This window comes from Nycticebus coucang, chromosome 11 (assembly GCF_027406575.1).
Source record: "Nycticebus coucang isolate mNycCou1 chromosome 11, mNycCou1.pri, whole genome shotgun sequence".
Taxonomy (NCBI): domain Eukaryota; kingdom Metazoa; phylum Chordata; class Mammalia; order Primates; family Lorisidae; genus Nycticebus; species Nycticebus coucang.
Window position 1 is genome coordinate 113,913,348 of NC_069790.1, and position 139,601 is coordinate 114,052,948.

The window sequence follows — 139,601 nt, forward strand, 5'->3', positions numbered from 1 at the left end:
CTCTAGCTGGGAAAGGGTTAGGTGGCATCTTCTTTCAGGAAGAGGCCTTTTTGTCTACATTGAAAATCCATTGTGTAGTGTAGACCCCTTCATCAGCGACCTTCACTAAATCTTCTGGATGACTTTACCCAGCTTCAGCCTCAGTCCTTGCTGCTTCACCATGCTTTTTTATGTTATGGACCCTGCTTTTTCCCTCAAATCTCATGAACCAACCTCTGCCAGCTTCAAACTTTTCTTCTACAGCTTCTCTGCTTCTCTGAGTCTTCATGGACTTGAGGAAAGTTAAAACTTTTGCTCTGGATTTGCCTTCAGCTTAAGGAAATGTTGTGGCTGATTTGATCTACTATCCAGAGGTGTAAGACTTTCTTCACATCAGCAACAGGGCTGTTTTGCTTTCTTATCATAATTGTATTCTTATCATAATTGTAGCATTTTCAATTTCCTTCCAGAAATTTTCCTTTGTATTCACAACCCAGCAACAGGCTTAGCTTAACCTATCAAGATTTCAACATGTCTTCTTCATTAAGTTTAGTCATTGCTAGCTTTTGATTTAAAGTGAGAGATGTGAGATTCTTCCTTTCATTTGAACACTTAGAGGCCATTGTAGGGTTATTAATTGGCTTAGTTTCAAGACTGTGTCTCAGGAAATAGAGAGGCCCAAGGAGAGGGAGAGAGATGGGAGACCAGCCAGTCAGTGGAGCAGTCAGAGCACACATAACAACTGGGCATGGTGGCTCACAACTGTAAGCCTACCATTCTGGGAGGCTGAGGCAGGAGGAGTGCTTAAGCCCAGGAATTAGAGCTCACTGTGTTACATGGATGCAATCTGTGGTGCCCCAAGACAATTACAAAAGTAACATCAAAGATCATTGATCACGGAGCACCATAACAGGCATAATAATAATGCAAAATTTTGAAATATTGTGAGAATTACCCAAAATATGACACGGAGCCATGAAGTGAGCACCTACTGTAGGAAAAATGATATCAACTGACCAGACTCATGTAGAGTTTCCACAAGCCTTCAGTTAGTAAAAAACATGGAATCTGGCTCAGCGCCTGTAGCTCAGCAGCAAGGGCGCCAACCACATATACCAGAGCTGGTGGGTTAGAACCCAGCCTGGCCTGCCAAACAATAATGACAACTACAACCAAAAAAAAAAAAAAAAAAGCTGGGGCATTGTGGCAGGTGCCTGTAGTCCCAGCTACTTGGGAGGCTGAGGCAAGAGAATCAATTAAGCCCAAGAGTTCGAGGTTGCTGTGAGCTGTGATGCTACAGCACTCTACTGAGGGCGACATATTGAGACTCTGTCTCAAAAAAAAAAAAAAAATGGAATCTGCCAAGTGCAATAAAGCGAATGCAATAAAAGGAAGCATGCTGACACATGGAACAAAGAAAAGGGAAATTGGTGAGGAGAGGGAAAAGAGATGGGGGAAGAAAAGTAGAGACGATAACAAGATCAAAGGGAAGGTGGATAAAGTCACAAAGTAGGAAAGTCAAATGAAGATTGCAGGACATGCTGCTGGAGAGGCAGGGATGTTGACAGTAAAAACAGGAGTTCACGTGGAAGACAGGAGTTTGGGACCCACTGTTCGTTCATCATTCTCCTTCTCAGAGGAGTCATAGCCCTTTATACAATTGCTACTCCCAGTGACATGCAAAAGTGGAAGCAGCAAAAAGTAACCACTCAGACCCCTGGGTAAGAGAGGAGTAGAGGCTGGGAGACAGACACTATACATAGGGACAATGATAGATCCTGCTCCATACTCATCTTTTAATCCCCACTTAGGAAGTTCCTTCAAAGTCTTTGGGGGAAACTAACACTCTTGGCTTGGATCAGACAAACTCCCTCTTTCAACAAGCCCACAACCAAGCCTGTGGCAGGCTCCAGTTGGTACCAGACTGGAAAAGGGTATAGGGGGGTGGGAGTAGGAAATTGAGGGAGGATCAAAAGATCATGAATTATTAAAGTGCCACTGGTCATTTACTAATGACCAATAAATAATACAACAAATATTTATGGTCTACTCCATGCCTAATACTGAGATGGACAATAATGTAAATGTGAACCACCCTGTCCTCATAATGCATTCCTGAACCCCACCCTTCTCAGCAGTAAATCTCCTCTCTGAACTCCAGTAGCACTTTGTACCTCCTGCCCAACATTTGTCACTTTGTACCTTGTCTCACAGTTAGTTGTACATACATCTTTCCTCTTCTGTGCCATAAGCTCCTTGAGCGTGTGATTCCCATCTGATCTATGATTGTCTACATCTTAGGGTGCCTGCACAGTAAATGAACAATAAAAATTTATTACATTCAAGTTTGATAACTCACTGCTGCTCAGGGTGTGAGGAAGCCAGCATTCCTGCGATGTCAATGGGAATATGAATTGTGACAGCTTCCTCAAAGGGCAATTTGGCAATAGTCCTCAAAAATTTTACTTTTAGAAATTTTCTTACTTCTGCATAAATAAACACACATATATGGAAAGATATTTATTGGTAAATCCTCTAAAAATCTAAATGTCTGTCAGTTGGAGAGTCATTACACACTAATAGTCGTTGTTCTGTAAAATAAAATACAATTAACTATATTACATATTGAATAAATATATTTTGAAAGAATATAATATATGGGGTCAGGTATAGTGCCTCATGCCTGTAATCTTTGGGAGGCCAAGACTGGAGGATTGCTGGAGGCAGTTCAAAACCAACCTGGAGACATAGCAAGACCCTGTCTCTGTTATAAAAAAATTAGCTGTGAGTGGTGGCACACACCTGTAGTCCCAGCTATTGGGGAGGCCAAGGCAGGAGGATTTCCTGAGCACAGACAAGACATTAGAGGTTACCTATGAATCCTGCCATTGCACTACAGCTTGGGTTACAAAATCAGACCCTGTCTCTAAAGAAAATAATGAATATAATGGGTGGAAAGAAATAATTATTGACTTGACTGTGAAGATATGTGGGGAAACTTTCTAGGTGAGACTAATGTTTGGCATCTTGATTGGAGTTTGGATTACACAAGTGTGGTGTTTATCAAAACTCATGCAATGGTCCCCCTAAAATCTGTGTGTTTCCTTTACCTCAAAGGAAAAAAATTAATGATAAACAAATTTGAACTGTAATTACTTTTCTACATGCTGCAGTATGGGCAGAATCATGTTACCTGGGCACCGTACCTCAGTGGTTAGCACGCCGGCCCCACACACCCAGGCAGGTCGATCGCTTGAGCTCTGGAGTTGGAGACCAGTCCCAGCAAGAGCAAGACCCTGTCTCTAAAAAATAGCTGGGTGTTATGGTAGGCTCCTGTAGTCCCAGCTACTTGGGAGGCTAAGGCAAGAGAATCACTTGAGCCTAAGAGTTTGAGGTTGCTGTGAGCTATGGTGCCACAGCACTCTACCGAGGGCAACAAAATGAAATTCTATCTCTAAATAAATAAATAAATAAATAAATAAATAAATGACTAAATAAATAAATAAATAAGCAGTGGAGACAGTGGGCATCCTTGCCTATTGAAATGTTTTTAATATACCCAGACGATCAAAAATCATTTTATAACAAACATATTTGCACCAGAATGTTTATTACAGCCCAATTCATAATTGCCAAGTCATAGAAGCAGCCCAAGTGCCCATCAACCCATGAATGGATTAACAAATTGTGGCATATGTACACCATGGAATACTAAGCAGCCATTAAAAAAGATGGAGACTTCATATTGTTTATGTTTGCCTGGATGGAGCTGGAGCATATTCTTCTTAATAAAGTACCTCAGGAATGCAAAAAGAAGTATCCAATGTACTCAATACTACTATGAAATCAATGTGTAATCACCTACACATTCATATGAATGGTAAAACATAACTATAGTCCAGAAAAAAGGAGGGAAGAGGAGGGAGACGGGAAGACAAGGGTGGGGAGAGGCCGGGAGGAGGGAGGGTACTTGGTGGGACCTCACCTAATGTGCATAATGCAATGATACATTTCAAAACTATTATAGAGTATAAATGTCTTACCACAACAATTAAGTAAGCAAGGAAGTGGTTATGTTAATCAGTTTGCATTCCCCATTGTATATCAAATCAGCACATTATACCTGATAAATAAAAAAAAGAGTTTATCAATGCCCGCAATTTACTTTAACATGTACTGATAGATGGATACTTGGATACATATGTAATAAAGCAAGTATAGTATAATGTTAATTATAAAATCTAGGTGGTGAATGCATGGGTGTTTGCTGTAAAATTCTTTTATGTTTTTAATAAATCAGAACAAAATGGTCTATACATGTTGATCCTTATATAAGTTATAAGGAACAGTCTTCAGCACATATTGTTGGGTGGAAAAGAAAACTATACAGCAGAATCTATAACTTGCTCCCATGTGTATAAAGAAAGGGAGCCTGTATGTATTAAATATTACTGTTGTTTTTGCATATTTATGGTCTCTCTCTGGAGAAGTGGGTACCCAGAAAAAACTGGGAAACAGATTACCTCTAGGGAAAAGGACTGCAAGTCTGAGGTGTGGTGGATAAAGAAAACTTACTTTTTTACTATAACTTTTTTTGGCCATTAAATATGATACCAGAAGTGTACATTATTTTTAATTAAAACAATTTTATTTTTAGTAATCATATATTCAATTTCTATTTTTTAAATAGGAAAATATTCAAACACTGATATTTTCTTAGATGCTGTCTTTAATCATTATTTAATTATTTCATACGAGTGTCTTTACCCCTCTATCCACATCAGAAAATCCTGCACACCATGATCAAATGTGTCATCTTTCCTGGGTAGACACCGTTTGAGGTTAGCACTGGACAATGCAGTTACCAGCAAATGCTCCAGAGTGAAATCAGGTCCCAGTGACAAGATGATGCCCCCTGCTGGTCTCACACAGATGCACCCGCTACATTCAAACCACAACCCTGGCTTGGGCTGTAGCTCACTACGTTGGAGAAACAGGGGTAATAAACTTGAAAAATGGCACTCACAGGGGTTATTTAAAGTGATTTACTCAAGGTCGCACGGTTAGTAAGTGGTAGAACTGAGATTTGAAACCAGATTTGGCCATCTCCAAAACACATGGCTGAACCATAGAGCCTTGTGTTTGCCAGTATCTGAGGGCATTTCTAACAAAAGCAATGCCTTTTTTGTTGTTGTTACTCAGCAACAGCCACATCAATTTCTCAAATTCCAGAATAGTTTTTTGTGGCTTTGTGCTGAATACCTGAGCTAGAGTGACTGCCTCAACCCCACTGTTCACTCAGTTTTTTCCTAGGGAGCTTTATAGGACAATGAACATTTATCCTTGCATGCTTGAGGATTTATGATTCATTGGAAACATTTCCATCTCAGAAATATCAGTGTTGCTGACCCACTCATGTTAAACCATTTATCCACCTTCCCTACCAATTTGCAGGAGCTGTGACTCAGGCAATTAATGAAGAGAAAAACATAGCCAGCCAAATTAAAAGGTGAGGATTCCAAGTTTGGCTTTAACTCAACAAATCATGTACTTTCTCCAAGCTGGTTTTCTCCTCTGTAAAATTAAAGTGATAATCAGACTTATCCCACAGGATTTTTATTAAGAATGAAATGAGACCATGTATGTGGGCCAAATCATTTATTTACACATAAAGATATATATATATATATATATATATGCAACCACCAATATCCTTTTTAGATGATTTCATCTTCTGCATTGGGTTCTGTGGCTATTTAGTTGATAGTTCTATTTTTTATAAATTATTCTTAGCTAATAAAAGGTGAGCATCATGATATAAGGCCTGCAATCTTAATTTCCCTATTCTGCCTTACATGTTGGTAATCTTATTTTATATTCTGATAGTCTCCTTGGCTGCCTTTGCTGCCTGAATATCAGCCTTTTCTTAAGATACCAAAAGGTGTGCGTGGGGGGGGGTGAGAATAGAATCTAACTGTTCTTCCATAAAAGACCAGAATGATGATCTCAGAATGCCATAGGTGTTTCTTTAAATTATCACTAGAAGGGCAGCCCAAAAGAAAGTTTAGACTGGAATAAGGCAGGGTTAACAGCCAGGGTTCTGGGGTCAGATTATAGGTTCAAATCCTGATCCCACCCTTGATTAGCTACTCATTGTTTCTTGAGTTTCTGACTTCACCTAGAAAATTATAATAACATAATTATAGTAGCTACTTCCTGTCATATTTTGATCTTAGCCAAAAGGCAAAAAGCGATACTATACATATATTAAATACTTACTTTGTGGAAAGTATTTAGTATAGTAAGCAAGACACACACAAAGACTCTACACATGTTGGCTACAACTATAAAGCAGACCCAGATTCAGAAGCACAAAATCACAGCAATACAGAGCCACAGAGAACAGCACACTGCAAGAGGCATTGCCTGGCCATTAGCTCTGCTTTTCCCTTGTTCCCCTTGCTCTCTCACTTCCTTCACCTCAATCCCCCAAATGAGGAGCCATAGGCAGAAAAAGAATGATTCCATCTCTATCAGGGCTTGTCAGCTACAGGCAAATAGAAAGGAGAATGCCCTTTGGATTAAGTGGTGCATTCATTCATGTTTTGCCAAGGATACTAAGTTGATAAAGAAAGTAAAAGAAGATTTTGGGAAACAATTTGGCCATATATATTCAGGGCAATAAAGACCACATCTTGTAACTAATCAAGGTGTGAAGCTAATGAAGAGAAAAACGTAGGTACAGTCAGGATTTGAACTCACAATTGCTTGTCTCTGATTTTCTTAACATTCATCCTGAGGAAATAATGTACGAAAGAGAAAAACTACACATAAGATGCTCATGACCTGGTTTTTTGTTTTTTGCAGTTTTTGGTCAGGGCCAGCACCCTACTCCTTGACAGGCACTGCCCGTCATTACATTATTTTTTAAATGGCTTAACTAAGATGTAATTCACGCTCACCTATTGGGTACAACGTGGGAGTATCCAGCACACCTTCTGGGTGAAGGGCTCAACTGCAACTTGGACTTTATCTAAAAACACAAACACAAATAGTATAACCTATTTGTGCGTACCTTTATATTCATCTGAAATTTAAAAAAAAAAAAAGATGCAATTCACTCTTTTAAGGCATATGCTTCAGAGGGATTCTTTTAGTACTATTCAGAGTTGTGCAAACATCATCACTATCTAATTTTAGAACATTTTCATCACCACAAAAAGGAACCCATTTAGCAGTTACTCCTTGTTTCTCCCTCCCCTCTAACCACCCCCAGCAATCTCTAGTCTACTTTCTGATTCTTGCAGTATTCTTTTCAATGAGCAAAAAACAATTAACAAAATAAGCCCAAGGTTATTAAGTAAAATATTATAAGGGTATATTAACCAAATTATAGCATATCTAGTCAATAAATATTATATGGATGTTAGAAATTACTATAATAAAGTCTGTATCCACAGGCAAAATAAATACTATATAAAGTTTAAGATTTGTTTATGATACAAAGTGATGAATATATTCTGATTTCAATTAGACCATACTCTGGTTTGTATGTTTACAGCCTGAAAGAAATGTGCTGAGATTTTAAATGACCATCTAAGGATAAACAGATTAGGGATCTTTTTTTCTTTAGCTTTTATTTTTTTCTTTTCGTTTTTTTTTTTTATTTTTGAAACAGAGTCTCACTTTGTCACCCTTGGTAGAGTGCTATTGCGTCACAGCTCACAGCAACCTCCACCTCTTGGGCTTAGGCAATTCTCTTGCCTCAGCCTCCTGGGCAGCCGCCACAATGCCCGGCTATTTTTTTTGTTGTTGTTGTTTCACTTTGGCCAGAGCCAGGTTTGAACCCGCCACCCTTGGTATATGGGGCTGGCGCCCTACTCACTGAGCCACAGGCGCCGCCCTTTCTTTAGCTTTTAGATATTTTTTAACTTTTTTAACAAATGTAATTTTTAGAAAATCAATTTTAAATTATTAGAATAGAGAATGTGTGAAAGGGCACAGACAACTAGTAATCTAGACTTTCTGATTTCAATCAAGTTCTTGTTTTAGTTAAAAAAATCTCTCGATTGCACCCTCCTTCTGGAAACCAATAGTCCTAAGCTATAAAGGTTTTACCTCTCCCAAACTGTATACAAATAATCCCTCACACCCAGACATTCAGGCCACAACCTTTGGCCCCTCGCTCTCTTAGCCTTCCCTACCCACCCCCAAGAACTCGCTCCTTAACAGAGCCTCCTTACTGATCATACATACCAATGACCCTTGGCCAATTTCCTTGTATTCCTATATGAATTGATTGGTTGAAATCCTGATTCCAAACACTGTCCCTTTATGAGCTCAATAGGAAGGAAATTGGTGGAAACAAAACAACCACCAGCCCTCCTCTCCCTACTTCAAATAGAGCAGTGATTTTCAAATGGTTTGCCACAGCAGACAATGATCTTAGGAGTGCCTCAAAATTTTTAAAGATCACTTAATTAAATTATTTTCAAAAGAAGTTCACAGCAGTGTTTTTTTTTTACTTTTTTTTTTTTTTTGGATCAACATAATTTAAGTGTGCTGAGGAAGTTTGACTATGGGTTCAAGTGTGCCATGAGATTTAAAAAAAAAAGAAAAAAAGGCTGAAAACCACTGAAATGGAGACACCTCTTATTTAGAGACCAAGGCCTTCCTGCTAGGCCTCCTTCCCCTCCCCCACTATCAATCTGAGACAGAGAACCATTTCCAACATTTGACCACTACGTACACATACATTTCACTGTGGAAAGATTCATTCATATTCTCTCTCTCTCTCATACATACACACACACACACACACACACACACACACACTTGCTCGACACACCCTCTGCTGCCCTAGCCCTGGCCCAATCCCACAGCTGACTCTGGGGAGCCTGGCTGGGCTGTGTGTCTACTTTGTCTGCAATTTGTCGGGCTGATAACACTCCAGAGGAAGGGAGCCCAGTCCTGTCTAACCTTCTCTGGCTCAAGGACAAAGAGTGCCTCCACCTCACACTTACAAAGCCTGACTCACAACTAAAGAGTGTGACTCCTGGATCTCCACCAGGTGTGGTGAGGCCAGGTGAGAGGGCAGCCATCTAATAAAAGCATACACACTACTCGGTGAGTGCCTACAATGTGTCAGGAACCCTGTCTGTTTCCAAGACTCATAGGTGGCCGAAACCCATCATTCACCTTGAGAAGCATCGGAAGGAGACTAGATAAACAGAAAACTACTGTGTAAGCAGGTAAATGGTGGGGCAGATTTAGTGAGGAACGCTGTGGATGCACAGTGGAGACCCGCACCGCAGCCAGCATCGCCTCCGAGGTGGATATTGAAGAACCAGCAGTTAAAAGGCCAAGGATGTGGCCGCAGAAAACAGGGAGCCTGCGGACACAGTTCTGGGGCGCGCCATTCCATCCCCTCTCACCCCCGACCACAATCGCTGACGGTGTGCAACGCACCGTGAGAGCTACAGATTCGACAAGCTGTGTCTTTTCTCCCAGGCATCGGAGAGAAAACACAAAATAAATTATCCAAATGGAAGGCAAAAGTGCCTAGGGCTGTAATTGACATACGACACTCATTGAGAAGAAAGGAGAGGAACAAGTTAATTCTGAATTACTCTGATCCTAAGTACAAAGTTCTTTGGGAGTGAGAGGAGAACTGTCCTTAGAGAACTGAACCCCGCCGGCAGAGTGAACGAAAATCAGAAAAAAATCAAGGTGTGGCGGCGCGAGAGGTGGGCCTTTTGAAACAGGGCGGAGCAGACTGGAGAGGAACGGAGGGATTGGGTCGAGCAGAGGGAGGGGCCCGTGGGCTCCACCTCGCCCTCCTGCCTTTTCCACCCCACTTTTGGCAGTCTGTGCAGACAGGTGAGTGAGGAACTCCTGAGGCAGGTGAGGGGGCTGAAGAGTCCTGGGATCTGGGAAGAGGTGTGAGGAGAGGGTCTGCGGCTCCTTCTGATACGGAGTTCTGGGCACTCCTCACAGGCAGGTTTGGGGGTACAGGCTGCCAGGAGTTGTTGCTGCTTCTGAGGACAAGGACCCTCCCAGCACCTGAGCTAACATCTTGTAGGAAACTTGAAATTGAGTTTAGTGCCGTGGGGGCCAGGGGAGTCCGGGTGCTGGCAGAAATGGGATCTCAAAAAGAACCTGAGTTATGAGGGACCCTGGCTGGCCCTGGGCCTCTGTCTGTAAGATTCTTTCCCACACAGCTGTGGGAAAACACAACTCTTCCTGTGGCTCTGTTGTGCCTGTGTGCACTTTCTCTCTCCAGCTGGAGCATGGGGTGATGGTGGACAAAAGGGAAAGACCAGATCAGAAAGGGTAAGTGGGTCTCCCTCTCCCCTCTTTCCTTGGTGGATTGGACTAAGGGCCCTAGCTGGACTGGTGGGGGTGGAGGGCCCACAGGAGCTATAACAGGCAAAGGGCAGGGCCTGCCCCATCACCTGAATTCCAGAGACGCACAAGTGCACTGACTGAGGCCTCAGGCAGGACGCACCCAGGACTGGATCCTGCATGGTGTAGCAAGCGTCCTCAAACTACAGCCCGCAGGCCACATGAGGCGGTGTGATTGTATTTGTTCCCGTTTTGTTTTTTTACTTCAAAATAAGATATGTGCAGTGTGCATAGGAATTTGTTCATAGTTTTTTTTTTTTTTTTAACTATAGTCTGGCCCTCCAACGGTCTGAGGGACAGTGAAGTAGCCCCCTGTTTAAAAAGTTTGAGGACCCCTGGAAGGGACAGAGATGGAAGGGAGACTGCAGGGAAGAAAGAGAAAGGAAGGAAGTCAGAGCCCTAACACGGTAAACTCACATGAGCACTGCCAGTCAGCATTCCCAGAACTGGTTTCCTGGCTATTCCACACACATACTGATATGGAGAGAGAATAGAAGAGCTGGAAGGGACCTTGCAGATCATTTATCTGACTGAAGATTTAAGAACGTGGAACCCAAAAGAGGTGTATAAAATGGTTACTTTAGTATTTGACACAACAGTGATGCCCAATGCTACTTTAGACACAACAGCTGTGCGTCTTTTTGCAGGAGCCTGGGGAGGGGCCATGGTGCCAAGCCACTTGTGGGGGAGACTGGAGAAGCCGTTTATCTTCCTGTGCTGTGCCTCCTTCCTCCTGGGATTGGCTTTGCTGGGAATACGGCCGGACTTCGCCCCAGTTTCTTATTTCTTTCTCGCCTTGGGTGGCTTCTTCCTGTTAGCCTGCCTCCTAGCCTGTTTTCTGGAATGGGTGGTTGGGCTCTCATTCCAGCTCCAATCAAGGCAGTCCGAAAGCCCAAGGGCCTCAAGCCATGCACGGTGAGTTAAGGGGTGGGCAGGATGAGAGGAATATACCTTGGGCCCATTCTCCCTCTGTGCCTCTAGTCTCTGAGGTATAGAGTCCCTGCTTTCTTCTGTCATTTGCAACAGTGAGAGGAGGGCTCAGATGCCAGGAGGGAATCTTTTGCTGGTAGCAGACAGAAAAGAGAAAAAGGCTTTTAGGAAGCCACTCATTTCTCCTCCTTCAGGGTCAATGAAGCCTTTGAGGTGCCAGCCTATGAAGAGGCCACAGCCGGGGTGTTCGGATTACAGTACCACCCCCAAGAAGTGGATCAACCACCCCCCTACAGCAGTGTTGCACTCCCCCCCAGACTTGAGGAAGGACAGCATAGCCACCAAGGAGGGCCTGAGAGAGCCAGACTGGAAAGGCGAGTGGGCTCAGAGGGATCTATGGCCCAAGAAGGAAGCCCTGGAAGAATTCCAGTCAGCCATCAGTTTCGGGGACCACGGGCCGTGTCCACTGCTCCTGATCTGCGAAACTTGGAGGCAGGTCCCAAATTGGAGCCTCTTACTCCACCTCCTGCCTATGATGTCTGCTTTGGTCAGCCTGATGATGATAATAGTGTTTCCTCTGAAGGCAACCGGACAACACTCCCCTAAACAGCTCTGAAGGGTTTCATTTTCTTTCCACACCAGAACCACTCATGCATTTGACCATTTCCCAGGGCCTATTATGCCCTGTTTCTGCCTGGACATCATAAATGGGTACTTGGACCCAAAGAGGAATAAGGCTATAGAATGCATTTCCCCCCTGAGATGTAGGTGGTGTAACTTGAATCTCCGGTCAATATTCAGTGCCCATAGCCAGTATTTCCAGAGTTAGATTGAGGGTGAGGTGGGAGGTGATCCAGAAAAGCTGGGGCAGGAAAAAAGAGATAGCATCTGAGTGACCTTCTGATCCAGGTGTATATAAACAGAATGATGGGCCGGACGGTGTCTACAGATGGGTGGGGTAGGCTGAACAGGGATGCCCCCAGCCTCCTAGACAGGTAAAGCTAATCAAAGCTCTGATGGTTGCTGATGCTACCTGCACCTCTCTCCTACCCAGGGGCTGGACAGTAATCCCCAGTACAAGGACCCCCATCTTCTTCTTCTTTTTTTTTTTTTTGAGACAGAGTCTCACCATGTCACCCTCAGTAGTGTGCCATGGCCTCACAGCTCACAGCAACCTCAAACTCTTGGGCTTAAGGGATTCTGTTGCCTTAGCCTCCCAAGTAGACTACAGGCACCCACCACAACACCTGGCTATTTTGTTGTTGTTGCAGTTGTCATTGTTGTTCAGCAGGTCCAGGCCGGGTTCAAACCGCCAGCTTCCATGTATGTGGCCTGCGCCCTAACCACTGAGCTAGGGGCACCGAGCCAAGGGCCCCCCCATCTTATCTGAAATTAGTAGAATAAATGCCCACGCATGGACGGTCTTCCAGTTTTAACAAGTGGATATGAAGGCCAGAAAGAATACAACATGTGGCTTTCTTAGGGAGGGGTTAAGGGGCCATATCTACAGAGGTTCTTTTTTATTCATCTATTATGAAGTGCCAGGGTCACTTGCAAAGTGTGTCTAATCGTTTCAGCCTCACCCTGGCGCTTTGATGGCTAGGGTTTTACCCCCAGCCTCCTGCCCTGCTTTCTCAGATCTCAGTACGGAACACCAGATTTTCTGGAATTATGTGCTGCGGCTGTAAGACAGGACACCGCACTCCCCCACGCAAGCCTTCATTCACTGAGAAGACATTTATCTAGCGCCTCCTAGTGCTCCCCATCTTCTCCGCACCCCAGTCCCAACAGTTCAATAAAGCAAAAAGGCCGACCACACCTGTTTTGGTGACTTGACTACAAAAGACTGAGCAGGAGGGGTGGGTGGTGCCAGGGTGATTTCCGCGGGAATCTACAACCAATCGGATTCCCAAGTAGGTAGAGCCCTCCCCTCGCTCTTTCTCCGCCCCTTCCCTTTCCGCCGAGTGCTTTCCGGCATCCTATTGGATGGCGTGACCACCATGAGAATTCTACGCCTGCGCACGCACCGTGAAGGGGCGGGGCGAAGGCAAGACGCAGGCGCAGTGTGCGTCGTAGGCTAGGGGAGGGATGTGGGGGAAGCGCCGGCCCACTGTTTGTTTGGGTTGTGGGCGGTGCACGCGTAGCCCGGGAAAAGCGGGAAATGGCCGCGCCGAGCGCTGGTTCCTTGCCTGCGCTCCAACAGAAGGGGTTAATGGCCGCTGACAGGGGGCGCAGGTGAGTGGGGAAGGGTTCTGGGGGTTCTTAGTGGAGCCCAAGGAAGGGGAACACCGGCCCTGCTGCCCCCTCCCCTTGGGTTTCCTAAAAGCAGCCGAGTCCACCCTTCCTGCCAAGGGTGGGAGGCCCTGCCGAGCGGATCGGAGCCTAAGTCCGGGTCGGGGAGCGCGGGCGTGCCTATTGGCCCAGTCCCTCGTGGGCAGTGACTACCCCAACCTTCCTTCGTCCAGCCCAGGGGGTTGTGAATATGAGATCCTCTTGGCAGTCCTGCCAGATTTCGGCTTCGGCTTTTCTTGAAGATGCTCTGTCTTTTCCTTAAAAGGGACTATTCTCTGTTACCTTAAAAAAACATTGTACGGTCTGTAGATCTCGGTGCTCTGCCTGATGGGCATTTGATTTGTATCGACAGTATCAGGACCTACGTTGCTTTTCGTATAATCAGACTTTCAAAGAAGTCAGCACAGGCTGACCGTGGAGGAAGAGGTTCCTGTGGCTTCGTCTCTGCCTATACCCTTGTCATTCTATTTCAAGGCAGACATCAATGCCTCCTGGCCTACACCCAGTTTAGTCTAGGTCTTCAGAATGGAAAACTGCAGAAGGACACATAATCAAGACCTAAGGACTTTTTCTCTACTCCCTCCTTCCTTTCCAGGTGTGTCCCCAAATTCTAAATGGAAACTTTTGGAACATTCACATTTAAGATTCTCCTCATAATATCTAGAGTTAGTTGTACGGAGAGTGAATAATACTTGAGATAAAATTAAAGAGTATTTGTTAATTGAAAATTTGTTTGGAACCTGAGAGAGTTAAGAACTGGAAGTTAGTAAGTTGTGAGTATAATGATATTGCCTAGGGAGAGGCTCTTTGAGGGGTAGTACTAATAGAATATCAACATTAACTGCAGGCCAAAGACCCTTTAAAGGAAAAATGAACAGAGAGGGTAGTCATAGAAAATGGTGTCATGGAAACCAAGAGAAGATAAAGTTTTAAGAAGAAAATGCCACTGGTAAACTAAAGGAAATTGCTCCACCATTGGTTATGTATTCTGGGGAAATACTCAGCAGCCAGCTGCAATGTTATTTTATTTCTACCAGAGTTCCTTTTATGTCATCACTGTTACTACTTTATTGTGTTTCAGGTGATGGGGTTTTTGATTTACTACTTTATTGTGTTTCAGGTGATGGGGTTTTTGATTTATGTAGATGACGATGTAGCAGGTTTTTACTGAAGGTTTGGGGTAGCAGAAATGTTACAGTAAAACTAAAGTTAAAATGGAGTTTCACACTCACTGTCCCAAACTCAAAATTTGTTGGCTGCTTCCAACGCACTTTCTCTGCCTTGAAATCCCACCTGCTCCAATCTTGGGTCTCTCAGTTCTGCAAGGCCCTGCTTTCCCTCCAAATCTCTAACCCAGGTACATCTCTAATTCGAATACATCCATCCTATAGATGCATGATATTTCACTGATTCTAAGATGCAAAAATTTACCCCTGCATTTCAAAATCTTTGCAAAGAAGATAGATTTTTAAATAGGCATTTAATTTATAAACTAAAGTTATTATATTTTTCATTGCTATCAGGCTCTTAAGTGGTGTTATGCATTTGGAAACTGACTAAACAGATTGGAGAGCTCTGGATTTATATAAACTAGATGTGTAGATAATGTACATTGAAAATCGGGGTTTTTTAGTGCCTAAGTAGAAGATAATCTCTTTGCAAGCCAGTAGCAAAGCTAAGGAATCTTTGAAATAAATATAACCTTAGTAAACTAAGTTACCAAAATAATTTCATCTTTATTTTTTTAACTCTTTAAGTTATTTCAGATTATATTGATTGTGTTGTTTTATTCCTTAGACAAAATTATTTTAAACTTATATCATTTTCAGCAGCCTAATAAATATGAATATATATGTGCTTGAATGTATTATTTTGTTTTTTCGTTTGTTTGTTTGTTTTTGCAGTTTTTGGCCGGGGCTGGGTTTGAACCTGCCACCTCTGGTATATGGGGCCAGCGCCCTACTCCTTTGAGCCACAGGCGCCGCCCTGAGTGTATTATTTTGATTAAAATAGGTATTTACCTCTGCTAGTTAAACTATTCATCTCTACTGGTCTCATGTTACTGCTTAATACATGATTGGTTTAACCAGATTCAGTAAAATATGCCTCATCTTGGTTATTATAAATCCTGTTCTTTCTACCCATGCCTCTTCCACTCCACTCTTCTGTGCCAGATTGTGTTATTTGACAGCCTTTCCCTCTACCTTTTATCTATAGGACATTGGGAGTGTACGGCATGCACCCTGACCATCAGGAAACTCTAAAAAAGAACCGAGTGGTGCTAGCCAAACAGCTATTGCTGAGTGAGCTATTAGAACATCTTCTGGAGAAGGACATTATCACCTTGGAAATGAGGGAGCTCATCCAGGTATCTAGACACAAAAGAGAGAAGTTAAGAATATAAATTGATTGTGGAGCCTGACAAATTATGGAAAGGATATTGTACCTTATTAAGAAATTGGAAATGCCTTTCTATTTCAGAGTATTTAACTGAAAAACTATGTAATTCAATGATAATGGGAAGAACTTTTCTTATAAAAGGAATTCTTTTTTGTAGAGACAGAGTCTCACTTTACTGCCCTTGGTAGAGTGCCGTGGCGTCACACGGCTCACAGCAACCTCCAGCTCTTGGGCTTATGTGATTCTCTTGCCTCAGCCTCCCGAGCAGCTGGGACTACAGGCGCCCACCACAACGCCCGGCTATTTTTTTTTGTTGTTGTTGTTGTTGCAGTTCGGCCGGGGCTGGGTTTGAACCCGCCACCCTCGGCATATGGGGCCGGCGCCCTACTCACTGAACCACAGGCGCCGCCCAAAAGGAATTCTTGAGATGGATGAGGATACTAATAAGCTCATGGAAAGAAATAAAATTGTAGTCAGATAAAGTAAATAAGATTTATGTTTTATTCTTCGGTTTTAGGCCAAAGTGGGCAGTTTCAGCCAGAATGTGGAACTCCTCAACTTGCTGCCCAAGAGAGGTCCTGAAGCTTTTGATGCTTTCTGTGCAGCACTGAGGGAGACCAAGCAGGGCCACCTAGAGTGTATGTTGCTCACAACCCTCTCTGGTCTTCAGCGTGCATCCCCACCGGTATGGAGATCTAGAAATGTGTGTTGGGAAGGGTTAATTTAGCTTGAGAGGAATTTTTGAGGCAGGGTGGGGGCAACAAGATTTTAATTGGACTGGATTATTACCTTAAGGTCTGTCATCGTGAGTCCTGATTTCTTACAGTTGAGCTGTGACTATGACTTGAGTCTCCCTTACCCAGTGTGTGAGTCCTGTCCTCCTCACAAGCAGCTCCGCCTGTCAACAGGTAAGAATTAATGAGATAAAAGATGTCCCACAGATTGACTTCCGTTTTCTTGACTGATAATCTGGCTGTGCCCTAACTTGAGGCATATTTTATATTGGGAACAGTTCTCCCAGAATTTGTTAGGGGCTAGCAGGACAGTATATATGGGGTATTAGTTTGGCTCATTTCCCTTACATCACACACATTATTTTATATGGTAATTGGCCCTTTGAGCAACTGGTATGGGTAGGATATTTCTACACATTATTGGCCTGTGTCCTCTATAAAGCACAGTGAGAAAAGACTATGTTTGGGGCTTGCTGATTGCATAGCCTAGTAAAAACCTACCAGGCTTTTATCAGATAACCCCCTTCAACCATTCAATGAATTGGGTACCTACTACATGCAAGCTAAGTGCAGTTGTGAGCACTGTGTGAGCTAGAGCTAACATAGTCTCTGCCTTTATGGAATTTACAGAATATGGAAATAGTATTTATCAAAACCCTAGTTCAGGGGGAAGCCTGAAGTTATAGTGATATACTAGGATTGATGCTTAGATTAGTATACTAGCTTTTTGGCTTTCTGTTTATACCACAGATACTGTGGAACACTACTTAGATAATGGAGATGGTCCTCCTTGCCTTCAGGTGAAGCCTTGCACTCCTGAATTTTATCAGACACACTACCAGCTGGTGAGTTTTACATGACAAGAGGAAAAAAGTTAGGGAAGGAGATGTCCTTCCTGGGGATCTGAACCTAGTTTGCATGTGCATTTCCTTACTGTGTTATTAGTGAAAAAGTTATTGTTGATGGAGTGCCTTCCCTGGGCACTTACCTATTTCCCCTGGGTAAGTTAAGGAGAATATGATATCCTTTTTTTTTTAATATCTATTCAGGAGGCTCATGATTTTACTGGGTTTCCTCCCCAGGCCTATAGGTTGCAGTCTCGGCCTCGTGGGCTGGCACTGGTGCTGAGCAATGTGCGCTTCACTGGAGAGAAAGACTTGGAATTTCGTTCTGGAGGGGATGTGGACCACAGTACTCTAGTCACCCTCTTCAAGCTTTTGGGCTACGATGTCCATGTCCTACATGACCAGACTACACAGGTATTTAAGGCAGGAAAAACTAACATGTAAATTAGGACTGGGGAACATTTTGGGGCCAAAGACAGCTAGCTGTTTCTCCTGTGCCTACTGGAATATATCATAAAATCATTTACTCTCCTTACCTTTTTACTCAACTCTGTTATGCTTCTCATCTTGCAAAAGAAGAATCAGGGCCTGCTAGCTGTTTCAGGGTTGACATCTCTGGGTAGCTCTGCTTTCAGAGGATAATAATCCAGGGTTAGGTCTCACTTGTTCAGAAACTTAATTCCCAATAACTAAGAAAGTGATGAGACACTGAGATTCATCCTAACCAACTCAGAAAAGATATTTTTAAGATTTACAAACCAAGACATTGACTTCTTGGTTGTTATTGCTACTTGGGAGTCCAATTATTATTTAAAAGATTATTTTAGCATATCAAAATCTTACAAATGAAGGTTTGCTAGAAGTATCCCTATAAATACTAATGATTGAACATATGAGGAAATTATTGTTACCATTTGTGTGGCCGTAAGTCATATCTTACCTCTGGACTAGATTCCCACAAATCATAAGCATTTTCATGAGGGATTATTACTGGGTAACATCTTTTTTTTTTTTTTTTTTTTTTGAGACAGAGTCTCAAGCCCTGGGTAGAGTGCCATGGCATTAACAGTTCACAGCAACCTCAAAATCTTGGGCTAAAGCGATTCTCTTGCCTCAGCCTCCCAAGTAGGTGGGACTACAGACACCCGCCACAACTCCTGGCTATTTTTTGGTTGGAGTTGTCATTGTTTGGCAGGTGTGTGTGGCTGATGCCCTAGCCACTTGAGCTACAGGTGCCGAGCCAATATCATTTTTTGAGATAGTCTTACTCTGTTGCCGAGGCTAGAGAGATAAAAGTAGAAAATATTATAATGAGACTTAGAAAAATCTTCTTCCCTTCACAGTGCTGGAGAGAATGCTGGTATTCCCACTGCCCAAATATGTTTTTGTTTTTCTTTGTCATCAGATTTTTATTGCATCTACCTGATGAGGTTGCTAGTTCTAGAATTACAATTTATTATGTATTAGGGGAAATGAAGTACATTTTAATGTGGCAGATTTTCTTTTAATTATTTTTAAGTTGCATTTGGGTGACAGTACTTGGAAAATGTAGGGACAAGCCTTGGGTCATGGCTGGAAAATGCAGCTACCGTAGAGTTTTACTTGTAATTGCAGAGGATTTACTGATTGTTCTCTTCACATGTATGCCCAAACCCAGAGCCAAAATATGTGCAAGAGGTCAGAGCCCTTCCATTATAGAAGTGCCGTAATTGTATAAGAAATAAACCTAAAGATACTATTTTAATCCATGTTCCTTGTGGAAAAGTTCCTCCAAATGATTAATCCCCATTTGTTGATTGATTTAGTCTTACTAAGTTCAGTTACAAAATGTTTGTGCTCTATTTTGGGTTTTGTTCTCTATTTACTGACTTATAATGTCATTAAGTTCAAAAAGCTCATGATTAGGCATTGCCTGTAGCTCAGTGGATAGGATGCCGACCACATACACCCAGGCTGGCGGGTTCAAACCTGGCTGGGCCAACTGAACAACAATGACAGCTGCAACAAAAAAATAGCCAGGCATTGTGGCGAGCACCTGTAGTCCCAGCTACTTGAGAGGCTGATGCCAGAGAATTGCTTAAGCCCAAGAGTTCGAGGTTGCTGTGAGCTGTGACACCACGGCACACTACCAAGGGCAACATAGTGAGACTCTGTCTCAAAAACAAAAAAATGCTCATGATTAGGTGCCAAAGTATATAATTTGTGTTCACTTCTTTGAGCAAAATTAACTTCTTGAACAGTATGTTAAATTTTATTATGGTCAACCCCCCAGGGGAACATTCACAGTAAAATATTCCCAAAACAAATGCATTTTTGATATCTTTTATTGCCTTAAGAATTCCATTATTAGGCAGGTGCAGATATTCTCAAAACAAATGCATTTTTGATATTTTTTATTATCTTTAGAATACCATTATTAGGCTGGGCGTGGTGAAGTTCACATCTGTAATCTTAGCACTCCGAGCAGCTCAGGCAGGTGGATTGCTTGAGCTTACGAATTCGAGACCAGCCTGAGCAACAGCAAGACCCCGTCTCTTAAAAAAAAAAAAAATAACCAGGTGTTGTGGTAGGTGCCTATAGTCCCAGCTACTTAGGAGACTGAGGGAAGAGGATAGCTTGAACCCATGAATTTGAGGTTGCTATAAGCTATGACTCTGTGGCACTCTACCCCGGGCAAAAGAGTGAGACTCTGTCTCAAAAAAAGAAAAAGAATTCCATTATTATGGTTTCTGTTTACTCAGAAAATATGCTTTTTCAACAAAACCATTTTCTTCATTTTCAACTACGTTGTAGACTTTTGCATATTTTATATAATTATGTCTCAGTGATCTGTAAGCAGAAGTATTTAGATTAATGGGTCTGACACATTAACATCTCAGAATCACCTGGACAGCTTTAAACGCAGTTTGCTGAGGCCCTGGATTTCACATTTCTTATCAGTTCCTAGGTAATGCTGTTTTTGCTGCTTTAGGGACCAAATATTTATATTTATATAATATAACATTTATATTATATAAGTATATTATATAAACATTTATATTATATAAATATGCTTTTTATTTTGGGAGTGTGCATGGTAAATGCTAAATATTTGTGTGCTGTATCTGTTTTGCCTAGGCAGCATATTCATCTTCATTGTATTTCATTCAAATTTATAGTAAAATGAACTTATTTCCTCGCTGTTCTGAGTAGTACAAAGAGCCGTGGTTTTAAAAATTTGTGCCAAATCATTATACTATTTTTTGTGTACAGTATAACTTTCTGTGCAGTGAACCAAATGCTCATGGTAGTAGTATTCATGTATGGCAACTTAGTGCAAGATTCTTAAGTTGGACTATAAGGTTGACCAGTAATAGGTTTCTTTGTCATGCATATTATAATGATAACTGCAATTTGTGCTAGACATAGTGATAAGTCCTTTCTAAACACAGTTATCTTAATCTTCACCAACTTAGAGAAAATTTACCTATAATTATTTTTTTTTGCACAGTGGAAATAGGAGCCTTGAGGGGCTAAATAACTTGTTCCAATTTATGAATACAGGTTTTAAACCTAGATGGTTCTGACTCCAGAGTTTTTATGTGTATTCAGTGCCCTGGACAGAATCCCCCTGTGTATTATGCCCTTGCCTGAACAAAGTATTTTATGCTGGCATAAAATCACTCTCTCTTAGATGCTTACAATCAGAAACCAGCGTGCAAGTACTGCCCTCCACTACTATCACGATGTTCTTAATCCTGTGTCTCAGAGCAGTTTATTTTCTTATTGCTGAAGAGATATGTTATTCGTTCACAGCTCTCCTGGTGGTTCCCTTTTGCTATTGATTTATATAAGGGCAATTGCTGTGATGTAGTTATGACCAGGAAATGAATTAAAGCTGATGAGTTCTTGATTAGTTTCATTAGTCACTTACTGTAATACAGGAGTTCTTCACCCATCTCAGTGAGTTGTACCTGAAGTCTTGTGCTTTTTTCTGGTGACTTCATAGCTTTTTTTAGTCTCTCTAAGGATCTCTGACTTAATCATTGACCGTAGAATATACATAAAGTATTTTATCTTCTAATAGCTTGGGGTTTCAAACAGAAGCCAAGATTGGTGCTTATATTGGTGCTAATTGCAGTGAACAACATTAAAAGTTGCCTTTCTTCTAGGAAATGCAAGAGAAACTCCAGAAGTTTGCCCAGTTACCTGCACACCGTGTTACGGACTCCTGCATCGTGGCACTCCTCTCGCATGGTGTGGAGGGTGCCATCTATGGTGTGGACGGCAAACTGCTCCAGGTGCGGATAACTATTGAAATTGGCCCATCTTTGCAGGAATGGCTGCTATTGTATGTGTAGGACTTCAGGAGGCTCTATTCACTACTTAAATTCCATTCTTCCTTGTTTCTTTCTGGCAGCTACAAGAGGTTTTTCGGCTCTTTGATAATGCCAACTGCCCCAGCCTACAGAACAAGCCAAAAATGTTCTTCATCCAGGCCTGCCGTGGAGGTGAGTGCCCTGGCAGACCAGCACCTGGGTGGTGGCTCCTGGGCAGCCTCCCACCAGCTCTCACTTTCCTATTTGCTCCTCTCAGGTGCTATTGGATCCCTTGGGCACCTCCTTCTGTTCACTGCTGCCACCGCCTCTTTTGCTCTGTAAGTGTCTCCCAATGCATGGGGTGTGCTGGGACTTGGGCAGCCCATGGCTCTCAGGCTGGTCAGCTCTCTGTGCACCACCATATCCTGTTCTCAGGATTCTCTTGTCAGTGTCCTTGCCTTCTTTTCCGAGAGTTCTTATTTGTGTCTATGCTTATTAACTCTGATGCACTTTGTTACTCATTCAGGTTATGGATTTCAATCTGTCTCTTTTTCCTGGCCCTTTCTTTTTGTCTCCTTCTTCTTTTCTTACTCCGTTTCTCTTCCCTTTTTCCACTTGCTCCTTTTACTTCTCTGTTCACCTACATGTCCGCTCTCACCTCCTTCTTGTCTTTATCATTCATGGACTTTGCAGGATAGCAGTATGGAATCCACATCAGCCAAAAGACTCTTCCTCTTTCCTGAGCTGCCTCTGTCCCTTTTCTTTTTTGCATGCAGTCTGCTTTACCCCTTTCAGCCAGTACTGCAGGACAAGGCTCAAAAGACACACAGGCATACTCCTCACCCTGGAGGAAAATAATAATAATTAAGAGCTCTAACTTTAGAGTCAAATTCTGGCTCTACCACTTACTAGTTCTGTTAGAAAAGTTACATGACATGCCTCCACATCCATAACAGAAAGTATAGTCATTGTACCTACTTCATGAGGTCGCTGTGACCACTAAATAGAATTATGCATTTAAGGGTTGCCTTAGTACTATACCTGCCTCATACTAAATCCACAGAAAGTGGTAGCTATAACTTTATCACATGATCAGTGCCCTCAGAGGGCTTATAGTGTGTTTTAAACATCATTTTGTCCAAACATTCAAATAATTACTTTTTAAAATCTATTGTGTGGCCAAATGTAAATGTCTACTAATATCCTCCTAATCTAACATTTCTGTAAAATATGTTTTGTGGAGGTTCTATAACATAACTAGAACTGCACTAGATGCTACCACAAAAGCAAAAGAAAATGTAGCCTCCGTGAGGAGCCTACCAGAAAAACAGCAAATACACAGAAGTAGCTTGAGACTAATTCAGAGGCGTCATGTAAGCAAGGGTGAAGTTAGTTTGAAGAGATTCTATGCATAGTTTAAAGTTTAATTTGGACCCAGAATAACATGATTTATGTATTTGTGGAATAGCAAATAGTCTTTCACAGGAAAAGTGACACTGCAACATGAAAAGCACAACAAGCTTACAGGGGCATTCACCCCTCTCAAAAAAACATCCACATGTAATTAAAAACTGAGTATCTGTGTAGGTATGTAGTAAGCTGTGCCTGGTCACATTGAGTAGTTCTAGACTTCAGATAATAGTATGGAGCTTTTGGAAGCTTTAAGTAAGAAATAATGTGATAGACTTTTTTTCCAGAAGGGTTGCTTGCCATGGTGGGAGCTGCCCTAAGGAAAGAGCATGTGGTACAGGAACTTAACTGTTCATTCATTCCCTAGTGTGTCCCCACTTCCAGAGCACTGTTTGATATACCATAGCACTTACACATGTGGAGTAAACGGATGGAAATTAACCTGCCTGATTAAGTCTAGCAGCAGATATAGAAAACAGATATGGGGATATTAATGATGAAAGAACCAGTATCATTCATTGATTAAGAGATCTGCCACATGAAGGAAAGCAGGAGAGTTTTCCTTTCTCTTGAGGGACACATTCAGCTTGGCATATTTCCTTTAGGAATCATTGCTAGCAAAATAAAGATGTGTGTGCATTTGCTCCCATGTTTGGAGATATATACAGTATTGGATCAGGATAAGGAGAAATTTTTACAAGTTATCTGAATCAAAAATACAAACAACTACCTTAGAAACAGCTGATGATTCTTAGTTTTATAATTTTTTAATTGATACATAGTTTGAGGTTGTGAATTTTACATATATGTAGTAACCATATTTGTCATTTGTTAACTGGTTTTTCTCTTATTTATGTAATAAAGGTAAATATCTGTATTTCATTGTGTACTACAATAAAAACTACTGTGACTTCCAGGTGTATTGCTAATTAAACAAGTAAGCCATGGACTTAGAAGATTTTTAATTCCATTTATAAGGAGTATTTGATATGGCATTTTTCCTGTCTTACACAGAAAGGAAAGTGCTCCGACTTCCTGTGTGCTTGTGCTTAAGCATGGTGCCTGACCTGTAGGCGGCACTCTCTGGGTGATGGATGCATGCTGGAGAGTAATGGTCTTTTTTTTTTTTTTTTTTTACCAGCCGTAGGTTGAAGGCATAGCTGGAAATGGCTCTTCCTGTTCAAGGTTGTGAGGAACTTACACTTGCCTTTTGACAGGTCCAGGAGAGATGAGAGGAAGTAACATCTTTGCCCATTTTGTCTGCCTTTGTACAGATGAGACTGACCATGGAGTTGACCAGCAAGATGGAAAGAACCACACAGGATCCCCTGGGTGTGAGGAGAGTGATGCTGGTAAAGAAGAGTTGCTGAAGATGAGACTGCCCACTCGCTCAGACATGATATGTGGCTACGCCTGCCTCAAAGGTATTTTTAATTCCAAAAGAGTACAGTCATATCTTGTGTTACTATAGTTTAGAGATTCAGGTTGAATAACTCTTATCTGAAGTGCTTGGGATCGAAGTGTTTCAGATTTTTTTTCTTTTTTTAATTTTGGAATTTTTTTTTTTTTTTTTTTAGACAGAGTCTCACTTTGCTGCCCTTGGTAAAGTGCCGTCCTCATAGCTCACAGCAACCTTAAACTCTTGGGCTCAAGCGATTCTCTTGCCTCAGCCTCCCAAGTAGCTGGGACAACAGATGCTGCCACAACGCCCAGCTATTTTTAGAGACAGGGTCTCATTCTGCCTCAGGCTGGTCTCAAAGCTATGAACTCAGGCAATCCTCCTGCCTTGGGCTCCCAAGTGCTAGGATTACAGGCATAAGCCACCACGCCTGGCCTGAATATTTTTATGTACTTAACTGATAGAGCATTGCAAATCCAAAAATTCTAAGTTCAGAATTCTCCATTGAGTATATCCTTAGAACATCATATTCATGCTCAAAAAGGTTCACATGTTTGAAGCATTTGGATTTTCAGATGTGGGATGTTCAACCTGTGTTGTGTTTTTTACAAATCGAAAGTTTGTGGCAACCCTATATTAAGCAGGTCTATTGATGATCTTTTGGGGGGTTTTTGTTTTTTTGGGACAGACTCTTACTATGTCGCCCTTGGTAGAGTGCTGTGGTGTCACAACTCACAGCAATCTCAAGCTCTTGGGCTTAAGTGATTCTGTTGCCTCAGCCTCCCAAGTAGCTGGGACTACAGGTGCCTGCCACAATGCCCAGCTATTTTTTGGTTGTTGTTTGACATACAGGCTGGGTTCAAACCTGACAGCTCTGGTGTATGTGGTTGACTCCCTAGCCGCTGAATTACAGACTCCGAACCTTGATGACCTTTTTGTAACTACATGTGCTTACTTTGTGTCTTTTTTTTTTTTTTTTTAATTAAATCATAGCTATGTACATTAATGCAATCATCAGGCACCATGCACTGGTTTTATATACAATTTGAAATATTTTCCTCAAACTGGTGACACAAACTTACTTTGTGTCTTTGTTAGCATTTGTTAGCCATAAAATATTTTTTGTTAAGGTATATTGTCTTTTTAGACAAAATATGATTGCATACTTAGTAGACTACAGTACCATGTAAATGTAACTTTTATATACATTAAGAAACCAAAAAGTTTGTGTGACTTCCTTTATTACAATATTCGCTTTATTGCCATGGTCTGGAACTGAACCCACAATATCTCCCAGGTTTGCTTATAATCTGAAAGAGTATGCTGTCTCCTAGACTTGAATTTCTCATGCTGGGCTCTTGGAATGGGGAGGGTACAGGTTCTGTAGAAGTCTTGTTTGTGAAGTCCATCTGTGAGAGTGCTCCATCACCTTCACACTATACTTCATGGTCTTCTGGTTGCAGGGACTGCCGCCATGCGGAACACCAAAAGGGGTTCCTGGTACATTGAGGCCCTCACCCAAGTATTCTCTGAGAGAGCTTGTGACATGCACGTGGCCGACATGCTGGTCAAGGTAAATTGGCTGAGATGGGCTCCTTGAGCCTGTACAAGTCTAGTGTTCTGCCTCCTTCCTTTTTTGCATTCTTTTTCATTGTTTCCTTACCCTTCTTGTGCTGCTATAATGAAAACATGAGATTCTCAGACTTGGGTTCATTTATTTTGCCCTTCAGGTGAATGCGCTTATCAAGGAGCGTGAAGGCTATGCCCCTGGCACGGAGTTCCACCGATGTAAAGAGATGTCTGAGTACTGTAGCACTTTGTGCCGTCACCTGTACCTGTTTCCAGGACATGCTCCCACGTGATGCCACCTCCCTATTATACATGCCAGATGGAAGCCACTGGATCACAGGAGGTGTGATAGAGCCTTTTCTCTTCAGGATACAGGATTTCTGTTCTTTCCCCTCAGGGATGTGGGAGTCTCCCAGGCTTGGTTCCTCTGCCCATCATCTCCGCCTTTGAGTATAGAACTCCAAGCCAGCTCCTCCTCTGTGAAGCTCTTTCTCTGTGGATCTGGCTCTTGTTGGTCTTGTTGCTAGGAATATTTTGGCTGCAGTTGAAGAGCCTGACAAGTGACATTGTAAATACAGTGTGTCATGGGGAGAGGACATGTGGGTTTTTCTCCATGTTTGTGTTCACTTCCTGCCCCCAAGGCTTTGTAGGTAGCACTTTGGAAATTGCTTTTATTACATTAGTTAAGATGTCTCAAAGACCATGTACTATCTTTCCTTTATTTCCTATCCCCAGCCCCATTTGTTCCAGAGTGAAAGTTTGGAAGGTGTCCAAATTTAATGTGGATGTTTTCATTTGGCTTTAAAGAGGCAGCACTGACTAGAGACACACTCTGCCATTGTGTGTGCGAGAAAGAGGCCTGTGCGTTCCCATCAGTACTGCAGGGCCACCCAGTGGAAGGACCTTGGCTCCTCTGGATTCAAAGCACCCTGCCTTTCCTGAGAATTAGGTATGAGTGCCTCCTATCTGTACCTTGCCGGTTTTTGCTCATAGACATCTCAAAAATCAATCCTCGGCCATTCTTTTTCTAAGCTTTGTTACTGAAACCAGCCTTGCAGGGAATGTCACGGAAGGCCAGGAAGAGTAGTGTCCGTCCTCAGACTGTAGCCTCCTGCCGTACTCTCTTGTTCCTTCCTTTGAAATGTCCCTCTCTCTTTCATTCAGCCAGCCTGTACTGCGTATTCGGGTTTCTGGAAGAGCTTTTCCAGTTCTAGCTCCCTGCTTTATGCCTCCCTGCTCTTTACCTTCATTTCATCCTGTTTGCTGCCACCAATCTGTCCAAAATATTATTTCACTGGATTGTCTGGCCACTCAAAGATGTAATATGCCTCCTTCCTGCTTTCTGCTTTGCTATTAAACTCCCCTTTGATTTTAGCCTTTATTTCATCAAGGCCTTTGCTGTACATGTTGCTCCATTAACCTAGAAACCTTTATCCCTACTTATCTGAAACTTTACTGTTCTTTCAGTACTTTCACTCTCACCCCCTCCAATCTGTTCTCCACATAACAGTAGTTTGGGTTTTTTTTTTTTTAATTTTTAATTTTATTTTATTTTTTGTGACAGAGTCTCACTTTGTCACCCTCCGTAGAGTATGTGGCGTCTTAGCTCACAGCAACCTCAAACTCTTGGGTTCAAGTGATCCTCTTGCCTCAGCCCAAGCAGCTGGGACTACAGGTGCCCACTTCAACGCCTGGCTATTTTTCAGAGACAGGGTCTCACTCTTGTTTAGGCTGGTCTTGAACTCCACCTGCCTCGGCCTCCCAAATGCTGGGATTACAGGCATGAGCCACCACGCCCAGTCTTGGTTTTGCTTTTTTTAATACAATAGACCCTCTCAGTAAGTTGTAACCATCGAAGGGGCTGTAACAAACTGGTCAATATACAGAGGTGGCCACATAAGGAACGAGGCTGACTGTGTACATGTGGTGCATGTCTAGTCTATGAAAATCAGGTCAATTTAGGAGGTGGTCAGCCATGGAGGTTCTCCTATATAAATCTGATCATGTCTGGCTGGAACTCCTTTAGCACTTCCTATTATGTGTTGTTAAAAATTGAACTCTTTACCTTGGTTTGTGAGATCTCGCGCTTGCCTTCCCCTACAATATCATTAAATGGTGATATCTCACTGCACTTAAGCCCCAAGGGCCTCCTCTCAGTGTCCCAACGTTTTGAATTCTTTCCTGCCCTCCTCTTGCCCTTTTGAGCTCTCCAGCCCCACCACTTTTGCCTTAGGTGGCATCTTTATTCTTTAAGTCTGGATTTAAATGCCACTTTCTTATGCAGGATGGCCCTGGGCCATTGTGTTTCTAAGCACATCTTTTCCTGTGTCTCTATTACTACATCTTGTTACCTTCATTGCAATTTATAATTATATATTTGCTTGTTTTACTTGTTCATTTCTCTTTCCTCTTTACTGACTATAAATGAGGGCAAAAATCTTTTTTTTTTTTTTGATTTACCAATATGTACCCAGTGCCTGGCAGATAGTAAGTCTTCAGTAAATGTTTGTTGAATGAATGAAGGAAGGAAGCAAGCTAATCCCAGCTAAAATCCCTCGTTTGATAGAATTTCCCTTTTGCCAGTATACATGTTTAGTATTTGTACCCTTATGTTTTACTACGTGTTTTTTTTTTTTTTTTTTAATCCACTGGTATTTTTAGCTACTTGAGGACACATCATGTGTGAGACAGCTTACTTCTTATCTCCCATGGTGCTGAGCAAAGTGCTAGGCCTGTAGTAGCCAAGGTGCTCAATAAATATTTGTGCTGTGAGCCAGGTGGTTTGAAGACTTGCTGCCAAGTCCTGCCTTGGGGTCAGCATAGTATGGAAGTATTTGAATGATAATAACCTTTCCATTCCCACTGCCAGGATTTTGTATTGCCATCAGGTGCCAAATAAATACTCATATTTATTACTGATGTGTGCCTGAAATCTGTTTCTCTAAGTGCTTTGTCTTGTTCTCATTTCCTTAGCCCCTCACACTGCAGCATTCTCCCCAGCTCACAAGGCACTCCTAGAACTGCAGACTCCTCCTTATTTTGCTGCCATGATCTTCTTTTACAGGCAGAAGTGGGCCCATCTCAGTTGTCAAGTCTGGAATTTCTCAGTCACGGAAATGGAAGCAGTGTTGGTTCTGGGTTAGATTATGGGACCGAGGCTGAAGTAACAGATTGGAGTAGGAGGATGAGAGGGAGGGAATAGTAGAATTCCATTTTTCACCTGGTCCTAGTTGGATTTTATGGTTTCTAGGGCAGATGTAGATTGTAAGAGTTACCAGGCAGCACAAGAGAGATTAAAACAAGGGGCTGCTTGTAAGTTGGTATTACGGGAGTGCATTGTTTCTAAAGCAGATTCTTGAGAGGTAAGTGGAGGTGCAGATAGGCTGTGGAGGTTTACCAAAAGATAGGAGATTCTATAGCCATGTTTGTGATGAAACAGCTGTGGAACCTGTTTAAGGAGAACAGGAGTGGTGGCTGTCAAGGAAGAGCAAAGGGGATTAAGTTGAGCTGGAGCACAGCACCAGATGCAGGCAGATTTAGTGAAGAACACTGGACAAAAGGCCATGAAAAATGGATAGAAGCCGGTTGCTTATACTGCAAGAAAAAAACAACAGTGGGATAGTGTCAAAGGAGGAATACAAAGGGTAGGACAGGTTAGGAAATTCCCAGAATAGTAGAAGTAAGGTAAGAACTGATTTTCAGGAAAGGAAAGCTTTTCAGAGGTGTGATACGTTGGGCTATTATAGAGCAGCATCTGTCTGAGCTAGATTCCAGTCCTCACCCCCGCCCTTGAAGAAGGGTATGAGGTTGAATTTCACAGCTCTGTTCCCTTGCCCCACATACCTTTGCCAGGGGATTCTTTTCTAAAATTATCTCCCTTCCTGAGCTGGGGGCTGCCCTTGCTGCCCTTTCCCATCCTGTTTCCTCTAATGGGGAAAGGAATACAGGAAGGAATAGAAGAAGTGGGAAAACGGATTTGAACTGTGACATTAGGAGGGAAAGAAAGGTGTCCAATTTGAGGAGGAGGAAAACATTAATAACAGCTACAACTGACGAGTGGCATGGTGTAGGCACTGAGCGTGGAGCTTTTCATTCCGTCTTCCCCACAGTCCCGTGAGGGAGTCATTTTTCCATTCTTTACAGAAGAGGGAAATGAGGCTCAGAGGCTTTAGTTATCAAAAGAGAAAGAAATGTAGCTTCAAGGGCATGGACTCCGGAATGAAGGAGATCTGATTTTGAATGCTAGATCTTCCTTTGAAGATATCAAAGACCTTGAACAAGGTAGCCAACACTGAGCCTCGGTTTCCCTTATCTAAAAATGAAAATTGTTTCTACCTTAAAAGTTCTCTACAAGGATTAGTTGTGGTCCCTGTAAATCTCATGGTGGTCCTGTATTTAAAGTGCTTGCTATGTGCTAACTGTAGCAGAAGTCAATAGTGAGTGCTTTACTCTGGGTCAAACACTGGCAAGTTTTGTGCATGCATTATTTTACCCTCCTAACTCTCCAGTTACAACCTTTCTGAGGAGACTGAGACCAGGATGTGAAACTAAATCTGTCAGCTTGAATGCATGCCCTTACCTAACAATCTTGTTTCAGTGGCATTTTTCCTGGCATGAGAGTTTATTTTTTCATCCTCACTTTTTTGGGCTATAGATTCTTCCCATTAGACTGGGAGAATGAAACTGAGACCCCAAACTTTCATTTCATCGTGACCCTATTTAAGTGGGAATTTTGGGGAAAGTGTATCATGTTTGGAAAGCCAGAACGGAGAGAAAGAGACCCATCAAGTGCTACAGGGAAGCCCTGAAACACAGGACATGGGAAAGGGCCAAGGATTCTTCAAGGATAGGGGAGGCAAGACCCAATAAAGATAGAAAATAAGTGACCACAGTGAAGTAAGTGTGCTGCAAAGTATCTCCTGAAGCTGTTGTAGCTTAGCTGAGATTTCAGGAAGTTGGCCTGGGTTCCATGCTGCCTAGGTGGACAGAGAAGTGATGACTGAAATCACCCTTAAAGGGTACAGTGGTTACATTGCTCAGTAGGCTGGGAAGCCCAGACATAAGGAGGTGAGAGTGAAAGCAAGGGTATAACTCAGCAAGAAAATGAATGCTAAATTGACTTGGGGTTGCCAGAGGGCTGTCTCATACACAGCCACCTCTATCCTCAAGAAAACTTTCTCTTCCATGCTGTCTTCTCTGTGACCAAGGTACAACCTTCAAACAGAAAATCCATAAGCCTATGGGTTTTAACCTCTCAGCATCATGGACCCTAGGAGACTCCGTTTAAAACTGGAAGAATTACATATTATTCATGCATGCTTATGAATTTGCTTCTTCATTTGGGAGCTTCATAAAAATCCCCAGAAGCCCATCTTTCTTCTTCCCATTAAGAACCTAAGCATTAGGCCCAATAGGATGTTGGGCTGAGGAGTAGGCATAGTTTACATTTTGTTTTCTTGTTCTTTTGCAGGACAGTAACCCGTGGTTAAATGGTTTAAATCACCATTTCTATCTCCAGCATTAGCAGCCTTGGGTGCCCTTGATAGAATCTGTTGTTCCCTATCAGGCCTCATACTTTCACTCAGCTTGGCCCATGTGCGAGAACTTTTCCAGCCCCACTGGTCTCTGCCTTCATGTCTCAAGAGTCCAGGACCAGGCTGCTCTGTGTTAGGGACCTGACTTTCTCACAAATAGTAAGGAAGTAATACTTGCATCTCATGTTTCTTGTGATTATCAAGTTTCTACAGAAACCAGTACAACTTTCAGAAGAGCCATACTCCACAAACAGGTGAAAATCTTTTCTGTTGCTGAAGCCCTCCAAAGACTATAATTTCACTTTGGTACTATACATTTTTTTTTTTAATTAAGAAAATATTCCTTTCATTTCATACCAGTCCTTTAGATGTCTGTTTTTATTTTCTGCCTCCAGGAGAGGTGAGTATTATCACAGAACATTTAGTCCCTCAAATGATCACACATTTGTAATCTTTATGGATTGAGGTTTATAGGACCTCAATGTTAGAAAAGGTGCTTTTTTTAAAACAGCTTTATTGGTATGTAATTGACAAATAGAAATCATACAGATTGAAGGTGTACAACCTGATGTGTTGATATACATTGTGAAATGATTGCCGCAATTAAGCTGGTTAACGTGCATCACCTCACATAGTTACCTTTGTGTGTGTGTGTGTGTGTGTGTGTGTGTGTGTGTGTGTGAACACTTCAGATCTACCCTGTTAGCAAACTTCAAGGATATAATACAGTATTATTAACTGAAGTCACCATGTACATTAGATCTCTAGGACTTATGCATCTTGCATAACTGCAACTTTGTACCCTTTGACCAATAATTTCCCCAATCCCCCATCCTTGCCCCAGCCTAGCCCCTGACAATCCCCTTTCTACTCTCTGCTTCCATCAATTACACTGTTGTAGTTTCTGCGGTGAGGTCATGTGGTATTGGTCTTCACTTTATTTCACTTAGCACATGTCTTCTAGGTTTATCCATGTTGTTCCAAATGGTAGAATTTTCTTCTTTTTTAAGGCCGAATAATAGTATTCCATTGTGTGTGTGTATGTGTACGCACCCCTGTACACCCCACCTTTTTTTTATTCATCTGTTGGCAGCCTTTCAGGTTGTTTCTGTATCTTGGCTGCTGTGAATACTGCAGTGAACAGGGATCTGCAGGTATCTCTTTGAGATACCCAATTTCTTTTCCTTTAGATGTATTTGCAGAAGTGATATTGCTGGGTCATATCTTAGTTCTTTTTTAAAAATTTTTAGCAACTTCTGTACTGTTTTCCATAATGACTATACCAATTTACATTCACACCAACAGTGCACAGGACTTCTCTTTGCATCCTCACCAACTCTTATCTTTGGCCTTCTGATAATAGCTATCCTAATAGATGTGAGGTGATTCCTGATTGTGGTTTTGATTTGCATTTTCCTAATAAAAATGTTTGGTCCCTGAACGTGGATTGCCCTGGGACAGACCCCAGTTGGTGATGGATCCTAAACTTCACTTTGGCTCAGTTTATAACTTTTCTTGGAAGATACAGATAGTGAGGGGTTCCTAGGGAAGTAATATCTTAGAAAAAATTGTAGAAAAAAATATGATGCCAAATTTGTCCTTGGCCAAAAATTATTTATTGGCCTGAAAAGGGAAGAATAGCAGAGAGTACTTCCCCATCATCTTTCACGTTTGCTGGGCTTGGCATGAGAAGCCCTCACTCTCTTGCCACCCCCACCGTGCCTGCGTCTTGGGCCTACTTCCCCTTCACCCTTGTTATCTGACCTGTGCTGATGGAGCTGTGGTGGGTGTTCCACAGTCTAAACGGAAGCTCAGGCCCTCCCCATAAATCCAGGATGGTGGTGTGGCTACACTTATCAGTCTGGGAGGTGGGAGAAATTCCAGAACCCAGGGCTGCTACCCCCTGCTTCCCACAAGCCTGCCACACCCAATGGGCACTAAGGGTAGGATCAAAGGGTGGCACCAGGTGTTATTAGCAGCCTCTGGCTGCAGGAGGACAGAGAGCTGGAGAAGAAAACTGGGAACAGGTTGGGTTGGGAGAGCTGGCCAGTTTATGATGCAGATGAGGACTAAATCCTGGGAGGACACAGAACTGGGAACAAGCCAACAGGGAGCATTGGCAGAGAGGCACCAGTTACTCTACCAGGTGAGTTGATATCCAGTGCTTCCAGACCATAGTCACCCCACTCAGCACCCACCGTCACCTCTACATGCTGAAGAAGAGAGGTGGGCAACCTGGAGAGTTTTCGGAGCAGGCCCACTCTACACACAGTTTTGACAGCATACTCAGCAGTTTACCATCCTGGTCTGGGTGATTTTTATAGAGGGACCAGTGACATGGGGCTGGAAGCCTACTGGTGACTAAATGGGGACAATACTGCTGGCTTGGTGGAGGGAATTCCCTGTAGGGCTGTCCCTCAGCTCCTCTCCCAGCCCCACCCCGTACTGCTCTTACACCTGCTTCGACCCCAAGCAGATCAGATGTGGCAATGGGGGGTCATGTGACGGAGAGGGGGCTATAAATAGCTGGAGGTGGGCATGCTGCCCCAGACGCCTTGGGGACAGCAAGAGCAGAGGCTTAAGGAGCTACACTGGGGGGTGAACCAGGGCAAGCAGGCCAAAGCCTGGCCAGGGCTAGGGAGGAGGGGGCATGGAGCAATCCAAGTCACAGCAGCATGGAAGGGAACAAAGCTGGTGGGGTAGTGACCCCCAGTACCAATACTTACCCTTCGAGCACTGCACCAGCTACGGACTGCCATCTGAGAACGGGGGCCTTCAGCACAGGCTCCAAAAGGACTTGGGGCCCCGCCACAATATCCACCCCACGCAGGTAATGTCCATAAGGTGCGAGGGGTGGGCAATGGATTAGGGTAGATGGTAGTGCCAAAGAGACTGGTGAAAATTAGGAATTGGATGAAAAGAGGGAGCAGTGTTACTTTTTTTTTTAACTTAGAAAAAGCACATGGTAATGTGTTCGAAAATAACAAAATCTTTCAAGAGTCTGGGCTCACCTAAGTATACCGGCTTAGAGAGATGTCTGTGCACTTTTATACAACTTTACTAACAAAATACCCGAGTCCTGAGGAAATGGCAGCCCTACACATTCAGGGATTGTTCCTGCTTACATAACCTATGTGGCATGGCTTGTGTGAGCTGCAAACTATATCCCACACCCTCACCCTCACCCTCACCCAAACGCCATCAGAGTGTTGTCACCATGACCCTCGGCAGAGTGAATCCTTCTGCAGCAGGCAAATGAAAGGAGTTGGGACAAGTGGAGAAAACAGACTGAATTGCTATCAGTGATCAAAGATCTGCCAGTGTAGAAATGAGCAGAGAAATGTAATCCAACTTTTAGGTGGCAAGATGATAAAGTAAGAACCTACAAAGTGTTAGGCACCTGCAGAGATGTGATCCCAGTGACAGGAGCCTGCAGATTAATTAGAGGTGTCTAGGGATAAGTATTCTCCAGCAGTGGGAATTAGTGGGTTACAGACACCTAGGAAAGGGGATTGGGGATGGACACAACTAAAGGAAAGGTGGTGAAATTGTCATGTGAAAAGGTATAGGACAGAATAAGTAAGTGCACCTCTCACACCAAAGAATAATGCAGAATGAAAAAGGATGAAATGTGGTCTCAGGGCAGGAGGTTAGGGTTTAAAGGGGGTTTTGCTAATGAGTAGCTTACAGTCCCTTTAGGTTTAGGGCTGAGAACCTGAGGATGGGCCATGCAGGGGACCTCAGCATCCAGGGTAAGAAGATCTTCTCTCCATCCCTGCCTGGCCCCCAGGGGCAGTTGCAAAGGCAGCATTAGCAACTTAGTTGGGAAGCAGGGACAGAAAGGTCAGTGTGGGTCTCAACAGTGACTTAAGAAGGCTTGCTGAAGACGGTGGGGTCTGACCTATGCCTTTGAACACTGTGGATTGTACAGGGACACCCATCCTCTGACTCACTCATATCTGTGCACATGGGCAAACCCCGGTGGATGACAACTTCAGTAAAAGTGCAGTCACAGCCCTTTTTTGGTGACAGGGAACTGGCCAACCAGCATGGAGATCCATGTTGGAAAGCAATAGTGAGTTGGAATGGAGGAATAAGGTTGGGCTGGTTCCCGCAGGGCTTTGAAAACAAACAAAAGGAGTTGTTCTTTGCTTTTTACTATGGAAAATTCCAAACTTACACGAAAATAGAATGGTATAATGAACCCCCAAGTATCCAATAATTATAAAAATGTCATCAATATTGCTTCATTTAGCCTGCCCATGCCCACTCTCTCCCCTCCACACAAACAGGAGTCCTTAGCAGACACCAGACACCACATCCCTTGCTGACTTGAGGTTTTATTTCTCCATACCCCTTCCCCTCTCCTCACCCTGCTGTGGTGCTTAGGACCAGCCAGGACAGATTGGGCTGTAACTGTTTTCCCAGTCCAGGTATATAATACAAAGCACCCCCTTTCTAATTTCCGTTGCCCTGGGACCTCGGAGAGCTGAGATAGCCTCCACAGTCTGACCTCCCCTGGGAGCGTCCTCTTCTCTCTGGGCTCTAGGTAGGGTTTGGAGGGAAATACTGCCTCCCCGTGTCACTAACCCAGACGACATGCCATAAACAGGGCAATCAGTTCTTGTCTGGGACTGAGGCATAAAACGCTGCTGCTTGTATTATGAAATCAGATCTGTACTACTCGGGTTCTCCCAGAATCAGCAACATGGCCTGACCTGACCCTGGCCCCAGAGGACAGTTAGTGTTGTAGGGGAGGGGCAAGCCCAAAGTGGGCAGAAGTCTAGCGCCCCTCCACACAAAAACACAGACCTGAAGGGTGCTACCCAGCCCTCTTCTCCTGTTGTTGGGGGTGGATTAATTTGCTTTGGAAAGAAGCAGATCACCAGCCTTGTCAGGGCTGGTTCCTGTTTGTTCATATAAGCACTGGGAGATGACACGGTGGACTTTTACTAAGTGCAACGGAGGACCCAAGGTGCCTCCAAGAAGGCTAGACACACCAAGGCAGAGTGCAACCAAGAGTCACCTGCCAGCAAAGTCCTTAGCAAAAAAGGCAATGCAGAGTGGCCTGGGGACATCAGGAGACATCCTGAAAGAACAGTGCTGCATGAAACACCTTGTTCACGCGGATCAGCACGTATGAGGCTCGGCACGGCTCTCAGTCTCTCCTTCGAAGTTGAAACTGGCCTCCTTGATGAAGGCTTCCGGAGGCCAAGGTGAGGACACGTTTCAGAATAGGTGGAAAGGAGGTGGGATAGACAGACAAAGGTAAAGCGTGAGAATTAAAGGGATGCATAGTGGACAACTGGGTGCAGGGGCAACCACGAAGTAAGCCTACGTGTAGTCCTCAACAGCCAGAGATCAGAGAAGTGATTTTCTTCAGGTTGTGAGTATCCATGCTGCCCTCTTCTTTTTCACTCTTTAATAAGACAGACGGTGATCTTTCTCCCTCTTTCCAGATCTATGGCCATCACAAAGAACAGTTCTCAGACAGGGAGAAGGACACAGGGATGTCCAAGAAGACTGGCTCCAGTTCTACCCTGGAGAGCAAAGATGAGGATCACTATTCCAAATGTCAAGGTGATGGGGACTGAGAAATAAAGGAATCTGGAGGTATAAGGGCTAGGGTGTCCTTGAATACCCAAGAATAACTAGGGTATCCCATTCCACATATCCCCTCCCCACTCACAAAAGCCTCCTCTGAGTATCAAGGAAAAGGCATCTCTCCCCACCCCCACACTTGGCCTTATTCCCTGCTCTCTTTCTCCCCCATCCTCAAAAACAAGAGTTTTAGAAAGGAATTCAAGTACTCAAGGGGAGTTGGACTTCAGTGCCTGCTGCACTTGGCAGAGAGGTACAGAGCAAAGCAGTTAATGAGATGTGCACAGGCCCTAAGGACCCAACCCTGCCCCATCGCTCTCACGGTGACTAGTTAGCTACTTTTCTCTTTTCTTTTTTAACCTTTTCTCTTCCTAGATTGTGTCCACCACCTAGAACGCATGGTGAGAAGAAAGTTAGGGGAAGACTGGATCTTTCTGGTGCTTCTGGGACTGCTGATGGCTCTGGTCAGCTGGTGCATGGACTATGTCAGTGCCAAAAGCCTTCAGGGTAGGTTTGGCCTGGGCCTTTGCTCTCAGCTGTTTTTAGAGTTTCTTTCTACTTTGGGTAAGCAGGGTGTGTTTGGGGAGAAGGATGTGAACAGAAAAGGGATGGTAGAGGGGACTTTAGCTCTAGATGAGACCAGACTTTTCCACTAATCATGCCCGGTCTTCCCATGGCCACCCAAGCTGTGGCACACCACTAGTAGAACAACCAACTTGTCCCAGTCTCCCCTGGACTTTCCTAGTTTCAGCACTAAATGTCCTGAGTCCCAGAAAGCCCTCAGTTCTGGACACAGTGGAGGCCATGCTATGGCCTCTAACCAAGCACCCATATCCCTGAGAGTCAAGTGTGATTTGCAGGGCCATGTCACCTCCCATGACTCCCTCAAGTTTTCTACATGCAAAATGGAAGTGGTACCACTCAGGAGGGGCAGATGGACTGGTGGTGGCATGAGAACACACCGGGTACACTGTATGTTGCTCTGCACGCAGCCCGTCACCCGCCCTGACCCCAGGCATGTCTCCACAGCCTACAAGTGGACCTATGCCAAGATGCAGCCCAGCCTTCCTCTGCAGTTCCTGGCTTGGGTCACCTTCCCACTCATCCTCATCCTCTTCAGTGCCCTCTTTTGCCACCTCATCTCTCCCCAGGCTGTTGGTGAGAACTCTTTACCAGCCCAACATGATCTGAGTGGCCTGAGAAGGTCCACTCTGTTTCCCTCAATCCCACTGACAGCCCTGGAGCTGCTTCCTGTTCATCCCCCTCCTACAGCCTCTTCCATCCTCTCCAATCCACAGTTCCACTTTCTGGATGTTTGGCTTCCTTTTAACCCCTACCTTCAACCTCATGAAATTGTTTAATCCTTTTAGGCTCTGGAATCCCTGAAATGAAGACCATACTTCGTGGGGTTGTCCTGAAGGAATATCTCACGCTCAAGGCCTTTGTGGCCAAGGTTGTCGCCCTGACCGCAGGGCTGGGCAGTGGCATTCCTGTGGGAAAAGAGGTATGAGCTCTAGATTGGGCAGTGAATCTAGAGGGTGCTCCAGGAGCAGAGCTGGGCTGTGGGGTCTGGGGTCATGAGGCATAGGAAATGTTTTTAGCAGGTCCTTGGGTTGGGATCTAATGACAAAAACCATGCTGTGGAGGGCTATCCTGTGCACAGGGGGATATTTAGCAGCACCTCTGGCCTCTTACTCCCAAATGCCAGTAGGAACCCTCAGTTGTGACAACCAGCTTGCCTCCATATACAGGGCCCCCGGGAGGCACCCTCTTCCCTAGTTGAGGAACATTGCCTTACCAATAATCCAGACCGATTCCTTTGCACAGATCTGAGAAGACCGAGCGGGAGAAAAGGGGCTGTGCTGTTCTTAGGGTTGCACATTCAGGCCTCCTCAGGTCTATGCTCATTAATGCCCTGGCCCCAACTCTACCCAGCAGCCAGTCATCTTATAAAACTGGAATCAGCCACATCTGACCTCTAGTCAAGCACTTCCTTTTTTTTTTTTTTGAGACAGAGTCTCACTTTTTGCCCTCAGTAAAATGCCCTGGCGTCACAGCTCACAGCAACCTCCAGGTCTTGGGCCTAGGCGATTCCCTTGCCTCAGCCTCCCTAGTAGCTGGGACTACAGGAGACCTCCACAACACCAGGCTATTTTTTTTTTTTTGCAGTTTGGCCGGGGCCAGGTTCAAACCCATCACCCTTGGTAAATGGGGCTGGTGTCCTACTCACTGACCCACAGGCACCGCCTAATGACTTTTCATCCCACTTAATTTAAATACAAACTTCTTACTGGCCTATGAGACCTAGGGCTCTGACTCCTCTTTTCTTTCCAGGTTGCTGGCCTCTGCCCTGTGTTTCTTCCTGTCCCTCAATCCCCCTGTGCTGGGCCCCTCTCAGGGTGCAGGCGGTGCAGGTGCTGTTCTCTCAGCCTGAAACATGCGCAGCTCACTCCCCACTCTGTTTAGGACACTACCAAATTGTCCCTGCCTTGGGAGGCCCCCCAGTTTCCCCAGCCTCCACCTTGTCTCTCTGCTCCCTTTCCTTGCCCTGATTGGCTGTGTAGTCCTGACATCATCTGCATTCTCCTCCTCCCCTCCAGGATGAAACGATGTAGTTCTGTCTGTCTTCCTTCTGTATTTCCAGTGTGGAGCTCAGTGCCTGAGGCACTAGTTCAGTGACTGTGACAAGTCCTGCTGCCCAGGGCCTGGCTCCTGACCTCTTACTCCCCCCCTCTCTCATAGGGCCCCTTCGTCCACATTGCCAGCATCTGTGCTGCCATCCTCAGCCAGTTCATGTCTATGTTTTGTGGGGTCTACGAGGTAAGCTTGAAACAGTGAAATGAGGCAGGGGCCAGTTGGTGGAAGGAATCAGGCTGTGTGTGTGCAGGGTGTCGGGAGGGCAGGAGGGCTGCCTCTGCTCTGGGCTGGCCAGGATGCTGATATGGGCATCGCGCTAATCCGCACTCCCCTCTCCATCCCCCCACCCGCCTACCCCAGCCCCAGTAACCACATAATGCCTCTGTAGCTTGTCTCTGTCCTAATGCCCAGCCCTTCTTCGCCTGTGACCTATGTGGCAGCCTGGCCCACCGTCTGCTTCTACTCTGGCCCTGCAAGTCCACAGCACCCCCTCTATGTCCGTCCCCTCCACATTTCCCTCCTGTGCTGCCCCATCCTGTCGCTCCCTACTCTACACCCCACACTGCCCGCCCGCCCCGCCCTGCCCCACCCTCCTCGTCTGCATGCTTCTCTGTTGCAGACCGTGCCTGGGCAGCTTGACCTCCTGGTGTCGGCCTGCGCGGTGGGCGTGGGATGCTGCTTTGCAGCTCCTATTGGAGGCAAGTTTCACTTCCTCCCTACTCCTGTTGCCTAAGCGAGACTTGGAAGGGGGTTTGGGTGGCTGCCACAAGCTTTGGGGTGGGCATTCAGGAAGTGACCGTGGCTCACAGGCCCCAGGCTTCAGACACCTGTGCTTCCCACCACAGGGCTATGTTCTTTCCAGGCCTGGTACTGTTTGGTGCAGGTCTCACTGGTACTGCTCCATCTGGAGCCCCTGGTGTCTCATGCTGTTGCCACTTCTCCATCTCCAGCCCCACTCTGGTCATTATTTATTGACTTGTTCTCCTGACTCTCATTTCATTTTCTCCTTTTGGCCTTGTCCTGAGGTCACTTCCTGTTTGCCAAACTCATTGAGTTTCTCTTAGCCTGAGAATCACAGGGACAGTGGGACCACGGTGGTTCCTTGTGACTTAGGCCTCATATTCTGCCTTGCTCCCCACCCCTGCTTGTTCTCCTGTCCTATCTCTGCACCCTTCCTTCTCCTCTACCTGTCTCTGTCCGTCTCTCCCCTAGTAGCAGCCATACTATTATGCTGATATCCTGACTGTGGGCTGTGCCGTTGGAGTTGGCTGTTGTTTCGGGACACCTCTTGGAGGCAAGTGATTGACCCTTCTCATATCAGTTCACTTGCCAGGCCTGGCTTCTAAAACGGTTCTAGTCAGCATCCACATTTGCTAATATTACCAGTTACTCGGTATAAAAAGTATTCAGCGAGCATTTACTATGTGCCAGGCAGTGTCTATCCCTGCTAAAAGCAACGTGAGACAGATACTATACAGCAGGAAGGTGAGTGACTGGAGCAAGGCTGCTCTGTTAGTAAGTTGCAGACCCAAGGCTTAAAACCGACGCAGTGTCCGTGGTTTCCCTACTTATACTGAAACCTATTTGTATTGTAGGATATTTTTGCCCTGCACTTATTATACCTCACCACAGAGGACTCCATGAATGTCCTTCTTCAAAGGCAAATTTATGTCATTGTACTTTGTGAAGGACATGAGAGTTTAGGTGGTTCTTATTTAGATTAATGGTGGGTTTTAAATAAGGAATACGGGGTGGACAGTAATTTTTCCTTGATAGCAATTTAAAGTTGAATGTAGCCCTTTCTACATGAATAAGGCAAATGTGCATCTATCAGATCATTTTCCTTATCATGGATGACTCGCAAGTGGATGTGGTCAGAGAAAGCACATCCATCTGTATCTGTTTCTTTACTCATCAAAATCAGGGGTAGGCAGATTAATGGTAAGAATTACATGGACCCCAAGTCGACAGTGGAAAAAAACAAAACTGCAGGAAGGGCATGTCCTTCTTAAATGACCAGACTTCTTCTCATTTATGAAAACTAGAACATAAACAGTCTTTTCATACAAGTACCCTTCAGGTAGCTAAATGACTTGGCTCAGGAATGACGTATGGATTAGAGTTTGAAATTGATGAAAAGGCACCATACAAACTTGGGCTAATCCCGTGGCAAAGCTCGCAGCCCAAGGAGATGAAGCTAGCAAATGCACCAGCAGCATCCTGTTTGTGCTTCTGTCGTTAGTCCCTGTCAGTGGAGGATAGCATGAATTTCTGCATGATAAACATTCACAAATACATTTAAACCCACTGTTGCCTTTCTTTGCTCTTTAGCCTCCCAAATCCAGACCATCAAAAGAATGTTTTTAGACAGGAAGAATTTTATTGTTTATTGTTTTTAATCAACCAGATTCTTTAAAGTGAAGAGAATTTGCATTTTCCTCAAAACTGGAATTTCTGAGATGAACCAGGAGGGTCCTTCCTAGTCCTGTGTGCAGTAGGGAAAAAATAAAACCACAGGAGAGTTACAGATAAAACGTCACTTTGGACACAAGAAATGGTTTCCACTTTGGACACTTAAAAGTTTAGGCTGTCTGTGTTAAGTGCTAAATGATGAATGTATTTGTAGGTGGTATTATTTGACTTGTTTTTTTATGACTATTTAATATTTGTCTGAAAAAAAATATTAGCATTAAAAAAATTTATTCACTATCTAGTCAACTTAATTCCTTACATTGATAAGAGTAATATAACCCAACATCCTACTAAAACAGCAAACATCTTGCTCCCATTATATGCCAGGCATTGTGTTGGACCCAGCCCTCTCAGGGTCCTCCTCACTACAAAGGCAGCTGGGCAGGCAAAGCAGGTCACAAGGCCTTGCGCAAATATGTGTCTGGGTGGCAGCCTGGGCCATGTGCTGTGGGAACCTCCTACTGAGCTACCTGGGGGAGTCAGTGAAGCTTCACAAAAGAAAATGTGTTTGACAGAGGCTTAAATAATAAGTAGGAACATGCAAGGAAGATGATAAAGGTAGAGTATTCTGGACAGAGGAAATAGCATTGCAAAGTCAAGGTCTGAGAACTCTCATCGTACTAGGGAATGCAGGGGAAGGAATAGCAGGAAATGAACCTGAGCAGATGAATGGAATTACAAAGTCTCTCATAGGCCATACACAAGAATTTATATTTTATTCCCTAGGTGGGCTGGGATTTACACCGGGGTGTTTTGTGGAACATAGTGCTTCATGGTGTTAATAGTGTAATGTGTAAAAATGGTCGTAAGGTCAAATCAGTTGGAAAATGCTTGGCTGAGCAGAAAAGTTTTTTCAAAACATTATCAGAATGTTTGATATTCTGACATGCATTGTAAATTTGCCTGCAAGCAGGCATGTCCAAGACAACCCCTTCTGCAGAGTCCCTCTCATGGGATTTGTAGCATCTCGCAGGCCTGATTTTGGGAAATGCTGTCATGGGTGAAATGAAGCCATGAAAGAATTTTAAACAAGGAAGCGGGATGGCCAGCTTTGAATTTCCATCCCATTCTTTTGGCACATGTGCTCAGGATAGAATTGGCCTGGGGATTATCAGGATTAAGCCAAGATTAACAAGAAGACAATTGTCATAGTCCTGATGATGATAAGAGCCTGAACTGGGCAGAGGCAGAAGAGACAGAGAAGAGGATGATAGATGTGTGAGTCAGAAAATAAAATCGCTGCAACTCAGTGACGGATTTTACCTGAGGTTTCCAGCAAGGGTGATGGGATGGGTAGTGTTAGTAACCGAGATTGGAACATGGACCATGCAGCAGGTCTGCAGGTTACTGATAAATTTCCCTTGGAGTACAATGAGTTTGAAGTTCCTGTGGCTTATCCAGGTGGCTGTGGATGTCAGGTGGGCAGCTGGGGTGGTGATTCAGGTGGGAAGCTGGGGTGGTGAGTCAGTCTGGCTTTGGCTGTCACGTGGGCAGCTGGGGTGGTGAGTCCGAAGCTCAGGAACCGGGCAGAAAACAGCTTCGCTCCTCGGCAGTTTACAGGTGTATCAGCAACAGATACAGCTGATGCCAGGGGCATAAATGAAACTGAGAGAGAAGTATGTCCATGAGTAGAGACAGTAGGAGACCAAAGACGAAGCCCTGGGTTGCGCAGGGGCACAGGAGTGCAGAGAAGGCAGAGGAGGAATCCGGAGTGGGAGAAGAGGGCAATGTTCCAGAGCCTAAGACGAGAGTTTCCAAAAGCTGTTTGTGTTTTTAATGCTTTGTTTCCTTTTAGCAGCACATTTTATGTTTGGCTCAGACTAATATTAAAATTAGCTCTCATTCTGGAGCATACGGTGACAGACTGTTAGGGAAAGTATCCCAGAAGCACGTTGTGAGAAAGAAAACCTAGACCAGGATTTCAAAAAATTGTTGTAAAATATTCATAAGTTGGATATTTCACACCCAGGCTGATCAAAGCTGACTTTGCTTTTGTTACTGGTAAAGAAAAGGAGGGAGACTCATGCCACCTGATTCATTTTGTGTCAAATCCTTCTTAGAGACAGGCACTGTGGCTGTGTCTGTAATCCCAGCACTTTGGGTAGGAGAAGTGGGAGGGAGGATCACTTGAGCCCAGGAGTTAGACATCAGACTGGGCAACACAGTGAGACCTCCACCCCATCTCTACAAAAAATACAAAAATTAGCCAGGTGTGGTGGTGCACTCCTGTATCTCAGCACTTGGGGAGGTTGAGGCAGGACGATTGCTTGAGCCCAGGGGTTTGAGTCTGCAGTGAGCTGTGATCACACCATTGCACTTCAACCTGGGAGACAGAGTGTGATCCTGTCTCTATTAAAAAAGAAATCCTCCTTCTAGGACCCAGAGGCAGCCGCCTTACCTGACAGGATGTGAGAAGCAGGTGGTTAGCAAAGCTCTGTCTGTCCCAGATCACTCCGTGGCTCGCTCCGTTTTCTGAAATTCCACCCGTCTACTCTCTTCTGTTTCTTCTGTTGCTTCTGTTGCTTCTGTTTCTTCCCTTCCTCTCCTCTTCTCTCCTCTCTTGCTCATTCCTAGAATAGACATTGAGCCCCGACTGTATGAGGTGCTGATTTATTTTTTATTTATTTTTGCACTGAGGTGCAGCACTGTATGAGGTGCTGATTTATAAGAAATTTTTAATGCTAAGGGTATCTCAGAAGTGTAAACCAATAACTAGATCTGAAAATGCTAATAAATTCTCAAATAGCCTAGAATTCTGAGAGTAGAGGATGTGAGAGGGACGATATGCACCTGTAGAGAGAGATTGGGGGCAGCTTCCCAGAGAAGGTGACTTGGGGCCAGAGAACTTCAGCCCCAAAACAGGAGCTGCTCTATGAAGGAGTGACCATTAGGCCACCAACTTTTTGGCATGGATGACTCAATGGAACTAGTTCACCTATAGAAGAGAAGGTGGAGGTCCTGAGGGATCCGAGGGATGTGACTTTTAAATCACTAGGATGCAGGATGCTGCCTGAAGAGGAAGCAGGTGGAGGGTCCTGTCTAGACAGCAACTTCATGTGAGAGGAGGAGGAGACCCGCCTGTTGTGTTTTCTTGAGGCAGAGCCTCCTGTCTACTCCTCTGATCACGTGCTGCATTCCCCTGCTCCCCTTGCTCGTGTTTGGTAAAGATGAGGCTGAGCCAGGTTTTAGGGAATCTCCTCAATTTTTACTATGCATCTAATCGACATCCAAGCCCCTCGTTCCTAATGTGCTCAAAGACTTTTTCTTTGTATCTCTTGAATGTTGCCTCCTATAACCTGGTTCTTGTTCCTTGCTTTGTCCCTACTTACCCTCATTCCCTTTCTGTAGATCCACCCCCTCATTTTCAGCTGTAGCACCTACTCTCAAATTGGTACTACTTAGGACTCCTAACTAGCTTTCCTTTTTCCTCACCTGCCTTCCTAAACATGGCTGTTTTACCTTCTTCTAGTCCGGCGGTTCTCAACCTTCCTAATGCTGCAACCCTTTAATATAGTTGCTCATGTTGTGGCGACCCCAAACATAAAATCATTTTCGTTGCTACTTCGTAACTGTAATTTTGCTACTGTTATGAATCATAATATAAATATCTGATATTCAGGATGGTCTTAGGCGACCCCTATGAAAGGGTCATTCAACCCCCAAAGGGGTCGTGACCCACAGGTTGAGAACCGCTGTTCAAGCCTCTTGGTTTTTCCTCCCTTGATTTGGTCCTTTTACATCAGGGTTTTTATATTAGTTTTTTTTTTAGTTTGTGTGACTCTTCTGCTTTATTCAATATTCTGGAAATATTGAGCAGTGCCAATATTCTTCAAAACCTTTTCTCATTTTTTCTTATATCATATGAAGTTTCCCCAGAGTCCGTGGCCTATGAGGAGGAGAAGAAAAGATGGTGGGAGATGTTAGGAGAGTCCCTGTGAGCCTGAGGGCTGCTTGCCAACTCACCAACTACCTGGTCCAGAAGCTTTTCTCTCTTAAATTTTCTGCAGATTTTTTTCAATTTCCTTTAAGTCTCTGTGAATATCCAACAGTTGTGAATCCCACTCAACCCTGCATTCTAGGGTAGGAGAGGACATGGCCTCTTGATCCTCACATTTTGGGGGTTGAGGGCCCAGTCAGTTCTCATCTTTGCTGTGTCTTATTGAACCACATCCCCCAGCTCTGCAAAAAAAAAAAAAAAAGAAAGAAAGAAAAAAATTCTGGCATGCAGGTTTCCAGCATGAGGCTCTACGAGATTATTACTTTCCTCCACTTCTTCTGCCCAGATTCCAGTTTCAGCAAATGCTTCTTAGGGCCAGGAGAGGGGAGCATATGACAGACCTTTCACTTTTGTTCGTACCTGACCCTGCTTCCATGCCTCTGCAGGAGTGCTGTTTAGCATCGAGGTCACCTCTACCTACTTTGCTGTTCGGAACTACTGGCGAGGATTCTTTGCTGCCACCTTCAGTGCCTTTGTGTTCCGAGTGCTGGCAGTGTGGAACAAGGATGCTGGTAACAGGGATGAGGAGGGAAGCTCTGTAGAGAAGTTTGGAAAAGGAGGTTGACATTATTTGGGGGGTAGGACCGAGCCCCAAGTGTGGAGGACAAGCAGATGTGTCATGGAGTAAAGTATTGCAAATGAGGATTGCTTATACGTGGAGAAAAGGAAATTAAATAGAAGAGGAGAAATTGGGATCAGAAGAAAGGGGACATTCATCCTTAAAACTGATGACCTCTGTTTCCCTAACTGTGGATTTTAGTGACGCTTCCACCGTAATCCTTACCTTTTCATCCTATAGTCACAATCACTGCTCTGTTCAGAACCAATTTCCGAATGGATTTCCCCTTTGACCTTCAGGAACTCCCAGCCTTTGCTGTCATCGGGTCAGTGGGGTCACCAGCTCTGGGGGTGAAGAGCAGGCAGTGGGGTGAGCCTGTGGATTAGAAGGGACCCAAGCTAGAAAGAAGGTGGAGTGGGCATGGGTAGGGCAAATTTGGTGGGTTGGGGGGGGAACGTGTAGAAAGGGAAGGTGGGAGCCGACTCCTGCTTCCGCGCAGTGGGATGCGAGGGATGAGGCTCTCATGTCTGTAACTTGCACCCTCAGGATTTGCTGTGGGTTCCTGGGAGCTGCATTTGTGTATCTGCACCGCCAAGTCATGCTTGGTGTCCGAAAGCACAAGGCCCTCAGCCAGTTTCTTTCTAAGCAGTAAGTCACTGCCCTTTTTGCCCTACCCATTTGCTTTCTGGTTCCTACAAGAGTTTTGACCTTTTTTTCAATCTTTGTCTAAGGCATTAAGTGCCTTTAGGTGGTTTGTGTTAAAGTATGAGGAAGCCCTGATACTGCAGGTAGGGGTTGATGAATAGCGTGTTCCCCCTTTAAACATTTGTTTGTTTGATGTTTTTGATGAAGAGAATGCTCTTTGTTCAAAGAACGGAGATTATAGGACTACAGGAAACTTCAGTGTAGTATCATTCGATGTGGGGTGACTAAATTATGGGGAGGTTTAACTCCGTTTTCTTTTTCAGCCTCCTGCTGTATCCTGGAATTGTAACCTTTGTCATTGCCTCATTCACCTTTCCACCAGGAATGGGTCAATTCATGGCTGGAGAGGTCAGCTCTCAAGGAGGCTGAGGGTGTGGGTCAAGTCACTAAGCCAAGACTGGGGACATGTGGAAAGGGGGAAACAGCAAAGATGCCCCTTTGGGCTTCAGAGCATACGTAGTTTTGCCCAAAAGTAGAGTGTCCAGATTCTCCCTAAGAAAAGTACCAAAGGGACCCTTGAGTAAAGAGGCTAGGTAGTCGGCTCTCTAAAAAGATGAAGCACAGCATACAAGGACACACACCCTTTTGCTGCTTCCCCTCCCAGCTCATGCCCCGGGAAGCCATCAGCACTCTGTTTGACAACAACACGTGGGTGAAACACGTAGGAGACCCTGAGAGCCTGGGTCGGTCAGCTGTGTGGATTCACCCCCAGGTCAATGTCGTCATGGTCATCACTCTCTTCTTCTTTATGAAGGTACACTACTACTGATCGCCGCCAAAACTCTATTGGCCTTCCATCTGGGACAAAGGTTTGCCTAGGGCAGGAAGGAGTAGAACTTCATTTGGTCTTTGTGAAACCTAAAGAGAAATCATTTGGAAACCATACCCTACGTTGCTCATCTATAGCAGTGAACCAATACCTGGGTTAATTGCTCTATTCATTCAACTTGGTAGTGTTAGGCAGTTATTTGGCTCTTATAAGGGTCAAATATTACATTAATAAGCTCCATAATAGCTAAGTAAACAAGGAAAAGATACAGGTTAGCCTTATAGAAATGTGTAAAAACATCAGATTAATTAACCAAACCTCCCCCTACACATTGTATAATTAGGTGCTTCATTCTCCATGTAGTCGATGATTCATATTTAGGTGATTTGCACATCCCTTTTCCCCCACTCTTTTTTTTTTTTTTTTTTGTAGAGACAGAGTCTCACTGTACCGCCCTCGGGTAGAGTGCTGTGGCATCACACGGCTCACAGCAACCTCTAACTCTTGGGCTTACGCGATTCTCTTGCCTCAGCCTCCCGAGCAGCTGGGACTACAGGCGCCGGCCACAACGCCCAGCTATTTTTCTGTTGCAGTTTGGCCGGGGCTGGGTTTGAACCCGCCACCCTCGGTATATGGGGCCGGCGCCCTACTCACTGAGCCACAGGCGCCGCCCTTCCCCCACTCTTATGGGTAATCTCTTTTCTAAAATTTCAAAAGAAATAAAATATTTTTTTTTGTGGTTTTTGGCCAGAGCTGGGCTTGAACCCGCCACCTCTGGCATGTGGGACAGGCGCCCTACCCCATTGAACCACAGGCACCGCCCAGAAATAAAATATTTTAATCAATTTTATCAGTGCCTATAAATAATTTTTGTAAATGTTATTCTCTATTAGGTAGTGAGGCTGTGGGGGTCTTGCTGTTCTCAAACTATTTCCTCCTAGCTTCAATTAAGAAACAAAAACTGATTTCTTTTACATCAGTTTTTTTTTTATCTCCCCATCAAGGATCATGAATTTATAGACTTCTCAATTAATGCTTTGCACAAAAATATTTTTATTTCTAACCTCTGGTTTTGACATCTATTACAATGCTGATTGCCTTTTTTACTAATGGTCTATCTTGCCTAAATAATCCAATATTTTTTCTGTATTTTATGTATATATCTTTCACGTATATGACATTGAACTGTCAAGCTTTTGAATACCTTGCTGTTAACTTACATATGACATCTTTTATGAATCAACGTTTTCACAAGATATGAGTCACTAGTCATATTATATAGTAATGGCTACAGTGGATTCATTTATTCAATAAATGTTCTTAAGCATTTATTATGTAACAAGTACATAATACTTGATTGTTAATCTTATGCTTGCAATTTAAAAAATTATTTTAAAATTTCTTCTTGTTTTTTTGCTGCTCCTTTAGGGCACTTGTTAATGATCTTATGACTAGAGATAATAGATGCTTGACACACCAGATTTCAAGTCTAACTTATATTTTTAAGATTTTCTGTGGGTTTCTGGGTGCTGTATTTGCATATGGTCTTCCCCACTTCACTCTAGGTGGGTTAATTGGGTCTCTAGTATAGTGTCCATATTTTGCACACCAAGATTAGTAATTTAATCTTTTAAAAAATAATTTTTGTTGTTGTTGTTTGAGACTGAGTTTCACTTTGTTGCCCTGGGTAGAGTGCTGTGACGTCACAGCTCACAGCAACCTCAAACTCTTGGGCTTAAGCGATTCTCTTGCCTCAGCCTCCCAAGTAGTTGGGACTATAGCCACCAGCCACAATGCCCGGCTATTTTTAGGGGCGGGGTCTTGCTCTTGCTGAGGCAATCTCACTGCCTAGGCCTCCCAGAATGCTAGGATTACAGGTGTGAGCCACTGCCCCGCCCTTTAACAATTTCTTTCTCCAAAGGATTTGGCATTTTTAGCATAAAGAAGTTGTCAGTATCGGACAGTGCCTGTGGCTCAGTGGGTAGGGTGCCAGCCCCATATACCAAGGGTGGCAGGTTCAAACCCGGCCCCTGCCAAACTGCAACAAAAAAATAGCCGGGCATTGTGGCGAGTGCCTGTGGTCCCAGCTACTTGAGAGGCTGAGGCCAGAGAATCTCCTAAGCCCAAGAGCTGGAGGTTGCTGTGAGCTGTGATGCGATGGCACTCTACAGAGGGCGACAAAAAATGAGACACTGTCTCTAAAAAAAAAAAGAAGAAGAAGTTCTCACTATCTTGTTAGAGATTTGATTTTTGGACTTTCATCACAGAGTTCATTTTCTAATTTATAAATCCCATCATTAATTGTGGAGTAGGCAAAACCCATCTGCAGTAACCAAGCCCAAGTTTTTATGGATCTCAAAGTTCATTGTCCAGTGAATTGTGTTTTTCTCATATTATTCTGGGCTGAGCTGTATGGTAACTTTGGGATCACCCTACTTCTTTGAGCCACAGGCACCGCCCTGGGATCACATACTTTTAAAATGCCAAGATTTTGGAAAGTTTTGTAGGAAGAAAAATACAATATATTTTGAACATTTCCCCCACTCCTCATCCCACCATCCCAGATTCTCAATTATATGCTGAGATTCCACTTCACATTTCAAGCTCAACTATATGTCACTATTATTTATTTTTCACTGGATTATATCCTTGATAATGTTTACATAGTAAGCGTATTAAGAAAAGAAACACATACTTCAAGCCCAACAGTTTGCAGTACAAGTATAATATCCTATGATATTTATAAACATAAAACTACACATTGCTAAAAATTCATGATATTCTCTAATTATCACTGTTTCACAGCATTTCATTGTCTAACCAGTGGACACAGCAGACTGCCCTTATTTTTTACTGAAGTGTGGGAAATAGAATACATAGCCAAATTAAAATTTAGGAACAACTAAAACTGTTTTTCCACAGTCTGACTTAAATTTAATCTCTGTGGTCTTCTGCTAGTATCAGTATAGGCAGTTAAGATTCTCAATTCAATCCTCCCTCCCTCCCTCCCTCCCTTCCTTCCTCCCTCCCTTCCTTCCTTCCTTCCTCCCTCCCTCCCTCTCTCCCTTCCTCCCTCCCTTCCATCCTATTAGACAGATTCTCACTTTGTTGCCCTCGGTAGAGCATTGTGGCATCATAGCTGACTGCAACCTCAAACTCTTGGGCTCAAGAGATCCTCTTGCTTCAGCCTCCAGAATAGCTGGGACTACAGGCACCCACCACAATACCCAGCTAGTTTTAGAAATGAGGTCTCTGCTTGGCGCCTGTGGCTCAAGCGGCTAAGGCGCCAGCCGCCACATAAAACTGAGCTGGCGGGTTCGAATCCAGCCCAGGCCTGCCAAACAACAATGACGGCTGCAACCAAAAAATAGCCGGGTGTTGTGGCAGGTGCCTGTAATCCCAGCTACTTGGGAGGCGTTGGCAGGAGAATCGCTTGAGCCCAGGAATTAGAGGTCACTGTGAGCTGTGATGCCATAGCATTCTACGCAGGGTGATAGCTTGAAGCTCTGTCTCAAAAAAAAACAACAACAAAAAAAGAAATGAGGTCTCACTCTTGCTCAGGCTGATCTCAAACTCCTGAGCTCAAGGAATCTACTTGCCTCAGCCTCCCAGAGTGCTAGGATTTCAGGCATGAGCCACTGCGCCCAGCCTCAACTCTTACAATTTTGATGAAGGGAGCCTCTCTCTGTCTTCCTCAATCTCAAGACATGGAAAGTATCATCATATTACAAGTCAAGAGCTTTTACAATGAGTATGAATGTAATTCCAAATCTCGGTTCCCTTTTAATAAGTCTAACATTGCTACCTAGTATCATTAAGTTCTTGGCACAGCCTGAGGCTCTGTAGAATTCTTTTTGCCTGATCTTCATATCACTTTATGAAGAGTCTAAATATAGTGGAATCTGTGATAATGTATCCCTAGCTTCCCATTTCTCTAGACTTGGATGTTTAAAATCTTGTGCAAAGTTTTGTCTCATATCACTTCTAGAACTTTTCTTTCATGAGACAATGGCTTAAAAGCTTTGTTAATTTCCCATGTCGTTCTTTATGCTACAGGAGCTAATAACTTCAGTGTTCTCTGATCCTAATACTTTTCTTAAACATGTCTTGAAGGATAATCTAAAGTTTATACTCTGAAATCAGACCCATCACTGGTCACCAATTGTCTGAACTATTGGAGCTTTCAACTTAACCTGATCCTGCAAAATCCCTTATGAGTCTTAGGTGCTTACACGGAAGAGATGGTACAAGATAGTTCAAATTGTTTCAACATTTCTTAAATGTCAGAATCCCTTAAGAAGCTCAAACTATAAGTGCCTAGAACTCCAGACAATCTGATGTTGTAGTTTCCAGCAGGTTCTGGTCATCAGTATTTTAAGTAAGTTCCCCTGGGTGAGCATTATTTTAAGTGTTTTAGAACATAATAGTTCTGAGGAGCTTTTTCTGCTTTGCATGCATATTATTCGAACAACCTATCTTGGTTCCTTCCTCCCCCCACCTACCTACTTACCTACCTACATTTACTGAGCCCTCTTTCAGTGTAGAGGGAAGGCAGAAATAACAAGATATACTCTGTCCTCAAGGAATTCTATATTCTCTTCATTTTGCACAACTATCTTTGAAATTCTCAACTGTTTTAAATAGTCATATTCTGGCATGAGAAGTATATGTTTTAGGCCAGGTGCGGTGGCTCACACTTATAATCCTGGCACTCTGGATTGCCTGAGCTCACAGGTTCGAGACCAGCCTGAGCCAGAGGGAGATGGTCTCTATGAAAAATAGCTGGGCAGAGTGGCACCTGTGGCTCAAAGGAGTAGGGCGCTGGCCCCATATGCCAGAGGTGGCAGGTTCAAACCCAGCCCTAGCCAAAAACTGCAAAAAAAAAAAGCTGGGCATCGTGGCAGGTGCCTCTAGTCCCAGCTACTTGGGAGGCTGAGGCAAGAGAATCACTTAAGCCCAAGAGTTGAAGATTGCTGTGAGCCGTGATGTCATGGCACTCTACTGAAGATGACAAAGTGAGACTGTGTTTCTAGAAAACAAAAAAAGGAGAAGTATATGTTTTATATCATCTCAGACCTTCAGGATAAAACTTTGTCAGAGGCTTTGTCACTGCCTCTTGAGGCTGAGGAAAATTATTTCTAAGGTTTAGAAAATTAATCAAATTATTTCTTACTAATTTACAATACAGTTGATACAACTTTAAAATCATGAATACTTTAATCCTAGCAGTTTGTCCTGATGCTTAGTTGCTACCATCTTGAACTGAATTAGTTTGAGATCAGTAAATTTGGCTTACTTATTATTTTGGAAGTGATATATAAACCTGTTTACTTTATATATTATTTCTAATATTTTTTTATGGATACTTCAAACCACTGTTCCTTTTCTCATTCTATTTCTCAGTTATTTTGCACTCTTGGCTTCATAATGTACATAATGCTTTTGCTGAAATTGTCCCAATTTCTAATGGAATACTACCTTACAAAGTTGTCCTTGAAGATCTTTTCTTTTATATCGCTGACTTATCAGGCTTTTTCAATTTGCCCTTCCAGTATGGCTAGGAAAGATAAAATTTTTGATCCTTGATTAGGGTAATTTGATGTCAAAGCAAATGGCTTATGCAGGATAGTATTCCCTCCGGGTTCCCTTGTGAGATTCTCCATATAGGTAGTTATGTAAATGACCACATTGAAGCTAAATTAATCAGATGGGAAGTCACTGAGACTGATGCTCCTTGTCACAGACATAGGCTGACCAAGAAAATGTTCATGCCAGGATATGTTCCTGGGGGTAAACTTTCTGGACTTAATGGCTACAGCGGGCTAGGGTCCTTTTGGGAGCATGAAAGAGTTCTCTGGGGCTCAACTCCTTGTTCTAGATTGCTGAATGGCAAACGTAGTCTCTCAAAGTTGATGGGATTTAGATTAGCCATCTGGAGGAACTTATGGTGTTGTCTTTTGTGATCTCTTAACCTGAAAATACTATGGTTTTGGGATTGGAGGAAGGGTAACAGGCAAGGTGACTTTTAGGAGGATTCGCTATGCAAGGATTTATGCAGGAAGGAGGAGGACAGAGGGAAGGGAATTGGATGTGAGCATATGTGTTGGGCAGAGTTGAGAGGGTATTCTGATGCTTCTTTTTACCCCAGTTCTGGATGTCCATCGTGGCCACCACTATGCCTATACCCTGTGGAGGCTTCATGCCTGTGTTTGTGCTAGGTAAGTTCTGATGGGGCCCCAGAGATATTACTGAGACAGCTGCAGTCTAAGTGTCAGAAAAATAAGAACCAGGATGCTGGGGGTCTGTATTTGGTCCAATACCAGCACCCAAAGAGAGATTGGCTCTGAAAACATAGAGGATAAGAAACTCACACCTCATAATACCGTCCCTCCTTTTATCTTCCCTCTAGGGGCTGCATTTGGAAGGCTGGTAGGAGAGATCATGGCCATGCTATTCCCTGATGGGATCTTATTTGATGGTATCATCTACAAGATCCTGCCGGGGGGCTATGCAGTAATTGGTGAGGCACTTTCCCACGGCCCTGTAACCAAACAATGAATACTCCAAATCCCCACACGCAAACTCTCCCCTTACATCTTCTTTCCAGGCACACAATATGGTTTAAGTTTAATGCTATTTAATTCAACTTTTATTCAGATAATCAACCCATGTTGCTGACTCTCCTTAGCGCTTATTGAACTTCTGTGAACCTTAGTTTCCTCCTAAGGAAAGGGATTATGGGGATTAAATAGGATTACAAATATGAGAACACCTAGGATTGTGTCTGGTTGTTAGGTCCGCTTTTTCTTTCCTTCCTAAGAATCCTGGGACTAATAACTCAGGTGACTGGCTCAGATACTCAGTCTGAGATGTGTTAATATTAATGGGGACTAAAGGCATGGGACTAAGGGCTAAGAAACAAGACTCTAGATTTACTCCTGTCCCTTTGACCTAGATGATCACAGCAAGTTAGCTACCTTGCTGAGCCTTAATTTCCTTATTCTAAAATTGCCTCTGAGATAGAGCCATGCCTAACACCAGTATAATCCCCAGGGTTATTATGCTTCCTCCCTCCCCTACTTGATCACCAAAATCTCCTAATATTTAATGTCATGCCCCGTCTAGGTAGAGAAGTGTTGACCAGCTTTAGCTCCTATGGTACCCTACTCCCCTGTCATAGTCCCTCTAGAGAAACCTCTTCCATCACTAAGAGTCACCTACCCATATCCCCATATTTATGCCTCTCTGGTATCCTTCCACATCCTTCCTGGTGTATGTTCCCTTGTATTCAAATCCTTGAGAGCTTACGTTCTGAAGTGTATCATATGGAACATCCTCTAGTGTCTTTCCTCCCCAAATTTCCCTTTCGTGACTTCTTCTGGTCACATTTTTGTGTATGCCTTCTCCAACATTTTTCCCATAGTATATCTCCTCCATATTTAAATAAGAAATATATTTAATGCACAAGGGACTATTTTGGCAGATGGGAAAACAACCAAAAATAAGCAAAACAGATTCTATCTTCAGGAAGCTTATAAAATCGTAAGTTTTAGATCTGCAAGGCCGTTAGAAATCATTTAGTGACACCTTTCACTTTACAGATAGGGACATGGAATTTTAGAGGAATTAAGCTCTACTTACACAGTTGAGAAATAGTGGGCTCAGGATCTGACACAGGTCTCATTGTTCCAAGTCCACAGCATGATTTTTGGGTTTTTACTCTATTTGCTCATTAATTATTGGCATCAGCACCTGAATCCCAAAGCAAACTGTCAAAACTGAGTTTGATTCAGTTAAGCATAATCCAAACTTTTATTTTATTTATTTATTTATTTACTTATTTATTTATTTTGAGACAGAGACTCAAGCTGTCACCCTGGGTAGAGTGCCGTGGCATAGTTCACAGCAACCTCAAACTCTTGTGCTCAAGCAATTCTCTTGCCTCAATTTTTCTATTTTTAGTAGAGATGGGGTCTTGCTTTTGCTCAGGCTGGTCTCAAACTCTTGAGCTCAAACAATCCACCTGCCTCAGCCTCCTAGAGTGCTAGGATTACAGGTGTGAGCCACCTCGCCTGGCCATAATCCAAACTTTTATTTTTTTGAGACAGAGTCTCACTTTTGTTGCCCTTGGGAGAGTGCCCTGGCATCATAGCTCACAGCAGCCTCAAACTCTTGGGCTCAAGTGATTCTATTGCCTGAGTTTTCCTGATAGTGGGACTACAGATACCCGACACAACAACCAGATATCTTTAGAGACAGGGTCTCCCTCTTGCTCAAGCTGGTCTCTAACCATGAGCTGGGTCTCTAACCCAATCCACTGCCTCGGCCTCCCACAGTGCTAGGATTACAAGTATGAGCCAGTTTGCCCAGCCCATAATCCAGACTTTTAAAAGCAAGAAATGGATAGGACATCACTGTCATTGAGTTATAAGTGAAAAATTGGGCACACACTGGGGCGGCGCCTGTGGCTCAGTGAGTAGGGCACCGGCCCCATATGCCGAGGGTGGCAGGTTCAAACCCAGCCCCGGCCAAACTGCAACAAAAAATAGCCGGGCGTTGTGGCGGGCGCCTGTAGTCCCAGCTGCTTGGGAGACTGAGGCAAGAGAATCGCGTAAGCCCAAGAGTTAGAGGTTGCTGTGAGCTGTGTGACGCCACGGCACTCTACCGGAGGGTGGTACAGTGAGACTCTGTCTCTACAAAAAAAAGGAGTGATTTTCTGAAGATCATGGAATGAGATCAAAATGAAGATTTTCTAAGAGTTCAGCATTCTAGCCCCTCCTCTGGACAGATCATTATCTCAGGAGTGTTGGCACTGACCAGGGTCACGTCTCCCATTCTGTGTCATTCCTGCCACATCCTCTTGTGCTCTCCACGCCAGAAATGGCAGCTCTAACCCCCAGGTATATTTCCGTGTTCTCCTAGGAGCAGCAGCACTGACTGGTGCCGTGTCCCACACAGTCTCCACAGCTGTGATTTGCTTCGAGTTAACGGGTCAGATTGCTCACATCCTACCCATGATGGTGGCTGTTATTTTGGCCAACATGGTGGCCCAGAGCCTGCAGCCCTCCCTCTATGACAGCATCATCCAGGTCAAGAAGTTACCCTACTTGCCTGACCTTGGTTGGAACCAGCTCAGGTTAGGGGCACTAGCTGAAATTAGTTCAGATTTGATGGTGGGGAAAGGTTCTAAGGTTGAGATTAAGCTTAAGGTCAAGGTTTGGAAGCAGTTTTTAAAATTATTTGTATGTGACTGTGTATGCAATACATACTGTGAGTGACTGCATGACAAATCTCATGAGAGGGATAGAAGGGAAGGCAAAGAGACAGGTATGTGGTGGGCCTGACCTGCCATGCTTTCTCCCTTCATAGCAAATATACGATCTTTGTTGAGGACATCATGGTACGGGATGTGAAGTTTGTTTCAGCTTCTTGCACATATGGGGATTTGCGAACTCTGCTCCAGACTACCACAGTCAAGACTTTACCACTGGTTGATTCAAAAGGTCAGTGGGAAAGAAGGGAGGTGAGTCCTGAGATGGTGACCTGAACAAAGGTCACATAGAGGTAGAAGAGGCACTGTGCTTTGAGCTTATCTTTAGGGCCATCCATTCTACTGCAGCGGCCCAGCCTATGCTCCTAGGGAACATGACCATCCTTGAGGAAGGAAAAATAAAGCCATAACACATACAGAAAAAGTTAAAAGTCCAGTTTAAAAATATAGTAAATTCTCATTATTCCTAGTAGTTATGTTCCATAAAGTCACCATGAACACTTGTTTAGTGAGTACCATATTGAACAATTTGCTCCTAGAAGAAATACGGGGCTACGTTAGGTTCCCATGATCCTCTAATCACATAATTTTTGATTGACCAATCAATATATAACCTTGTTTTATGTGTGTTTTTAAAAATATAACTTATTTAATCAATAGTGTTGATTCATTAACATTGCATCACAGCCAGCAGCACTATAATTCATTCCTGAATTCCTCTTACCTAATACACATATTTTCTCATAAGGCACATCACTGCCATCTCACACTTAGGGACACTAAATAGTGGTTAAGCATGAGGCTTAGGGGCCATGTTCAGTAGCAAAATCTCAACACAAAGCACAAAAATGTGAAAAAAGGTGGCATTAAATAGACTGCTAAAAGAACATTTGTTCACAGTGTGAATGCTGAAACAAGATGACAGAGCTCTGCTTTGTTCAACCTCAGCTGGGAACATGAGCATCAGGCAACTCACATTTTTTTGTCTATGAGTGTCTGTGAATTCCAGTGAAAGCACCTCTTCTATTGATTTTGGTTTACAAGTGAATTCAGTGAGTAGGTGAATTCACAAAAGGGAACACACGAATAATGAGGATCAACTGTGAATCTCACAGCTCCTTATATGGTCCTCTCTCTACTTAACTAAGTCATACCTGTTCTAATGCCTGACTTAAGGAAGGAGGAGTGAATTGTTTTAGCCTTCACCATCCTTTGGCACTTCCTGCTTTGTATTATTTCTCATTGTGGCTTGTGTATCTACATCTTGTCTTCCTCCCTAGATTGGGTATTCCTTCAGGGTAGAGACTATACATCTATATCCCTGGAGTTCCTTCTTATAGATATTTACTAGATATTAAATAAATACTTGCCTAGTGTTTGTGTACATAATGCAGGCCATTTGGAGACATTAAAATCATTAGTTCTGATTTTAGATAATCAGAATATACAAATTTCTTTAATTGAATTAGTTCAAGTGTTTCCCCAAATCTCAGATACCTTCTAAATACCTTCTACAGGAAGGGCTTTTACTGGAGTTGAGGCACAGCCAACAAGGTGCAAGGTTTTCATAGTAACGACTGGGAAGTAACAGTAAAATTGATCTCAGTAATAATGCCACAATTTCAATGCCTTAAAACTTAATGAAAAACGTCAGCTATAGTAGTGCAACAGTTTTTTTTTTTCTTTTTGTAGAGACAGAGTTCCACACTTTACCACCCTCAGTAGAATGCCATGGTGTCACACACCACGGCTCACAGCAAACTCCAGCTCTTGGGCTTACCGATTCTCTTGCCTCAGCCTCCGGAGCAGCTGGGACTACAGGCTCCCGCCACAACGCCCGGCTATTTTGTTGTTGTTGTTGTTGCAGTTTGGCCTTGACCGGGGCTAGGTTTGAACCTGCCACCCTCGGTATGTGGGGCCGGCACCCTACTCACTGAGCCACAGGCGCCGCCCAGTAGTGCAACAATTTTTATAAGCATATAAGAGACCTTCTCAGGAAAAGTAGGCATTTTGTTTATATCCCTGGAGGACCCAGATTCTTTAATAAGTAATGGTCAGAGAACTCCTTTTGTTTCCTTTCTTCCAGAGTGGATGTAGTGTTTGTATTGCTTGGAGACTTCCTTCAAAATGTATTCACATCTTAGCTTATTCGAATGGCTTTTCGTGTTTCTTTTTATTTGGGCAGCGTTAATTAGCTTATTTTAATACAGACTCACTACTTGCTAACCGTCCATATAAGCGCTGCATCAAAATAAGCACAATTAGCACCAATTAGTAATCTATCAGTTGGGTTACCTACTGAATGGGTAAAATAAAAGGGACTGAGTGAAGATGATCCTGGAAGAGGGGGCAAAAGCTGAGAAAGCCAAGGGGGGCTAGGCTGCGGGTGTGAGAGCCTCAGGCTGGGCGTGGGCTTCCTCCAGATTCCATGATCCTGCTGGGCTCCGTGGAGCGCTCAGAACTGCAGTCCCTCCTGCAGCGCCACCTGTGTCCGGAGCGGAGGCTGCGGGCGGCTCAGGACCTGGCGCAGAGGTTGTCAGAGCTGCCGTACGACGGGAGGGCGCGGCCGGCTGCCCGGGGGCCCCCAGGCAGCGCGCATGGCGTCCGACCTGAGTCTTTTGCCTTCGTGGATGAGGATGACGACGAGGATCTCTCTGGAAAGACCGAGGTGACCGCGCTGGGAAGGACCCGGGAACGAGATGAATGGGGTCTATGGGAAAGGCGTCAGCAGGGGTCGCCAGCTCGCCACTTGCAGTGGCGGATGGTTCTGGGCTGGGCCGGGACACGTGCAGGGAAAGTAGTAGAAAGAGGGAGGAGGGATCCTGACCCGTGAGAAAGCTAGACTCTGGACCAGAGCCCAAGAGAAGGGCCCTGGACTGAAGATGAGGCTGCAGATGACAGCATGGATAAGAACTCAAAGGGATGTATCACAAGAATTCTGAACCAGGGAGGGAGGAAGAATAGAGGTGTTCCTCTGGACACTTGCCCACCAGTGAGGGCAGGGAAGCCCAGGCAGTCTTCGCCTCTGAGACTGAAAATTCTTGCTCTTTCTTACAGCTGCCGCCTTCTCCTCCCCCTCAGCATTTTCCTCCTGCTCCCCTCTCCCCAGAAGAGCCAAATGGGCCTTTGCCAGACCACAAACAGCAGCTAGAGGCACCAGAACCTGCAGGTGAAGCTCTGGGGCCATGCACCCATGTCATGCCCCCCTCCCCCCCTCCCCGGTTATGTCTGGGCATCTGTGAGGTGGTCAGAGGCCAGGGAATGGCTGGGCATTGGGAGGGGGTCCTTACTCATCCAGTGATTCTCCATGTTGCACTCCCAAGATATGGGGGCAGAGGGTGATTTACAAGGGCAGGGAAAGGGTATTTCTGGAAGTGAGGCCTCTGGAAAGTGCAGTTCTTTCTTTACAGGCAAAGTGTCAGGGACCACTTGGGACCCATTTCCTCCAGGGTGTGGAAATTGCTTTGTTTCCATTTCCATCTGCTCCCCATTCCTCTCAGGTCAAAGACCCTCCATCTTCCAGTCCCTGCTACACTGTGTGCTGGGCAGAGCTCACCCCACAAAGAAGAGGGCAACCCAGGTGAGAGGACATGTGGTGGGGGAAGTACAGAGGAAAGGGTGTCTTTGAGGAGGGAGAACCAAAAATCAGAGGGGCAGAGATCCCACAGTGGAGAAGCTCCACCGTAGGGAAGTGATGATAACTTGTCTGGGAAATGTCGTGACCCTGGCCAGGAACAGATGGCTGTTGTTTCAGTGGGAACCACAGCTACCAGGGGAAGAAAAGAGAAAGAACTTGGATCTATGTCTGTCTTCTCTAGGAGTCAGTGGATTTAGTGGATACCATGTCACCTGAAGAGGTAAGTAGAGAAACAGCAACCTGGGGTGGATTGTCTGTCAAATGAAGATATTGCTAATTTTTTTCTGCCTTCTTTATTGTGTTATCATAAGAATAAAATGTGATGGGTGGCACCTGTGGCTCAGTGGGTAGGGCACCAGTCCCATATACCAAGGGTGGCGGGTTCGGACCTGGCCCCAGCCAAACTGCAACCAAAAACAATAGCCGAGCGTTGTGGCGGGCGCCTGTAGTCCCAGCTACTCAGGAGGCTGAGGCAAGAGAGTCGCCTAAGCCCAGGAGTTGGAGGTTGCTGTGAGCTGTGACACCATAGCACTCTACTGAGGATGATAAAGTGAGACTCTGTTTCTAAAATAAATAAATAAATAAAAATTGAAAAAAAAAGAATAAAATGTGACTCTAGACTGGAAAGTATTTTGAGAGATTAGAAATAAGGTCACTAATGGAGAGAGTAATGAGCATGTGGCAGGGCATGGCAGTGTTCTCAGAGGGACGTAGTTGTTTCAGAAGAGGAAGTTTTGAGACTTCATGTGTAAGTGGGGCCATAGTACTAAAATGAGCCTTGGATCTTTTAGAATAGGGATATCCTGGAACATGCAGGGTTCTATGGAAGTAAGATGAGATGGCACCAAGGGGCCAGCAGTAAAACATAACAGTGTGGAAGAATAACATCAAAACCTAGATGGAGCTTGGCACCCATAGCTCAGTGGTTACAGCATCAGCCACATGCACTGAGGCTGGCAGGCTCGAACCCAGCCTGGGCCAGCTAAACAACAGTGACAATTGCAACAAAAAAATACCTGGGCATTGTGGCAGGCACCTGTAGTCCCAGTTACTACAAGGAGGCTGAGGCAGGAGAATTGCTTAAGCCCAAGAGTTTGAGATTGCTGTGAGCTGTGATGCCATAACACTCTACCGAGGGAGACACAGTGAGACTCTGTCTCAAAAAATTAATTAATTAATTAATTTTAAAAAACCTAGATGGAGAAATACATGCCTAGTGGGGCTTACAGTGCTGGGTTGATCAGGGCCATGATCAACCCTGAGACCAAGGACATCTGGAATATGTCTGGCAGTGAGATTGGGAAGAACTACAAACACAAAACAAATAATGACAATGATGCCTTGTTGGAACAAATGCCTTTTTCTTGAAAGAGGTACTTATCAAATCTAGGAGACGGGAAAACCAAGCATTGGTTGTGAGGAGGAAACAGAATGTGGAGCAGTGATTGGGAACAGCTAGCTAAACAGTCCTGATCAGAAAACACCTTTGGGGTTGTAGAGGAACAATGACAACAAAAATTCAACTAGCAACTGACCTCTATGGTAAAAGAAAAGGCCTTTTGCTACAAAGGCTGAAAACATGGAGCTTTTGAAGGATGAACCTGGCCAAAAAACGCAGCGCATATTATACTAAAATAAACATCGTATGTGACATCCAGAATAAATATATGCAGATTAAAAGTGCTACAGAGTTGGAGAAGGGAGTTATGAATTACAAGAGAGACAGGAAACTTTCCTGTCTCTCATTACCAGATCTCAGATCACATATATTTCTGACAAATGACTTACCCAACAGTCAAACAGATAATCACAGAGGAAAAAGTAAAACTATTACTTCTGTCCACTAGTAGGAATTAGAAGGGTCATAATTACAATTAGGAAGTGTTAGGGTTCTCTGGGGACCCCAGCCTGAGTTGGGGTTTGACAGGGGAGATGATGCTGGGGAAATAACGAGACTTTATACCAACTTAATGTATGAAGTACATTATACATGGGTAGCCTGGAGAGGCATACCTTGACTCATACACCAAATGGCAGGTTGAGGCAATGTAGCAACCTTCTGACTCCTCAGAAACCTTTTACTTATCTCTAACACAAAGTGCACATGCAAAATGTAAAGGTGCCAAAATAAGATTAAAAGAATCCCAAGCCCTCAGGAAGATTGGGTAAAAAGGAAATGGCTGGGTAATCGGGAGCATAGGGTCAACAACAGCCAATAATATATTTAGATAGGGGTAGGGGGAAATAAGTTTCAACTCCCAATGGCAGGCAAACTAGGTTCCCTAATCTAATTGCAGATCAGGAGTTCAAAGGGCTCAGCCCTGCCCACCTGTTGATTCTCTGCACAGGGATGGTCTTGGTGACTTCACCCTGTCTGGGAGCCTCTGTGCTCCTTTCATCTTTGGTGGTCTTGACAGGAGCCTCCAGGGATGGCCCACTTCATGCTTTACCCTGGATTAAAGTGCACTGCAGAGAGATCAGCCTGTCTGCCTCCCACCAAGGAGTTCTTTGTTAGGTTTCTATAAACAATAATAATGAGGGCTTTTTTAATGTATTAAAGAGAGAAAGCCAGTTATTTGATCAGTGTGACTATTTAATGACCACTAGAAATAAAGTGTAGCCACAGTTAAGAAGAAGATAGATCACATGTTTCTAGTTTATATCTTTCCAAAAGAGGACTTTAAGAAGCCACCAACTTTCACATGATTCCTTGAGATATTTTAGAGGGGTAAAATCCAATAGGAGTCAACATTCAAGATATTTGTGGTTTTGTTTGTTTGTTTCTGAGGCAGAGTCTCATTCTGTTGCCCTGGGTAGAGTGCCATGGCATCATCATAGCTCACAGCAACTTCAAACTCTTGGGCTCAAGTGATCCTCATGCCTCAGTCTCCTGAATGGCTGGGTCTACAGGCATGTGCCACTACACTTGGCTAATTTTTCTATTTTTAGTAGAGATGGGGTCTCACTCTTGCTCAGGCTGGTCTCAAACTCCTGAGCTCAAACAATCCACTCATCTCAGCCTCTCAGAGTACCAAGATTACAGGCGTGAGCCACTGCAACCAGCCTCAGAATATTTTGAACACAATTGTCAGAACAAATAAAATGACAGACACCCTTGACGATTTCAAGATGTTGATATTGACAAAAGACAACATGGAGGCAGCATAGGAATGTTGAAAGAATTTGATTATATGCTGTCAGAAGTCCTTGCTTTGATTTGTATAATTCTGCATACTCTGGGATACACACAGAGCTCTGGTTTGTAACCGATGCTGAGCTTTTTAAGCAGTGGAACATATCAGACTCCTCTGCAACAACCTCCTCCCCTTGGACAAAAGCATGGGGTGTACTTGGAACACAATCAGCAATCAAGGTTATAAGCCCAGCTCTGCCAGTGACTGACAGTGTAATCTTGGGCAAACTACTTGAACAATCTGTGCCTCTGTTTCCTCATCTGTGAGATGAAGAAGATAGGATTGTTGGAGAGGATTAAATGAGCTAAGATATGTAAATCAATTACAATAATGCTGGGCCCAGAGGAAGCCCCTGATAAATGTTCCCTGAAAATGTTGCTGCTGGTGTTGTTATGGAAAGGTAAAAATGGAACCTGAGAAGTCCACAAATGATCATAAAAAGGACCAAGAGGACAAAGATCAACCCCACCAGGGCTGGCAAGGCTTGCCCCTATCCCACACATAAAGGTTCTCTGCAATGAACCTTCTAAGTGGCCGTCCACCCTGTGCTAGGAGAGCTAGTGAAACCCTGTGTGATACACTAGTCAGGAAGAGGAGAATGTAGCAGAGGCATGACTGGAATCCAAAAATATCAGGACAGGCCAGAAGGACTATCCCTCTGGACTATCCACAGACCCTAGGATAATGGCCTTTGGTGGTATTCTCTGAAGCTTTTGAGATGTAGATTTGGACAAATAGGAAGACAGTACTAGATTATTGAGAGGCTACTGACCAAAAAGCAATTTTAATAATTTTAGATAAATTTATGAAAGCCAGAGATATAACAAATTATTTGAAATCTTGGTGATTTCAATGTCCATATCTAAAGTCAAGAGGATAGTTGGTTCTTGTACCTTAATCCTCTTATTTAGACAAACAAACAACAACAACAACAACAAAAGGCTTTGCTTGAGTCAGCTAAGTGCCATGAAGTCCAGTACAGCTCTTCAAACTTAACAAATACTAGCTGTGATCTCTGATGTGAGAGGTGAATGTACTAGTTTCTTCACAATGCACACAAATCAATACCGCCTCAAGGAGTTCCCGTGTAGTAGGCAGAGATAAGACAAATGCCCAGGTAGGACTGTGCATGACCAATGTCATTTCTGAAAAGGAGAGACCAGCAAAGTATTACAGAACCAAAAGGGGGAGGGGCACGTGACCAGGAGAGTCAGGAAACACACCTTGTGGGTGGGGTGAGCGGACAGAAAAACGTTGGGTGGCAAGAACAGCCAGACCAAGCAGAAGGCAGAGAGCAGAAAGCAGTCTGGTTTGACTGGAGCCCTGGGTCTTTCAGGAGTAATGGAAAGTAAGGAAGAAAAGATAGGTTGGGAATTACAAAACTTTGAGGCACCAGGGTGTGGCAGGGTTGGGGGATTAGAGGAGTGAGTCTTGTTCTAGGTCCCTGGGCAAGTAAAGAATGTCCTGAGGGGTGCAGACAGGGATGGGAGCCTGATGAGAGAGGTCAGGGAAGGTACCGTCACCTGGGAGGGAGAGGGCCACTGATCTGGAGGGTCTAGGATGGGTCACTGCATGTTTCAGGATTGAGGGCAGGACCAGAAGGGCTTTTGGTGGGGGGTTCACCCTCAGGTATCTGGGGTTAAAGGAGGCTCTGTGGTTTGGGTGACTTTCTCCCTCTGCCTGGCAGATTGAGGCCTGGGAGCAGGAGCAGCTGAGCCAGCCTGTCTGCTTTGATTGCTGCTGTATTGACCAGTCTCCCTTCCAGTTGGTGGAGCAGACAACCCTACACAAGGCAAGTCCTTGCTGACAGCTCAGGGCTGCAGAGAGGGCAGGGGAGGTGTGAGGTAGGTAACATGCCCCGATCTACATTCTCCCTCTAGACTCACACGCTGTTCTCACTGCTTGGCCTCCACCTTGCCTACGTGACCAGCATGGGAAAGCTCAGGGGCGTCTTGGCCCTGGAGGAGGTAATCTGACATGTCCCCCTGGAGCAGCAGGAGGGAGGGTGGGCATAGGGTGTGGGGGCTGTGGGTGGGAAAGGGGTGCTGTTAGCATCTTGAAAGTCCCCCCAGATTTCCCCCTCCATTTCTCACACAGAGATGGGGGGATGAGAGTAGAGGGGGCTGCAGAGCTGGTTGCAGCCACAGTCCTAAAGGAGACAGATTTCTCCAGTCCACCTGGGACCCACATGACCTGTGTGGGTGGTGTGGGTTTGGATGGGGGTTCAGGTGAGCTTTGGGGAAGGCAGGACCCCACCTAGGTCTGAGGTGGGGACTTGGGATGGCTGCTACGCAGATGCATCTCTTCGTCTCGCCCCTTCTCTTGTCCTTTTCTGTCTTCTTCCTTCAGCTGTTACATGTCATCTCTGTCTTGCCCCTCTGGAGCTTTACCTTTCCTTTGTGCTTTCTCAGTATCTGTTCTTTCCTGTCTGCTTCTCTGCCTCTGCCCCCATCTTCTTTCTCTTTCCAATTTTGTATCCTTTCATGCTGCTCCCCAGCTACAGAAGGCCATCAAGGGGCACACCAAGTCTGGGGTGCAGCTCCGCCCTCCCCTTGCCAGTTTCCGGAACACAACTTCCTCTAGAAAGAGTGCTGGGGGACCACTCCCTCCCACAGAGGGCTGGAGCCTGCCAGAGAATGGATCTGAGGCCATGGGAGCAGGGAGTGTGGCCCCTGCCTCCCCAGAGAGCCCCGTGCCCTCCCCTTCCCTGGAGCTCCCTCTCTCCCTGGCCCCAGCCAAGGTGGTGGGTGAGCTGGAGGAACTTGAGCTGGTGGAAAGTCCAGGGCCGGAAGAGGAGCTGGCTGACATCCTGCAGGGGCCCAGCCTGCGGTCCACAGATGAAGAGGAGGATGAGGATGAACTGATCCTTTGACCACCTCCTGGGACCTCATTATAAAGACTTTCTGTGACTGAGGGTGGGCTTGTGAGGGACAGGGTATGTCCTGATGTTGGAGAGCTCATGCAAAGTCTTGGCCTTTCCCAGGGATTTTAAAATGTGATACTGATAATCTTAAAGGAGTCAGAACTGTAGCAGGGAGGAGCCATGGGCATTTCCCCCATTGCCAGACTGCCCGGTGATTCTAACCCTAGTGGCAGGCCCTGCTATTCTACAGGGGAAGCTTCCTGAGACTTCTAGGGTGCAGGTAAGGAATGCCGTGCTTCTCTGCCTCCTCTGTCATCCTCAAACTCCCCAAGGCTCTTGTCTCAGGGCTCTTGTCCCAGTGCCTGGCTGGCCTTCCCCAGTGTTAGTTGGCTGAAGATGGGTAAGAAAGGCCTAGAAAGACTGTGGCTCCATAAGTGCCACACTAAGGAGGAGATGGGATCAGCTCATGGACTCGGGGACTGATTGCCCGGGAATGTGCCTGGGAAAGGGCCACAGCTGCTTCTCCCAGAGGAGCTTACAAGCACACAACAGTATGCCCGCCCCACCCCTCCCACCAGCTATCCCAGGCCCAGCCACGCTTCTCTGTTTCCTGCTCCAAGCAGTGAAATGCACATGAGAAGACTAGAGAGGGCAGCAGCCTAGGAGAAAAGGTTGCCAAAGGCTCCTTGGGGAAGGAACAGCTGCCCTGTTGCCCAACAAGCAGACCCCATGGTGTCACCTGGCGCCTGGCAGAAAGTCCTACCTCACAGCGCAGCCTCCTGGCCCCCTGGATCCCAGCAGGAAACACATCCTCCTTTTCCCCATTGCAGTCACTTGTGTCCTGCCAAGGATCAGCTCTGCCCTGGAGCTGCTCTAGCTGACACTTCTTTCCTGCCAAAAACTAAGGCTCAGAGCAGCTAGGTCACTGGGTCACTCAGACACCAGCCTCCTCAGACCAGCCCCTCCTCAGTGCCTGTCTCTGTAGTGGTGGAGAGTTGAGAGCGCAGTATCCAGATGGCAAGCCTCTTCAGTGTTGCCCACACTCAGGACAATCACCTCCTCACACTTCTCAGCTCGGCACTGAAGCTGCTAGTGAAGCAGTGAGCAGCGTGGAACCCTTGCTCCATGCCCCGCACGCAGGCCCTGTTTAGTTCTGTAGCTGCTTGGACCTCCTCTTTGACATTCCCCTCCTTTTCCTCCCATGTGCCCCTCCACCTCCATCCCCCAAATAAGACACACATAGTCAAAGGATGCCACCACATTCTGTTTAGTGCCACTGAACACAGCCTCTACCCCTCTCCACATCACATCCCTCCTCCGCCCCAGGCTAAGAGAGATGCTGAAGCCTGGGTGGGGGCTGGCAGTGGGCATTGGAGCCCCTGCCCCTGTGTACATAATCTATAATATTTATATATATTGATATAGAAGTCTCTCTGTAATATATGTCATAGAATCTCTCTTGGGCCTGGGGTGGGAATGTCACATTAAGAAAACATGCTAAGACTGACCGTAAAAATGGTTATTTCCCAGACCTGGAAGACGAAGTGTGGGGTATACAGGTGGGGACAGGAAGACGATAATAAACTCATTCCCCAGGTCCCCTCCTTAACACAAGGATTAGCAGGAAGGTGTGTGTGGAGGGGGGAGGGGGCAACGGAAGGGGAAGAGGGAAGATTTGGATTTTCATTTAATAAAGTCAATTGAAAGTGAAAGTGCGCCCCTCCCCCCAAAAGAAAATCATTTAGCAAGAGCAGTTTCATTCACAAGAATATAAAAACAGCCCTGCTCCAGGACCGCTGTAAAACGTGCTGCACGGCCTTTAATCCCAAAGGAAAAGCAACCCTTTCCCACCCCCCATAGCCTCTTCCTGCACATGCCCCCCCTCCCCCAAATAGGCTATAAGCAAACCCCCATGCACCCTGCGTCCAGCACCAGAAAGGCAGTCCCTCCCTCTAGAAGAGTTCCAAGGTAGTCCCAGGCCAGTTCCTTGAGTCTTCTCCCTCCTCAGAGTGGAAAAGGAGGTCTTCGCACAAGGCAGACCCCCACCTGCCCTATTCTCTGAAGCTACGTGCCAGCACCCTGGGGACTCTGAGCCTCTGCTTATGTGTCAACCCTGCCAGATTCCTTCAGAACTTTAGTTGTCTTTTGTCAGGGACCATTTGGCTCCCTTAGGAAAGGGAAGGAGGGAAGAAAGCTGCTATAGTCTACTCTTCCCAGCTCCCAGGGCCCTGGGCAAAAAGGACCAATGACAAACGAACCATTCACTGGGTCAGACATCCGGTGTGGTCCAGGGGAGAATATGGGCAGTGAGGGGATAAGAGGAGAGGAAGAGGTGACTTGGTGAGAGGGCAGGCTGGAGGTGAGAACCCAGGGACCCCATGGGAGGAAGGTCACAAGGGCATGCAAAACCCCAGGACCTACAGCAGGAGATGGGCAAGGGACAGCTGTCCAGGTGAGCATGCTAGACCACTTCCTAGAGAGCTCCTAAAAATGTGGTCCTGGGACTCCGAGTCAGGAGATGTTACCAAGCATAAGGGGCCACTTCTGTGCAGGCAGCATGAGATCAAGAGATGGCACGTACCTTGGCTCACCAAGCCTACTCCCGTGTTTCCTACAAGAACCAACCTCAGTATAACCATTCTCCGTCTTCCCTGGAAGACACGGGACACCCTGTTCTAGCTCCATTTCAGGAGCATGTGTATATGAGTATGAACTTGGTGGTAGGGTGGGGTCACAGATGAAGAGAAACACCCCAATTCTTAACCTCCTCATTCTAAAGCAATAGTAGTCTGTGGTCCAGGGGTCGGGGGAAGTTTGTGCCAGGGACCGGGAGAAGATACAAGGATGCAATAGGAGGACCACTGACCAAGAGTGAGTAGGACACCAGGGCTGGGAGCTGGAGCCTGAGATGGGCATGAGGAAAAAGGGAACTAGGGCAATGAACCTCTTAGGCCTCTCTCTCCTACCCAAACTCTGCCTATGCCACAGGCCAGCAAGTCCCACTGGCCATCTCCCAGCCACATGCCCTCTTATGCTAGTGCTGGGGCTTGCGTGCTGCTCAGAGTCCTCATCAGGGAGAGCAAGCTCTGCCTCTCTTTCTGGGCAGGAGGACTGGGCAGTGAGCGAGGACAGCAAGGACAGAGTGTGAAGCTGACACAAAGAGGCAGAGCCCACCTTGGCCCTCAGCCTGCAACCCTGCCCGGCCTGGGGAGAGACAGCACCGACTCCTCCCTCCACCCCACTCAACCCTGAGTCCCCAAGAAGTTATAAAAATGTAGAAAAGGCAAAGAGAAAAGTGTAAACAGCTCCAGAGAATTAGGGGTGGGTAGGGGCAGACACAGCCCTCATGCTCCCCCCACTAGCAGGGACACCTGCGTCCTGTGTCCAAATATCTGCAACTGGTGTCCCCTTACCCTCTTTAGGGCCAGGGGTTCCGAGAGCAGGGATGGAAGAAGGCAGGAGGGGAGCAAGGGCTGGAGCAGCCAGCCTCCCCCCACAGGGTCTTTTCCCAGATCCTTAGGATCCGCCTTTCAGCCATATATTCAAGATCTCAGAATAAGTGGTGTGTTAGTTCTCGGCCTCATCAGTGAGTCTCTCATCTCTGGGCAGGGCTTGCTATAAAGAACCATGCCTGTGCCCCCTCATAAATCACAGCTGCTCCGTCCACCTCCTCCTAGACTTCCAATCTCGGAAGCCAAATGACCCACTGAGGGCAGGCTCAGCTCCATGCACACGTGCCCTTTTAGCTGCCTCCCCTGTGCCCATCAGCCTCGTCCAACAGTCCCTGAGGTCTATTCCTCACAGTAACGATGAACTAGGGCCACAGCCAGAGAAAACAGTTGGGAAAAGCAAGAATGAAATGGAGAGAGGAGGCAATCAGACAGCACAGTCAGGGCTCCTGGAAGACGAAGTCAGGGAGTGAAGAATGGAGGTCCAGTTTGGGCGTGGTCACACTGTGCACCTGTCCTCAGGCTGCACACCCTGGAGGCTTCCCGGACACAGACCCAGAAGCCCACTGTCCCGGCCTTTCTCCCACAGCCACGCCAATTTCACAGCCATCTAGTTGTCTGGGTTCCAGTCCTGGACCTGTGGTTTCTAGAGTGTAAGCCTGGCTAAAATCCTATCTTGGTCCTCCATTGCTGGGAGAGGTCTGGAAACTTCCTGGGTCCCCCGCTGTCGTCTGCCCAAGTTTCAGCTATACCGCTGGGGGAAGGGAGGGTGTGGGCCGCAGCCATGGGCCTCAGGTAGGGGTGGAAGGGGCTTAGGGGGAAGGAGCTAGTTGTTGGCCTCGCCCTCTTCCTCATCAAAGGACTGAACGCCTGAGGATGTGACATCAGACACCTTCCGGCTAAGAGCAGTGGACACCTCCGGGTCTTCTCGTGGGGAAAGTGACTCCAGGTCTCGGCATCCTGCATCCTCTTCCTCCTCAGGGGCCAATGGCCTCTTCTCCTCCTCAGCAGGGCCCTGTGCCAGGTCCACCCCGCCCATTCCTGGAGCCCAGTCAGTGTCTCCCCCCAACAAAGGTGGTGGTTCCTGAGCAGAATATCCGGAAGCAGGTTGGGAAGGCCCCATGTCATGTAAGCTGGGCTGTGAGTCATCAAATGCAGGGCCAAGATAGGATCCTGTGGCCGGAGAGGCAATGAGGGACTGGTCACTTGCTTCCCAGGCATCTGATGACCCCAGACAGTACATGCCCTGGGACACATAGGAGTGAGGCCATCCATCCATGGGGGCTTGAGCCAGGGCATCTGTAAAGAGAATCACAGAGGTCAGGGGGGTGCACAGAATATCAAAGACAGTAAAGACAGCACAGAGAATTGAGGGCCAGCCAGAGAGGACACAGAGAGTAGAGAGGACAGAGGGAAAGCCAAGATGAACAGAGATGAGTGGAGGCACTCTAGACAATTCCGGAGGCCGTGTAGGCCCCAGGGGATGGATTCTCACCCTGACTCTCCATCAGCTCCTGGTAATTGTCACTGTAGTTGCAGCCCAATGGCTCCTGGGTAGAGTTGACACTCATGTCCTCACCATCCATAGAAGACCAGGCCATGAGTGTGGCCTCAGAAATAGCAAACTGCTCCATGACACCTGTCAGAAGAAATGCAGAGAACAAAACACCTCAGGGGACCTTTAGGCACTTACATGAGGCAGGGAGACACCTTTATGCAGTGCTATTCAAGACAAATACAATGCAAATCACTTACAAAATTTAAAATTTTCTGGTAGCTACATTTAATAAAAAGAAACCAAGTAAAATTAATTTGAATAATATATCTTAATCTAATATATAAAAAGATTATCACCTTAAAATATAATCAATATAACAATTACTAATGAGATATTTTACATTCTTTTATTTGTACAGTCTTTGAAATCTCATCAGCATTTTACACCTACAACACATCTCCACTGGGACAAGCCACCCTGCCAGTTCTCAACAGCCACATGTGGCTGGTGGCTACTGAATTGGACAGCACAGCCTTTGTATATGCTCAGAAACAAGGCAGAAGTGTAGGGGACTGCCCAAAAGGTCAGATTTAAGATTTCTAGGGGGAAAGAGTTGGAGGTCTACTGGTAAGATATCCTAGGGGACTAAAAGTAGGGATGTTCAGAAATTTATTTTTGGAGTTTGGGGGGAATTATAATGTAGAGGGTAGGTTCCAACATAAACAGAAAACTCCCAAGAGAACATCATGGGATTGTTGGGTCCAAACTGACATAAAGTTGAAAGTTCAAGGCATTAGAAGCACATGGTGAGGATAGGTAGACTTGGGGGTCCCAGCTCTGGTCAAAGTTGTGAGTCAGTCGAAGCCTATACTGCTACTGCCCTGCCTTGTATCACCCTACTCACTGATACTTCCTCTGTCACCCATGTCACCAACACAAAGACACTTCCCTTCTTTTCCAGACCGGTCCCTCTTCCTAGACTTCTTATTGAGACTCTAGGGCTCAGCCACCAAATCAGGCACATTACATGCCTATCATCATACTGCTTTCCTGGAACTATACCTCTTCTGCAGACCCCTGTCCCCTCACCCAATTCCTTGGATCATCTAGTAATTGTCCCAGTAATGCATCCAGAAAGTGAATTCGTGACACCAAAAACTTATAGGCAAAGAGATCCCCAAGGCCTTACCTTGTTTTACTTCTAGAAACATGGAGTAGAAATAAAACCTTTTGAAGACCAAGACCTGCATTTTTTCCTTGTATTAAGGAAGCCAAGAGGTTGGACAGTTCCACAATAAAAAGAGAAGGCATCTGGAACAGGTGGACCACAAATCCCATCTGATTCCCCTAATCTTATCAGCTGATTATAAAAATAGGTTTGAGGACACTTGGCAGAATTAACAAGCAACAATTTTGAAATTCAAGCTGTTTGGGATAGGTAAGCCTATGGTCATGATATGAGTAGAGACAATCCTGCCATAAGGAACCAAGTTGGAATGTCAGCCCCTGGCCAATCAGAAAATGTGTCTCTTGAGAATCTGAGGTACAAGTACCTGCTAAGAAACGTGCCTCCTTCTCACCATCACTGAGGTCGGAGTAGGCGTCTGTATCCCTGCGTACCGCCTCGTGGCTGTGTTGTGGCTGAATGGCCGGTGTCTTCCCCCAGCCCTGCCACTCAATCATGTGGGCCACCCGGCCTTGCCCCATGGCTGTGGGCTTTGTCACATGGTCCTTCATGCTTCGAGAGATCCCTAAAGGACCAAACATTTCCCACACACTCCAGAATATCACATCATACCCATACCAGACCCTCTCCACTCCTCCACCCCAGTCCCATAGACTCCAGCATTGGGGCAGGTGGTCTGTAGGACTTCACGGATAGGAGTAGCCTGGAGTTTGGGAGAGGCTTGATAGAAAGGGCAGACAGGTCAGGGTTGTGGTCTTCAGGCCCCATGAAGAGCAGGGAGACTGAGATGGGGAGCTTGTCAGTGTTCTCCCATCAGGGTGCATCCCAGGCCGGAGTCTCACCTGAGAGCGATGACTTGGCCAGGGCCCCAATACCATAGGCGTTGGAGTTTCGCTTAAGCTTCGGAAGAATGGAAGTGGTATCCTCCATGGAAAGCTGGAATAGGGAATGTGGGAGGAAGGGCAGAAGAACAAAAATGTATGGACATGCTTTATATATGGAGGAAAGTTGATAATTTCCAGGAAGAAGGATCAGAGCTAGGGCAGGAGGTAAGGAACACTTCTACACCCAAGAGTCCCAAGGAGGTGTATACCCCAACTGCCTTGAAATTGGGGGACTAGTGGGGAATGTGAGGGCTCATAGTGCCTGTAGGAGTCAGGGAGCACCATGCTGTTTGTAAGGTCTAAGGGGGATTAGGAGGAAGAGGAGCTGGGAGGACTGGGGAGGTCTGGGGGCAGCTACACTCACATTGATGCCGTCCCAGGAGAAATCAGTTCGAGTTTGCTGTGAGGAGAGAGGAAAGGCAATGGGCATCCCAGGCACTTCCAGGAATGCAAATAATCCCACATTCCTCAGAGGGGCTTCCAGGGATGTGCAGAGTGGGGAAGGCCTTCCTGTGGTTAATATAGGTTATTAGGATCTCAGAGTGAAATGTTTGGCATGTGTTTCAAGGAAAGTCAGGAGAAATTTTCTGAAAAAGTGTCCATTAAAAGGAGTGTCTGGAGTGTTGCCTTGGAATTTAGAAAGAGGACTCAAGGATCAGGCAGCTAGAGGCTAGGCAGCCTTATTCATGATGGTTCTTGGGTCTCTCAGAGCTCCTCAGGCCAGGGGATAGCTGAGCACAGAGGGCCTCACCTCAGTAGATGGCCGATGGAGGCTGCTCCCGTGCAGTGAGCTGGTGCTGTCCATGTTAATCTGATCGACATCCTTCAGGCCCTTCCAGTCCACTGCTATCACCTCGTTCCCTGAAGGGGCCAGAAGTTATTTGCTCTGCCCTCACCTCCAGGGCCCCTCCTGGGTCTTTTCTCAGAGGAAGCTGAGGCTACACACTAGGGCCAGCCCTTCACACCTTCCCTCCCACCGCCACACTTTCTGATGGCCCCTTTTCTCTTACATCTCCGCTGTCCCTAAATTTTTGGTAAAAGAAATAATAATGCTGAGCCAAAACATTCAGTTTTAGCTCAACCAAGAATAGCACACTCAGAAACTAAGTGTTCTACCGCCTATCCATTGTTATTTACATGGAGGGTCTGGGTGTTAGCAGGAAAGCAACTCTTATTCTGTCCCCAGGAATCTTTAAGGGTCTCTGTATGAGAGCTGAGCTTTTCCTCTACTGCATTCTAAGGACAGAACTTCTCACTGTGTGGGGTGGGAGGAAAGTAGCTTCCCTCAGGAGCTCTCCAAGAGTCTGTCTAACAGGATGAAGACTTGGAGGGGACAGCAAGGAATTGGGCATGTTCTCCCGGAAGCAATGAAAGCAGAGAATTCAAAGGTGAGATGAATCATTTCACCTGACTGTGGGGAGACAAGTGATGGATTAAAGTGGCGGGAAGGGAGAAGAGGAGAAAAATAGGAGGGGACAGAACTTTTTTAAATAAGAGTTAAAAGAAAGGGAATTCAAGTCAGAGAGAAACAGTGGGAGAGGATGGACAGGGGCTGAGATCTTCCTGGAAACTGGAAGGCCAAGACAGATGGATGGTCATCGCTAAGGTCAGATCCCAGATCCGCAGAAGGGAGACTCCTCAGAGAAGAAGTACCAGGGGCCAGTTGTAAAGCATCAGATAGCTGCTGCACCATCTGATGAGCCATCTGCCCTTGCAGGTCCCTGATGACTCTGAGTTTAGGGTTAAAGGGCCCATTCTTGGGAAAGGTGCACAGAAGAGTGCGCTGGGGCAAGAGAAAGCATTTGGCACAGCAACAGCACAGCTGGTGCAAAGGAAGGGGCTGAAGGAGACGGGACCCCTCCAAAGTTGGCCTACTCTTCCTTAGGGATACAGGAGAGTGGTGAGATGGGTCAGGCCAGAGGCCATGGCTGGGGCAGAAGAGGAAAGATGGGCATCTGGACCTGGGCAGCAGAAATGGGGCGGCAAAGCATAATCTGGGAAGAAGAGCCATGGGGGAGGGCAGAGCAGGAGGGAGGGGAGGTGGCCTTTGTGGAAGAGGGAGAGCTGAGTCAGAGCCGCTGGGGGCAGGGAGGGGGAGGGAAGAGAACGGGAGAGGTGACAGCAGAGGAGGAGGGGGTATCCATGGAAATAAATCGGGTCTCAGAAATCGGGCTTGCCGAGAGTGAGTTTGTTTGTAATAATAATACGAATTATTCTCTCAGCCTGAGGTTACTGGGAGGTGTAGGCGGGAGAAATTGGGAGTTGGAAAGAGAAAAATTGGGGGGTTCTGGAGATGGTTGGATCAATTTGTTGAGCTAAGAGAGTGCAGAGGGTGCACGGGGTGGGGGAGAGGTGGTCGGGCGCTAGCAAGGCAGAGGCTGTGGGGAAAGGCGGGTTAGGAGGCGCCTCCCTTCCCTCCCCCCCTCCCGCCAAAGGTAAATAAAGAGCCAGCCCCGCCCCGCCGGCCCCCGGCGAACAGGTGCAGCCCCACCCGCTAGGGCGGCGAGCGCCGGACCCCTAGCGTCCCTCACCCCGGCCTCCTCCCGCCGCCCAGCCCTGCTTCATTCCCTCCGGGCACGGAAGCCAGTCCCTCCCCAAGGCTTGGCGCATCCCGCCCCCGCCCCAGAGGGAAAATGCACGTGAACAAAGCAAATCGGAGGAGGCAGGAACCACAGAAAAAGGCAACGGAGAGGGAAAGGGACCGGGCAAAACACCCGAGCCAGATGGAGGCAGTGGCAGGGGGTGGGGAGGGGGTGTGGGAAACACACTCGGGGCTGGGACGGACGCCGAGGGTCCTCAGCAGGGGTCCTCAGCAGAGGGGCTGCTCCGGAACAGAGAGGGCTGGAGACAGCGGAGTCTGGGCGGATGACCTGGAGGTGGATGGATGAGGGGACCAGGAGTGGGGCCGAGCGACGGAGGAGAGCAAAGGAGGCTGATGATGATGGAGCGAGGGACCGCGCCTGGGGGAGGGCGACCGAGAGAAGGAAAAGCGCCCAGAGGGACATGAGCCCTAGAGGCGCGAGAGGACAGCGGAGAGGAAGGACTGGTGGGAGCGCGAGCGGGTGGAGGGAAAGTGCGCGAGCGAGGCGGGTGCGGAGAGGGGTCCCGAGGGCGCGCGAGGGTGGGGGAGGGGGCGAGTCCTGTCCCGGCCGCCGCCGGGCCGCGGTACCCACCCACAGTCCTGGAGCCGATGCAGCCCATGGCTCCGGGGCCTCCGGGCCGGGCCCTCACCGACTCGGGGCGCGCGACGGGGGGAGCACCCTCTGCCGCGCCGCCGCCCCAGCCGCTCTGCAGCGCCGCGGCTGTCTCCGCTCGGCTCCGCTCCCCCCTCCCCTCTCCATCCCTCCCCACGGCAGCCTCCGTCGCCGCCGCCGCCGCCGCCGCCTGGCTCCCCCGCCCCGGCTCCGCTCGCAGCGGCCGGGGAGGGGGCGGTCCGGGGATTGGCTGCGCCCGGCGCCTCCCAGCCTCTGTCCCCGACTGTGCCTCGGTGTTGCCCTGGGGTCCCCCGCGGCCCCCAGCCTGGCAACCGCCGGGGCTTCTCGCTGAGTCCCGGCTCGGCTCTTGCTCCAGGTTCTGGTGGAGACCCAGAGAATTCCGTATCTCAGGGCCAGGTACAAACCCAGAGCCCACCCTTAGGTTCTGGTTGATGAATTTGGGGGGCGGAGGGTTGAGGATGCCCTGGGAGAAAGTGGGGGTGGAGGGAGAATAAAGCCAGGGCTTTAGTAATCAAATCCCGCAAACACTTGTTTTCTTCCTGGGGCCCCATCTGGGACACGCAGGAGCGTGACTGGAGACAGCTTTGGTTGCTCCGCGTTTCAAGGGCGCTATTTTATCCACCCAAACAGATCGCGAAGTCTGTGCAAGTGGGTGGTGCATTATACTTTCCTGGGCTCTGTGGTCCCTGGACATTCCGGGATGGGTGTGGGCATCATGCGGGTAATCTAACTCCAAACCTGATTGGGGCTGGAGAGTATTTAACAATAATTCAATTGTAGCTACACCGAAATAAAAATTTCAGGACCAAAGGCTGGCTAGAAGACATCGCTGAACTTTTCTGAGCCTTGGTCTTCTTGGATAAGTGAAAGCAAGGATGTCCCAAAGCAGTACAGAGAGAGGAAGATTGTCCTCTGGCTGGTGAAAACTGATCAGGTAGACACCACAGGCCCCAAGGACAGATTGAGATCCTACAGCTGCAGGAGTTAAGTAGATGCTGCAGTTTCAGCAGGCAAGAAGCGGAATCCAGAAAAGATGCATAAGAGAAGGCAAGGAGACCCTTTTGTCTAAGCAGTACCCAATAGGTGTGAGAGAACAGCTAGGTTAGTGCTCAGAGAAGCCAAGGTCTGTTTGTGGCCACCTACTTTTAGATCCCTCCTCGTGTTAGAGAGGGCTTCGGTTTCTAACAGAGAGGGAGACCAAGTCTTATGGATGCAATTTAATAACCTTTAAATCATAAATGGGGTGCTGCATCCTATGGAATCTCAGATGAAGATGGAAGAAGATACTAATAATCTAATTGTAGATTTGGGAGATGGGATTATGGAGAGATAACTGAATCTTTGGTCTATGTACATGAAGAAATAAACCAAATCTATATAACACCATGATGGAGAAGAGAGAATAAGCAATTATCTGCTTAGGTTTTAATGATCCAGTATAGTTAGTGGCAAGACCTGATACCGTCTTTTTTTTTTTTTTAAGACAGAATCTCACTGTGTAGAGTGCTGTAGCATCATAGCTCACAGCAACCTCAAACTCGAGCTTAAGTGATTCTCTTGCCTCAGCTTCCCCAGTAGCTGGGGCTACAAGCACCGGCCACAACGCCTGGCTATTTTTTGGTTACAGTTGTCATTGTTGTTTAACGGCCTGGGCTGGGCTCGAACCTACCACCTTCCGTGTGTGTGGTACTTCCGCGCCCTACTCACTGAGCTATGAGTGTGTCAAGCCTTATACTGTCTTTTGACAGTGGAGAAAATTAGAAAGTATTTTCGTTTTTTATATCTACCATTGTTGGTTATACAATAGAACTACCAAATGTTTTCTGTCCTCATGGAATATATTTTTTAGCTACAAAGGAAAGAAAATGGAAAAGTGGTTAAAAAGAAAAAGAATAAAAAGCCTTCCTTACTCCAGCAATGACCCCCCCCATTGTTTCAGCAAACACTGACAGAGGATGACAAGTGAAGAGGTAATGGATCAAGTGGCCATAGTGCTCACTTTCCACTTGAAACTGCCCTCTTCTGGGGGCAGTTTCTGAGTAATATATATTTATATATTACTACATATCCCTTACTGTGGTCCAAACTTAGATATAAGCCCCTATATATATCCCTTAGTGTGGTCCAAACTTCGATAGAAGCTAGATCTCTGCAAATGATTTAAAGCAAGTTACCATGAGGGATCATATGTCTTGCAGACCCAGTCCCATCCCACATTCTGCCTTGAAGGTATTTCCAGTACAAAAAAATAAAAAAAAAGCGGTTCAATATCCTAGGCATGATCTTGGTCAGCTTCCCTCTCCCTTCCCCCACAGGGCTTCTTAGGATGTTAGATAATTAAGTTTTCAAACTCATCCTAGAAAAAGTGCTACATATCTCATTGCTGAATATTGGTACAGTCAACTTAGAGGTACTCCCCTTGGCCATCTGGTGACCTTAGTGATATTCAGCAATGACATATATAGCACTTTTTTCTAGGATGGGTTCACAGATTTAATTGTCTGGCCTTTGTGTACAGAGATTTTATTATTCGGCACCAGTTGGCAGCATTCTCTCAGTCTCTTTGTCATTTTCTGAGCCAAGGCTAAGGATCCCAGTTCTAGTATGAACTGTAACAACCTTTCTATAGGACAATTTAACAATACTGATCAAAAAAATCTTTAAAATATGCCTTACTGCTGTGATTATTACTAAATTATGATACATTCCATGTATAGAAATATTCTAAGGAAATAAAAATAAAATGTGGACAAATATTTAATCTGCAACACTCATCAGTGCACTGTTTACATTATAATGGGGATTGTATACAAACCGTCCGTTTCAAACCTGGGGATTTCTTAAATAAATTATGGTATATGTCTATAGTAGAATACTACGCAGCCTCTAATTATATTCAGTAACTATACTTATTGACACCTAAAAATATTCATGCTCTATTGTGACACTGTAAAACATCACGATATATGAATTAGAGTATATCACTTTTTGTTTAAAAATTATACACACATACATACACACACATACTCTTCCAGCCTTTAATCAGTCTTTTCCATCCCAGGAAATTTAAGGGATTCCCCGAGGGAAACCTACATTTTCTAAATCTCCAGATCTCACTTATAGATTATAGTTTGACCCTCAATGAACTCACAGTATTAACTACTTGATTTCCAAAGTCTAAAAATATGATACTTTGACAGAATGCCCCGGTGTGTCACTGGCACTTTCTAACTGGTCCTCCTTGGGGCACAGCCTCAGGTGAAATTTTACTTTCTGTTCTTTCTATTTTTGCTGGTTCATGTTGCTAGTATCCTGTGGCTAGCTCTTAGACAGAAGGAACCAGCCAAGGTCAGTGACGGTATTATCTAAAATAGGGATTCTTCTCTCAGAATCCAAAGACAGAATCTAGAGCTTATGACTTTACATGCTTACAGTCACTAACTTGTAACTGAAGGTTCCCCCCCTCCATTTACGTCAATTATAACAAATCACAGTAGTCGTCAAGGTATTATATTTGTGTCTATCGCCAGTAAAAATCACAGATGTTTATATTACATGAAAGTTGTTACAAAGTTTTGATAATATCTTTATGTTCATCACTACTTTGAAATTATAATAATATTGAACCTGCCTCTACATTTTCTTATTTGAACTAAAATAAAATCTTAAGCCCCCCCCTCTCCAAGCGGCTAACTGACTAGAATATCTCTTTGGTACAGGGTTCCCTCATTCAGGGATAGACAGGGATCCCATTTTCTAGGTCTTGGAGAGCTCAGAAGTCAGTCTCATCACCAAATGCAGTGGCTCACGCCTCTAATCTTAGCACCCTGGGAGGCTGTGGTGGATGGATTGCCTGAGGTCACAGGTAGGAGACCAGCTTGAGCAAGAGTGAGACTCTGCCTCTAAAAATAGCCGGGCATTGGGGCAGGCACCTGTAGTCCCAGCTACTCTGGAAGCTGAGGCAAGAGATTCGCTTGAGCCCAAGAATTTGAGGTTGTTGTGAGTTGTGATACTACAGCACTCTACAGAGGGCAACATAGTAACATAGTGAAACTCTGTCTCAAAAAAAAAAAAAAAAGGGGTGGCATCTGTGACTCAGTGGGTAGGGCTCCAGCCCCATATACCAAGGATGGCAGGGTCAAATCCGGCCCTGGCCAAACTGCAACGAAAAATAGCCGATGTTGTGGTAGACACCTGTAGTCCCAGCTACTCAGGAGGCTGAGGCAATCAAATCGCCTAAGCCCAGGAGTTGGAGGTTGCTGTGAGCTGTGTGAGGCCACGGCACTCTACCGAGGGCGATAAAGTGAGAGACTGTCTCTACAAAAAGAAACAAACTGTGCGTGGATTTCAACAATATTTTACACCAGAATAAACTCATACTAGCATGTCTGACCAGGATCTACTTTGAGGCACTTAGAAAAATAAGACATCACTTTGAATTTTTTTTTTTTTAGAGACAAAGTCTCACTTTGTCACCCTTGGCAGAGTGCTGTGGCATCGCAACAACCTCCAGTTCCTGGGCTTAGGCAATTCTCTTGCCTCAGCCTCCCGAGTAGCTGGGACTACAGGTGCCCACCACAACACCCAGCTATTTTTTGTTGCAGTTTGCCTGGGGCAGGGTTTGAACCCACCACCCTCGGTATATGGGGCTGGCGCCCTACTCACTGAGCCACAGGCACCACCCAAGACATCACTTTGAAAAGAGCCAACACAAATTCTGCTAAACTTGAAGCAAGAACAAACATCAAATTTATGGTGAAGCTTGGGTGAAATCATTGATGCTTTAGAAAGAGTTTATAGGCACAATGCTATAATATTAGCAGTTTACAAATGGATAACTCATCATAAGAAGGAATAAGATGATATTGAAGATGAGGCCTATATCAGCAAACCATCCACATCAATATGTGAAGGAAAAATTCATCTTATTTGTGCCTTAATTGAAGAGGACCAACGACTAACAGCAGAAACAATGGCCAACACCATAGACAGCACAATTGGTTCAGCTTATACAACTCTCAGTAAAAAAATTAAAGTTGAGCAAACTTTCCAAGTGATGGGTGCCAAAACTGTTGAACTCAAATCAGCTGCAGACAAGAGCAGAGCATTCAATGGAAATTTTAAACAATTGGAATCAACATCCTGAAGCATTTTTTTTTAAGAACTGTAGCAGGAGATGGAACATGGCTTTAACAGTGTGACCCCGAAGATAAAGCACAGTCAAAGCAATGGCTACCAAGAGATGGAAGTGGTTCACTCAAAGCAAAAGCAAAGTAAGTGGTCAAAAGCAAAGGCCATGGTGACAGTTTTTTGGATGCTGAAGGCATTTCGCGTGTTGGCTTACTGAAGCGCTAAAGATAAAAACATTGGCTTATTCTGAGAATTTTCAGAGGAAGTCACTCAAAGTGTTAGCAGAAAACATCCAGGAGAGCTCACATGTCAATGTTCCTGATCATTCTTCTCATCAAACAAGGGCAATTACTTGAGAATTAGGCATCCACCTTGTAGTCCTGGTTTGGCTCCTTCTGACTTCTTTTTATTTTCTAATCTTAAAAAAAATCTCTAAGAAGTACCCATTTTTTCTTCAGTTAATAATATAAAAAAATTGCCAAATTCCCAGAACCCTCAGTTCCTAGGAATGGCTGGTGTCATCACTTACAAAAGTACCTTGACCTTGATGGAGTTTATATTGTGGAATAAAGTTTATGTTTTTTATTTTGATCTTTTAATCCCATTTTCCATGAACTGGTTGAAGTCCCTTCAATTTTATAAATACATTTTAATATAAATGGCTTCCTTTGTAATCATATGTATTTTACTTTATACATTAAATGTTATTCTGAGTGGGAAACCATGGGCTTTCCACATTGTCAAAGGAGTCCAGGGCACAAAAAGTTTAAGCACCCCTGGATTTATAATACATACTCATTTAGGGGTTCTCCAACTCTGCAAAGGCTTCATCCTGTTAAGAGTGAAATGAAATGATTAAGCAAGACACTTAACACGTTCCCTTTTATCTGCAATACTGGGAGGAGGCACAACAGCTCCATGGGGTGGGGACCAAAATGGAGAGACATCTCCAAAACACAACAGCTTAATAAAGTGTTTATTTTGTTTTAATGAGAGACACTGGATCACAGTTAAAGGCCTATACAAAGATCCAATGGAGGGGGGAAGTTCAAAGTACAAGACAGAGGAAGATTAATCAATATGCCTAAGGCAGCCTCAAGGGATGGCAGCAAAGCTCAGGGGGAGGGATTAGGCTGCAGGCAGATGCCAGTAGGCTGTGTGTTTGGTGTAGGGAAGATGAGGGATTCCCGTCTGATGGCATCTATTTTCTCTGAGAAGTAGGAGGCAAGATTATCTATTGAGAGTGAAGACAGAGAAGAGATAGAGAAAGAAAAATAAAGCTCAATCATAAGCAAATATCACTTTACACTTGATAGAGAGTTTTCAGTCCATTCTTACAGCTCTATAAGGAAGTCATGATCATTGCATCAGCATTAAGAATGCTTGAATTTAGAGGCAAACTGACTTTCTTTTCCCTAAGACTTGCCAGCAAGCAGGAAAAGGAGAGCCGGAGCTTAAACTAAGCTTCTCAGATGGAAAATCCATTTTGGATGCTGTAGAAAAGCGCTTTATTTATGTATTTGTTCATTTGTTTTTCACATAATTAGAGCTGCTTGCTTCAGGAAATGTTAATTGATACACATTCTTTGTTTCACTCTTGTCTCTTTAATTAAGGTAGGGCCATAAGCTAAAGAGGGGGATATGTCTACCTACGTTTCTGAATTTTGAAATGAAAATTATTTTTCCTCAGAGTGACTGGTCAGGACAGGCCTTTGTTGCTCATAGCATGTATAATGAAGTAGTGATGATTAAAGCGTCTCACAACCACACTTGACTAGAAAAAAAAGAAAAATGTGTCCCAGTTACTTCTAAAGTCTGTCTATGTCTGGTGTCAGAGTCTCTGCACCCTAGGGTGCCGAGGAGGTTGTTCAGGCAGCCCACAGGTTCAGCCACCTTTCGGGTACCTCTTAGTGGTTCCCAGGAGGCCCTGTATTTGCTCAGAGCACCAGGAGACAGAGTCCTGCTACTGAAGAGCCTTGGTAAAAGCAATCATAAGGGTCTGAGAATGAACAGTGATTGAGGTCTTCTTTAAAATGCAAGTAATTTCTTCAATACCTAGTAACTAGGAGTACCAACCAAAATTGAGGTTTTGGGGCCTTTCAGGTGCCAGCAAGGGATCCCATACATACACAGGGGCAGACTCAGAGCTAAGTCATGGAGGTGTCGGGTGTTATAGTGTGTTGGCTGTTTCTGCAGAGTAGGAAGTGGCCGTGGACTCCATCCTGGTGGTCTACACAGTTTTCTTCCCTACCTTTTCCTGGCCATTGTGCTGGGGTAGAGCATTTCCTCCTGCAGAGCAAGTTTGCAGAGGAAGGACAGATGGCTCAGGAAAGCTAGTGATAGGGGACTACTTTGTAGCAGGAATTATCTGTTTTCAGCATTGGTGGTGAGACTAGAAAGCTGTTCCTTGATTATTCTCTGATCCGTCCAACAGTGAGGAAGACAAAATCCTTTAGACAAGTATAGATCATTGCGCCTTTAATTTTTAGATGAGATTTGAAACCTTTGCAAAGTATTGGGGACCTAAGGTTAGCTCGCTCCGACTGGTAGTTAGAGAAGGAAGCTCACCATTGTGGGCAGTGGTGGCAATTTCTCTCCTTGGTGCTGTACCCAGGGACACACTTCCATGAGCCAAAGCCTCCTTGTATGGACAGTTCTATACCACGGGATCACCTTTCACAGAGAAATGTCCACACAAGGGTTTTCCTGGTGATTCTTAAAGAGTCTATGCTTCAGATTATCAAGGCAAATGCAACGGAGTTGAGTGCACAGGCTGGGGAGCAACTCCAGTGACTGTTCAGGGATTGTGAACCAATATGGAGAGTATGATGAGGGTTGGTGGGAGTAATTGTAGGTTCCATTTGGTCCAAGGATTGTTTAAGTAAAAAAAGAAAGAGAATGAGCTGGAAAAATAGGAGCTGGTTGGAGAAAAGTGTGGCTTAAAATTAGGGTTGGAAAGGGATGGCTCAAGATCTCCTTAGAACTGTGCTGTGTGATGCCAGAGTCACTAGCAACATGTGACTTTTGAGCACCCATGGTGGGACTAGTGCACATTGAGACGTGCCATCAGTGCTATAACTTAATGCCAAAAAGGTAAAATATTTCATTAGTATTTTCAAAAATATTGGTCACATGTCAAAATGATAATATTTTGGATATACCGGTTTAAAGCCTATTATTAAAATTAATGTCAAAATAAAATAAAATAAAATTAATGTAATTCATTTATTTTTTATTTCATGCATGTGGCTGATATCATAATTCTATTGCTTGGATGAGGTAGGGTAAAGTATTGAGAGGAGGGACATTCAAGGCACAGAGAGGCAGGTGGAAGGAAGAATTATTTATGTGGATATTAAAATCACTAAGAATTAATAGCAGAGTCATTTTGGAGTGAGTGACAGTGAGCTAGAACATAATGATGTTTGAAAAATGATGTGTGACCCAGGGCGACAGATGACTGCACAAGGACAGGCAGTAAGTAGATACAGAGTCTGGTCACATGCTATTCAAAGCCAGGAGATTTTAGGGAGGAGGGAAGGACAATTTTCAGGATGTAGCAGTGAGACTCCAAAGACATATCTGTCCCATATTTAGGGATGTAGGGAAAACATTTACTGCCACTTGGGAGGGCTGCAGAGGAGGTTTGTGCTCAGAGGTGACCCAGGTTTGAGGAAGAAGGGGAGAGGATGCTCAGAGGAGGAGAGCACTCATTAGGAATGGTCCGTCTGCTCCAGAGGGCACCTTGGACAAGTCTCAGGAGTTAGCTGGGGATGGAGATGTGGGGGGAGCTGGGAATCAGGCTCCTTTCTGTGCTTGACATAGTAGGGTTAAGGGACTTAATGAAATTGGCTTTGGTGGTCTTGAGGCAGAGCAATTGGCTGCAAGGCCATGAGTGTGCAGGAGTGAGAGGAGTGGGCATTCCTTTTCCACTCCTTCTGGAGGAGACCTGCAGGTCTGGGCCACTGGGGAAGGGAGGCTTTTACTCCGGACACATGCCTCCTCCTTCCACCTGTTCATCAGATGCTGAAATCCATGAAAGCCCATCATCCCAGGCCTTCTCAGCTTCTCATTTACATTCCTATTCAGCAGCAGGGGACTCATAAATGTAGACGTTCTGTACAATCATCTCTTCTATGCTCTGGACCCAGATACCCCACTGCCTTCTGTGTGCTAACTCGTTCTCAGCAGGTCCAGAGCAAACCCCACATTCCTTTTTACAGACCTGTGCCTGTCAGTGAAGAGTACCATGTGGCTCTGCAGATGAGTTCATGCCTAAAAGATCTCTTATTTATCCACTTTGTCCATCTTCACAGACCACTTCGCCCATCCTTTGCATGTGGAGCTCTATAACTGCCTCTTCAGTGGCCTAAACACATCTGTGCAGGCCGCTGCTGTTTCTCTCCACAATGCCCCTAGGGTGAGATTTCCAAAATTCCCAAGGCTTTTTTTGTTTTAATCTTGCTCTTCTATTTATTTATTTATTTTTTATTAAATCATAACTGTGTACATTAATGCATTTATGGGGTACAATGTGCTGATTTGATATACAGTATGGAATGCTTACATCTAACTGATTAACATAACCGTCTCCTTGCTTGCTTATTTGTTGTGGCAAAAACATTCATACTCTATTTTTTTCCCCCTTTTTTGAGACAGAGTCTTACTTCATTGCCCTCAGTAGAGTGCCATGGAGTCACAGCTCACAGCAACTTCTAATTCCTGGGCTTAGGAGATTCTCTTGCCTCAGTCTCCAGAGTACCTGAGACTACAGGCACCTGCCACAACACTCGGCTATTTTTTTCTTTTGCATTTTGGCTGGGGCCAGGATGGAACCCACCACTATTGGTATATGGGGCTGGTGCCCTGCCAACTGAGCCATAGGCACGGCCCCCATCTAGTCTTAATAGTATAGAAATATATCATTACTTTATGCACATAAGGTTAGATCCCCCAAATCCCCAAGGCTTTTCATGTCATTCCTTCCAACCTACAAGTCTGCAGTGGCTTCCCATTGATCTCAGAACCCGGTGGAAACTCTGCGGTCTGTCTGTGCTCACTTGCCCAGCCTCTCCTCACCTGTGCTTGCACTCCCCCCGCCCCCATACCCATTGCTCCCTCCTACTGTGCTGAGCTGACTCCGAATCTTTCAGCTCTCCACTTGGACATCCTTTCCTTCAGCTCCGAAGCCAGGTCACACTTGGTGCTTACATGTTGTATCACAAGTGTCCTTTCTCTTGAGGTCCCTGTAACAGGTGCATTTTTCATTTGTTTGTCATTATTTCGTTAGTATTTATCTCCCCTCTCTGGAAGACCCCTGCAAATACATGGACTCTCTGTGGGCTGAGATCATGTCTGTCTTTGTTCAATGTTATGTGCCCAGCACCTGACAAAGGGTCCTGACTAGTAGGTGCTAATAAATATTTGCTGAATAAACCAACGAATAATTTGTGATGCCCTAAAAAATCCTTAAGCTTTACCACATGCAAGGCCTGTTTTAATCTAGTACAAAGAGATTTAGCAGTCCTGGGACTCAATTTCGGTCAGCAAGTGTGTGCAAGGCTCTGGCTGTGTGCCAGCCACCATGCTTTGCCTCCTCCTCTCTTCTGTCACTGGGCCTCCTGTTCCAACTAGGGAGCTTGCAGTGGGGCACAAGTGACATCCGGGAGCATCTTGCACAGGAGTTCAAATGCCTGTCTACCAGTTTGCTTGGGCACCTTGAGAAATGTAAGCACGAGTTGTTCTTGGTAGACCTGGGCAGAGCTACCTGTTCCCTCTTTCTCTGGCAGTGCCCCTTGGCCATTTGGGTCACATCACTGGATGGCAAGGTAAATAACAACCAATTGTGTGGCAGGTATGCTTGTGGGTTTCTTCATATTAAGCCTACCCTATTAAAGGAAGAGGAGGCAGCGGAGCAACCAGAGAGACACAAGTGCTTTTCTTCCCAAGCAAGATGAGTTATTTATCAACATTCAGCCCTCCTCCCTGAAATGTTTACTCCCTCTAGTGACCTAGACAGCTATTTTCAGTGATAAACATGGCAGCTTCAAGGCCAGGCCCCTTCTGTTTTTGGCTTCCTCTGGGTGCAGGGAGAAGAAAGGCAGCTGAAGCTTTGCTAGCGGCTGCCTCGGTGCCAGCAACCTGCCTGAGCTGCTGTTGGTGCCCTGGGCCTCCTTTCCTGCCTGCCCTTCTCAGCTCCCTCAGTTGCTGACTCTCCGCCATCTGACCATCTGCCTTGTTCTGCACCCGCCTCCCATATCTGGCTTGCTGACACTTACAGAGCCTTTGGGTGCCCATGTAGCCCAGCCCAGGGAGGAATGGACTCCTTCTACTGCCTGCTATTGCTTTTCCCACCTCTGCTCTGTGGATGCCCTTTGGAGATCCTGCTCCCTGGTCCTCAAATCCCCACTGCTGCTCTCATTTGGAGGGATAAAAAAAGGTTTACATGGTGAGGAGGCCCCCCAGCTATCCTAATTAGTGCAGCCCCACCAAGCAAGCACTATTAGGTGGGTGATTAGAAAGAAAAATTTTCCCTAATCACTTAATACTTATTATACTAAAACTCTCTACATTAACATTTTTTTCCTACATGGAGAGTTTCTGGCAAGCCAGAACTGGCATTATTTCTCTTTATATCCAGAGTGCCTAGGACATGGAAGTTGTTTAGTAAGTATTGGTTGAATTGAGTTTGGAGAATGGGAGCTAAAGTACATTGAGAGTGATGCTCTGATGTCAGCCTCCTGGGCTAACCCTGAAGAAAGGAAGAAAAGGGGGAATTTGTGGGTGTTGGTCCTACCCTTCGCTTGTGGGAGTGGTTCCAGGGCAGAGCAGGAAACTACTCATCCTTGGCCTTGACCACAAAGATCTCTGGGTCTTGCTGAGTGTTTCACCCTTACCACATCCTCATTTCCACCCAGCCTATCCCTTGAGTCTGCAGTTCCACCAGGGACAGAGTCTTCTGTAATGACATGCAGACTCCTTAGGAAGGGGAGGGCGGTACATCCAGGTGCAGGGGGGATATCTGCAAGCCAAGTGCACATAGTGCTCCAAGCTTAGTGCTCACCCAGCAAATAAAGCCTTTGCTGTCATGAAAAAGACACCGTGGGCCTCCCACTTCTCTTTTCTTTTTTAAAAGAAGATTATAAAAGTAATGTATGTTCACAGGGGAAAAAAATAAAACACAATAAAGCCTTTTGCCTTCCCCATTCTACTCCCTAACACTAACTGCTGTTAATCATTCTTGAGAAGTCTTCTGGAAATGTGCTATTATACAAAAAGATGTACAAAAAGTCTTCAAAAAGTTCACGAAAAATGCCTATTATGAAAAAACTATGCATGAATTTCAAATTGATTTTTACACAAGAATAAACTAGTACCAAGTTGTTATAATGTGTCTGGACAGTTTGAGGCACTAAGGAGAAGACTTTAGTTTGAAAAGAGTTGCTGGCAGGGCAAGATGAATGCTGCTAAAATGGAAGTGAGAAGAAACACCAAATTTATGGTGAAGCTTGCATGGAAGAATGGTGAAGTCGCTGATCCTTTACAAAAAGTTTATGGGGATAGGTACCGTGACCCACATCTGTAATCTTAGTATTTTGGGAGGCAAAGGTGGGAAGATCTCTTGAGGCCAAGAGTTCAAGACCAGTCTGGGGAACACAGAGAAATTAGATTCTGTCTCTAAAATAAATAAATAAATAAATAAATAAATAAATAAATAAATAAATAAATAAATGTTTATGGGGACAATGCCCTAAAGAAATTAGCAGTTTACAAATAGATAACACAGTTCAAGAAGGAATGAGATAATGTCGTAGATGAAGTCTGTGGCAGCAGACCATCCATATCAATTTGTGAGGAAAAAACTTGTCTTGTTTGTGCCCTAAATGAAGAGGACTGATGGTTGATGTCACAAACAACAACCAACGTTATAGGCAACTCAGTTGGTTCAGTTTACACAATTCTGACTGAAAAATTAAAGTTGAGCAAATTTTCTACGAGATGGGTGCCAAAACCATTGTGCACAGATTGACAAAAGCAGAGCTTTTGAAGGAATTTTTTTAAAAAGTGCAATCAAGGTCCTGAGGCATTTCTCTGAAGAACTGTAGCAGGAGATGAAACAGGGCTTTACCATATGATCCTGAGGAGGACACAGTCAAAGCAATGACTACCAAGAGGTGGGTCACTCACACCAAAAGTGAACTGGTCCAGAACACAGGTCATGGCCACGTTTTTTTTTTTTTTTCCTTTCTTTTTTTTTTTTGGTTGCTCAAGGCAGTTTGCTTGTTAACTTTCTGGTCTGCCAAAGAATGAAAACATCTGCTTATTAGGAGATTGTTTTGAGGAAGTTAGCCAAAGCTTTAGCAGAAAAACACCTGGGAAAGCTTAACCAGAGGCCATCCCACCATGACAAGGCACCTGCTTATTCCTCTCATCATGAAAGGGCAGTTTTGTGAGAATTTTGAGGGGAAATAATTAGGCATCCACTTTACAGTCCTGATTTAGCTCCTTCTGACTTTTTTGTTTCCTAATCTTAATTTTTGAGGCAGATTTTCACTCTGTGTCCTGAGTAGAGAACTGTGGCATCATGGTTCACAGCAATCTCAAACTCTTGGCCTCAAGTCTCCTGAGTAGCTGGGACTACAGTAGGGGGTCCTGACACAAAGACTGGCTAGTTTTTCTATTTTTAGTAGAGCCCGGTCTCTCTCTTGCTCAGGCTGGCCTCAAACTCCTAAGCTCAGGCGATCCATCGGACTCAGCCTTCCTGAGTACTAGGATTATAGGCATGAGCCACTGTGCCTGGCCTTGCTTCCTAATCTTAATAAAATATATGAGGTGCCCATTTTTCTTCATTTAATAATGTAGAAAAGGCTGTGTTGACATGGTTAAATTTTCAGAACCCTCCGTTCAGCAAGGGGGTAATCAATTTATAGTATTCAGCATTGTGTCTAAAAAGTCATCCTAAGCCTTATTTCAGTGTGTGTGTTATTACAGTTGTGATTGTCATGCTGATGCTGCTGTTTTATGGTACTTACCATGGTGTCCGGCACGTGGACAACCCTCTGTCCATCAGCAGCTGGCATATGGAAAGAAACTCCTGACAGCATTCTTCTTTTCATTTTGAAGTTTATTTATTTCTGTTATAATTGCTTTTTCTTCTGTTACTGCTTCTAACTTGGTACTTCATGTTGTGTAGCTTTGAGGAAACATTTCTGGTACCTAGTAGATATAAATCCTTGGAGGTGTGTAGCAAAGGTTAGTGCTCAATTTTATATTTTGTTTCCTTTACCTGGTCCCAAACTTTTGGACATGCTTTAGGCAAAGGCATCTACTTATTTGCTACACTTTACACATACTACCTCAGGATACCAAATAGGATTGCTTACTTAGGAAAAATACCAGAGGATCATCAGGGCTGCTCCTTTTCGTTGTCTGCATTTTAATAGCAGTGACTCTCAGCTTTGCTTGAGACAGTGTGGCACAGTCATTCTGTGCTTCTGAAATACTCTGTGTGTTTCTGCTTGCATTTAGGATGGCTGCCTTGAAATTCATAGCTTGAATGTTTTGCATCCTGAACACTTAGTTGTCAGTAAACTAAGCCTATGTGTTCTTCTATTCCTGATTTATAAATAGGTTCAGCTGCCTAACAATTACATGTACTGTATTTTGCACACGCACATTCCTTTTTTTTTTTTTTTTTTTCTTTTAGACAGAGTCTCCCTCTGTTGCCCGTGCCATGGTGCCAGCCTAGCTCATGGAAACCTCAAGCTCCTGGGTTCAAGTGATCCTCCTGCCTCTCAGCCTCCCAAATAGCTGGGACTACAGATGCCCACCACAACACTCATCTAATTTCTCTATTTTTAGTAGAGATAGGGTCTGGCTTTTGCTCAGGCTGGTCTTGAACTCTTATGCTCAAGGGATCCTCCCTCATTAGCCTTCTAGAGTGCTAGGATTACAGGAGTGAGCCACTGCACCTGGCCCCACATGCACATTCCTTAAGGAGACAGAGGGCTTTTTTTTTTTTTTTTTTTGCAGTTTTTGTCCAGGGCCGGGTTCGAACCCACCATCTCCGGTATATGGGTCTGGTGCCCTACTTCTTCAGGCACAGTCACCGCCTGGGAGAGGGCTTTTATTCCTATGAAGTTATCTGGAAACCATCTTCTTGACTTTTTTTCCCCCCAGTGAGTGTATTTTGAAGTGTTGGTGAAGAGACATTTGGTCTGTAAAGACTAAGATACAGCAGCCTCCAACATGCACAGGCAATCCAGTATCAAATTTCTAATAGATCTTCACAGGGACCTCCCCAGGATGGGCTTGCAACTTCTATGACATACATGGCCACACATGCTGCAGCTGTGAGAAATATTGGTGACAAAGACAAGACACCAGACAAAAAGAAGATGGGCGAGATCTGAGAAGATGATGGAGACTTGCCTTTTGTATACTTAAGGACTAGAAAGGTTGGAGGAAGGAGAGGGAAATGCGAACACCAAGGCCTGTGAGACACTTGCCTAGCAGGTCTTATAAGGGAAAATGCCTTATTGCACTTTAATAGGGTCAGAATTTCCATTCTGGGCAGAACAGGGACTTTAATAATACTGAGTATTACATATAGTATAGCTCTTTCAGCTATGGCATTTCATTTATTTCTCCTTATAATGCAATAAGCCGGTAGATTAAATCACATCACTCTTTTACAGATGGAGAATATGGAACAGGGGGAGGAGAGACTTGCCAGTTTGGGCACCACGTGGGGGGTGCGCTCCGACCTAACTCTGCTCTCTCACCTTCCAGCATTGTCTCCCCTGACCTCGGGGTGCAGGGAAAGAACTCTGACACAAATTCAGTCCAGACAGACCCGGAGCTACATCAAGTGACGGGGTGGGGGAGTGGCTGGGGCACCATTTTCGGCTCTCAGTCTCCGTTGTTTCGTCATAAATTTAATGGATTCGTTTGGACGATCTTTAAGCATGGCCCAGATACTTGTAGACAGTCAGTACAGTGCAACGGATTTGGATGCGCAAGGACAGGAAACGGGGGAGAAGGGCATGGACAAGGCTGTAACGGCTGACGCGAGGAGAGACAAGGAAGCGCCTCCGGGTAGATATTGGACTAGAAGGCGACAAGCCGTGACTCAATAGTTTGCAGGCAGTGAGTGTAGAAGAATTCGGGCCGCGATTGGGTAAGTTTCCCAGTGCAATTAAAAAAGCAGAAGAACCCAGATCTGGTTTCCTTTGCGTGGCCTGGGGCAGAGGCGCGGGCCGAAGAATCCGGTCTGACCAGTGGGGGGCTCCACTGCGCGCAGTTTCCGAATCCCCAAGAACCCGGCGGTAGCCCTGCGGCTCCTGGATAGGGTGGGTCGCCCTGGGCGCTCAATAGCTGCTTTAGACGTGTTGTCGGCGTCCGGGTGGGTCCTCCGGGCTCCAAGTCCTCTGGCCGCTCTCGCCTCGGCCCCGCCCTCCACCTCCTTTCCCGGTCTCGCTGGCCCCGACTGTCCCTAGCAGCTGATCCGCCCGCTGGGGCGCGGGTGATGCGAATTCCTAGAAGCCTTCGGAGGCTGCCGGGCGTTGGAAGTTAGCATCCCCTCAAAACGCCAGAGGGTTGTGCTCACACACGCCCTCCCACCCCCGCCCCTGTTACAGAGAGTCAGGGCCGGGTGCAGGGATAGACAATGCCTCCGCTCAACACCCGCGTCCTCCCTGGAAGCCAAATCCATCAGTCCTTCCAGCCCAGCCTGACCCTCAGGGGATCTGGGGCGCGGGGCTGGCAGCTGGCTGGGGAGGCGGTGGCGGGAGGGACTCAGGTAAAGAGAGGCCCAGAGCGGGAGGGGCTGGGGCGCCGCAGGGATGCAGCCGGGGCTGTTCTAGTACCTTCAGGGCACCCGCCCGACCTAAGCTGCCTGAGCCGGGAGCTGGGACTGTGAGTCAGATCTCCGGCACCCGCCAGTCGAACCGGGAGGGGGGAAGGTCAGGAAATGACATCAGAGGCCTGTGCTTGGGGGAGCGGTGGTCTGTGCCCCGCCAGAGCGGCGGGGGCGACGGTGAGGAGGAGCGGCCGGGGCTGGAGGACCTGGCGGAGCTTCTGGCCCGGGGCTGGACTAGGGCCCCTTCCTGGGGGAGTTTCCTGCTTGGTCCGCCCAGCCCTGCTCTCCCCGCCCCCTCTCCGGGCCGCTCCTTGTATGGTCTCGCGCCTCTCTCTCCCCGCCCTCTCCCTCCCTCTCTCTTCCGCGCGTCCCTCCCCGCCTCACTGGAGGCTGCTTCGGACCCGGACGCAGAGTCCTCGGACCAGGCGCCAAGGCGGCACCCGAGACCCGGCGCGCACGCTCCCACCCGCGGTGAGGCGCCGGGAGCACACGAGGACTAGGCGCGGGGCGTCGGGTGGGGCGAGGGTCTCCGGGGGGAGCTCGGATCGCTGGGGGATCCTTTGCCCGGTCCGGCGCCGCGTAACCTGGAGACCCACCCCCAGCAGCCCGGCTGGGCCATGGCGGCTCCCCGCCCGTCTCCTGCGATCTCCATCTCCGTCTCGGCTCCGGCTTTTTATGCCCCGCAGAAGAAGTTCGGCCCTGTGGTGGCCCCAAAGCCCAAAGTGAATCCTTTCCGGCCTGGGGACAGCGAGCCTTTCCCGGCAGCAGGGGCCCAGCGCGCGCAGATGGGCCGGGTAGGCGAGGTCCCCCCACCGCCCCCAGAAGGTATGCAGCTGGGCTTGGGGGCCGGACCCCGGCGGAGGCCGGTGTCGGGGCACTGGTTTCGGGAATTTGGGGTGTCTGGAACGGTTGTTGCGGAGGGGGCTGGGCACAGCCACTCTGTCCCGAGCAGATGTTCTTACCTCATCGTGGAGCTCATGGCTGGGAGCCAGGGCTCCTGGGACAGTTCCAAGTCCTTCGCCTGGGGGTGGGAGGCGGGAATGTGGGCCTCGAATCTTCCCCTCTGGGTCCGTTTTCCGAAGTGTAACGGGAGCTGCGCCGCCCTAGCTGTGCCCCTGGTTATTCCTGAGCCGGCGCCCCTCCTTTCCTTCCCCACCCGCTTCAAGACCCCCCGAGAGAGTTCTTGGGCTAGGACTTAGAGCTGTAGACTGAGGGGAACTTGAAGGAGGAGAGGAGGGACCTTGTCGATGGTCCTCTCTCTCCTTCCTGCATCCAGACTTTCCCTTACCGCCCCCTCCACTCGTTGGGGATGGCGACGACGAGGGTGCTCTGGGAGGTGCCTTCCCACCCCCGCCTCCCCCGATCGAAGAACCGTTTCCCCCTGTGCCTCTGGAGGAGGAGATCTTCCCTTCCCCGCCACCTCCACTGGAGGAGGAGGGAGGGTCCGAGCCCCCCATATCGCTCCCACAGCAGGTATGGAGCCCTGGGTGAGGCAGGTGTACCGGGACACACTCGAGGAGAGGAGAGGAGAAGAGAGGAGAGGAGAGAGGGACCTTTCTCCTTCCCTCTCCTTCGACTCTGCCTTGTTGGGGGGAGGGGAGGGGGTGGTTAGAGGGAAGGGATGGAAGGCCTGGATGGGTGCTCTGACCTCTGACCCTGTAGCCTAGGGAGAAGGTGAGCAGTATTGACCTGGAGATCGACTCTCTGTCCTCACTGCTGGATGACATGACCAAGAATGATCCCTTCAAAGCCCGGGTAAGGGATGGGGAGTATGCAAAGTAGTCAAGCAGGGCCCAGGGCTGGAGAGGCTGGGGATGGAACTGTGGAGGGCTGTCCTCCTGACTGCACTTCTGTCCCATCCCCTGCCCCATTGTAGGTATCATCTGGATATGTCCCCCCACCAGTGGCCACTCCATTCATTTCCAAGTCCAGTACAAAGCCTGCAGCTGGGGGCACAGCACCCCTGCCTCCTTGGAAGGCCCCTTCCAGCTCCCAGGCTGTGCCCCAGGCTCCAGCTCAGCATCAGAGCCAGCAGTTCCATGTTCAGTCCCAGCCTCAGGCCAAGCCTCAGGCCCAGTCCCAGCCCCAGGCCCAGCCCCAGCCCCAGCCTGTGCCTTTGGCTAACACCCAGCTCAAAGGACCCCCAACCCCATCTCCAGCTCCAGCTCCTAAGTTTTCTCCAGTAACTCACAAGTTTACTCCTGTGGTGTCCAAGTTCAGCCCTGGAGCCCCAGGTGGACCCGGTTCACAGTCAAATCAAAAACTGGGGCCCCCCGAAGCTCCCTCTTCTACTGGCACAGGCTCCCCTCAACCTCCCATCTTCACCTCTGCTCAGCAGAGGGAGAAGCCCCGAGTACAGGAGAAGCAGCACCCAGTGCCCCCGCCGACTCAGAACCAAAATCAGGTAAGGGGCTGCAGTGGGACTAGGCTGAGACCAGGACCTGGGGCTGGTTGAGTCTGGAGGCAGAGAATAAGTGAGGAAGGTGACCCTGGAGAGTAGGGTTGGGCAGGTTAGACTGGTGGGACAATGGTAGGTGAATGCTCTTCTGGAGAAGGGGCCCAGCTGGGTGGGACCTGACTGGGTGTAGGCAGAGCAGCACAGGCTATGAACTAGGAAGATTCAGTAACTTTGTGCCTCTGCCCCAGAATGTTAAAGGGAAGGGATGAGAGCAAAAGTCCAACCTAGGTTTTTACCATTCTTGGGTCTTGAGTTAATCTCCCTGCTCTTCTGAGCACTTTCACTGCCTAAGGGCCCATGTGGAGATAAGAGTCTCAGCCCCAGTAAACACTGGCTGAGCCAGCATCAGCTGAGTGCCAGGCTCTGTGCTCTGTGCTCTAGAGGCTGGGACACAGGAGAGAGGAGATCTCTTCAAGAGGCCTTTGAGACTCAGTTGAATCTTGGATAGAATTTGTGGCTTGGCATGCGCTAGGTGAACTTAGAGCCTCAGTTTCCCCATCTTGAAAATAACACTATCCACTCATATAATGGTTGTGAAGTGTAGTGAACTAATGGCTAAGCACTGGGTTCTGTATCTAGCACATAAATGCTCAAAATAGAAAAGCTATCATTACAAAGAGCGGTTCTTGCCCTCTAGTTTGGGAGATGAGAACTTTTGATGAGATCAGAGACCCTGATGGTCGTCCAGGAGTTCACTGATAGCCTGGGTGTCTGCGTATACTCAGAGACAGTGTAGGAAGAAATGCCAAGTGCTACTGAGCTTTGCACAATCCTATAAATTACAGGAACTCAGAACAGGGAGTCAAGTTGGGGCCTTGGCAAGTTCAGAAAGCTTTATAGAGCTGGTGTGCCTGGAAGGATGGGCAAAACTTAAGAATCCAGAGAGCAGAGCGAATGTCACTGGGATGGAAATAGCATGAGCGAATCAAGGGCACAGATTCACAAGTGGGGGGGGGGGCGCTTGGAGAAGAGAAAGTGGAAGGTTCCTGTGGGAAAATTCTAGAGCTATACTTAGAGACGTAGGTGGGGGCTGGGGAGAGTAGGAAGTGTAGTGGCACAATCCAGGGTACTCTAGAGTCCAGGGCGTGTGGCAGGTTGAGGGGGTAGGGGCAGGTAAAAGCAGCTGAGGAAGCTGGAAACTTTTGCAAAGTTTTTCCAGCAGAGATGTGTATTGCAGGTAGAGAGGTCAGTGCTGTGTGTGAGTTCACTCCTGGGCAACAGTAATATTAGTTGCAAAGAAAAATAAGACCAGGGCCTCAGAGCTGACACAGAGGAAGAGCCTCCAGGATGCAGCAACTGATAAGTAGTTGGAAGGGGAGGGAAAGAGTGGAAAAAAAGAAGCCAGCGAGGTTTGGAGCCTGGGGGTGTTGGGGAATGACTGTTGCTGACAAAATAGAGAAGTCCAGAAGGGGAAATGCTTGGATGGGAAGAGGAGGGGTCCAGCTGTCATGTTGAGCAATGGTTCCAGGAGGACTTTGTTTCAGCTGGACCTGTCATTCAGTTAGAAATGTGGGGCTGGGTTTCAGAAAAGGCCTGAACTGCAGGCATCTGGCTTGGGAGTAGTATGGGGGGAATCCCGAAACAGAAGCTGGGGATACATGGGAATGGGGGGCCGTGGGGGGGCCAGGAAAGTGTGTGGGAGAGCCAGGCAGGTCCCAGAGACGAGTGTGATGTCAGCTCTTCAGTGTGTGTATGTGTTAAGTGGTGGGTTGGGGGGATGAAGGTGAGGGGCTCAAATAAAGCCAGAGATTGGACTGTCAGGAAATCATAAATGGCTTTGGTGTGGCTAGTCTGTGCCCTGTGGTGGGGACAGAATGCAAGGAGTGGAGGAGAATGGGTGGAGAGAAATAGGGCTTGTGGTATATAGCAGGGAGGAGGAGGACTGTGTGAGTGTGAGAGTGTGTGTGAGAGTTTGTGTGAAAGTGTGTGTATGTGTGAATGGAATGTGTGAGTGGTGTATGTGGTATATGTGTATGTGTAAGTATGTCTGTATGATTGTGTGAATATGAGTGCAATGTGTGTGTATGCTAGAGTGTGTGATTGTGATTGTGTGTGTGAAAGAGAGATAGTGTGTGTATGAGTGTGCGGTGTGGTGTGTGTGATTTTCCGAGTCTGGGGAGCATGCACAGGAGTAAGCAGCCTGGAGGAGGGAGAGCCGGGCATGAGACAAGACTGGCCCTGAGCCCTGGGGAGAGCATGGGGACACCCCCGCCGCCCAGCTCCAGAGGCCTGCAGAGAGCAAGGGGAGGGTCACAGCAGTGTTTGCAGTAGAGAGGAAGGATAGTAAGGAGCTGGCACTGGCTCATGTCAAGGTGCGGTCATGGGCACTGGGAGGAATGAGGGTTTGGGACGCAGATGAGGTTTGGTACAGCTGCTTGGGGAGGGCGCCGCTGCATCCTGAGCTCACTGCAGTGCTCAGTGAACGCCCCACCTACTTTCTGCAGCATGGAGGCAGAAATAGGAAGCGGGCATTGGTCTGACCTCGGGTTGGAGATTGGGCCTGATAGCTGTGGGTGGCAGGAGGGACAGCAGGAGCCTTGCAGGAGTGGTGGCCATGGGCCTAGCTAGGGATTTGGTGGACAAGGCCCAGGGGTGGGCTTGGGGCTGGGGAATAAAAGCCTTTCTGAGTGGATTCTCTTGGTATGTATAAATAGTGAGGAGGACAGGCAGAAGATGGTTGGCCAGGGATTCAGAGGTAAAATCTTAGGTCCAGGGAATCCTGGGGCCGAAAGTGACTGAGGTGAAAGGACATTGAGGAGCCAGAAGTCTGACAGTGGAGACTGAAGCAGTGGCACCGACACTGGCCTGTAGAAGGAACAGCAGCTGGATAGAATGTGCCCATGGGTCAGCGACGCAGGTGAAGATTTCATGCTTCCAAAAATGGACCAGGCATTTGAAGTGGCACCAGAGAGCAAGGGCTGGCTGAGCCCCTTTACTCTGTCCCCAAGATGCTAGGAGGGGAAGACTGGAGGGGGAACAAGGTGTGTTGGTTAGGGGTAGAAGATGGCAGGATCTTAAGGGAAAGTGGCAGCTGGAGGGCAGAGGAGTCTTCTGTGGATCTCTGGATACAGACGGGGTTGTTGGTGGGGTAGAGCTAGCAGGAGGTAGCAGGGAGGCTTGGGAGGTTCCAGGTGTTATGGGAAGGTGAGGGGGCTGCAGACCTGGGTGGACTCTGCAGTCATAGAGGAGAGCCCCCCACATTCCTGTGGGGGTGTCTGCAGGACATTCTGGTGCAGGTCCGATGACCCCTAAGAGTTCTCAAGGTCAACACCCTGGCTCTAACTTCTACCCCCTCTAATCCCCTTCTCCACACTCAGGGTCCCCTATGTGGGAGGGGTGGGCTGGCCAAGGGAGCGGCCTTCAAACTTCCTCTGAGTCCTGCTGGGCAGGGCGATCGGGCTGGGGACCAGGCCCCTGCAGACAGCTCCAGGGGTTTAACCCATGATTCCCACCTGTGTTGTGTCCTCATGCTGACAGGGGCTGCTGGGCAGCACATGGGACGGGTAGGTGTGTGTGCTGCGTGTGTGTGCCCCACTGTGTGCCTCTCTTCTGTGGGGGCCGTGTCTGAGCATGCTTTGTGAAGGTGATGCGTGGCCCTGGCGTGTCCGGTGCTTTAGTGACCTGGGCTGCTGTGTACGTGGCCTTCATCTGCCCAGTTGCTCTGGCCTGTCTGTGACTGCTGGGGGCTGGGGGCTGGGCAAAGCTGGTGGAAATGTCTTACTGAGCGAGATTCAAGCTCAGGTCATCCCTTTCCCCTCATTATTTGTATGGTGCTAGGGTTGGGCAGGGAGGGAGAAGGAGCTTTAAGGGGCAAACCTAAGTGCCTGGGAGCCGAGTTCCTCACTGGAAGAAGGGGGATAACAGGGCCTGGGAGTGTTTATGGAAGGAATGTAAAGACAGTGTTGGGGTTTCAGGTGCGCTCCCCTGGGGCGCCGGGACCCCTGACTCTGAAGGAGGTGGAGGAGCTGGAGCAGCTGACCCAGCAGTTGATGCAGGACATGGACCATCCTCAGAGGCAGAACGTGGCTGTCAGTGGTGAGCCCACTCCCTACTGGGGCAACTCTCCCCTCCTTATACTATGGGGGCCAGGCCTGTTGCACCCTCCACTCTGAGCAGCTGATGTCTCAGAAGCTTCCTTCCTTTTCATTTATTGCTGTCTTCTTTGCCTTCCCAGAATTCTGTGGCCAGTGTCGCCAGCCCTTGGCCCGGGCACAGCCTGCCGTTCGCGCGCTGGGGCAGCTGTTCCACATCACCTGCTTCACCTGCCGACAGTGCTCACAGCAGCTCCAGGGGCAGCAGTTCTACAGCCTGGAAGGGGCACCTTACTGTGAGGGCTGCTACACTGTGAGTGGGGCTGGGTGGGGCTGGGCAGGGGCAGTGGAAGCTGGCTGGGTGGTGCTGGTTCCCCACCAACCAAGCTTGTCTTGCTGCCTCCTCAGGACACCTTGGAGAAGTGCAATACTTGTGGGCAGCCCATCACTGACCGCATGCTGAGAGCCACTGGCAAGGCCTACCACCCGCAGTGCTTCACTTGCGTGGTCTGCGCCTGTGCCCTGGAGGGTACCTCCTTCATTGTGGACCAGGCCAACCGGCCCCACTGCGTCCCTGATTACCACAAGTGAGAACCCACCTACCCACCTTCTGGGCTATTCTCTGGGGTCTGTGCTTGGTCTGGTAGCAAGCTGCCACCTCGGCCCCAGGAGACACCCAAACCTCAGGCTTTCTGTAGATAGCAGAGACCAGCCCTCTTTGGCTGTCCAATGGCCTTAGGCCTGGGTAGCTGGTCCCATTGCTGGCTGGTCCCACCCTAGCCTTTGTCTTCCTATGGTTATTGTGGGTATGTGTCTGGGGTCTAGCAAAGTGTGCTAGAGTGACTTCTTCACACACCCAGGCTGGATTCTAAAAGTTCTTTTGGATATCAGCTGTTTGGAACACTGGTTTCTCCCCAGGGGCAGTGATTACAAGATGGCTATTTGGTGAGACTTGCAGCAAAATCTCATAATGTGGCTAATGGACTGTGGAAACTGTTGAATCTGATCACCACCTGTGACAGGGTTTGGGGTGTGCACTTTCAGGATTCCACGTGGTGTGGGGGGGGCTGGACATCACATCCCATCTGAAGACGGGGGGTCAAAAGTTGGGGATCTCAGGATGGGAGGGGGTGGCTTGGGGCATGCTTTCTGCAGGAGCTGCAGTACGGTTGCGGGAGTAAGCGGTAGAGAACCCTGAGACAGGAAATTCCCCTTGATGAGGGGTGTAATGGTAGCTTAGTTCTTAGGTGTCCTCAAACTGCAGCCTGTGGGCCACATGAGGCAGTGAGATTGTATTTGTTCCCGTTTTGTTTTTTTACTTCAAAATAAGATATGTGCAGTGTGCATAGGAATTTGTTCATAGTTTTTTTTTTTTAAACTATAGTCTGGCCCTCCACCAGTCTGAGGGACAGTGAACTGGCCCCCTATTTAAAAAGTTTGAGGACCCCTGTAAGGTCTTGCTGTTGAGTTTCCTCACCTGTAGGTGTGAGTGATGAAGTTTACCTCATTGTTGTACAACCTTCGTGTCCTTAGCCAGTGCTCTCATGGGACGGTGGAGACCCCCAAGCTGACTCTGTTGGACCCCTTCTACCCCTCCCAGGCAGTATGCCCCGAGGTGCTCTGTCTGTGCCCAGCCCATCATGCCTGAGCCTGGCCGCGATGAGACCGTGAGAGTGGTTGCTCTGGACAAGAACTTCCACATGAAGTGTTACAAATGTGAGGTCAGCTGTCCCTTGGGGCTACTTGGGCTGGCCCTGCTTCTTAACCAGGTGGTGGCCAGTGCAGAAAGAAAACCAGGCTGTGATTTTAAGGGTGGTCATGACCACCCTGCCCAATTGCTTCCTGTCACTTCAGGAAAGGGTCTGTGGGGTTTTCATGAGGTCACTTTAGGTCATGGATAAACCAAGGGCAGTGGGAAGGGCATTATGTTTTATTGCAGCAGGGGATGGGGAATCAGGTTAGAGGGAAAGGCAGAAGGGGGATGGGGAATCAGGTTAGAGGGAAAGGCGGAAGGGGGATGGGGCAGGATAGAAGTCCCAAAGACTTTTTATGGGGTTGTGGTGGGCAGGGGAGTGAACACCTTGGAAGCAGCTCTGCCCACTGCTGGCTGCTTGTCATGTTGCAGGAGAGGCCTGGTGAGACTGGGTTAGGGACAGGGAGGTGGGTGTGGCTGGGAAAACACCAGCTCTGGGCCATGTAGCATCTGGCCTTCCTAATTCCAGATGGAGCCACATGGTGCAGGGGCTTTCTTGGCCAGTGCCTCTCTCATCCTTCCTTCCTTCCCAGGACTGTGGGAAGCCCCTGTCAATTGAAGCTGATGACAATGGCTGTTTCCCCCTGGATGGCCATGTGCTTTGTCGGAAGTGCCACACTGCCAGAGCCCAGACCTGAGTGAGGACCAGCCCCTTTCAGATTGTGGACCACCCCCACTGAGACAAACCACCCCCACCTTCTACCCTTTCATTTCAAAGTTCTCCCCAGAACCCCAAGATGCCTAAGGATGCAGAGTCCCCACCCTGGGGTCTAAAGCCCTGGCTCTAGTCCTTGCCTGCCCTGAAGGGATGGCCCACCATCCTGCAGGTGTCCCACCTGAGGGGACACCAGGTTTAGTGCTGCTGCTTTCACTGCTGCGCCCACGCCCTTGTCCAGCCCTGAGCAGCCTCTGTACTTTGCTTGCTAAGGGCCAGAGACACCCTGACCCACTGGGAGCCTGGGGCAACCAGCCTGGACACGCCCACCTTCCCATGCTGCTGCCAGGTTGTGGCTACAGCTACAAATAAAAATCCTTGTTTTCCAGAATATATAGTATGACTCTTTTTTGCAGTGTCTACAGCCCTCCTGGGTGGAATGGAGGTACTAGTGGGATAAAAAGATCAGAGTAAGGGTGAAAACTCCGTTCCTGTTTATTTACAAAAATATATCTGTGTATGTATGTATATATATTAAACCTTTGCCACCTCCCTCCCATTATTGCCTCTTTACTTCTGCCCTACCCACAAAGAGGTTTCTGGAGCCCATTGCAGGGTCCTCCTGAAGGTAGGCAGGAGCAGCACCAGTAGCCTACTGAAAGTCTTGAGGGGTGAGGCATAATGATTGACCAGGGTGACCGTGGCCTGTCCTTGCTCCCTGAGGACAGCTGGCGGAGAGGGTGTTGTCCTCTGTAGCTGCTCAGTCCTTAAATCCCTGTATACTGCAAAGAATGCGTTTCTGGTGCCCAGGCAGTGTGATTCCCATCTGCGTCAGGTCCCTGTGGACAAGGAAGGAGGCTGTGAGTCCAGAGACTCCCTACCAGCGTCCCTCCCTTGCCCAGCCTCTCCTGCATTCTCACTCAGCTGTCAGCTCCAGCACACACTCCATGGTGTCCAGCCCGGCTGAGCGGAAGTGCAAGATGTAGCGCTTCATGCGGATGGACTCCAGCCATTCAGATACACTTCGATACGGGATCCCATCTGAGCCACTCAGGCTGGGCAGGCGGAGGGTCACCCTGAGGAATAGGGGCTGTCTCAGTCCCACGGGGTACGGGGGCTGACCGGCCACAGCCTCCAAGCATCTGCAGCCAGCAGTCATGCTGGGTGTCTGTGCACAGATATCACCCAGACTTTGTGGATTAGCTGGGCCATTGTCCCTGAGCCTGCTTCCTGTGTCCCTCGTGTGCTCACAGCAAAGGGCTGATTGACAGTCAAGTGACAGGCCTGGGAGTCCCCAGCATAAGTGGACCTCATCTCCTACTGGAGTGGCTGGTTTGGGGGCCTGGTTAAATGATGAAAGGACCCCAATGATGTTGGGGGGAGCGGCAGGCAGGGGAGCAGAGGCCAACAGAGGCCGAGTAGTGGGGTGTCGCCCTGCCTTCTCCAGAGCTGAAGTTCTGGAGCAGCCTCCACTGCCACCTTTGACCTCAGCTATTACTCTTGCACTCAGACACCCACAACACAATGAGTGTTCCTGTGCTAGGCCAGCCAGAGCCAAAAACCATTAGCAAAGTAAATCTGCTGGGGGAAAAATATCCAACATTCCAGAAAGATTAGCACACACAGTCTCCAGTGCACGAGGGAGTTGTGCTCCAAAAGATAGTTTCAAAGGTTGGAACATGGAGCGCATTTTCTCCCAGAAACAAGGTTATATATGGTGGTTAGATAACAGAGGCCACTAGCCAGCTGGTCACCTGACAAAACACTTGAAGTACAGCCTTTCCCATCTTCCTCCTTGCCCCCCCATCAGTTCATTCTCTACATTTTGGCCATGTTTTTGGTAAAATGCCATTCAGATCATGTTAACTCTCATGGACCATTTAAAAAGAAAATGGTTCTCAAAAAAAAAAAAAAAAAATAGTTCTCTACACTCAGGATGAAATTTAAACTCCACAGGGCTGGTCCTCTTTGTGCTGACTGCTACAGTCTCTCCAGATTCAAGCTGCCTTGTCCGGCTCTGTCATCCTACCCTGAATGCAGCCTGCCAGCTCTCAGCTCCTCGCAGGCTGGCCATGTAATCAGGGAGTCTTTTCAGACCCCACAAGATTGTCCCTACCTCACCTACCCCACTACCCCAACCTGGCTGCCCAAGCTCTCTGGAGCAGGCACCAGGTCCTAAGTGTGGCTTTTCTCCAATGTCCTTTAAAGAGTTTGCACCAGCAGGTCCCCCAAAACTTGTTGAATGAACATTTTCCCATTCCTATGGGGAAGAGTATGCACACCCAAGTTCCAGACTGGGACACAGCACAATGCAGTGGGATTGGCACAGTTGGGTCCAGAAGGGTCCCAAGTTAGGCAGCCTGAGAAAGGAAAGGATGTAGACCCCAGCCCAGGTACAGTTAGGGAATTTGGGCCTAGCTAGAATCAATGTTCTGCAAATGTGAGTAATCTGGAGGTGACCTCTTAGACTTTACCCAAGTTGTGAACTGTAGGCCTGCCTCATGTGATGGACTCTGTCCAGAGCTGCCTGGACCCAGTCCTTGGTGGATGTGGCTGAATGTCATTTCCATTCTTCCAGATCTGCTCTCTGAATTTCCCAGGCCTTTCTCAGCCTTGTTACCTGGGGTCGAAGTTGGCAATGGTCCGCAGGGAGTGGGGGTTGGCAAGCAATTGCTCCAGACGTGCCTGCAGCTTGTGGAAGGGGGGCCGCCGGGCGCGGTCATATGCCCAGCAGTTCTTCATGAGTTCATACAGGGGAGCAGGGCAGTCCATGGGAGGGGGCAGTCGGTACCCATCCTCAATGCTCTTCATGACCTGCAGGGGGTCAGGTAGGATGCCCATGGGAAACCCAGGTTCACAGATCACTGCATAGAGCCTCTAAGCAATGCTGCCCAGGTGGGAAGAGTAGAGGGGCAGGACGTGAAGTGAAGGGACCAGAGAAGGATACAGAAAAACTGAGCCATGAAGTTAGGATTTTGCAGGAAAGACTATGGGAGGACTTCGGGAGGAGCTGTGAGGTGTGAGTTAGGGATGACATAGGGCAGAATATTCTGGACTCACCTCCTGATTGCTCATCTCTCCATAGGGCTTGTCCCCAAAGCTCAGCACCTCCCACATCACAATCCCAAAGCTCCACACATCGCTGGCTGTGGTGAAGATCCGATGGGCAATGGCTTCAGGTGCTGTCCAGCGGATGGGGATCTTTCCTCCCTAAGAAGGGAAATGGGACAGGGATGGAAGGTGACAGAGCTTGCATAAGCATAGTCCATGTGTTTGTACACGTGGGACTATGCCTGGCATGTAACAATATGTGCAACTGTGTGTGCCATGTGTGCAGGGCTCTAACCTGGGTTTCGTAGGTGCCATCAAAGCTGTCCAAGAGGCGGGTCAGGCCAAAGTCAGACACCTTGCAGCACAGGTTCTGACTCACCAAGATGTTCCTGGCAGCCAGGTCCCGGTGGACATAATTGTGGTCACTGAGGTAGTTCATGCCTGATGCTATGCCCTGAAGCATGGCCACCAGCTGCCCAGGAACCAGTTGGTCTTCCCGCTCCTGCAGCAGGGTGAGTGGGCAAGTCAGAGGATAGGCAGGGCCTGTCCCCCAGTGCCTGGGGCCATATGGCATCCCATCCTCCACTGGCCCCTTATCCTTCTCACCCTGAGGAAAGCGTCCAGGGCTCCATTCTCCATAAAGTCTGTGATAATCATGATGGGCTTCCCTGGGACATAGAGCATCTGTCATCAAGCCCAGGCCAGACTTCCCACCCGGGTAGCCCATTCTCCCTTCCCATCAGTAGTCTCTCCCCTCCTTCCCACTCTGTGCCCCTGAGCTCAGAGGGAACACTCCTCATACTCTTTGTGACAATGCCTTCCAGATGCAGAATGTGTGGGTGGTTGAACTGGCCCATGATGGTTGCCTCTCGAAGGAAATTCCACCAGTGGCCATCTGGGGATGTGTCTTTCAAGGTCTTAATGGCCACAGTCTTGCAGTCTTGGCTGGGGAGCCTCAGGGTCCCTCGATACACTTCCCCAAACTCTCCTGGGTGAAAAGAAAATAGGGACATGGTCCAATTCCCTGAGAGGCTCCACCAGCGGACAGACAGAGGCCTCTCTAGTCCCCTTTTCCTCTCTGCAGAATCAGTAGCATGGAGTGAGCTTCCCAGGAAAGGACAGCGTGTGGAACCAAAGTGAACCTGTTCACCTCTGTCTTCCTGTGTTAGCACAGTTCCTGGCTTGCAGCGGGTGCTCAGTAAATGCCAGATGAATGAGACCTGTGAGCAGGACTGGGATGTATCCATGAAGGGCAGGCTGGTCCAGAGCTAGTGCCCAGGTGACAGAGGAAGCTGACCATTGCCATCTCTCTTTTGTGAGCTCCTCTTCTCATGGCTCAGTCAGCTTGGCTGTACAACTGGCAAGGATACTGCCATGTTTTATTCTCTGCTCAGATCCATTTCCTACAGTGACTCAGGGGATCAAGGCAGCCCAAGGACACTGAGGCCCTGATGGGTGGAATGCCAGGCTAGAGAGGCTCTTAATTGTTCCCACATTTGGGAAGCACCAGAGGGAGATCAGCCTTGGCCTTGGCCCAGCAGCACCTCTGTGGACACAGCTGATGTATTCAGCACTCTTTATCAGAAACTCTGAGACTACAGTAACTACAGAAGCAAGTGTGTGGAGATAGAGGCTGCTGCAGGGCAACTGAGGAGGGATTTCTAACAGGAGCACATAAGGTCTAAGAGGACACAGGGCAAAGTAGACAGTAAACTCATCTGGAAACTCTTGGGCCAGAGGAGAGGCCCCTGAGCTCCTGATGGAAGGGCTGGAAGGGGCCTGCTGGTGGCTCTGCACTGCCACAGAGGGTCGGCTGCTGTGCACAGCAGGGCTCACCTTCCCCTATGACAGTGTCCACCATCAGCCAGGCTGGGTCGAGCTCCTGGGTGAACTCCAGCGCTCCCTGGGCAGGGTCCTCATATGCCTGTAGGTCCACGTAGGGCTTCAGCCACAGCTTGTCTTCTGTGGAGAGAAGGGAGTTAAGCCACAGAAGTACCAGGAGTGCTGGGGGAGGGGTGAGGAGGAGGAGCCAGCAACACACCCTTCTCTTCCCCACACTTCCCTGTTCCCCAGTGACTTGTGTGTGGGCTGAAGTGGGAGAAAGTCTCTGTCCTTGGCAGCTAAGCCTCTCTTCTCCCAGTCTATGCTTCAAGGTCCTCTGTCCTCACTCCCCAAGGTTAGAGCAGTGGGCCAGAACCCACCCCAAAAGGGCAAACCCAAAGGGCAGATCCACTCCACTCCTCTCATTTCTTCCAACCCATCCCCACTCCACCCATCAGTCATACCTCATTCACATTCCAACACATTACTTGGATGGATCACTCGCTCTCCTTTTGTGGGGCACCTAACGAGGTGACAAGCAGGAAGCCCACATGCCTTGGAGGACTTCAGTCTCCCTCCTACTCTGCCTTGGGGATGGGGAAGGCTGCCCAGAGCTCAGGGTGATGGAACAGAAGCACCAACAGCTAAGAGATAATTGCATCAGAGCCACTGGGGGCTATTAGCACAAAATTAATTAACCAAAGTTAATCAGGTAGCAAAACACAAGAGCCTTAGGACAGTAAGCCCTATTTGTGCCCCGAGAGTTGGCCTAGCAAATGTGGGTCCCTTTTTTTCCTTCCCAGTGGCACTCCCAGCATATTTTCTCTATCTTTCTCTCTCTTACACACACGCCTACATGTACACAAACAAGTGCTTGTGGCTCACCCCTATCCACGTCAGCACGATCGCGCTGCCTCTGATGCTGCTGCCGCTGGGCTCTCCTGTGGGGGTTGGTACAAGCTTCTTCAGGGTTTCAGGACCATAGCAGGGGCCACTAGGCTGCAGCTGAGTTTTCCCCAGAAACCGCAGGGGCTGGGAGTGCAGGATGAGTTTTGGCACCAGGGGGTGGCAAGGTCATTGGGGCTATAGTCAGGGGCTCTAGACCAGGCAAAGGGACCCAAGGTGGCAGGTGGCGGGGGCAGAGCCAGCACCTTGAACGGAAGACCAGGATCCCGAGCAGCAGAGCTACCGCAAGCAACAGCCCAAAGATGATGGCCACGATTTCTCCTCCTGTTAGGCCCCTGGAAACTGAAGGCACATGGGGTGAGGAAGTCCGGGGGGACCATAGCCCACAGGGCTGGGGCTACACACAGGGCCCCAGGCACATGTCTATCCCCTACGCCAGGGTTCAGGTGTGTGTGTGTGCACATGTGTAGAGAAAGGGGAAGGCTCAGTGAGTGGGACCACAGGTGCATGTGTACTTGGGGCAGAACATGAGATATCCCACCTGGTGGACTGGTCCGAAACTCATGGTCAGGGGAGAAAGGGCCAGGGCCCAGGGGTGTCAGCATTCGCACTCTGACAATGTATGTGGTATCTGGTTGCAGTTCTGTCAGCAAAACCCTGGGTTCCAGAACCATCTCATGCCTTTCTTCATCCTGTAGGTGCGACTAGCATTAATTGGGCCCTGCTGAGCCAGGCGCGGGTGGATGTGACAGATGCTTATGGGAACAGAATGGTGAGGACGGGGTCCTCCATAGGCTTTTTCCTGAGAAAGACACACAGTTTACTTTGGCTGGATTCCTCCCACCTGGGTGCCAGGCTGTGGGTGGAGTGTGCCCAGGCCATGGCTGGGGAGACCTGACCTGGTTCAGCACGTGCAGCTCGTAGCTCAGGTTACCCCCAGGACTACGCGGCCAGGACCCTGCCCAGGTTAGCTCCAGCTGCCTCGGTTCTTTCTTCACCAGTCTCAGAGATAAGCCTGCCAGTGACTCTGGGGGTCCAGAAAGATAAAGTCAGATTTGGAAGGCAATAGGGAAAATGTAAGTAGCTCTCCATTTGCTGCCTGGCCATTGTTGTGTCCCTATGGCCCTGGGCCCGTTTCTTCTGCCCCTCCTGGCACACCTGGGTCCCTCACCTGCATGCCCCATGCTGATGCTGAGGGAAGCACTGGCGTGGCTGGAGCCACCCAGGCCTGACACTCCATTCATGGCCTCGACCTTGAAGGTGTAGTTGGCATAAGGTTCTAGGCCTTCGACTTGCACAGCAGGTGCAGTGAGCCCTCTGTTCCCTGGAGAGAAGCGCACACCCCTGCCACAGGGCTGGCAGGGCCCCCCATCCTGTGCAAGGCCCTGACACTGGGAACACAACACGCTGTATCGGACATCTTGGCGTCCTCCCACATCTGCTGGTGCCCCCCAACTCAACGACAGCTGAGACCCTGAGGCAGAGAAGCTCAGGTTTCGAGGCTCTGAGGGGGGACCTGCAGGAGAGGACAAGCCATGAGTTCAGGAGGCAGCCTTGTCATCCAGGCCACAGACCCTGCCTCCACCTACCACCCAGCTCTTCATGGGGACGTTTGGTTCCCAGTGAGGAGAAAGTCCCTTGAATTTATCTCTGCATTCTTCTAGGGAGCACGGGCGCCAGGGCAGGGGGCTGAAAGTGCCTGACACCCCTACCATCTCTAGGATCTGATAAGCTCTGGCAAATTCTGACCCTGACAAGGGATCAGCAAAGGGCCATGGCCTTCTGATAGATGGCCAGGCCCCACCCCCTGGACTCACGTGTGCATGCCACCTGGGGGCCCTCCCCAGGAGCTCTGTAATGCCCACTTTCGCAGATGCAGATGGTGGCACCCTCAGACTCGGTGGTGCTGTGTTGGGGGCACTTGAGACAGTGGGGTGTGTCCATGTCAGTCCGGTAGGAACCGCTGGGGCAGGCTGGAGAGTGAATGCAGCAGAGCCATGGCTTTGTAACATTTTCATGCGCAGAAGCACTACCACCTTCACCCCAATCCTTTGTGCTGAAAACACCTCCACGTGCTCTGGGGTACTTGGGTTAAAAATAGCTGAGAGGGAGCAATTGCCTCTTTTTCTGCCATGGTACCCAGGAGACCCACCCAAATGTACCCTGGGGTTCACTTCACCTCTGTTCTTACCAACACAGCCCTTGCTGTCACTGCCTTCTTCATAGCCAGACTCACATTGGCACCGTCCCACTGGCACCAGCCACTCGCCATCAGGGCTGCAGTGCATGCGGGGTGCACCTGAGGGCCCTGGACTGGTCAGTGCGTGTGGCAAGCAGGTCCCTGCCACTTCCACCAACCCTGCAGGTCCGGGGAGAGTGTCAGGGAAATGAGCCAAGCTGTGCAGGGCTTCAGGGCAGCGCTGATAGAAGACCCGGACAGACACCAGGGCCACACAGGCACCTGGATTGTGGAAAGCGAGGTAGAGGCCACGGCGGGTCAGGCGGCCCAGGGAGCAGCGCTCCACGTTCAGCTTCATGGATCCGGAGGCGAGATCTCGAATGGTGAAGCTCTGGTCTGCAGCCACCGTGGTGACCTGGGAAGAAGGTGTGGGGAAGAAGGGAACACTGGCAACTGCTTCTTCCCCATGCCGCAGAAATAATTCTCTGGGTTTGCTTAATGTTTTACAATCTGCACAACCATGAATGAAGTGCTGAGTGGGCTATGCGCACGATGCTATTTAGCCCATGTGACTTGTCATCTTGATTTAACAGATGAGGAAACTCAAGCTAAGAAAGTTCCACTGCAGGGTCAGGACTGGGATTGAGGCAGCGGACTCTACAGTCCGTAAAGGTTCCACCACTCAGAGGTGTTCCCGCTCTAGTGCCAATGAGGCAATCAGTTACAGTGTGCCATAATTAATTTACCACTAATAAAGTTTACAACATTTTCTCTTTTGAAAGAAATGAGAGCACATCCTATCATAAAATGCTCCTCACTCTTTTACATGCCAGTATGCTCTCCTGAGTAGGAAAGAGGAATGGTAAGAGAGAACACTAGCCTGCGGGGAATCATCTGACCACACATTCCGGCAGCACCCAAGAGGCTGTGCCACACACGAACGTCACAGGATAGACCTCAACACCTCTGCACAACACGTCTCTGTTCTACCATGCATCCTGTTATCGCAATGGATGCTTCTAACATGCTCTAAAATAGGTAAGGCTAGTCCTATTATTGTCACTATTTTATGACAAGGAAACAAAAGTTTGAAGTTAAATGATACCCTCAGAGTCAGGGCACAGCAGAAACAGTACTCAAAAGCAGCCCTTCTGGTTCCTGGGGCCACACTCTTTTTCTCATCTGACACCTTCTCTCTTTTTCCTATGTTGACTGGGGTCATGTTAAGGAGCTAGGCAGGGATGAGCATCGGGACTGAGAAAGCACGGAGTGGCAGCAGCACCTTCTGGAACAAGGGCCGTCGGAGCTGAATGCCCACATCCTGGTCACTCTCCATGTACAGAAGGTTGAAGGTCTCCTTGCAGCCAAGAGGCCCAGCTCCCCCAGGGAAGCTCTTGCAGTCCCGCACAGTAAACTGCAGCTCCACATGGACACGAGATGCCTCCTCCCCCCGGTAGATCCAGTTGGAGCGAAGCCAGTGGTCAGTGTCTCCACCTTCTTGTACCGGGCAGTCCTGGTACATGTACAGGGGTGTCCCATTCAGCATCTGCTGCACCTCACTCCACTGTGAAAAGAGGGTCAGAGTCCGGTATCAGATCATCAGCTGCTCCTTAAGACTTCATTTTTCAGAGCTGATGGAGAGGAAGATGGTGCCAGTTCATGCTATTTTTCCTGTTCTCCTTTACCCCTCCACTCCAGCATAGCAGGTTACATGTCTAGGGTCAATAATTTATTTGGATATAGGATAGGAAAGACATCAGACCCTTGACATCTTTAGTCAGTCTGGGCCAACTATAAGAGCTTGAGCACCAATTTTTAGCTATTTCATCAGCAGAATTGTCAGCTATCCCAAAAGCAAAGCTCAATCACAAAATGTTCCTGCCTATTTGTTCAGAGAAGAGGCTCATTATTATATAAGTCCTTCAGCTTTTGAAGAGTAAGAATAAGCATAGGACTCTCCATATAGGGAAATCTTGCCCTCTCCAGTATTCCTTCCAGGTACAGCCATTCTCAAAATCAGCAATTGGCAAGGGTGGCTGGACTTCAGATATCATCTAGCCTGCCCTCCTTAACTTCTTTTACATTAAAAAAAATTTTAACTTTGTAATAATAATGGCTAATACAGTTCTTATTATGGGCCTATTTCAAGCACTTTCCCTGAGGAAACTGAGGCACAGTGAGGTTAAGTGAGTTGCTCAAGGCACTCAGCTAGGACAGCCAGACTTTTCAGGTGCCAGAGTTCACATTCTTAATCATTATGCCTCCCTGTGCTTATTGTAAAAAGTCAAAGAATAAAGATGCACATAGAATAAGAAGTTTAATCCCCCCCTCAGTTCAGAGGCAGCCACTCTAAATAATTTGGAGTAAAACTTTCCATGTCTCCACAGAGAAATCTTTGAATGTTTCTATGTATTTTGCTTTTAACAAAAATCAGATCATACAAGTGTTAGTTTGATCATACAAAGTTAGTTACTTTCTATTTTCACAAATAATATGTCTTTGAAAGATCTCCACATGAATATATATAGAGCTATCTAATTCTTTCTAGAAATTCATAAATAATATTCTATGGTATGGATGTACCATCATTTATTTAATCATTCCTCTATTATTAGACATTTAGGTAGCTTCTAGTTTTTTTAAAGAAAACATGTAAATATTAATGTAAGTTTCTGTACAACTGCCGTATCAAAGGGTAGGCATACTGAAAATTTTATAAGATACTGTTGAATTGTCTTCTAAAAAGGTTTTATTAATTTATACTTTCACATCAATGCAAAAGGCTCATTTTCTCAAAACCTTATCAACACTGGATATCCTGTAGTTAAAACACAGCTTCTTAGTATTTAAATATGCATTTCTGTGAGGAAGATCGTTTGCACTTTTAAGCTATTTGTGTTTTTATGTAATCATCTGTTACTAACCTTTGTCTGATAACCTCTTTTGATTACTCATTTGGATGAGATTTTTTTCCTCCTACACATTATAGATATTAATCACTTGCTTGAAATGTATATTTCAAATATTTCCTCCCTGTCTGCCATGCCATGCTGGTGTCTTTCATCAACGTTGTAGAATCAATTTTCTGGGGTTTTTTTTTGGAGACAAAGCCTCACTTTGTCACTCTTGGTAGAGTGTTGTGGCATCATAGCTCAAACTCTTCGGCTTAAGTGATTCTCTTGCATCCCTCCCAAGTAGCTGGGATTATAAGTGTCTGCCACAGTGGCTGGCTCTTTTGTTAGAGATGGGGTCTTGCCCTTGCTCAGGCTGGTCTTGAACTCCTGAGCTGAGGCAATCCACCTACCTTAGCCTCCCAGAGTACTGGGATTATAGGTGTGAGCCATCATGCCTGGCTGTATAATCAATTTTACACAATAACATTTATAATTTTTCCATTTCTGATTTCTGGCGTATGTATTTTGCTTGGGAAGTTTTCGCATCCCAAGATTATAAAGATCTATATTTTCTTCTACATTTTTGTAGTTATGTTTTTTAGGTTTAGATTTAGATTTTTTTTTAAATTATGAATATACAGTTGTCAATTAATTGACTAGTAATACTTTCCACATTGTTTTGTAATTCCAGTGTTATCACATACTTAAATCTCGTGGATGTGAGCTCATTTTTGAATTCTGTGTTGTGTTCAATTGACCCATGCAATCTAGTTCAATGCCAAATTTTACAGTTGATACTCTAATATCTGCTGGTCAGACAAATGAAAGTATTCCATTTCATTCTTCTTCCTCTTAAAAAAAAATATTTTCGATCATTCTTAAGTATTTTCTTTGAGAGATATATTTAAGAAAAAACTCTCAAGTTCTATTAAATATTCCATTGATATTTTGGTTGCAACTACATAATTTAACAGAAAGGAGACTAAGACCCTTGGGGAGTTCCTTTCTCTTGATTTTCACTCCACTACAATGCAAACTCTTAGCCCTACTTTCAGTTTTGGGACAAGGGAAGAAAAAGCACCTTTAATTAAGAATTTGGGGTGAGGTAGAAATATATGCTGCTGTGAGGCATATTTTCGTATGAGGTTGGGCAGTTCAAAAATAGGGCAAGGGGTGTCAGAAAGGCCAGGAAGCTGGATGAAAAAGGCACCAAGGGTCTGCTGTGCTGAGGAAGCTATGCTGGGGAAGCCCAAAGGGGAGGTCTGGGTGGGGCAGGTGGACAGGATGGTGGGTGGTTAATGTGCAGTTCATTAGCCAGATGGCTCCTGCCACAGCTGGAGCCAGGAGAAGCAGATGTTCCCAGCTGTAACTTGCCTCTCCCAGTTCCAGTAGTGACAGATGGGGGAGAAACAGCTGCCCAGGATCAGCAATAAAGATCCCTTCCCTTATCACTCAGTCATTGCTGGCTGCTACATGGGTGCATTCTGTGGAGCCTGAACCCAAATGTGTGTGTGTGCGTGTGTGGGGTGGTGGTGGTGGGGTTGTTTTGAGAAGATGGGGAAGAGAGGCTATAAGGAAGACGGAGGGGGTGTGTGACTGCTGGCTGCCTTCTTCTCCTCGTAGTTTGCAAGGGTATTTTGCCTAAGCTGAGAAAAAGGCTGTGCTTCTCCACTCCAATTAGGTAAGAGTTTTTTGGGTAGAGGTGGCAGGGGTGCCAGGAAGGCCCGTAGGAACCAGCAGATGGACCTGCAGTCATGGTTGTGGGGTGATTAGCTGGTTTATGAGATAAGGTACCTATTAGGGCTGGCCTAATCCAGGATTTCCTAACAGCCCCTCCTGGAGGATATGGTTTAGTCCATTAACTCTAATTATAGGCTACTCTGTGGGAGGAACCAGGACCCTAGAAACCAGAGGGAAAGAATAAAGTAGAGGCTGGATTGAAGTCACAAGTATTGGAGTAAAGAAAACACGAAGAGAAGGGATTTCAGGACCAGGGTCCTAGAGGCTCTAGCAACTGAGGAAGCCTTCTATGGTTCTGTGGCCAGCTCTGCTATGTAGCAGAAAGATCATCATGATATTGTAAGATGTATATTTGGTCAACAACTCCTAAAATCCTGGGTGTCTCCAAAGTTATATTATCTTTTTCTATGCTAATGATCTGACTGAAGGCTGGGGGATCCAGGACCCAGGAGGGCTGGTTGCTAGGGGTATCCCTTGAGATTGGAGGACTGGGAAGAAAGTGGGGGTAAAGATTAAGCTGATCACCAATGGACAGTGATTTAATCAATCATATTAGAAAAACCCAAAGGACAAGGTTCAGGGAGCTCTGGGAGCAGCACATGTGGAGGTTCCTGGTTGGAGGGCAGCACCTCTACCACACACCTTGTCTCATACATCTCCACCATCTGGCTGTTCGTTTGTACCCCTTGTAATGTCTTTTGTAATAAACCAGTAAATTTAAGTAAATGTTTCCCCAAGTTCTGTGACCTCTCTTGGGAAACTTATCAAACATGAGGAGGTCATGGAAATCCCATTTACATCCTATCAAACAGAAGTATAGGTGACAACTTCTTACTTGCAGTTAGTGTCTAAGGTGGGGGGTAATGTTATGGGGCTGAGCCCTCAACCTGCGGCTATCTACAGACAGAATCAGAGTCGAATAACATGAGAGGTGTCCCCTAAGAATCAGTTGGAGAACTGATTGCTATTGAGGAGAAATCTCTACACACACTGTTTTTTTTTTTTTTTTCCAGTTTTTGGCTGGGGCCAAAAACGTTTTTTGAACCCGCCACCTCTGGTATATGGGGCCGGTGCCCTACTTCTTTGAGCCACAGGTGCCGCCCACATTGTTGTTGTTTTTTTTTTTGAGACAGTCTCACTATGTCAACCTCCGTAGAGTTCTCTGATGTCACAGCTCACAGCAACCTCAAACTCTAGGGCTTAAGCAATTCTGTTGCCTCAGCCTCCCAAGTAGCTGGGACTACAGGCGTCCACCATAATGCCCGGCTATGTTTGTTGTTGTCATTGTTTAGCAGGCCCGGAGCAGTTCAAACCCACCAGCCCTGGTCTAAGTGGCCGGCACCCTAACCACTGAGCTATGGGTGCCAAGCCTCTACACAGATTTTGGTGACCAGAGGTCACAGAAGTGATTTGTGTTGTGAGAATATACTGGGTTTTTCAAAAGTCACTCCTAAAGTCTCCATACATAGGGGAACTGTAGCTAAATCTACCTTTGTTTATAACATACTCATTACAAAATTTTACAGGATTTACAAAATATTCCCTATGTGATGGCCACCTCTTTGAAAAATTTTGTAATGAATATTTTGTAATTAAAGGTACATTTTGCTACAATTTCTATTTTCCCTATGTATGGTGACTTTAGGGACACCCTGTAGTAGGGAAGGAACTTAGTTTGGTTTTTCCTACATTATTAGAGGTGCTCTCTGGACTTCAAGACTGAATATGCTCTTTAAGAGTCACTCCACAATCTACCTCTGTTCATGGGGTCTTAGCAACACTCAAGGAGGGAAGGGACTTGGAGTGAACTCTTACCTACACCTGCAAACAACTGAAACTCCGTGGTGTCTGTGGAGCCTGAGTAGGGATGGAGACTGCCTAGGATGGTACCAGGGCTCAGAGACCTCCAGAGGAGTCAAAGACCCTTTGGAGGATCTGATGAAAGCTTTAGCTTACCTCTCCAGAAAAATTTTGCATTCTTTGGGGTTCCCTGACTATCCGTGCAACTCTATTAGGATGGATGAATCTCAGATTGAAATGATTTTCTGTTGTTTCTGTCCTTCCTCAAGCAAAGCAGTGGCCTCAGTGGCCTCAGCCTTTATCCACCCTCAGCATGGTGCGTCCTCTCCCTGGGGGATGGGAGCTTATCACCCCCTCATTGATAGTCTCAATATTCACAGGTATGCACTGGAGAAGCCAGGCCATTGAAGCATTCAACTTGGGGTTTAGTCTGAAGTCTGGCACTCTCTGCCCCCCCCCCCCAATATCCCATTCAGGAGTCTCTGACTCAGCTTCCCCTCCCCCTCCCAGAGGAGATACTTCCAGTTTTTCCAGCTCTTTTCTCAGTTCCTCCACCCACCTCTCCGCCCCATTTCACACTGGCCTTCAGCCTTGAGGCTTCCTTGCTTCTTCCCACTCCTGACACTTACCCCATCCTCCGGGGGATCCGGCAGCCAGCCCAACTCTCCCTGTGCTGTGCTTGTGTCCATCAGAGTGACTGAAGGTGGGAGAGAACGAGTCCGTCACCTCTGGGGGAGGAGCAACCTGCATTCCTAATTCTGGGGGTCTAGCCTCAGGCCACACATCCTGTTCCTAACAGCTGTGACTTCCTGGGGCTTAAGGGAAGAAAAGAGCCCAGGAATGAGGAGGGAAGAGTTCCAGGGCTTTCACAGTCTTCTTTCTGAGTGACAGGGAGGGAGGCAGAGTAGGACAAGGGGTGCTAGGTGTTTGACCCAGGTCAAGGCAGAAAGCAGGAGGAAAAGCAGCTCCATCTGACTTTCAGTGCGCCCGGGGCACCCACCGGCTGCAAACCTCGATGGGCAGAGGGCAGGAGGAGCTCACCTCTGCAGTCATGAGTGGGTGGGGGTGCCCAGGGGACCTCGGAAGGGGAGGCTTAATCCCACGGTCAAAGGGCTGCTCAGGCCAGTGATTGGGGCTGTGGAAGGGGATACACGGCACAGAGCAGAGCCTGGGCATTGTGGGAGCGGAGCTGGAGGGGATGTGCAAGCCGTAGGCCAGTCCTAACTCTTCGGCCAGCGGTAGGTGCCTGGCCCTGGCCTAGGTTGGCTGGAGACGACGTCCCACCTTCGACTTCTGAGGGCTCAGATCTTTGGGGTGGGCAGCCGAGTCTGGGGCTGGCGTGGGAATGAAGGATCCCACCAAGGCTTGGGCGCGGGTGCAGACGCGGCTTCCTGGCAGTGGTCAGGAGTTCCCTCCCCGCCCCGAGGCACAAATTGCTGGCCAGCAGGGCTGGGGGTGACTGACCCGGGAGAGCAGCCATTTGGGGTTAAAGATCAAAGATGGGCCTAGCCGGTCTATAGCCCGCAGCCAGGCAAAACGAGGGAGGAGCGGGAGAGGGGCTCGGGAAGGAGGGGCTCCACCATAGGAATGCCGGCTCGCGCAGGAGGTGCCTGCCGGGTAGGGAGAAAGCCGCGAGGGCGGGGGTCCCTACCTTCCATGGCGCGTGCCCCCGGGGGCAGCGGGGCGCAGAGCAGCAGCAGCCCGAGCCCCAGGGGCCAGCGCCGCTCCATGGCGCGGGGCCCGGACCTGGGACCGGGGCCCGGACGGCTGGGCCAGGTCGCGAGGGACTGGGTGGGCCGGGAGGGGGCGGGGGGCGGGGCCGCGGCGGAAGGAGGAGTCCAGGTCTCACCTGGATCACCTTCTTAAAGGGACAGGAGGGCAGGAAGGAAACTTATTACACAGGCAATAAACTTCAAAATCCGGAGACGTCTTGACCCGACTGAGACTGCGGGCGCCGCCTAGTGGGGTGGGACTAGGAATTTACCAATCCTGTCCCAATTCTGATCCTAAACCCAGCTCGGTCTTGATCCAGCCTTTAACCTAATTAATTCTACCTCTGACTTGAACTACTCCCTTATTTTCCTCCTTTTCCCTTTCTGCAGGCCCTAGAACTGTAATAGACACCAGGAAAGGCAGGGATAAGAGACGCATCTTCACCCTCTAGTAGGTGAGGCTGAGAAGAACACAATGTGAGGTGGGGTACAACCCTAAGTGCCGCACCTGGGGAGGTTAGAAGAGGAAGCAAGCCCAGCCAGCAGGGCACGTTAGGTGAGTCTTCAGGGAGAAGACCGTGTGACCTGGGTTTTCAGTGGTAGAGATTGGGAAAGGCATGAGCAAGAGCCTGAAGGCAGGGAGCCTCAAGGTGCGCTCAGGGAGTGGTGAATGGACCAGTCTGACTGCTGAGGCGTAGGATTTGTGTTGGGAGCCAGGGCAGAAAGGCAGGTGTGGGCCAGAGCAGGGAAGGTCTTGGTAAACATGTGAAGGAGTTTGAACCTCCGGGAAGGTTCTGAGTACAAGAGGCAGGGAAGGATATTTTAACTCTGTCTAGTGGAGATGAGCCACATGCTTAGAGACAGCCTGACCTTCTATTAATAAATGTTGTTTCCGTTTCCATAATACTATGTATATATTAAGCTCTGAAAGTGATACAGAAAAATACAATAGCCGTATACAAATTATTCCTCCCTGGAGTCTTGGGGGCGTGAAGAAGCACATAGATGAATGAAATGGCATTCATGGGTGGACCCCAGCCAAGGTGCACACAGGGGCCACTGCAGCTCAACGGGAAGTGATGCATTTGTTGAAGCACAGGCCCAGAGTCTCTACTTTTGACCCCTCCCTGGCTCTATCCCATCTGGGTCAACAGTCCATAGTTTTCCAGTCATTTAAATTGTTGTGTGCTTAGGCCACTGTGATAAAGAAATGGAGGCAGTGAATTATAGATGCTTCCTTTATTTTCAAAAATTAATGATTCTCATGTTTTCCTCTTTCTTATACATAGAAGTATAAAACAAATATGACCCATAATATTTTGGCAGAGATTGTCCTTATTGGCCTAACCATGTATGCTGGTTAGAAAATTCATGTTGGACAGAAAGAAAAACAATGGGAAAGCACAACCCTCCCTTCAACCATCCAATTTCTGTTCCCCAGAGTCATCACCACCAACTGTTTCTTCCCTCTGAATAACCACCATCAACTGTTTCTTGTGATTCCTCACAGGATTGTTTTCCCCTGTGTACCATGGTCATATAATTTTCCCTCCCTCTCTCCTTTCACCCCTCCACATATACATGCTTTTAAAATATGTGTACAGAAAGGGGCATGCTGTGTACACTGCTCTGCACCAGAACCCCCTTTCTCATGTTTGGGACTCTGAGAAGGAGAAGGCAGTTCCTGCTGGCTCACTGGGGTCACAGTGGTGTGATTTCAGCAAGGAGGAATGGGCGAAGGGTACAAAGCCAGCAGAAGGGGGGAAATGGAGCAGGCTTTGGACAATTGCTGCTAGGAAATCAGCCAGACTGTGGTGAGGTAATGCATGTGCTTGGTGCTGTAGTTTGTTAAAGTTACAAGACCCTTGGGACTTGAGGGGGTGGGGTGGGGAACTGCTTTATGCAGGGAGAGGTGGAGTCCAGAGCCCTGGAAAGAAGTGTTGCTTTTGTTTTAGAATTGTTTTTCTATCCTGGCCTGAAAATCTCGGATATGGGGAATGAAAGTCCACCTCTGTTTCCATTCAGGAGGACCCCCACTAGGAATGTTCTAGTTATGTTTGTTGTGAGAGGAAGGGATAGCTTTGATTTTAGGTTCTGTCCTTAACTAGCAGCACAACATTGTCAAGTTATCTGTGATCTCTGGACCTCTGTTTCCCTAGGACAGGACAATCTCTGAGGCCATTTCCAGGAAAGTCTTGGACAATGGAAAGATAGCAGGCTTCTGAGTCCAAAGACTTCAGCCAATCCCCCTAGCCATTCTATACCTCTGTTTCCTTAGCTGTAAAATGTGATTAATAATGCCCACCTCATAGGGTGGATGTAATGATCACAAGTGGAGAAAGTGCTTCATTAACCATAAAGTAATAGGCACATGTCAATTCACAAGGTAAATGGTGGAGGCTAAGACTTGCTGAAATTCTCTAGAGGTCTTGCAGCTTGTTCCCAAAGTTGAACAAACTCTATGACTGAGACATCACTTTTTTCCCTTTAAAATCAACTTTTTTGAGGGATATTGTGCATAAAATCAATTGTACTCATTCTATGTGTATGGTTCAGTGAGATCTGAAAACCGTGTATGCCCTTATAACAAGATACTTTCAAGCATACTTTTATCACTTAAAAACATTCCTTGGGGCTGCTTTGACTATTTCTTTTTTTGAGAGCCATAGTGTCATCGTAACTCACAGCAACTTTAAACTCCTGGGCTCAAGAGATCCCTTTGCCTCAGCCTCCTAAGTAGCTGGAACTACAAGGCAACTGCCACAACACCTGGCTAATTTTCCTACTTTTAGTAAAAATGGGGTCTTGCTCTAGCTCAGGCTGATCTCAAACTCTTGAGCTCAAGCTATTCTCCCACAGTGGCCTCCCAGAGTGCTAGGATTACAGGTGTGAGCAACCACGCCCAGCTCCTGGTGCCCCTTTGACTCAATCCCACCTCCAGTCCAAGGCTTTCTGTTAGTATAGGTGTTGCATGCATCAGCAGTTTCTTCTTTTCATTGTTGAGCAATATTCCCTGTATGCATACCTTAAGACATCATTTAACAGTGCAAAATCAAAACCAAAAATTCTTACTCTGCTTCTCTGCTCTGGTCTCCTAGGAGCTATGGTTCCTAGCTGACAGGGCCTCCCCGAGGGACACTTCTCTTCCCTGAAGACTTCTGGCCTGTTCTCTTCCTGTAGTCAGTAAGGAGAGCATGCAGAGTCCCTACAGCCTATGACTTCGCAGTCTCTGGCTTGTTCTTGCAGACTTGACCTTAACACTGTCCTGTATGTATTGTATTCTTCACTCCCGTGCTCCCCCCCCCACCACCACCTTTCTGGAAAAAGGTGAAATTACCTTTTTCAGGTGACGCAGCTTAGGTCATGGTCTTGGGTGTCCATAATGCTCTGCTTAAACTGTTCCTCACATCACCAGGTAGATAACCCCGTAAGCTGATAGCAAATGCTCCCCTATGAGAGCATTAGTACACATTAATTTATCAGACCAGCATCAGGTCCTCTAGAAGGGCCTTCGAGGATGGGACCAAAACAGCTTTGTTTGGCCGCGATGGGCCAGCCTGCACTTGTAGGCAGGAAGATTCAGGAAACTGTGTGGGCAGTAGGAAGGGAAGAAACAGCCCTCTTCAGTAGAACATTCTGGTGGATTCTACACATCTTTGATCATAAGCCTAGTTTGGTCCTTCCCTTTCCTTCTCATCTATACTCTTACCATGGGGCAGCAGGGCGGGGATAATAATAGTTCAGATTTATTACAGCACCTACGCAAATGCTACAGGGCACTTGATGCACATTGTTTCGTTTACTTCTCACACCAACCCTCTGAGGAAGGTATTATTAGTCCCCCTTTATAGGTGGAAAAATCCAAGACACAGAGTGTTTAAATTGTTCAAAGTCACTCAGTTGCAGAACCAGGATTTGAATCCAGTTCTGCCTGACTTCTGGCCCTAAAACTTAGGGTTTCAAGAAGCAAAGATGTTAGCAAAATCGTCACTTCTGTTTTACTGCCTACATACACCTGAGGGGCAACACATGTCCTGACCTAGAACCCCATGTATTTAGATTTGCCTAGTTTGGGACTTTACAAAACACAATCATTTCTTCCGTGTCTGAGTTTCCTCATTCACCTACAATTGTGTGTAGATTCATTCTCTTTGCTGTGTGGAATTCCATGGAATGAAAAACACCTTATTTCTAAAGACTTCTTGACCTGTGTTAAACATTCTATGCATGAATTTGGGAATAATGACTTGGTCACAGTCCATGAGGTAAGTACAAATTTGAGAAAATGTACAAGCAAAACCTCCTGGTGCCATCATACAACGTGAAGATGCATTGTTTTCATTTTTGTGTTCTGAACAAGGCTATTTGCATAATGGGTTTGAGAGAATCTAGGGGAAATTCTGCTGGAGGAGGGAGGAGACTGAGTCGCATCAGTCCCTTGATTAAAAGGGATGTTTGGATGAAGCTCAGATCTCGAGGAGAGGAGAGAAGTTGGAAAAAGGAGCTCAGAGATCACACTTGACCCATCTACATTATGATGCATTATGAAAGTAAATACCACTCCAACGCAGGACAGAGTGCAATTATTTTTGCACTTTTTAAAATTTATTTTTAAATCTAGCATCTATCTCTGAAATATTACAATCCCACAGACCATTCTGTGTATTTTAGAGGCAAGAAAGTAGTTGGAGAGCCATGAGCCTGCATTGCATTCTGGTATGGGTCACAGGGCAGTTGAAGAATGGATGGCAGCAGCTACAGGGAGGGAGCCAGGCTTGTTTCTGGAGCTGATGGAAGATAAAAGGGAGACCCAAAGGAATCTCTTTGGGGTTATGCATTACACAATCTTCCTATCCTCATTCTGGCCAGACCTAACACCAAAGTAAAAATAAAACCAGTTCAGGGCGGCGCCTGTGGCTCAGTCGGTGAGGCGCCGGCCCCATATACCGAGGGTGGCGGGTTCAAACCCAGCCCCGGCCAAACTGCAACCAAAAAAATAGCCGGGCGTTGTGGCGGGCGCCTGTAGTCCCAGCTACTCGGGAGGCTGAGGCAAGAGAATCGCTTAAGCCCAGGAGTTGGAGGTTGCTGTGAGCCGTGTGAGGCCACGGCACTCTACCGAGGGCCAGAAAGTGAGACTCTGTCTCTACAAAAAAAAAAAAATAAAATAAAATAAAACCAGTTCACAACTATCCTGTTAGTTCATCCGATTTCTGGAGTGGTGAAATGAAACCATGGAGGGGTTAGTCATGTGAAGTGGCTATGACTCAAAATTCCTTACGATAATATTGGTGTGTGTCTCATGAGAAATCATTGTGTTTCTCCCTTGTTTGCTTGGCCGCCTGAGAAAATAGTGTTGCTAACTGAGAAATTAATATGCTGCATTAATGCTGGGGCAGGTAGAAGGGAGGGAGGGAAAGGAAGAGAACAAATGTGTCTCAGTGAACTGGGGCATGTCAGAAATTTAATAAGAACAGGTTGAGACAAGTGTTAAATACCAGAATCCCCTGGGAGTACAGCGATAGTTTAGTCCTTGTCTAAAAGTTTACTAGTAGATCTCGGGAGGGGAAGAGAAAGTGGTAAATCAGCCCTGTTTTGAAGTCAGTGCTAGTTTAGATAGCCTGAGAGAGGAGAGCGATGAAGGAAAACATCAGCATTATATTCTGGATTAGGCTAGCAGAGTTTATTTGAAAAAATATACAATTTTCTTGCTAGTTTGGGCCAGGAGTTGGAGCTAACTTCTACAGAGGGCTGAGAGAAAGACTGGTATAACCCACACTTACTGTAGGTAATATTATATGGGTGTCTTATAATAGAAGTTACTTCGTAAATTTGGGATCTCTTACCTGGGCACAGATTAGATTTCTTTAAATTTTTGCTTTGAAGAAATTATTTATAAAGGAATTCTAATAGGACAATTTATAATTTCTTATAATAAGTTCCAGCTAGACGTTACAATGCATACGCGTTTAAATGCATACACGTTAGAACATACAGATACCAGTCACCTCTGTTAGAAATTATGCACACATTTCCAAATCTCCCTGAGTTCAGAAGAGACCCAGGCCATGGGTCATAAAATATGAGAGCCATCTAGTGAGCAAAGTTGGTAACTACACCTGTATCTTCAAATTCTTGGTCTGTAAGCCTTAGGCAATTTCTATTTATAAAATCTTAGAATATCATGGGAATATTTATCTACATGATATGAAAGTGACAGTGACTTTTCATATATTCCTATTATTACAAAGATGGTAGGCTCTGAGGCTAGAAAGCAGTTCTATTAACTTGACTTAGTCATCCCAGTAATGACAGCCTTCCAACCACGTAAGGATGGAAGTCAGGGAGGTGCTTGCAATGATGTTGTCTTACTTTTCAGATAGTGGGAAATAATGGGAGAAAAATTACAACAGGCCAAAGGAAATAGGAATTATTATCATTATTATTTTTTGAGACAGAGTCTCATTATGTCACCCTTGGTAGAGGACCTGTGGTGCCACAGCTCACAGAAACCTCAAAATCTTGGGCTTTAGTGATTCTCTTGCCTCAGCCTCCCAGGTAGCTAAGGCTACAGGTGCCTGCCACAAAGCCTGGCTATTTTTTTTTTAATTGTTGTTGTCATTGTTTTCTTTTCTCTTCATTTTTTTCTTCACTTTTTTTTATTGTTAAATCATAGCTGTGTACATTAGTGCAATCAAGGGGTACAATGTGCTGGTTTCATATACAATCTGAAATATTCTCATCAAACTGTTCAACGTAGCCTTCATGGCATTTTCTTAGTTATTGTATGTAGACATTTGTATTCTGCATTTAGTAAGTTTTGCCTGTACCCATTCTAAGATGCACGTAGGTGTGGCCCCACCCATTACCCTCCTTCCCCCCTCACCTCCCCCCTCCCTTCCCCTTCCATGGCCCTTTCCCCATAGTCTTGTGCTATAGTTGGGTTATAGCCTTCATGTGAAAGCTATAAATTAGCTTCATAGTAGGGCTGAGTACATTGGATACGTTTTCTTCCACTCCTGAGATACTTTGCTAAGAAGAATATGTTCTAGCTCCATCCATGTAAACATGAAAGAGATAAAGTCTCCATCTTTCTTTAAGGCTGCATAATATTCCATGGTATACATGTACCACAATTTGCTAGTCCATTCGTGGGTTGATGGGCACTTGGGCTTCTTCCATGACTTAGCAATTGTGAATTGGGCTGCAATAAACATTCTTGTACAGATGTCTTTGTTATATTGGAATTTTTGGTCTTTTGGGTATAAACCTAGTAAAGGAATTATAGGATTGAATGGCAGGTCTATTTTTAGGTCCCTAAGTATTCTCCAAACATCCTTCCAGAATGAATGTATTAGTGTGCATTTCCACCAGCAATGTAGAAGTGTGCCCTTTCCTCCACATCCACGCCAACATCTCTGGTTTTGGGATTTTGTTATGTGGGCTACTCTTACAGGGGTCAGGTGATATCTCAAAGTAGTTTTGATTTGCATTTCTCTGATGATTAAGGATAATGAGCTTTTTTTCATGTGTTTCTAGATTGTGCATCTGTCTTCTTTAGAGAAGTTTCTGTTCAAGTCCCTTGCCCACCCTGAGATGGGATCACTTGTTCTTTTCTTACTAATATGGTTGAGTTCTCTGTGGATTCTGGTTATTAAACCTCTGTCAGAGGTATAACCTGCAAATATTTTCTCCCATTCTGAGGACTGTCTGTTTGCTTTACCTACTATGTTCTTTGCTGTGCAGAAGCTTTTTAGTTTGATCAGGTCCCAGTAATGTATTTTTGATACTGCTTCAATTGCCTGGGGAGTTCTCCTCATAAAATATTTACCAGGTCAATTCCTTCAAGAGTTTTCCCTACACTTTCTTCAAGTATTTTTATAGCTTCATGTCTTAAGTTTAAATCTTTTATCCAGTGAGAGTCTATCTTACTTAATGGTGAAAGGTGTGGGTCCAGTTTCAGTCTTTTACAGATCGCCAGCCAGTTCACCCAGCACAATTTGTTAAATAGGGAATCTTTTCCCCACTGAATGTTTTTAATTGGCTTGTCAAAGATCAAATAACAGTAAGTAGCTGGATTCATCTCTTGGTTCTCTGTTCTGTTCCAGACATCTACTTCTCTGTTTTTGTGCCAGTACCATGCTGTTTTGATCACTATCGATTTATAGTACAGTCTCAGGATTGGTAGCATGATTCCTCCTGCTTTGTTTTTATTTCTGAGTAATGTTTTGGCTATTCGAGGTTTTTTCTGATTCCATATAAAATGAAGTATTATTTTTCTGAGATCTTTAAAGTATGACAAAGGAGCTTTAATAGGAATTGCATTAAAATTATATATTGCTTTGGGTAGTATAGACATTTTAACAATGTTGATTCTTCCCAGCCATGAGCATGGTATGTTTTTCCATTTGTTAACATCTTCAGCTATTTCTTTTCTTAAAGTTTCATAGTTGTCTTTGTAGAGATATTTCACGTCCTTTGTTAGATAAACTCCCAAATATTTCATCTTCTTTGGCACTACTATGACAGGAATAGAGTCCTTAACTGCTTTTTCAGCTTGGTTATTGTTGGTATATATAAAGGCTACAGATTTATGGGTGTTGATTTTATAGCCTGAGACATTGCTGTATTCCTTGATCACTTCTAAAAGTTTTGTAGTAGAATCCCTAGTGTTTTACAGATATACGATCATATCATCTGCGAAGAGTGAAAGTTTGATCTCTTCTGACCCTATGTGGATACGCTTGATCACCTTTTCTTCCCTAATTGCAATGGCTAGAACTTCCTTTACAATGTTAAAGGACAATGGAGACAATGGGCAACCATGCCTGGTTCCTGATCTAAGTGGAAATGATTTCAATTTAACTCCATTCAGTATGATATTGGCTATGGGTTTGCTGTAGATGGCCTCTATTAGTTTAAGAAATGTCCCTTCTGTACCAATTTTCTTAAGTGCTCTGATCATGAAGGGATGCTGGATATTGTCAAAAGCTTTTCCCATGTCAATTGAGAGAATCATATGGTCTTTATTTTTTAGTTTGTTTATGTGCTGAATTACATTTATAGATTTATGTATATTGAACCAGCATTGAGACCCTGGGATAAATCCCATTTGGTCATGGTATATAATTTTTTTTGATGTGTTGTTGGATTCTGTTCATTAGGATCTTATTGAGTATTTTAGCATCAATATTCATTAGTGATATCGGTCTATAATTTTCTTTTCTTGTTGGGTCTTTCCCTGGTTTAGGGATCAAGGTGATATTTGCTTCGTGGAATGTGTTGGGTAATATTCCTTCTTTTTCTATATTTTGGAAGAGGTTTAGTAATATAGGTACTAGTTCTTCTTTCAAGGTTTGGTAGAATTCTGACATAAAGCCATCTGGTCCTGGGCTTTTCTTTTTAGGGAGATTTTGTATAGTTGATGCTATTTCAGAACTTGATATGGGCCTGTTCAACATTTCCACTTCATTCTGTCTAAGTCTTGGTAGGTGGCGTACTTCCAGGTATTGGTCAATTTCTTTCAGATTTTCATATTTCTGAGAGTAGAGTTTCTTGCAGTATTCATTAAGGATTTTTTGAATTTCTGAGGGGTCTGTTGTTATTTCATCGTTACCATTTCTGATTGATGAAATTAAAGATTTTACTCTTTTTTTCCTGGTTAGGTTGGCCAAAGGTTTATCTATTTTATTGATCTTTCCAAAAAACCAACTTTTGGATTTATTGATCTGTTGTATAATTCTTTTGTTTTCAATTTCATTTAATTCTGCTCTGATTTTAGTTATTTCTTTTCTTCTGCTGGGTTTGGGGTTGCAATGTTCTTCCTTCTCTACTTGCTTGAGATGTCCCATTAAGTTATTAACTTCCTCTCTTTCCATTTTCTTGAGGAAGGCTTGCAGTGCTATAAATTTCCCTCTTAGGACTGCCTTTGCAGTATCCCAGAGGTTCTGATAATTCATGTCTTGATTTTTGTTTTGTTCCAAAAATTTGGTGATTTCCTTCTTAATCTCGTCTATAACCCATCTATCCTTCAGCATAAGGTTGTTTAGCTTCCATGTTTTTGTATGGGTATGCAGGTTCCTGTTGTTATTGAGTTCAACTTTTATTCCATGATGGTCTGAGAAGATGCAAGGAATAATTTCTATTTTTTAAAAATTTCTGAGGTTAGATTTGTGGCCTAGGATGTGGTCAGTTTTGGAGTATGTTCCATGGGCTGATGAGAAGAATGTGTATGAAATGTTCTGTAGATTTCTGTTAAGTCCAGATGTTGAATGGTCGAATTTAAATCAAAAATTTCTTCACTTAGCTTCTTTTTGGAGGATCTATTCAGCACTGCTAAAGGGGTGTGAAAATCTCCAGCTACTATGGAACTGGAGGAAATCAAGTTGCTCATGTCTGTTAGAGTTTGTCTTATAAATTGACGTGCATTCTGGTTGGGTGCATAAGTATTAATATTGAAATCTCATCATATTGAGTATTACCTTTAATGAATATGAAGTGTCCATCCTTATCCTTCCTTTTGGTTGGTTTAAAGCCTATTGCGTCTGTGAATAGGATTGCAACACCTGCTTTTTTCTGCTTTCCATTTGCCTGGAGTATAGATGACCACCCCTTCACCTTGAGTCTATATTTGTCTTTTAATGTAAGATAAGATTCTTGTATGCAGGAGATATCTGGCTTGAGTTTTTGTATCCAGTCAGCCAACCTGTGCCTCTTTAGAGGACAATTTAAACCACTCACATTAATTGAGAATATTGATAAGCCTTTCGAGAGTCCAGTGGACATTTTTAATCCTTTTGTGACTGTGAAAGTTGGAATTTGATCAAATTTTCTGGGTGGGTTTACTTTTGTGGTGGAGGGTTACACTGGTCTTTATGAAGGATAGGTCTGAGAATATCCTGGAGAGCTGGTTTAGTTATGGCAAATTTCTTCAACATGTGAATGTCATTGAAGTATTTAATTTCTCTGTCATAAATGAAACTCAGTTTAACTGGGTACAGGATCCTGGGTTGTAAGTTATTTTGTTTTAGGAGATTAAAAGTCAATGACCATCCTCTTAAGCTTGAAAGGTTTCAGCAGAGATATCTGCAGTTATTCCCCTTGTAGGTGATGGTTTCTTTCATCTGGCAGCTTTCAAAATTTTCTCCTTCATATTAACTTTAGTGATGTTGATTATGATGTGTCTGCGGGATGTCTTATTTGGGTTAAGTTGTGCTGGAGTTCTGAAACTGTCTGCTATCTGAATTTCAGGATCTCTTGGCATGTCTGGAAAGTTCTCCTTCATAATCTCATGGAGAAGAGACTCTGTGCCTTACGAAGCCACTTCGTCGCTTTTGGGGATCCCTATAAGAAGAATATTGATTTTTTCGAATTATCCCAGTGCTCTCTGAGAGAGTGATCTGTTTTTGCCTTCCATTTCTCTTCCTCTTTGAGAGTTTGGGAGCATTCAAAAGCTTTGTCTTCAATGTTGGAAATCCTTTCTTTTGCTTGCTCCATTCTGTTACTGAGGGATTCTACTGCGTTTTTCAGATCTTTAAGGGACGCAACGTCTTGTCTCAATGTGTCAAAATCTTTGGTCATTTGGTCTTTAAATTCATTGACTTCTTGAGATATCTTTTGGGTTAATGCTTGGAATTCTAAATTCGAACTTATTTGCTATCCAGATTCTGAATTTGATTTCTGACATCTCAGCTATTTGTTTGTGCATGTGATCTTGTGCTGTGACTTTGGCACAGAGAGCCCAAGGCTCCATCAGTCTCTGGCTAGGAGAAGTGTTCTGCGCAGAGGCAGGGAGGGCTGCAGAGGGCACGTGGCTACCAGAGTCCCCGGCCAGATGAGCAGGCCAGTGTGGAGGCAGGGAGGTTACAGGAGGGAGGACACCGGGTTGTGTGGCTTCTGCAGTTCTTGGTCAGGGCATACGGAGACTCGGCGGGTGCAGGTCACGGGTTGGGGGTCACTGTGTAGCTCTTACTGTGGTCTGGGCGGGCACCGATTGTGGTCTCTGTGCAGTTCTTACGGAGGTCTGGGCCGTGCAGCTCTTACAGAGGTCCAGGTGGGAGCCGATTGTGGTCATGTGTTGTTTTCATTGTTGTTTAGCAGACCCCAATGAGTTCAAACCCGCCAGCCCCAGTGTATGTGGCTGACATTCTAACCACTGAGCTAAGGGCGCTGAGCCAGGAAATAGAAATTATATGGGATCTCTCTTGTACAGCTACGGTAGGATGTGAACAGAGAATTGAAGGAGGGAAGAAATGAACCACTCAGATGGTTGGAGGGATGAGGCATCCTAACCAAAGGAGTGACCCAAAGCTGGGGCAGATATGCCCTGTGACATACACACAAGAACAGAGAGGCCAATGTCTTAGGGATTGGGTGGGGAACATCACACATGGGGTCTTTTTGCCTTTGTAAAGACTTTGGCTTCATCTTTGAGTGAGGCAGGGACCATTAGAGGAAGTCCAATCAGAGAAGATAGGTGCTCTGATTTACCTTTGAAGGGACCAACGTGGCTCATTTTCAGGCAGTAGATGGGATAGGGACAGAGGAGGACCAAGGACAGAATCAAAGGCAAGGTTAGCCTGGTCAAATGAGAGCTGAGAGGGTGTAAAGCAGGTGCCAGAAGACTGTGCAGGGGCTGGTGAGTCAGCTGCAGGGAAAAGCCTATTTTAGGTCCCAGTAGGCAACAGCTCAGTAACTATCCAGAATTGGAAACCAGGGGTCTATCCAAGAAATGGTGTGCTTGGATTGTGTGATGGGCTAAGTTGGGGTGAGTAAGTAGAACTGGGAGATGAGCTCAGGCTGGAGCAGGCTTGGTGACCATTTTACAGAGTCTGAACTTTCTTCTCTACCTGACCTTGAGTCATCAAATGTTTTGACCATGGAAGCCATGGGCTCAGATGAGTGTTCTGAGATCTGGTGGCTGAATGGGGGAGGACGTGGCAGAGGTAGATGCTGAAATGAAAGATAATGGTCCAGTAAAGAAACAGCAAGGTCTCAAACTTGGGCAGTACATGGAAAAGGGGAGGGGGATGAGCAACATTTCACTTGTGCAGCAATGGAGTGTGTTGGCTGCTTTGAAGTAAGGGTGGGAGAAGTTATCAATTCCTGTAAGCACATTCACAGTTATCATTTTGGTCTTTAAAAATCCTGTCTATCTGAATATGAATGTATGGGTGCTGGAATGACTTGGGAAAATGTGTTTGCAATAATGGTATTGAATTAGGATTTTGTTTGACTGATGGGGTGTAGGACTTTGAGCAATGGGGCTGTCAGTGAAGAATGAGAGGCAGGAACTAGAAAGGCCTGGAAGAGGGTTGTTGATAGAAGGTCAGGTGATAGGTGGAGGCATGTTAGATGCCTTCAGGTGCAAGATATTGATTAAAAACAGCCAAGATAGGTAAGGAGACATTTCTGAAGATTTGCAGTGAGTTGTAGAATGGAATGTCTCCTCCTTCTCCGACCCCATATAGCATCTTCTGTCAAAATAAGTCATCTTGTGGTGTTTTGGGATTTAGACTCTTGTTTTTCCAGGGTACTAAGGACAGTATCCTCTCCTCTCCTTTCCATTCACCCAAGACTAAATCAATCTTCTTGTTTTCCATTCATCACTTGGTAGAACAAAATGAATGAAATTTTTAGCTAAGTTCTCATGTTTTTCTATCCTTTTCTCTGTTTAATACGATCTATTCCTGATGTCTACTCTTCCACTTTTTGTGTTTGCTCTATGTTTGTGCTCTGTGATATGAATATTGGTCTTTATCTTCCAACAGGATTGAAAATAAAGTTCACTTTCTGACAGCATCTTTGCTCTCTGGTTATCTCCATCAGTGCTGATGTCACCCACCACCCTCCCTGAGATCTGGTCTGCAAACAGGTTGTTTGTGTCCAGATGGGGCTCTGAAATTTGTTCAGGTCTCTACTTATTTTATATTTTCTTGTGAGAATTTATTCCGTCTTCCTTTGTCACTCTTCCAGCTTGAAATCTATCCCTCTAGATAGATTTCAATCTATCTAGCTGCCTTCTATCTTTCAGAACTAAAAAACAAGTAAAAAAACAAAAAAGGATAATAGAAAGATGGCATTGATCTTGTCATTATCATAATAATTATTGTTACTTTTATCACCAAGTCTTTATGGAGTACCTATTTGTAACTGGTTGATGAGAAGAGAAATAGACAAATATAAACTACTGTACACACACCCTCTTGGCACTGAAGAAGCTCAGAGTCAGACACAAGCGCCAGGGACACTACTGGACAATGGAAGTGACCAAATTTACTAATTCTACTGGGTAAATTCTAACTACCTTTTCCTTTGTTCTCCCATCTTTCACTATCTGTGAGAGCGTAGGCTTTGAGTAAGGATAAGAAGACCTTCCCTGAAGTCTGGGCAAGACTGCATGATCTTGCAAGGGCCCTTCAGTGTTGGGATCTAAAATTCTATGAACACTATTTACTTGATACTCCCAGAAACAAAGTCGCAACTGACCTAGCATAATTTCAGAAGAATGCTCATTCTCTCATGGAAGAGTTCAGAGATAAGAAGGTAATACTAAAATGAGACAGGGTGTAAGTCAGAATACAGGCCTTTAAAATGTGCAACACTGTGTAGGAAAGTTAGAATGAGGGCTTCATCTGCACAACTCTCCAGGTGGCCCCAGGAAAGAACACTGAAGTCCTTGTAGGAACCAGAGCTATGCTGAGAGTTTCACATACAGGGCCATTCACTCTTATAAGAACTCTCATGATTTGCTCATTTCACTGATAAGTAAACCGAAATCTATGGAATCCTTGTAACCAGCTCGAGGTTATACAGCTAGTAATGGTAAAGGTGCCCTTCAAACCTAGATGTCCAACACAAGAACTCAGAGTCTATCACTGCATTTAACTCTTACCTCTCTATAGACACCAGGAATCATATTTATGTGAAGAATTTTGCAGACAGGGTTAGGTTCTGGGGATTCTGGGTTTTAGATTGTGAAAAAAGTAAAACAATAGTAAAGAATATTGCCTCCTTGGCTCACTGGAAGGCAGAGAACCCACACCAATGTTTGGAGAGGGTACAGGTGTGTGAGCTGTCATGGGACACCAGTCTTGTCATCAATAAAGTTTTCTCAAGGTGTTCACTATCTGACATACTTGTCTAAAATGTACATCCTATGGAGAAAAAGGTCTGTGATCCTTTTTTTTTTTTTTGAAGACGTAGTCTTAAGTTGTTGCCTTGTGTAGAGTGCTGTAGCGTTACAGCTCACAGCAACCTCAAACTTAGGCTTAAACAATTCTCTTGCCGCACCCACCACAACGCCCAGCTATTTTTTGTTGTTGTTGTCATTGTTTTGTTGTAGTTGTCATTGTTGTTTTAGCTAGCGTAGGCCAGTTTTGAACCTGCCAGCCTCAGTGTATGTGGCCAGTGCCCTACCCACTGAGCTATGGGAACCACCTGTGCGATCTCTTAAAGTCTCTCTATCCAAGGACAATGGAAAGAGCCCATTTTTCTGAGGTAAGAGCACTCCTTTAAGTCTGGGGGCTGCAGAAAGCTGGTGGTGAGGTAGTCACCAGCAGACCTAGCAGTGGCCTAGACAGACAGCAACAGCTGGGAGCAAAGCCCTGAACAGCTGTGTGGGGGCTGGAAGCCCAGGGGAGGACTGGGTCTGAGACCCACAGAACTAGCTGGCAGGGTGCAGAGGGCCTAGTGCCATTGTGATGTGTCACTTGTCCTCCAGGCTGTGAAGACCTACGGAAATCATGGTGTACTAATTGTTCTTTTATGTATAAAACATCTTCCTCCCAACTTGTCTGTTGCTATTGCCACCTCACCAGAGTGAGTTCTAGTTTTCCTGTTGTATTTAATATTGACTATGAGTTTGATGTTCTTCTGAGAGAAAGTGCTTTGGGGTGACCACAACCCCTGAGATGGCTCTAGGTGTATATCCAAAGAACCAAAAATCATTTGGCAATAAAGATATTTGCACCAGATTGTTCATTGCAGTTCAATTCATAATTGCCAAGTCATGGAAGAAGCCCAAGTGCCCATCGGCCCATGAATGGATTAATAAATTGTGGTACATGTATACCATGGAATACTATGCAGCAGTAAGAAAAATGGAGACTTTACCTCTTTTATGTTTACATGGATGGAGCTGGGAAATATTCTTCTTAGTAAAGTATCTCAGGAATGGAAAAAAAAGTATCCAATGTACTCACTGCTACTGTGAAACCAATTTATAATCACTCACACTTGCATATGAAAAATGAATCACAACTTTAGCCTAGGATGAAGGAAGGAAGGGGAGGGAGATGGGAGGGGAGGGGTGGGAGGGATAGTAGGGGATAATAGGGGACCACACCTATGGAAGCACTCCAATTTGTACCAATAATCAACACATTGAAAATGGCATAAATGTATTTATGATCTATGTACAAAAGACTTAATAAAAAATAAAATAAAAAAGTAAAGGAAGACATGGATACAGATGACACGTATGAGCTCTAAGATGAGGGAGAAGCAGAGGAAGCCACCAGAGTGATCACAGAGGAAGATCTCAGGACAGAGAGAGGCACATCAGGTGCAAGGACAAGTCCAGGCTGGGGCAGGACAAGAGGCTCTAGGAGACTTTGTCAAGCAAACAAAATTTTAGAATACCCAAAGAAGGGCTTGAGACCAAAAAATCATATAAAACAAAGGAAGTCATTGTCAAGTTGACAGAAAACAAACATATGAACAGGAAAGAAAAGGAAATTGCAGTGTTTGGGTTTGGCGGGGAGGGGGTCTGGATCTTGGGCAGGTATTATTATTATTATTATTATTATTTTGGTCTGGAATGATTGCAGCTTAACACATGGTTTTACCATGAATAGCATCTGCAACACATTGAATATTGATTTAACCAACATTATAATAAAACTAAATTGAAAAGTGGGGCATAGAGAGGATTTTCTGGGGAGATAAGGGTTGACAAAAACTTAGGGATCAGGTTCCATAGTGGAAAGTATACCAGAGACAGCAAAATCAGAAGTAGCAATACAAGCGTATTATTTAGAGACAAAGACACACACACACACACACACACACACACACACCACTCAGCTACCAGAGGTGAAGTAGTTCCCTTGGGAAAGAGGAATTGTAAAATGATGGGAGCAAGATTCTGTTTTTCAAGACAAACCCAGTAGCAATAGTTGGCTCTTTAAATGAAACGCATGTATCACTTTGATAAAATCACTTAAGAAAAAATGAAAAAAGGCAAAAAGAAGAGGGCTACAAGCAAAAATAGCCAAATTATGCTTCTTTGGTTTTGTAAATGGCAGTGCCTCTTAGAAGCAAGGATTCATTTTCCTCTTGCAATTAAATATTGGACTGTTGTCCTCTGAAAGCAGAAATTATAATGATCTAATATTACTCATAATTTTATTAAAATCTTCCAAGAATGGGGCGGCGCTTGTGGCTCAAGGAGTAGGGAGCCAGTCCCATATGCCAGAGGTGGCAGGTTCAAACCCATCCCTGGCCAAAAAAAAAACATAAAAAAAAATAAAAGAAAAGTTACCCTAAAATGGCAACCCCCCCCCAAAAAAATCTTCCAAGAATGTGTTTTTCATAATCCTTTGGAGGAAGAAAGGGCAGAAGTCAATATGAGTCATGTTTCTAAAATGGCTTAATCATCTTGCTAAAAAAAATTATAATCCAATGTTTCCATTTTCCAAATGATTTTTTTTCTTGATTTTTTTTTTTCTCTCCACTCCCTGTCCCATCCTCAAACATCCTCCACTCACCATTCATCCATCCCAGCCCTTCCTGGGGCCAAGAAAGGTGAGGGGAATATTGATGGTGGCAGATTATGAAATACTCCTTCTTAGAATGCCAGAATGTGGTTACCTACGTGCTACTCTTCATGGTAGAACAGTGCCAGGCATGGAGTATGGGGATAAAATAAAGATACAAATGAAGAGGCATCTGCTATCTTCCCCAAATGATGGGAAAATTCACACATTTCCACTTAAACTCAATTTAAGTTTGGAGAAAACTCAAGGTTTTCTCCAAAAATTTAGAGCATCCCCAATCTTACAGCTCCTGACAATCTCTGCAGAAAATCTCTATCTTTTTATTTGTCTGCAGGTGCAGAAGTTAAGGACATAGAAGAACCTCAACCGTGTAAACCTAGGGAGGGATTTCAGAGGGGCTGTAGGAGCACTGGGGAGGTGGAGAGCAGAACAGAAAGGAAATGGACACTGGCTGGAAGGTAGATAGGTCGGAGGATGGTTTCATTTGTCCTCCATCAGACAATGGGAACAAAAGTAAGAGTAGGAAAAAAAATGTTTAAGTCATAAGATGTTAAGTATTTCTAGAAAAGAAATACATAATCTCAAACTAACATTAATTAAAAAGCTTGTAGCTGGCATTGTATAAACACATTTGCATTTCTTATATTTTTATTTAATCTTATTTAAGAATACCATATGAGCTCCAGATTTTGCTCTTTATTATTAGATTTGCTGTCTATGCCTCTGTGGGTTATTTTTTTTTCTCAGAAAAATGTAGCGAAGATGCTGCAACTCTACCTTTGCTCTGAACAGTGCTACTCCACAGTATTTTAGTGATGGAGCCAAAGAAACCAGCTTTGTCTCCTTGCCATTTCTCAGTGATTAAATCTCAAATTTCTGAACCAAAATTGCTGCTTTAAATGACTAACAAGTGTTTTCTCACCTCCCAGTTTTTTCTCTTCCTATAATATTTCTTTGTTTTTTTTTTTTTTTTTTTTTTTTTGTAGAGACAGAGTCTCACTTTATGGCCCTCGGTAGAGTGCCGTGGCCTCACACAGCTCACAGCAACCTCCAACTCCTGGGCTTAAGCGATTCTCCTGCCTCAGCCTCCCGAGCAGCTGGGACTACAGGCGTCCGCCACAACGCCCGGCTATTTTTTGGTTGCAGTTTGGCCGGGGCCGGGTTTGAACCCGCCACCCTTGGTATATGGGGCCGGCGCCTTACCGACTGAGCCACAGGCGCCGCCCCCTATAATATTTCTTATTTACCACCGAGTGAGGGAGTAAATACCCACCTCAGTAAATACCCACAAGCAAGTGAACATCAGAAATTATCAGCAAATGATGTGACATTCCAAAGACAGCTACAAAAATAAAATGCTCATCACAGTATTTAACAAGTTTAGACTAAGTTAGTGTTGGTTTGTTGTAAAATACATATAATTCAGATTCAGAAGACTTGGATTTGAGTTGTATTTTGCCACTTTTCAACATGGAACCTAGGATAAGTCTATCCCTCCTATTCAGCCTTGATGTGTACAAATGCAATAGTAAATACTTGGCAAGATTGGCTATATTTGGTGAGGCAATATATATAAAGATATGTGTGTCTGTTGTTAAGCCCAATAAATAAATAAAACAGGCACAACACAGGAAAGATGATAGATGCAAAGCAAAAGAAACAAAACGCAAGCCCCATAAAGGTATGTGTCTAATGTTTTCCTCTTCTGAAGGGAAATTTTCCACACCATTTCCATTCCAAAGGCATTTTTAAAATTGTCTTTTATATTTCTTATTCACAGATCTCAAATCTTATAAAAGCATATTTTTAAAGTTTTGGAATCCTGCTTCTCTCTTTCAGAACAATTCAGCAGCATCCTGATTCATTTGTGTCTTTAGGGGGGTCTTCATTCATGGAGTATCAAAGATCCGCAGCTAAATAAATATCTTCAAAGTTCCCTGCCAGCCTGAGATTCCAGAACTCTTTCTTTCCCAGTCATTGTCTAAGTCAAACTTACCTGTTTCCTTTTCATTAGTATCTCTGGGACAAAGTCTAACTTTGTCACCTCTCCAAAAAATGCCTTCAAAATAGCTGGGCATTGTGGCGGGCGCCTGTAGTCCAAGCTAC

The 139,601-nt window shown here is 46.1% G+C and overlaps 6 protein-coding genes across 15 annotated transcripts; 4 read left to right on the plus strand and 2 right to left on the minus strand.

Annotated features, from left to right (window-relative positions):
• The first annotated feature begins 9,839 nt into the window (after positions 1-9,839).
• On the plus strand, positions 9,840-13,123 carry TMEM139 (transmembrane protein 139). 3 transcript variants are annotated; one of them, XM_053608809.1, is made up of 4 exons: positions 9,840-9,858; positions 10,200-10,311; positions 11,031-11,298; positions 11,508-13,123. In XM_053608809.1, the coding sequence occupies exons 3-4, from the start codon at positions 11,048-11,050 to the stop codon at positions 11,917-11,919; spliced, it is 663 nt and encodes a 220-aa protein (XP_053464784.1). In that variant the 5' UTR covers positions 9,840-9,858; positions 10,200-10,311; positions 11,031-11,047; the 3' UTR covers positions 11,920-13,123. The 3 variants fall into 3 exon arrangements, with proteins under 3 accessions (XP_053464784.1, XP_053464785.1, XP_053464783.1); XM_053608810.1 differs by lacking the exon at positions 9,840-9,858 and having other exon boundaries at positions 9,871-10,311; positions 11,508-11,805; positions 12,952-13,123; XM_053608808.1 differs by lacking the exon at positions 9,840-9,858 and having other exon boundaries at positions 9,871-10,311.
• A 231-nt stretch (positions 13,124-13,354) lies between these two features.
• Positions 13,355-29,184, plus strand: CASP2 (caspase 2). 2 transcript variants are annotated; one of them, XM_053608811.1, is made up of 11 exons: positions 13,355-13,548; positions 15,823-15,973; positions 16,523-16,690; positions 16,832-16,913; positions 17,490-17,584; positions 17,822-17,998; positions 21,736-21,864; positions 21,984-22,074; positions 24,567-24,716; positions 26,155-26,264; positions 26,422-29,184. In XM_053608811.1, the coding sequence occupies exons 1-11, from the start codon at positions 13,475-13,477 to the stop codon at positions 26,551-26,553; spliced, it is 1,359 nt and encodes a 452-aa protein (XP_053464786.1). In that variant the 5' UTR covers positions 13,355-13,474; the 3' UTR covers positions 26,554-29,184. The 2 variants fall into 2 exon arrangements, with proteins under 2 accessions (XP_053464786.1, XP_053464787.1); XM_053608812.1 differs by lacking the exons at positions 26,155-26,264; positions 26,422-29,184 and adding an exon at positions 22,160-22,220 and having other exon boundaries at positions 24,567-24,675.
• A 5,158-nt stretch (positions 29,185-34,342) lies between these two features.
• Positions 34,343-68,919, plus strand: CLCN1 (chloride voltage-gated channel 1). Of its 2 annotated transcripts, XM_053553557.1 has the most exons (23): positions 34,343-34,624; positions 37,254-37,374; positions 37,771-37,902; positions 38,425-38,553; positions 38,766-38,899; positions 40,138-40,215; positions 41,248-41,326; positions 46,888-47,013; positions 47,301-47,385; positions 47,607-47,708; positions 48,029-48,113; positions 48,370-48,519; positions 54,683-54,752; positions 54,944-55,054; positions 57,457-57,670; positions 57,904-58,037; positions 60,229-60,473; positions 60,863-60,974; positions 61,306-61,385; positions 61,624-61,662; positions 66,324-66,428; positions 66,517-66,603; positions 67,134-68,919. In XM_053553557.1, exons 1-23 carry the CDS (start codon positions 34,445-34,447, stop codon positions 67,506-67,508), a joined length of 2,973 nt encoding a protein of 990 aa, XP_053409532.1. In that variant the 5' UTR covers positions 34,343-34,444; the 3' UTR covers positions 67,509-68,919. The 2 variants fall into 2 exon arrangements, with proteins under 2 accessions (XP_053409532.1, XP_053409534.1); XM_053553559.1 differs by lacking the exon at positions 38,425-38,553 and having other exon boundaries at positions 34,367-34,624.
• FAM131B (family with sequence similarity 131 member B) lies at positions 68,751-77,943 on the minus strand. Of its 2 annotated transcripts, XM_053553560.1 has the most exons (7): positions 77,690-77,941; positions 75,268-75,377; positions 74,881-74,916; positions 74,475-74,568; positions 74,000-74,197; positions 72,444-72,587; positions 68,751-72,247 (listed from the first exon to the last, which is right to left on the minus strand). In XM_053553560.1, the coding sequence occupies exons 1-7, from the start codon at positions 77,715-77,717 to the stop codon at positions 71,775-71,777; spliced, it is 1,083 nt and encodes a 360-aa protein (XP_053409535.1). In that variant the 5' UTR covers positions 77,718-77,941; the 3' UTR covers positions 68,751-71,774. The 2 variants fall into 2 exon arrangements, with proteins under 2 accessions (XP_053409535.1, XP_053409536.1); XM_053553561.1 differs by lacking the exon at positions 74,881-74,916 and having other exon boundaries at positions 77,690-77,943.
• A 15,772-nt stretch (positions 77,944-93,715) lies between these two features.
• On the plus strand, positions 93,716-104,009 carry ZYX (zyxin). 4 transcript variants are annotated; one of them, XM_053608834.1, is made up of 11 exons: positions 93,716-93,731; positions 95,111-95,192; positions 95,327-95,546; positions 95,998-96,194; positions 96,384-96,476; positions 96,598-97,125; positions 101,094-101,214; positions 101,354-101,523; positions 101,619-101,797; positions 102,811-102,931; positions 103,497-104,009. In XM_053608834.1, exons 3-11 carry the CDS (start codon positions 95,339-95,341, stop codon positions 103,599-103,601), a joined length of 1,722 nt encoding a protein of 573 aa, XP_053464809.1. In that variant the 5' UTR covers positions 93,716-93,731; positions 95,111-95,192; positions 95,327-95,338; the 3' UTR covers positions 103,602-104,009. The 4 variants fall into 4 exon arrangements, with proteins under 4 accessions (XP_053464809.1, XP_053464806.1, XP_053464807.1 ...); XM_053608831.1 differs by lacking the exon at positions 93,716-93,731 and having other exon boundaries at positions 93,861-95,192; positions 95,324-95,546; XM_053608832.1 differs by lacking the exon at positions 93,716-93,731 and having other exon boundaries at positions 93,862-95,192.
• A 69-nt stretch (positions 104,010-104,078) lies between these two features.
• EPHA1 (EPH receptor A1) lies at positions 104,079-119,804 on the minus strand. 2 transcript variants are annotated; one of them, XM_053608829.1, is made up of 18 exons: positions 119,661-119,804; positions 118,639-118,706; positions 112,858-113,139; positions 111,588-111,990; positions 111,214-111,369; positions 110,568-110,912; positions 110,296-110,423; positions 109,938-110,088; positions 109,642-109,738; positions 109,376-109,431; positions 108,506-108,631; positions 107,472-107,657; positions 107,276-107,337; positions 106,965-107,171; positions 106,679-106,828; positions 106,239-106,432; positions 104,539-104,694; positions 104,079-104,457 (listed from the first exon to the last, which is right to left on the minus strand). In XM_053608829.1, exons 1-18 carry the CDS (start codon positions 119,737-119,739, stop codon positions 104,379-104,381), a joined length of 2,925 nt encoding a protein of 974 aa, XP_053464804.1. In that variant the 5' UTR covers positions 119,740-119,804; the 3' UTR covers positions 104,079-104,378. The 2 variants fall into 2 exon arrangements, with proteins under 2 accessions (XP_053464804.1, XP_053464805.1); XM_053608830.1 differs by lacking the exon at positions 119,661-119,804 and adding an exon at positions 119,051-119,638 and having other exon boundaries at positions 104,080-104,457.
• Positions 119,805-139,601: the final 19,797 nt, after the last annotated feature.

Coding starts and splice junctions, on each gene's coding strand:
- CLCN1 (XM_053553557.1), top strand. CDS start 34,445: ATGGAGCAATCCAAGTCACAGCAGCATGGAAGGGAACAAAGCTGGTGG. Junction 38,900..40,137: donor GCATTCCTGTGGGAAAAGAG/GTATGAGCTCTA, acceptor CCTCTCTCATAG/GGCCCCTTCGTCCACATTGC. Junction 58,038..60,228: donor ACCACTGGTTGATTCAAAAG/GTCAGTGGGAAA, acceptor GGCTTCCTCCAG/ATTCCATGATCCTGCTGGGC.
- ZYX (XM_053608831.1), top strand. CDS start 94,833: ATGACATCAGAGGCCTGTGCTTGGGGGAGCGGTGGTCTGTGCCCCGCC. Junction 95,193..95,323: donor CGCGCACGCTCCCACCCGCG/GTGAGGCGCCGG, acceptor ACCCACCCCCAG/CAGCCCGGCTGGGCCATGGC. Junction 95,547..95,997: donor CCCCCCACCGCCCCCAGAAG/GTATGCAGCTGG, acceptor TCCTGCATCCAG/ACTTTCCCTTACCGCCCCCT.
- FAM131B (XM_053553560.1), bottom strand. CDS start 77,717: ATGGGCTGCATCGGCTCCAGGACTGTGG. Junction 72,588..73,999: donor GGAGGCACGTTTCTTAGCAG/GTACTTGTACCT, acceptor TTCTTCTGACAG/GTGTCATGGAGCAGTTTGCT. Junction 72,248..72,443: donor GGAGCTGATGGAGAGTCAGG/GTGAGAATCCAT, acceptor TTCTCTTTACAG/ATGCCCTGGCTCAAGCCCCC.
- EPHA1 (XM_053608829.1), bottom strand. CDS start 119,739: ATGGAGCGGCGCTGGCCCCTGGGGCTCGGGCTGCTGCTGCTCTGCGCC. Junction 113,140..118,638: donor CGGATCCCCCGGAGGATGGG/GTAAGTGTCAGG, acceptor CTCTTTTCACAG/TGGAGTGAGGTGCAGCAGAT. Junction 106,829..106,964: donor ATGGCACCTACGAAACCCAG/GTTAGAGCCCTG, acceptor TTCCCTTCTTAG/GGAGGAAAGATCCCCATCCG.
- CASP2 (XM_053608811.1), top strand. CDS start 13,475: ATGGCCGCGCCGAGCGCTGGTTCCTTGCCTGCGCTCCAACAGAAGGGG. Junction 13,549..15,822: donor GCCGCTGACAGGGGGCGCAG/GTGAGTGGGGAA, acceptor TTTTATCTATAG/GACATTGGGAGTGTACGGCA. Junction 15,974..16,522: donor AAATGAGGGAGCTCATCCAG/GTATCTAGACAC, acceptor CTTCGGTTTTAG/GCCAAAGTGGGCAGTTTCAG.
- TMEM139 (XM_053608809.1), top strand. CDS start 11,048: ATGGTGCCAAGCCACTTGTGGGGGAGACTGGAGAAGCCGTTTATCTTC. Junction 11,299..11,507: donor AGGGCCTCAAGCCATGCACG/GTGAGTTAAGGG, acceptor CTCCTCCTTCAG/GGTCAATGAAGCCTTTGAGG.